At 41.8% G+C, this 121,896-nt stretch overlaps 2 protein-coding genes across 4 annotated transcripts in view; one reads left to right on the forward strand and one right to left on the reverse strand.

Moving 5' to 3' along the window:
* The window catches only part of PCYT1B (phosphate cytidylyltransferase 1B, choline), a 49,101-nt gene extending 11,322 nt beyond the window's left edge, over window positions 1-37,779 (forward strand). For both annotated transcript variants that reach the window (XM_077343008.1, XM_077343007.1), the window contains exons 2-8: window positions 11,854-11,953; window positions 14,955-15,071; window positions 17,622-17,773; window positions 18,684-18,762; window positions 22,523-22,665; window positions 28,246-28,434; window positions 32,532-37,779. In XM_077343008.1, coding sequence (XP_077199123.1) covers window positions 11,854-11,953; window positions 14,955-15,071; window positions 17,622-17,773; window positions 18,684-18,762; window positions 22,523-22,665; window positions 28,246-28,434; window positions 32,532-32,744 — 993 coding nt within the window. In that variant the 3' untranslated portion in view covers window positions 32,745-37,779. The remainder of the gene's footprint in view (window positions 1-11,853; window positions 11,954-14,954; window positions 15,072-17,621; window positions 17,774-18,683; window positions 18,763-22,522; window positions 22,666-28,245; window positions 28,435-32,531) is intronic.
* Window positions 37,780-52,477: 14,698 nt separating this feature from the next.
* Window positions 52,478-114,234, reverse strand: PDK3 (pyruvate dehydrogenase kinase 3). 2 transcript variants are annotated; one of them, XM_077343009.1, is made up of 11 exons: window positions 113,855-114,234; window positions 94,486-94,627; window positions 91,107-91,178; window positions 81,160-81,344; window positions 78,783-78,872; window positions 68,916-68,993; window positions 63,791-63,867; window positions 60,932-61,033; window positions 59,991-60,101; window positions 55,949-56,062; window positions 52,478-55,506 (listed from the first exon to the last, which is right to left on the reverse strand). In XM_077343009.1, exons 1-11 carry the CDS (start codon window positions 113,958-113,960, stop codon window positions 55,363-55,365), a joined length of 1,221 nt encoding a protein of 406 aa, XP_077199124.1. In that variant the 5' UTR covers window positions 113,961-114,234; the 3' UTR covers window positions 52,478-55,362. The 2 variants fall into 2 exon arrangements, with proteins under 2 accessions (XP_077199124.1, XP_077199126.1); XM_077343011.1 differs by lacking the exon at window positions 113,855-114,234 and adding an exon at window positions 113,413-113,696.
* Between the last annotated feature and the right edge of the window lie 7,662 nt (window positions 114,235-121,896).

A 121,896-nucleotide genomic window follows, 5' to 3' on the forward strand; every position in this document is an offset into this window, starting at 1 on the left:
GACAGGATGGAAGGAAGGGAGAGAAGACAGCCCTGATTATACCCCAGTAGAAATCTGTGCTTCACTCTTCAAGGCAAGCTCCAGAATCAGTAGTGCTTGCCACTCTCCAAAGCAGCAGCAGATGCTGTAGCCACCTCCTCCTCCTCTATGAGCCCCTTCACAGAAGAGGGGGAGGAGGCCCACTTCAGGGAAGTGTTTTACTCTAATGCAGCTGGGATGACCATTTAAATCTAATATACCTGAGTCTTTCCTATTTTCACATTTTCTTCATAAACCAGATCACAAACTCTCCAGAACCCAAGATAAATTCAAAATGGGTCCAAATCAGGGCTAGGCACCCATATTATACAGTGCAAAATGCTGAAAAAACCACAAGGTCCTTGACCATACAAACTTGAGACTCTCTTAGGCTTTCCATTGTGTTACTTATCAGAGACAGAGAGGTTGCTAGGAAAACTGGTTCATATTGTCAAGCGTACAGGTTTCATGGAAGCATTCAATATTCCTGAGTAGGCTTGGAAATTTACTGGGAAGTTGGCTGGCAGAGGAACTAAATCCCTAGGGTTGCCAGTTCCAGATTGGGAAATTCCTTCAGACTTTTTTTTTTGGGGGGGGGGAGGGTGACATTTGGGCAGGGGAGGGACCTCAGCAGGACGTAAAGCCATAGAATCTACACTTCAAAGCAGCCATTATCTCCAGGGGAACTGATCTCTTTTGCCTGGAGTTCAGTTGTAATTCCATGAAATGTCCAAGCCACACTTGGAGGTACGGTAACCCTACTGTATCTCCCACATCTGGATTGCATGGTATTCAAGTGCACAGCTATACTGAATGTCTTTCAGATATTAGCATCCTTTATGAAATGATATAGGCCAGTGGTCCCCAACCTTTTTATCACCAGGGACCACTCAACGGCGGGGACCACTCACCGAGGACCACTCAACGCCTTTTACTGAGGCCCGGTGGGGAGGGGGGTAGTTTACTCCTCTACTTTCAACCACTGCCCTAACGCTCTCTGATCACTATGGTAATGTTTAAACATCCCTTCAAAATAAGATACAGACATGCCACAACAATGAACATAAGGAACATTTTATTTTCATGGAAATTTTAACTCATGACAATGACAAATCAATGGGAACCCTGAGCTTGTTTCTCTGCAACGAGATAGTCCCATATGGGAGTGATGGGAGACAATGACACCCGAAGTGTGTTGTAAGGCAGTGGTCCCCAACCTTTATTAGGCTGGGGACCGGCAGGGCATCGGGCCGCGCCCGCAGGGACCGCGCGGGCCACGCCCATGAGCCGCGCCCGGCCGCACCCACGGATTGGGCCGCGCCTGCGAGCCGCGCCCGGCCGCGCCCGCCGATCGGGCCGCGCCTGCGAGCCGCGCCCGGCCGCGCCCGCAGGCTGCACCCGCGAATCGGGCCGCGCCCGCGAGCCGCACCCGGCCGCGCCCGCACCAGTGGATCGGGCCGCACCCGCGGGCCGGCCCTGATTTCCTCTCCCCACCCTCCCCACAGTAAGAAGCTTCCCGGGCCGCAAGCTTGCGGCCTGGGAAGTTTTTTACTGCGGGGGGGGGGCGGGGAGAGGGAGCCGCGGCCCGGCGCCATGGCCTTTGCGGCCCGGCGCCGGGCCGCGGCCCGCAGGTTGAGGACCACTGTTGTAAGGGGCTGGGGAGGATGAAGTAAAGGGCCGGGGGGGGAGTAGGCGTCCTTCGGGGCCCACCTCCAATTAGTCGAAGCAGGAAATCTTCAAGCAGGTCAATATTTATGGCAGAAGAACAGTAATAGCTAAAGACTAAAATCCTTTCACATGGTAACATTCCCTTTCTCAAAGATCTAGAAGTATTTGTCCAGGCCTAGCAAAGCCCAGGAGCCCAGAATTGATTTAATCTGGGTTTTATTTTTATTATTTATTTTGTTCTGTATTTCAAACATTTTATGCCACCTGTCTGCCCAATCATGGTCCCTAAGGCAGCGAACATAAAAAATATTAAAACATTTAAAATTAAAAATACAGTTAAAATTGTAAAACAGCTTAATTAAAAATACATAAACAACAGTAGAAAGAGGACCAATAACTGTTATTGGGAGTATGCCAAATGAAATCAAAAAGTTTTCACCTGCTGACAAAAGACTGGTAGAGGGAGACAAACAAATCTTCCTGGGGAGGGAGTTCCAAAGTTCTGGTGTGACAACTGAGAAAGCCGTTTCTTGCACTGTCACTGATATAGCTTCAGATAGTGGGGGTGACTTAAGCCGAGCCTCTGAGGACCACAAGACAGAGCAGGTAGGCTCAAAGGAGATCCTTAAGTTATGTAAGTTCAGTACAAGTAACCTTGAATTTAATCTGGAAGCAAATTGGAAACCAGTGTAGATGGAAAAAAGACTGAATTGATATGGTCCCTATGACCCTCTCCAATCAACACTCTGGCCACAGTATTCTGTACCAACTGTAGCTTTTTTACATTCTTCAAGGGCAGCTCCACATAGAGTATATTGCAGAAATCTAATCCAGAGTTTGTCCATGAGCTTGAAACTATCTGCTAGTTGTGAATTTCCTGCATTCTGCAGGAGGTTGGACGAGATGACCCTGGAGATCCCTTCCAACTCTATGATTCTGTGATCCTGTGTTACCAGGGTATGCACTGCAGTGACAAGGTCTTTTCTGTTGAGAAAGGACTGCTGCTGGATTACCAGCCAAAGTTACTGAAAAACACCTCTGGTCACTGCTGCTGCCATTAAACAGGAGACCAGTATTCCGGATCACTCCCAAACTTCTTTAGGGGGAGAACAACCCATCTAGAATGAGATAACCCTTTTCCTTGGTCAGACCTTCTCTTCACCACAAGCACCTTCTTTTTGTCAGGATTACATTTTAGCTTATTAGTTTTCATTCCAGAACTTCCTCCAGGCACCTGTTCATGCTTTCCACAGCCTCTGAAGGAACTGCTGGTAGAACTGAGATAGAGCTAAATGTCATCGGTGTATTGTTAGTGTTAGTGTTAGTGTTAGTGTTAGTGTTAGTGTTAGTGTTAGTGTTAGTGTTAGTGTTAGTGTTAGTGTTAGTGTTAGTGTTAGTGTTAGTGTTAGTGTTATTATTTAGATTTATTTCCTGCCACTCCCCGTAGGCTTGTGGCAGGTCACAATAGTCCTATCCCCATTAAAATACCCATTAAAAGACTTTAAAAACAATCACAACATGGCGGAAGCTCTCATTATTCCTATCCCCTGCTATCAGAGCGGCAGGGAGGGTGGGGAGGAGATCTAACTTACTAGGTCCGGGGGGGGGGAATGCTGGCACTCATTCACTGACCCTGGCCTCAACCAAAAACCTGGCGGAAGAGCTCCGTCTTGCAGGCCCTGCGGAAAGCTGGTAAGTCCTGCAGGGCCCGCAGCTCACCCGGGAGCTCATTCCACCAGGTAAGGGCCAGGACCAAAAAGGCCCTCGCCCTGGTTGAGGCCAGGTGCACTTCTCTAGGGCCAGGAACGATCAGGAGATTCTCCCACGCTGAGCGTAAAGCCCTGCGGGGGGATATTGGTGGCTGCTCAGCACAGATCTCTGGATAACCTCTCCCAAGCCTGAAACCAGGGCAGAGTCTGCACTTACTTTGTTTATTCCATTGTCAATCCTGTTGAATCCTGATCGATTTGAACTCGGGTCTTCTTCTCCCCCCCCCCCCATTGAAACAGGAAAGTGTTCTGCACGAGGTTAGGGTAGTTCAGAAGGGGAGGGGGAAGCCAAGCCTCTTTCTTTTCTTGAAGGGGGGGGAGGAGCCAAGTAGGGAGCCTCTTTCTTTTCTTGGTTTGGGGGGGGGGGGAGAGGATCGAAAAAGGCAGAGAAGGGAGAAAAAATCCAGGACCGACAGAAGTTGAGAGAAATTAGGGGTTTCAACTTCAAGGCAAGCTTGTCACATGACCAGTTGTGACCTATCAGAGGTTCTCTGCCACGGAGCTTTCTTTCCCAATCCGGATTTGAAAAATATTGAGTATTAAAAGCACTCTACGATATCACACAATAAAGGTAGGGTCACTCCGGATCAATCCTTTTAGCTGCATAAGGAAAATTTAAATCACCCAAAATCCAAACGGAAATCGCATTCTGTGTAGAGAGCAGGGACTGAATCGACCTGGGATTGGAATAAAAGCTCCATGCAGTTTACACCCAGGTGGGACTGGATCTTAATAATCCTCTTTATTCAGGGATCTCTGAATTTGGCTAACCATGTTGTTGAAGAATGGTACTTTTGAGACTTGACTGTAGTTATTGCGCTCTCCTGGATCCCAAGTAGGTTTCTTCAAAAGTGCATGTGCCATAGTTCACTTCAAGGCGAGAGTGACTACACTGTTCCTCAGGAAGGCATTTATTTTCTTCTAGACCCAGTCCACCAACACTCTCCAGCAAATTTAAGCTGCCAGAAGCGGCAGGGGTCATACAAACCACTAGTAGGTCTCAAACTTCCAAGAATTTTGTCCACATTCTTTGACTGCACAAAATGAAAGCCATCCCACACAACTGGAAAAAAACAGCACCCTGGGAGACCCTGATCCTATTACTGCTAAGGTAGAGTCCAGGTTGGAATGGATGTGAGAGATTTTATCCACAAGGTGCTTAACAAAATTTCCACAGTGAGCTGCAGGCCAGTCCACCTCCTCTCATTAGCTAGAAATCAGTAGAACCTGGACCACCCAGAAGAGTTCTGTAGGTCTACATTGTGTGGATGGTGGTGGGAAATATTTTTTGAGTATTAGTAGATAACTAGGAATGTTAGTAAGTAATTTTTTATTTGTATTAATTATGCATCTAATTCTGGGGAGTCCACCACACATGTTCTACATCATGTTCAAACTAGTTCTGTGTAAGTGTATAAAAAATCCATTGTATATAAAGAGCTCCAGAAGAGCCCTTGTGCAGCATTCTCCCTATCACAAGATATACTAGAATGGGGACTGATCATCCCACTTTATATCTTAGACTTGTTATTATGCTATTGGATCACCTTTATCCACTACATAATGAAAAAGCTGCTTCTAGTAAATATACATGAACACATACCTTTACATCTTTCAAAAGACCTTTCACCTCATACTGAGAATAATACCATTGATACTAGGTACAAAACAAGATGAAAAAACAATATCAAAGGCTCTTAAATAGGCTGGGTTATCTCTCAATGTAACAATAGAATTTATTATAAGTCAAGAAACGTTTAAAATACAATTGTTAAAACAGAACATAGCAATTATTAGAATCCGATTAATAGATTTTGCTATCTATGACCTCATCTCAATATTTTTTCCCATTGTAATATATCATAAAGTAGTCCTTTCAGCCTTGTAGTACCTTCCCCTGCTATTCTCCTCCCCTCCAAACAGAAGTATGTATTTAAAGGCCAATCCTGCTTTCATAAATCTCAATATGCATCCAAATCCAGTAAACGTATGGACCAGAATGAATTTTTCGTAATGCAAGTGCCATTATCAGAAGTCAGCATGAAATTGAAATTATAGCTCCCATTCACACATAATGTTTACCTTAGAGGTTTAAGGTTAACTGATTTACTTCCTAATCAGTTCACTAATTTAATCTGCTGATTTACTCACTTAGTTTTTCTGTGCAATTAAACCTTTATTTAATTGGGTAATCTTCCTGAAGTTTATACTGAAGGATGGAGTAGTTCTGAAGAATGAAAACAGGTATTAAACTTATAGTTCATAGTCCATATGAAATTAAGTCAGAATGTTGTCTACCGGTAACATGCCTACATGTTATATTATGACCAATCTATTCTGTTGGTTTGAGTTTCAGTACCACCAATAGTATTTTAATTTGTTGAATTAAAGTTATTGTCATGTTGAAATTCACCCCCTCCCAAAAAAAGTATTCCAGGGCATGCTTTGCACATACACTGTCTGTCTTGGCACGCAAAGGAGAGCAGCAGAATGGCAAGGTGACTTCACAGAATCGTAGAGTTGGAAGGGGCCATACAGGCCATCTAGTCCAACCCCCAGCTCAACGCAGGATCAGCCCAAAGCATCCTAAAGCATCCAAGAAAAGTGTGTATCCAACCTTTGCTTGAAGACTTCACTCATTGGTGGGGAGAATTCCTGGACTATGGCTTGATTGTCTCTCTAGTATATAGTGACCAGATCTAACGCTTTTGGCTGGACTGCCCCAACTTTGGGGCATCTGCCCCGCGTCCCTCAACGTTCTCAAAATGTCCTGATTTTTAAAAATATTTTTTTTGCCACTGCACGCTGCGCAGGGTGGGGGGAAGAGAGAGAAAAAAGTGCCTCATTTCCCATTATGCCTCGGAGCAACGGTGCAGGCTGCGGGAATGAGTTAAAAGGGGTGGGGGCGGCGAGCGTGAGTCGGCGAAGAAGGAGGAGGAGAAGAAGGAGGCGGTGCCCGAGGAACTTGCTGGTGAGGGTGCAGGGGGCAGGGGAGTGCCCGCTGCCGCCGAACTCGCAGGGGAGGCGGGGGAGTGCCCACCACCCCCACCGAACTCACAGGGGAGGGGGAGGGGGCAACGGTGACATGTCCCGCCTTTTGGTGGTGAAATTCTGGTCGCCTTACTCTAGTACAGTTGCTAGTGCTTAGCTTGTGTTTGCTATTCCATCTCTCTCTTCTGCCCACACTTCTAGCTAGTGAGACTAGAACTCTAGCTCCTCCTTGGCCTGTCACAGTGAGGTAATATAAATTTAATGTCATGTGGCTTTCCGTCGCATGCTTACAGCTCAATGGTTATCAGCCTTGAAAGGGCTGAAGGCCACTGCTTAACCAGGGCGTTAAAACAGAAATCTAGCAAAATAACTTTGGATCATAGGATTTAGCTACTGATAATACTTTGGGGATAATTCATTCAATAACTTCTTTGTCATTTCATTTGCTCTGAACATAAAAGTGTATTAGCTCATTCCATGAGAGAAAGAAAGATAGAATGTATGTGTATTTGTGTAAAATGCATTAAACCTTATGCTGAATTTTCTAGGAGATTTTTCCTGTATTATTCTAAAATAATTAGGCACCATTCAACAAACCAAAAGAAATTTAAAAAATGAAAAGTCAATCAGAAATATCTCTGTGAGATGCATTCAACCCAATTTAAAATTTAACCTTAATTAAATAATATCTGATTTCATTAACTTTTCCAGTTTTGAAGCCAAAATATTTAATTGTGATTAATCTGAATTGTTTATTTTTTATTACACAAATCAGTGCATATGAAAAATCTATATCAGTAAGACTGAAAATGATGCCCACATCCTTCAAAATATTATTTTGGAAGCCTGTAAATTTCTTAAAATCATATTTTCTGTTCCTCAATAAAATCAGAGTCCAGTAGCACCTTTTAAGACCAACAAAGATTTATTCAGGGCCTGAGCGTTCGAGTGCAAGCACTTTTCGTCAGACTTCAGACCAACCAACATGGCTACCTATTTTTCTGTTCCTGACAGCAATCTTCGAAAGGAGGATTTTTATGGGCTGCCTTGAGAGTCTCTTGTGCTTTTAAATTTTTAATTAGCTAAATAAATACATGACTATAAACCTTGGGAATAAGGAAGACCATTTGATAAATAGATAAGACAAATTGCTTTTCTTTGGTTTATCTCACATCTCTGCCAACTGATTAAAATCTAACTGATTTAAAACAAACGCTAGTAAATCCCAGTGTTTATACACTAATGAGAATAGTTATGTGAGGAAAGGTAGCTGTGTATTAAGAAATATATGATACCTTATTTTCAGTCTTCTGCATAGAAAGCATTTGCTTATATCACTTAAACTGTTGGGCAGAATTACTGGTAACGTATGTCTAAAGGTCTAAAGATATTGCCTTTGATCAACAGAAATATTTACATACACTCTTCAAAGCCTTTCAGAATTCCCAAGTACATACAATCATAAGACTTTTCCTGTTCTGTCAGCAGGTAGAAGAAAAGAAAGGACTACAAAACAGGCCTATTTTCTTCACTTTATCTCCCAGGAAACAGCTTTTTCCTAGCTAGGTCATGATTACCAGTTGTAGGCCTCAGACCATAGACATTATTGTTTTAGTATGTTTCCCTTCCTCTTTATCCCAGCATGAACCACCTTGAGCTGGATGTTGCGTAACGTGACCTTACATAGAAATAAAAAAGCCAGTTTAGTACTCAATTACCACAAAGACAGAAGGGGAAAGACTGTGATTAGAAAATAAAGGGCAAGGAACCAAAACTCTATGATCATGTATAATAGAAAAGAAACATTATGCTATGTAGCTAGTCGCTAGAAAAGGAGTGGTTTTTATAGAACCCAAGTGATAAGTTCGATTGTGCCCTGTATTGCACATTACAAGTTTAAATGCATTGAGATATTTTATACCTAATATTCATTTAATATAAAGTGCATGTCCTCATGTAATAGATTTGCTATAATACAGAAAGAGTTTCCCTGTCCCAGACCTTCAACCTTCTTTTATAATTCCCTTTTTAAAGGCAGCTTGGGAATTTGGTATCACTCCTAGGAAGCAAACAGAAAAATTCTAAAATAAGCATAGGCAGCACCATGTTGGATGCTGACTACTTTCCAGCCCAGTTAAATATGCCTAAATGCCATAACTTTCAAAGGGACTAAAAGATTACTGATAGTCAGAAAAATGGTGTGGTATTATTCTGCCACCTTCAGCTTCTGGTGAGAAAAAATGTTTTGATTCTCCACTATGTTTACAGAAAACTAGGGAGACACAGACAGATTTTAGGTAGCCTAGGCTTCTCACTGAAATGCTGGTTTTCTTTTATCTTCAAAACGCTCTAGAGCTTTAAAAATATATATTTATATAACATGAACACCCTAGAGCTTAAAAAAAAAAATGTAACATGATCCCTTCCATCACCACCCAGCAACTTGGATTCACTGCTCATTTTACCAGTGGACAGAGCACTCAGTTCTTTGTTGACTCCCAAGTTCAAATATGTGATTCTGCATCTGCTAAAATGATACAGTCCTTTAAAAATGCAAATCCAAACTATCACTGGTGCAGAAAAAGTCTGAAAAGGGCTTCCCTGCCACCAGAACTTCTCATATGTCCCTCTATAAATGCCACATTCAAAACCGAACAGAATTTATTAAATGGCCGAAGGCCAGCAAATCATAATAATCCAACAATTTCAATGCCCCATTCAGTGATCTCAGGACTCAGTATGTGATGGATGGATGTGTTCTTTCAAGAATGCTTTAAAGGTTAAAACCAGAATCTTGAACTGAAACCCGAAACAAGATGGTGACTACTTCAACTGACAGAGCACTGTCTTTATACATTCATTTCTTCATATCCCAGTTAGGACTCTACATGCTGCATTTTGTACCAGCTTATGTGTTTAAACTATCTATGGGTAGCCACATAGTCTCCTTCCATATTTCCCTGTGTGTCCACTACAGTTATCTGGAAGCCACTTGTTGACTATCCTACCACTTAGAGTGTCCCATGTGTCATTGACCAAAAGCCAGGCCTTTTCCATTGTAACTTTACCTCTGGAGAATGGACTTCCTGATGAGGTGAGGGGTGCCCTCCTTGGAGATCTCCTTGGAGGTCTTGCAAGACCTACCTGTTTTCCAGGGCATTAGAGATGGTTTAACCAACAGGTGTCCTTTAATGGGAGCGGGAACTTAGGGGGTTGTTACTTTATGTTTGTTTTTAGCTGTGACTGCTTTAACTGTTATTGTAAGCTATCTTGAATCAAGAGGAAAGGTGGGATATGATTTTTTTAATAAATAGATAAAATTAAAAATATAATGTGTGTTACAATAATCTAGGTCTGGGGGGGGAGGAGCCTTGTTACTAAAGGATGTAGAACAATGGTCTACCTGTTGTACCTGCCTAAGCTGGAATAGGGAGCTTCTGATAACTTTAGTCATTTACAATAAGTAAGGTAACTTACAATATCTCCTACGTAGGACTGCTGAAGGGGCAGCGTTCAAATGTGCAACCATGAATGTTCTACAGCAGGGGTAGTCAACCTGTGGTCCTCCAGATGTCCATGGACTACAATTCCCATGAACCTCTGCCAGGTTCATTTAATATAAAGTGCATGTCCTCATGTAATAGATTTGATATAATACAGAAAATAATGAGGAACTGTTAGATATTTGGCATAGATTGGGATGGTTGGAGATTGAAGAATGTCAAAAAACTGAACTCGTATATCTGAGCTGAAGTAATCTATATCCTTTATATGATTCTTGATCATTAGTAAGGATTCAATTTTCCTAATTCTTAATATATCGACCATTGCTAAGCTGAGACAAAATAGTTTCTTACTTCTTGAATCCAGTGGAAATAGAATTGATCTTGATTAAGCTCATAGAGGAGTCCCTCCTTTTTTGTTGAATGATCTTTAACTTCTCTTTAAATGCCTGCTACCTCAGCTACACATCTTAGGCCTCCTGTAATACATCACAAGAAGTAGAAGAGAGAGTGATCTAGGTTCTCATTGACTCAAAGGATCCATATCGAGGTTCCATAAATGAGTTGTGGAATTATTTTCATATTGAACACATACAAACACGCTGGAATGTGTTTGCCTTCCTTGAACAAGAAAAGGTGTTAGATGACTGTTACAGAAGGTTTAATCTTATTGATTATATAAATTTAGAGTGGGATTACCAGTTAAATTGAGGATCAAAAACTACACCCAGACTTGTTTTAATTGAGCACCATCAATTCTCCAGACTGTAGAAGCTATTTTCTTGGCTTTAGAGAAGACCATAACCTTTGATTTCGAATAGCTGATCTTGAGTTCTTCAGATTTACAATATTTGGCAAAGCGGTTTAGGAGTCTGTTCAATCCAATATGGGCATGAGACACACTTAGGAAAGCTGTGACAGTGAACATGATGTAAAAGAAATTAAACTTTTAGTATATACAGAACATGTATTTTCTATCTTCATTGCCTTCTATCCTATAGTTCAGTATCACAGAGCAAAATTAAGGAGAAGCGCAGGTGCTTTGAATACCTTAAGAGTTCTAGGAAATACTGTGTGTTGCAAGCTAAAAATTTTCAAAATATTATTATGTTCCTACATTAATTTCTAAAACATCAGAGCTGGACAAAAACCAAGCTATAAAGATAACATTAAAATACATTATTATTCTTAAATGTGAATGGACATGCTTTTGTTCCATAAAAGAGTAAAGGCGAGAAGCAAAAAAAATCTCTATGGGAACAGTTCCTATTGACTGAAACCTCGGCAGAGTCTGCACTTACTTTGTTTATTCCATTGTCAATCCTGTTGAATTCAGATCACTTTGGACTCAGGTCTTCCTCTTCCCCCCCGCCTCCCCATTGAAACAGGAAAGTCTTCTGCACGTGGTTAGGGTAGTTCAGAAGGGGGGGGTGCCAAGCCTCTTTCTTTCTTTTCTTGAAGGGTGGGGGGAGAGGAGCCAAGCAGGGAGCCTCTTTTCTTGGAGGGGGGGGAGATATGATCGAAAAAGGCAGAGAAGGGAGAAAAACTCCAGGACCGACAGAAGTTGAGAGAAATTAGGGGCTTCTCCTTTAAGGCAAGTTTGTCACATGACCACCTGTGGCCAATCATGGGTCCTCTACCACCGAGGAGAGCCCAGATTTAAAATAGCCTTTAAATATTGAGGCTTAAAAGCATTCTAAGATATCGCACAATAAAGGTAGGGTCACTCCGGATCAATCCTTCTTGCTGCAGAAGGAAATTTTAAATCGCCCCAAATCCAAACGGAAATCGCATTCTGTGTAGAGGGCAGGGACTAAATCAATCTGGGGTTGGAATAAAAGCTCCGTGCAGTTTACACCCTAATGGTCTCCCCTCTTCCCAATTCTGCTCTTCCCCTTTTCTAGACTTTGTCTGCACCTGCTCCTTTTGCAGGTGAAACAAGCTGTCAGTGCAGAGCTCCTCATGAGAAGCTAACTATTGCTCAGGCCCGCCTGGGAACCCCAGGTGAGTCTTGATCTATGTGCAAATACATAAATTTGATAGAATGTGTTCACATTTTCCTTTACTTTACAGAGGCGCCAGATTATATTACTGGTGAGTACAATGAATAAGACACCTCCTCTTCACCTACAACCATTTCTTCAAATTACCTAGGTTGTGAAAAATATTAAAATATCTAGTCAATCAGTAACTTTTATTTTTTTTTATTTTATATGTATTACAGTAAATTCCCTGAAGCTGGTGAATATTCACATTTTATGTGTGGATAGCAGAATATTTTCTCCTAGATGACCCCCTTCCCCAAACTATCGAAATTTGTTTATGATGCACTGCTCAGTGTATATCCTTTTGCAAATGCAAGACTGGCATCTGTTAGGAGCCAAGCTTTTTGAAGTGTTGTCCCAAATTTATAGGGTGCACATTTTCTAGAGGTTTGTCTTCATCATTTTTCTTTTCACTAGATCTGCACAGGATTCTGCATCCCCACCCTCTTCCCTTCAGGCATGCTATGAAGGGAACTTCTTCAGAAGGGCAGCCATCACCAGCCAACCAACAGGCTATAAAAGCCAAGGGCTGTGTGTGGCCACATGCATTCCTTTTGAAGGGGTGCACATAAGGGGGGAGAGATTTCTCCTTCAACCTGCCTGGAGTTGAGCTGTATTTCTGGAGGATCCTCAGATCCCACCTGGAGGCTGGCATCTCTAAACCTCAGTGGGGTGCAACACTACAGAAAAGCCATTTTTGCCTGGGGAACTGATATTTATAGTGTGGAGATGAGCAATAATTCCAGGAGATTTCCAGGCCCCACGTAGAAGGAATAACGCCTCCACATAGTGCCCATGGTCTATTCCAGGTCAAGAAAACATTGCAGAGATGAGGTAAGGTTGCCAGATAGGGGTAGGTTCATGTACTGGAATTCCACATTTCAAAGGTATGCATGAACCTGATTTGGGTCAGGACTGCTGAGACCTCCTTTTAGGGTCACCAGCTTCCAAGCAAGGCACTAAACCCACACCAAACCATAGGCTAGTGTACATTGTATTACAGCTCACAATGGGCTCTACTACTAGTAACATCATAACATTGTAAAAAAAAAACAATACAACAGGATATTCAGTCTTGTAGAATATTTCAGCAACCAACGACTGTAAAGATAAACAAATATATTAGGAAGAAATACAGTAATAAAAATCAAGAGATCACAAAATTATAACATCCAAATAGAAACTTAAGAGGCTATTGAAGAGCAGTTCCAAAAGCAGCTGTGCAAAACTTCCTCACAGGCATTCCAGATGCACCTGAGCTGAGTTGAAGGCATCATTAAATACCTTTAATAATTGGCAAGTGCTGCTGCTGGTGTGAATTAAGATAAGAATATAGGTCACACAAGAGTCCCTAATAACATTGAAGCTCCAACTGGTTGTTTAAACCACATGGTGAAACTGTGCCAATATTTAAAATAGCACCGACTTCCTCATGCTCCAATAGCTGGTTAATGTCCAATCTCTTAAAGCTAACATTTTCAACTTTCTTAAACACATAGAAATGAAGTTTTTCCCAACATTGTAAGAAAAGGCTATACTATGGGGAACAGCATGGTTGCTGCAATTTCAAATGGCTGGCCATCATCAAACTGGATATACTGATTCATAACACTGTTATTCAATAATTATGAAGCATGCTAAATGTGGTGTTGTGTACTTTGTCAGTAACAAAACCATCTTTTTTTGGCATATGCAGTAACATATGCCAAACATCATAACATCATTAAAAAGTCTGGATGTATTGTGGGGAACAGCTTGGTTGCCACAGTTTCAAATGATTGGTGATGGTTGGATATACCAATTCAAACACTGTTACTCAATAATTATGTATGATAAACATGTTGTCATATATAAACGTTCTTTTTTTGCATATGCAGTAGTGTTATAACATCATAACTTGTAAAAAAGAAACATTGCACAATCTATACGGGAAGGGGAAAAGAATGAACAAGCAACACAAGTGAATGGTGTCAAAACCTACCCATCAAAAAAAATAAAAAGGAAAGGAAAGGAACTTAATGTACAAGTAACTGCATGGAGAATACTGCCCATTTTGTCCCAATGTTATGTTGTTATATATGAATGGGGGAGGAAACTGCATCAGAACATGATCAATATTATGTTTAAAAAATGGCGGATGTTTTAGGGACAACTTGGGTTGGGGAAGGAAGGCAGTAGGAGAGGTGAGCTCATGTCAGCTATGACACAAAAGGGTGATGCAGCAGGAAAGCAAATTCGAATTTAGAAATTCCTCACTGGAAAATTGCAAGTTAAATTCTGAAGGGTGGAGGAAAATCATCGCTGTAAAGAAGGATTATGAAATCGCAGGGTATGGAGGTACAAAATTCAGATCTACTCCTGGGGAGGCAAAATTTTGAGTGGAAATCCATGTGGGAATTACCTCTTGAAAGGAAGTAGCTTGTGTTGAGGAAAAGAACTCAAAATCACTTTTTTACTGCACTGAGGAAAGAGGAGAACCCTCTTTCCTCAGTGCAGCTCCTACACACATTAATCCACATGAGTTAGTTAGTTTACATGAGTCCAGGTATTAACTTTTCCAAGATCAAAAGGTACAGAAGGCAAACATGGCAAAGATTGCTTATCTTTGTACCAATGAATTGCTGGATTACATTAGATTTTAAAAAAAATTCTGTATATGATTCACAATTTAGGAATAATGCTCCAGGGTTTCTGCACTTTAGTTCCCCACCCCACTGATGTGCACATTAGTTACATAACTTGGTAAATTATTTCTTTTAATTTATAGTGATTAAAATTAAATTAAATTCATTATTAAATTAATTTATTATTATAGTGATTTTTTAAAATTCTGGATGAAATGTATCAGGTCTAAGGAAAATAAAAAAGGTATTGAATACACAGCAAATTCCATTGTAGCTGATACAGATTTAAAGTTATTGTTATGGTTTGACCTCTAAATTATTTCCTTCCTCCCACAGTTGACAGGCCTGTCAGAGTCTATGCAGATGGGATATTTGATCTCTTCCATGCTGGTCATGCCCGAGCTCTTATGCAAGCCAAAACTCTCTTCCCTAACAGCTACTTGTTAGTAGGAGGTAAAACCAGCATTTGAACACATTTTACTCAAAGGATTATTATTATTTCTATGTGATTTATGTTGAATTTTTATTCCTCCTTCATATAAATTCATTTTAAGCAAAGAGATTGTGAAATTTTATTGAGACCAGAAAGAAATTTAAGTCTAGGTTTGACCAGGAACTAGAGTTTCTGATCCTTCCATTTTAAATTTGGAATAGGAAGTGTGGCTCAGGTACAGACCATTTCCAGAGGGTCCCCGATTCAACCCCTGATATGTCCAGTTAAAAAGGATAAGTAATAGGTGATCTTGTAGAACCTGGTGACTCACTGCCAATGGAGGAGATAATGCTGACCTTGATAAACAAATGATCTGATATTGCAGCTCATATGTGTAGAAAAGTAATGCAGCACAGAACAACAGTGAAGATGATCTCATCCAAGGCTCTTCCCTTCCCTTCTCCCTGAAATGTATGTCATTTCTCACCAATCACAGCTAGGATAAGTAGTCTTTTTGGCTGATATTGCTACCTGTTCCACAGAATGTTGCAGAGATAAACTGAGCCAGTGAGGGGGAAAACCGGGAAAAAGCAATAACAGATGCCGCAGTTCACAGAGCAAAATGAAATCAGGGCAAACTCCAGAAAAAAACGAGATGTGAGAACCAGGATTTGTAATTTAGCAGGAACGGAAGAGAAGATTTCAGGGTATGTTTACAAAAGAATCTCTCTTTTGTATGCTTGTGTCCATCCTATAGTTTGACATATTTCCTGTTCTCCTTTATATAAACCAGGATGGCTAGTCAAAAGTATCAAGGTATCCGTCAACAAGAGTGGAGAGTAAACTCCTTTTGACTTGTTCATCTTTTTCTTGTTCCTTATATGCTTCTACTATTATTTGTAGTTGTTCAGACTACTACTGCAGTGTGTTCTACTTGGTGCTATCTTTTAAAATAGCCTAAAGATTGCAGCTAGTGCAGGACTGTGCAGCTCACAGACGTGAGATGGAGAGATCTTATCATATTAATTTTGGATCAGCTTAATCGGCTTTTAATTTCCTCCTCAATTCCATTTAAAGTGTTGTTAGCTGCCTTTCAAAACCTAAATGTCTTGTCCCAGGTACCTGAGGGAGTGTTGTCACCAAGTTACTTCTCCTTACACCTGAGATCTGCAGAAGCCATCTGTGCCATTGTTCCATTTATTTAGTAAGGTTAAAGGGCTTCTTTGTTGTACCACCCAACTTATGGGACTTGTACCTGAGGGGAAATTGCCAGGCAGTATCTCTGACCAACCCTCCACGAAGTTCAGGCCTTCCTACAGGAATATTTTGTGTGTGTGTGTGTGTGTGTGTGTGTGTATGTGTGTGTGTGTGCTGACACGGAACCTTGAATTGAGTATCACTGTTGCCTACATTTATGACTTTTGGGTCTATTCATATTTTGATGTATATTTGTGCATTGTTTTTGTGAAAGATGCCCCAGAATCCTAAACAGAATTATACCTTATTAAGCCTGTTGTAGCAAATAGCTTTAGAAGGGTGCAATCCTTCTTAGAATTTCAGAAGAATTGATTTATTTGAACATTATCTATTGAGCAGCTATGATATAGTGGTAGAGTGTTGGACTATGATCTGGGAGATCCAGGCTTGAATCCCAGTCTGCAGTGGAAGCTTTCTGAGTGACCTTGGGCCAGTCACTCTCTCTTTTAACGTGGTTACAGTGGTGGTTGTCAAGATTGTTGTTGTGAAGATAAAATGAAGATAATTTTGTAAGCCTCTTTGGGTCCACATTGGGGAGAAATATATTATTAATACATACAATACAGTATTAATTTGATATTGTAATTATGGTGCTGGTGGATAATTACAGTAGGAGAATGCCTAAGAAACACAAATAAATATGGAATAGAATATCAGGTTTATGATGTGGCAGATGCAGTTCTTGCTGATGTGGAATAACATGAAACATATAATCACATTTTTAATTGTGCTTCTAGGCCATTTGAACTACAGATGCTTTGTTTATTTTAGATAAGTCTGTATATAAGTGGCTTCCACATGGCACCAATTCCCCATTGAGCATTTACATGGAGTGCTTTTCCTCCAATGTAACCACCATTTTAACTACCCCTTGCCCCTATAGGGGTTTCTGCCCCCTTTAAAAAATCTATGGTAGGTATATAGCTATAGTGTAATGATGCTATAGTAATATAGCTAGTATATCATATTTCTAAAAGCAAGAAAAAAACCCACCACTTGTATGGGGGGGGGCATGCGGAAGTGGAGCAGGATGGTTCAGAAATCCAAAGGCTTCCATCCACACAGAGGGCAAACCTGTTTTGACTACAATCATTTTAGAAAGACCATATTAGAAAGTGAGCTATGGAACAAAAGGGGCAGAGCAGGGGATACCAAAAAAGTGAAAAACTGGAGGATGTTATGTTATAGTCACAAATAGCTGAGTTTGTGATTTGTTTTGAAACTATACATTCAACTAAACAATGAGCTTTGAAAGATGTCTATCCATACAGATTTGCTATAGTTTATAGGTCAATTTGATTTTTCATTGTCAGTTTGCAGTGATGATCTAACACATAAGTTTAAAGGATTCACTGTAATGAATGAAACCGAGAGGTATGAGGCCCTCAGACACTGCCGCTATGTAGATGAAGTCATTAGAGATGCTCCATGGACACTTACACCTGAATTTCTGGAAAAGCATAAGGTACCTTTCTCTTCTTGTTCAGAAAAGAGAATCAAACACTCCTTTCTAGTTATCACTAGATAAAAAAGTGCAATCTTTGTGGTGGGAAAAATGATACAAATGCAGTGTAAGGCCAGTGTAATTCATGCTCCCCCCGGCAGCACTTCTCCCTTTCTTGGTAAAGATTTGTTATCATTTCAGACCATTCTCCAAGTACTCACATTCCATATAGTCATGTTTGAGGACCAGTATTTTGCATGATCTAAACATGTAAATATTTATACTTCCTGATTTTTGTGAACATAAGTGAGTAGTTATAATTTGTTCTCCCTGTTGTGCAGTCATATATGTGATCTGAAACACAGCTACAGAAAACTGCTTTCTTTAAGTAATAGTGGGACATGTCCAGTTGGATAGGCAGCTCACTTAAATACATACTGCTGTTCCTGTTCTTGCATTTGTCTGATAAAGGTTCTCCTACTTCATTGAACTTACAAGATGGCCCCACCACAGTTAGCTCTCCCTTCACTAACACAGACTCAGTGATGTTAACACTGGTGGACCCCACACCGTTCTAGAGTATCCCCAGTTGAGCAACCTCATTATATTTTTAAGCTAGTACTTTTGGATAACACACAATTATCTTCACAAGATGCTTGGTTTTAACTTAGTAGCTAATCTATGCTAATCATGGGATAAGTTAAAGTAGCCACAGCCTGGGTCTTTATATGGCCATTTATACACAGCTTCAGAATAGAATAAGTGTGAACCAAAGATCTTGAATTTTACTGTAGCTCATGTGCTGCATTTTAATCACAATAGTCTACCATATCTTTGATCATTATTCTTTTAAGTGCAACATTGATACTGGAAGTTAAAAAATTACAGCTTCAAAATAATAACCGTATTGCCTTTATTCTGTGTCTTCTAGATTGATTTTGTAGCCCATGATGATATTCCATATTCTTCCGCTGGTTCGGATGATGTGTATAAGCACATAAAGGAAGCAGGTGAGGACCAAGTTTTTGTTGTCACTTTGTTTTTAAGCCTTATTTAAGGATGGTCCTAAGTATGTTTTCGCTTCACATTGCCTTCACAGCAGAGGCAATATAAACTTTATGTTATTTTGAGGAAGCCTGTTCTACTGAGAAACTGCTCTAACTGTCAGGAACTTCTTCCGGATGTTGAGACAGAATTTCTTTTGAATTAATTTCATCCCATTGGTTCTGGTCCATCCCTCCAGGGCAAGAGAGAACAACTCTGCTCCATCCTCTATATGGCAGCCATTTAAATACTTGAAGATGCTTATCAAATTGTCTCCTCTCCAGGCTAAACAGACCAAGCTCCCCCAACCTTTCTTCATATGTCTTGGTCTCCAAACTCCTCACCATCTTTGTTGCCCTCCTTTGGACACGCTCCAGTTTGTCTACATCCTTCTTCAACTGGGGTGCTCAAAACTGACCACAGTACTCCAAGTGAGGCCAAACCAGAGCAAACTACACCTCCTCCAAAGTACACTACCTCCCGTGATCTGGACACGATACTCCATTTGAAACAGCCCAAAATCCCATTCGCCTTTTTAGCCACCGAGTCACACTGTTGTGACACACTGTTCAATGTGTGGTCTACTAAGACTCCTAGATCCTTTTCACACTTGCTACTACCAAGACATGACTCCCCCATCCTATATTGGTGTATTTGGTTTTTCCTACCTAAATGCAGAACTTTACATTTGTCCCTATTTCATTTTATTCAATTTAGCCCACTTCTTGAGCCTCAAATGTTCAGTGAGTGACAGAGAAAAAATATGCATGGCTTGGCTTCATACACTGAAGAAGAAGGAGTTGGTTCTTATATGCCACTTTTTTCTACCCGAAGGAGTCTCAAAGCAGCTTACAGTTGCCTTCTCTTTCCTCTCCCCACAACAGACACCCTGTGAGGTGGGTGAGGCTGAGAGAGCCCTGATATCATTGCCTGGTCAGAACAGCTTTATCAGTGCCGTGGCGAGCCCAAGGTCACCCAGCTGGCTGCATGTGTGGGAGCGCGGATTCAATCCCAGCTCGCCAGATTAGAAGTCCACACTTGTAACCATTACACCAAGCTGGCTTCTACAAACTTGTGAAAAGCCCCAGGATTGCAGACAAACTGGAGAGAAGTGATATGAGATTAAACACACACACCCCCGGCGAAATAATACAAGCAAGAATTGTAACTTTAAGGAACAAATGCCCTCTGTGGTTATTGCTAGGCAAGTACAACAGTATTGCCTGGATAAACTGTTGGGGCAGATCATTTTGAGAACTATTAGCTTTGAAGATGGACTTTTCAGGACCAGGGCCAGTGGCAACCACCAGGTGACTTGCTGTTCTCAGCTTGCAGGAGTAACCCAGGCCTGGCTGCTAGCTACTATTCAACAGCAGACAACTCACAAAAGCCAGTGCAATGTAGGTAGTTAGACTAGGATCTGGGAGACGAAGGTTCAAATCTCCACTTTGCCATAGAAGCTCACTAGGTGAAATTGGGTCTGGTGTTAAAATATTTCAAACTTAACCTTAAATTCAATTTTATAAAAGTTAAATAAAATAAATAAATAAAGCACTCAGCCAAACCCACCTCACAGGGTTATTGTAAGGATAAATGGAGGAGGAGAGAATGATGTAAGCTTCTTTGAATTCCCATTGAGGGCAGAGATTATGTATAAATGAAGTTAAGTACATATAGCTGAACATGGGAGGCAGAGAAATCAGTGGTTGGTGAATGTGGAGAAATTAATAAAACAGGGAAAAGTGAGGTTACAGGGAGTTGCCAGATGAGAAAGAGCAAATAGTATGGGGAGGATGATACAGGGGGGAATGAAATGCCCTATACAAGTCCTTGTGGATTTTCCACAATGCAACTGTGCCAGACTTTTCCCAACACAGGTTACTGTGTTAAGGAAGAAGGGAAAACTGAAGCTGGAATGTGGAGAGATAAAAGTAGGCTGATTGGTGGGCAGGAAGGAGAGAATAGGCAGGGAAAGGGAAGTATGGGGGCTTTCAGGAAACGGAAAGAAGAAATAGTGGGGAAGGGGAAAAGGAGGTGACCCTTGCAAGTCCTTGCAGGATTCCCACTTGTGTGTTCTGTAACTAAAGTCTAGGGTCTTCTCCTTCTAAATATACCTCCTATGAGAGGGGGAGTATATTTAAGTAGGCATAAAAATTCAGGCTCTCTCAAACTGTAAAACTAGATTATTCATTGGCAGAACTAAATGTTACACAAAACATGACTTGCTGTGTCTGTTTGTTTCTTCTCCCCTTGTTTTGGTTCATGTTGTGTATTACATAGTTGATTTCATTATGCAGTTCCCTGCCCTCATTTCATATCATTGGCTGTTTGTTGCCGAGGTTGGGAAACTGCATATTCTGATGACATGACATAATGGAAGAAGGAGACATAGAATAGTCAAAGCTCTGGTTTCTTGGAACATCATTGCACCCCAAATTTGATTTCCCTCCCTGATGTTCATGTACTGGTACAGTGAGGATTGAAACATCAACTTGACTTCATAAGTAATACTTAAGTCTTCATTAGCTTCTCTTCTGTACCACAATCCTCTGAATTGTGGGGAAATGAACTCCATTTCCCCTTATGGAGAAAGAGCCTTTCTGTTGTCTTTATTGAACCCAAGAGAACAAATTAAGCCTCCTGCTAAAACCTCTTTAACTTAAGCTGTCATCAACACAACTGTGCTGAAAAAGGAAGTAATTAAATCTTCTTCCCCAAACCTCATGTAGAAAACTGTTCAATCTACTGAGCACATTTGGGAATTGAAGATTAAAAAGAAGCAAAATATAATTTATCCTTTTGATTGCTATTGCCTTCAGAGAGGAAATTTTGACTGAGGATTCATATCTGCCAGTCACATTTTTCATTCCTTATCCATATTTGTCTGACATGATATCATAGCAACACTGGGAACTATTGGTGAGTTGTTTTGTGAAATGTGACAAAAACATAATTCCTTTCTCAGTCTCTAAAGAGTCTGCTGGAATCACACAGGGTGTTTACTATATGATTTAAAGGGAAAAAATCAGAGCTGGATTTAAGTTTACTGTTTATAAACAGCTGCTAATTTTAAAAAGTACTAAATTTCAAGTTTTATGTAATTAGTTAAAAATACACATTTCAAACTTTATGTCATATTAGGGCCTCAGCATGTCTTAATTCAGCCTTGTGTAAAATAATTAATCACAGACTATGGAAACAAACCTGAAGACACATTCCATAGATGGAAGGTAGAGGTTTAGAATGTATGTGGCCATGTGCTTCAGAAGAGGTAAACCAATAACTATATATTGAATTACTAACCTGTTTCAGTATGTATTATTCAAACAAGAAGAATATAACTGATCACTTAGTATGCTGAGTCTCCTTCACCATAGGTAAGCCCCTCATTTTATCAGTATGTATCTCATTCAAATTTATGAATAATACATCCATGTTAATTTGCACATATTCCAAGTTGGTAACATAGCCCCTGTGTGTGTATGGCTCCCAAGAATATCCAGACATGACCCGGAAACAAATGCCATGCTCTTCTATTGGTTTCTTGTCAAATAAGACACTGCATAGTGCTCAGAACTAGTTTATTTTGACAGAACCATGGCAATGAGATAATAATTTAATTAAAAATGAACTACCACAACAAGGTCATTATGAAACAAAAAGTGAAGTGCGTATGAAAGTGATAGATTTCCTCAGAACTCACTTTTCCCTTTCCCTTTTAATTAGGAATGTTTGTACCAACTCAAAGAACGGAAGGCATCTCAACGTCAGACATTATCACCAGAATTGTACGTGATTATGATGTGTATGCCCGTCGCAACCTTCAGAGAGGATACACTGCTAAAGAGCTGAATGTTAGTTTTATAAATGTAAGTGCATCAGTCTCCTCTTCCTCTGGACTTGGATTCAAAGCCTAAACTGGATTTGGAGAATTAAAGGGGGTAGATGGAAAAATAACAAGTTTTGCGTTCTATTTGACATTATTCATTAAGCTTAACACTCTTCCTGTGTCACATTTACAGTATGACTGCTCCAAATGTGATGTATTAGCCTTTATGAACACACAGGGCATTGTGTATTAAGATTACATTTATGAGTGTTCAACACACTCATTGCCAGCTGCAATTTCTTCATCTGTGTACATGAGGAGAAATCAAAATATGTACCCATATGCATCTATTTAAGAGAAATATGATGTATACCTTTAACATCTGTAAAGGTTTTTTGGTTTCTATTAAGAACATAGCCTACAATTTATTTTACAATGTTTCTGTTTTGGGACACAGTCATTAACAACAACCCCTCTTCACTAGGCTCTAAGGGCCAAACTGCATATAACATCATTCAAACGTTTATTTGGCCATAAAAGGCAGCTGATGAGTGGACCAGGACCATGCCACTGGAGATTTAATTCCTCTCCCTCTCACCCCCCCCCAACACATAGGCCCATTCTGCACAAGAATCAATGTGGCCAATTGTTTACAGTAAGCAATTCCGAAATTTAAAATAGTGGAATTTGGTGTTATGCATACCTGCCTTTGTAGTGGAATCCAGTAGCGTTGCAATCGTTTCCCACAGGTTTCCGGTCTCACAAAAATCGCTAGCCAGGAAGCGATTTTTCCTGTGCTTTGTCCCACCCCTGGCCATCACTCAAATGAACAGCCAATGGGCGGCCATTATCATGCTCCCGAAAAGCCCCTTTCCCTTTAAGACAGGTTAAAAAAAAACACACACACACACATTGCAACGAATCTGCATTGATTCGTTGCAACAGAGAGACCCATCTAGCTGGCAGGTGGTGTATGAGCTGGCGATTCATCATTGCCACGCTCCCCCGAGTGAAAAAAAAATCCTCCCCCGTGCCCGGGTGCGATTTTCGGCCGAAAATAAAGGGAACTTGCAAACGGGGCTGTGTTGTGCTTGGTGACTAGAGGCGAGCTTTAAAGCAGCTCTGTGGAGGGACTGCAGCCGGAGAAGCCTCGCTGGTGAATGAAGGCTCGCCGGTTCGTTGCTCTCCACTCGCTCCGAGAAAAGAAAATGGCGATTGCTTCGCCAGAAGATCAGAGGAGAGAGCCAGGGGGAGGGACTTTGCTGAAACCGCAACAATGGTAATGCACAGAACTTTTTCGCTAGTGTTGCAGATTGGTTGCAAGAGTGTAGCACTTTCCAGAGGGTGAATCTACTTTTTGGGATTTCCCTGGAAGCGCTACAACGAAGTGCTTTTTGCTGATCGGTTTCAGGAATGTGGCAGATTGTGTACAACATTGTGCATAACTGCATTTCAGTAGCGATTACAATTTGTCACACTCCTGCTACAATAAACCTGTGCGGAATGGGCCATACTGTTTCTCCTACTGTAACTATTTCCCCTTTGAGCCCCAATAGGGAAAAGTAACAGATATTTGTATACACGGACTGGTTGTTTACTCTTTAGTTGTTATTCTGTGTATCATCTTATTATTGATGTGAGATACTTGTATTGTGGCTAATTTTTTTTACCAGAATAAAAAACTGCTGGGGGGGGGGCATTTTAAACTGAGGAAACAACTGTTGACTCCCTCTTTTGCCCAGCACAGTGGCCACAATCCATATTGGAGGTTGGGCTTTTAGGTCCAAAATAATGCATCCAGAGTTCAAATCACAGAACTATAATATCACATGTAACTTGGCCCTGAGAGATCAGTGGAAAATATCCTCTGCTCCACAGATATTCCAGCATTTTATTTATTTATTTATTTATTTATTTATTTATTTATTTAGATTTATATACCGCCCTCCCCGAAGGCTCAGGGCGGTTTACATTAAAACTAACCAACGATACATGAAACAGTCTTCGTTAAAACATACAGTAAATAATAACAGTGGTTGTAACCATATAACAGAATAATGTAACAGTATGACAGTATAATAAAATAATATAACGATGGAACGGTGCAATACCACAACAGGTCCAGAGCGCTCTGGTGGAGTTCTGGGAGGAAGGGGGGAGAGAGGGGGGAGATGGGGGGAGGGGGGGAGCGGGGGCCCTTCATTCGCTGTTGGTTGTGCCTGGTCTCAACCAAATGCCTGGTGGAGGAGCTCCTTTTTGCAGGCCCTGCGGAACTGTTTAAGCTCCGTCAGGGCCCTGATCTCCTCCGGGAGCTCATTCCACCAGGTGGGGGCCAGTACAGAGAATGCTCTGGCCCTGGTCGAGACCAGGCGGACTTCTTTAGGGCCAGGGACCATTAGCCGGTTGGTGGCGGTGGAGCGCAGAGCTCTTTTAGGGGCATAGGCGGGGAGGCGGTCCCTCAGGTACACTGGGCCCTGACCGTGAATGGCCTTGAAGGTAATTACCAGAACCTTTAGTCTGATCCGGAATTCAACTGGCAACCACTGCAGTTGGTGGAGAATGGGCCGGATGTGGGACCTCCACGGTGTTGCTGTGAGGATCCTGGCCGCTGCGTTTTGGACCAGCTGTAGTTTCCGGGTCAAGGCTAAGGGCAGGCCTGCGTAGAGCGAGTTACAGAAGTCCAGTCTAGAGGTGACCGTCGCATGGATCACTGTGGCTAGGTGTTCCGGGGCCAGGTAGGGCGCTAGTAGTTTGGCTTGGCGGAGATGGTAAAATGCCAGCCGCGCTACCTTTGTGATCTGGGCTTCCATTGTAAGGGAAGTATCCAGAATCACGCCTAGGTTCCTGGCGGAGTGAGCCGTGGAGAGCTGTACTCCATCCAGGGCAGGCAGGCACGCTTCCTCGCATGGGCCCTTCCTACCCAGCCACAGGACCTCCGTCTTTGAAGGATTGAGCTTCAGACGACTCTGCTTCAGCCATCTCGTCACTGCTTCCAGGCAGCTGGCTAATGCTTCTGGGGGGGAGTCAGGGCGGCCATCCATCAGGAGGAAGAGCTGGGTGTCATCGGCATATTGATGACAACCCAGCCCAAACCTCCGAACCAGTTGTGCGAGAGGGCGCATAAAGATATTGAATAGGATAGGAGAGAGGACCGCTCCTTGTGGGACTCCACAAGTAAGTTGACGACGGTCTGATGTTTTGTCTCCAATTGCAACCCTCTGTCTACGATCCCGGAGGAAGGAGATCAGCCATTGGAGGGCTGTCTCTCGTATTCCGGCATCGGAATACTTTGAAGATTCCAACCTGCAAGGGACACGTGTCAGGACAGTTTGGGGGAGGGGGTTACAGAAGCACTGCATATTTTCCTCTGTGAACACCATCTGGTTAAAAATGGGAGACAGGGCAGGAAGAAGGCATAAGAGTTCTACAGTTTAGCTCCCTGTTTGTTGTTTATCACTTGCAATGTCTACAGTGTCCAAGCTTCTGCTACTGTATCTTCACTTAGCTCCTTCCATCTCAGACTGTTATTACTGCTTAAATTCAGCTCTCCCAAAATAGCTAACTGGGATCTCCATATTCTGAGGCAATATACCTCTGAACATGCTTATGGTCAGATAATGGGAAAATATTATTATTGTTGTGCCTTGATTGTAGTTTCTGCAGGCACTATTAGAATACTGGGCTCAAAGGAAACAACTGACTTGCAGAGTACAGAGATGGTATCTGCACCTCAAGCATCCCAGTTAATTTCCTTTTTTGTTAATCCTTCTAAATTAATTTGCCATACCAGATCCCCCTAAATCAATTCACCTGCACTAATTTCATCAGTTCATTAACCCTTCCCAGGTTCTACCTACACATTCTAATTTTCCCTCTTTTCACAAATTCTAAGTATGTGCTGCCCTTTGCCCTGACTGTACAATGGTAGCGCATTCTTCAGTTCTGTGGCATCCAGGGAGAATAAAGAAAGCACAACATTTTATCATTTATTAAAATATTTAAATCTGCCTAACTACTTGGCTCTTGTTAGTTTGCAACAATAATTAAAAATTGTAAGATAAAATCAAAATAAAATAACAAACCCAAAATCCCTCCTTCCCCTCCAAAAAAGATGTCTGCTCTTCAAGGCCATCAAAAACCGTGGCAAACAGATCTTTTGATGGACTAGAGATGGAGCAGCCCTCACCTTTTCAGGGATTTCATTCCACAGATTGGGAGCCACAATAGAGAAGGTCCAGAATCAGGTTGATGTCAGGGCACTGTTTTAAATGGGAAAGCAGACATCAGGTGACAGGCTGAAGACCATAGTTGACACATGCTAAAACAGACTGAAATTTAAAATGGGCAACCACTGTGCCAGCCTGCCTTCTTTATACTGTCTCTCCTGGATCCTCTATCTCAGCGGTCCGCAACCTTCCGGCTGCTGCGGACCACTGCTGCTGAGTAAGGGGAGAGGGCGGCCCGGGGCCCTGCGCATGCGCAGCAGTCCCAGCGCAAACGTGCATGTGTGGACTTGCCGTGCGTGTGCGTTTGCATCCGGCAGGGGCGCAAATGCGCATGCGTGGCAGCGCTTCGCATGTGCACATGCGCAAAACTGCCGTGTGTGGGCGTTTGTGCCCCCACCGGACGCAAACGCACACGAGCTACCAGCATGCCAGTGGCCGCGGCTCCCTCTCCCCGCCCCTCCAGGCAATGAACAAATCGGCCCCTCCCTCCCAAAGCGAGAAGCTTGCCGGGCCGCAAGCTAATCGGCCGCTTCAGCACCCGATTTGCTCACGGCCTGGCGAGCTTCTCGCTGCAGGGGGAGGTGGGAAGAGGGAGTGTGGCCCGGCGCCGAGGCCTTTGCGGCCCGACGCTGGGCCGCGCCCAGCGGTTGGGGACCACTGCTCTATCTAATAGCCATAGAGACAGTATTTTGATACTCCATGGAGAGAACCCATTAAACACTTCTGTGTGGTACATTACTGCTACCTCCAGAAGTTAAAAAAAGAAAACAAAAACACAGTACATAGACTTGCTATCCTAAAGGCAAAAAGACCCAAGCACCTGAGGAATGTTTTTCTCCAAAGGCCAAGCCTTTCTGCTCATTACATAGAACAAGATGGTAGACTGAGTGAGAAGAATTATTTCAGGCTGTCAGTTTTTTCAATTCTCACTTATGAAATATATATATATTTAAAAAATCATGCTCCAAATATGTATGCTTCAGGAAGATGGCTACCCAGAATGTTTTTGTCTTAATAGACTATTTTACTACACATTTTTTTGTAGTCTGAAGTGACACAAATTTGGTATTCCACCCCATCAGTTTCCTACCTCATTGTTGTTAATTAATCAAATAGGACTGATACTTCACACCTGTTTGTTGTAGTAAGCTGAAGGAATATTATCTAATAAAGCAGCCCCCCTTCCGTCTTAGAACAATAGAGAAACCTATGGATAAATACATTTAATTTTCTGAAATCATTACTCTTAGCATGATGTTTTCAGATTCATACTGAATATTTAGAATTAACAGTAATGCTATATAGATTACTTGCCAGCTAGGTAATAATTTTAACACAGTCAATATTTTTTTCATGCTTTGTAGCTTTTTGATTTGTTTATATTATTTTACTAGGAAAAGAAATACCGTTTTCAGAATCAGGTAGACAAAATGAAGGAAAAAGTCAAGAATGTTGAAGAAAAATCAAAAGAATTTGTGAATCGAGTGGAAGAAAAAAGTCATGATCTCATTCAAAAATGGGAAGAGAAGTCCAGAGAATTTATTGGCAACTTCTTAGAGCTATTTGGACCAGATGGAGCTTGGGTACAACTTCACCATTCTTTAACCTCCTTGATATTTTTGTAAATTTGCTCCATCTCTGTTAACAGCTGCAGAACCTAGAAAATACTTCTTTGTATTAGTTGTCGTATAATTACAGTTGCATGATTATTTGTATTGTGTGCATTACCACTATGAATATTGGGGCCAAATTGAATGAACTATTGGAAATCTATTACATCTCCCATCTCTTTAAACTTTTTTAAATGGGTGTTTAGATAATAACTAGATTAGATTTCTCCAGATTAGATTTCTCCAGATTAGATTTCTCCAGATTAGATTTCTGTAACTCGCTCTACACTGGCCTGCCTCTGGGCTTGATCTGGAAACTACAACTAGTCCAAAATGCGGCTGCTAGGGTCCTCACAGCTACACCGTGGAGGGCCGATATCAAGCTAGTCCTGATGCAGCTGCACTGGCTACCGGTTATATTCCGGATCAGGTTCAAGATTTTGGTTTTGACAGTGTATATGAGGGCCCGCCTTTCGCCCTGTATTCCCCGCAGGGCTTTACGCTCAGCGGGGGCTAATTTATTGGTTATCCCCGGCCCCAAGGAAGCCCGCCTGGCCTTAACTAGGGCCAGGGCCTTTTCGGTCCTGGCCCCGACCTGGTGGAATGAGCTCCCAGAAGAGCTGAGGGCCCTGTGGGAATTACCAGCATTCCGCAGGGCCTGTAAGACGGAGCTCTTCCGCCAGGCTTATGGTGAGGCCGGGCGGTGAGGAGGATCAGGCCCCCCCTCACAAACCGGCGGTAGTGAGTACCAGCTTCCCTCCACCTCCCTGCAGCTGAGGATGCGGAGACTCGATGATTAGGACTATGCCATCACTTGTTGTTTTATTGTTGACCAATTGGCTGTTAAAGGTAAAGGTAAAGGTATCCCCTGTGCAAGCACCGAGTCATGTCTGACCCTTGGGGTGACGCCCTCTAGCGTTTTCCTGGCAGACTCAATACGGGGTGGTTTGCCAGTGCCTTCCCCAGTCATTACCGTTTACCCCCCAGCAGCAAGCTGGGTACTCATTTTACCGACCTCGGAAGGATGGAAGGCTGAGTCAACCTTGAGCCGGCTGCTGGGATTGAACTCCCAACCTCATGGGCAGACAGATTCAGACAGCATATCGCTGCCTTACCACTCTGCGCCACAAGAGGCTCTAATTGGCTGTTAATCACTGTAATTTTACTGTCATTGCTATGGATTTTAGGGGATGGGATTTTATGTGAGCCACCTGGGATATAAATATGGGAGATGGGATATAAATAAAATTATAATGATAATAATAAAAAATAATAATAGTGTTGGGTAAAGTTTAACATTTTACCCTGTGCTCTTATCCCAATATTACTAGGTCACCTGGAGGCACTGTTTCCCAGGGCAGAGGCATTCACATTGGCAATGGGCCTATCTCACTGGAGTCTTCTGTGCACACTCCTCTTTCAGCTGCCATTTCCCCTCCATCCCCACTGCACTGTTGTAGGCCTTTTAGGGTAATACACATTAAAAAAAAAAAAACGACCTCCAGTTATGCAGTGGGGGAAAAGGCATCTGTAAGGGACTGACAGAACAAAAATGGCACCCATGTGGTTGGGACCTCAGGAAATAGCCATCTTTCCATGTTGGCCATTAGATAACTCACTTGAACTGTATTGGAATTTTGAAAAGAGTGTACTGAGGATGGGAAAGAGGTGATTTGAACATGATTAGACCCCCCCCCAAAAAAAAAATCCACCTTCCAATTAGGAAGTTAAGTGGAGAAAAGCAGCCCTGGAAAAGAATACATATGATAGGGTAAATGGGATTATCTCAAGTCTATGAAGGATTGAAACTGGGGGCCTTCTGTATTCCACAGAGCTTTGTTGCCTTCCAAGTCTTTATCATGAGAATAGCCCTACTGAATCAGAACAGCAATCCATCTAGCCCAGCATCTATATTCAAACAGCAGTCAACCAGATGCCCTTGGAAAGCTTATAGATCATGAAAACAAACACCTCTATCTATTGTTGCTTCCCAGCACTGGTATCCAGAGAGTTTCTTTTTCTAAAAATGAAGATTTCCTGTATTCATGACTAATAGCCATTAATGCAGTGGTTCTTAACCTTCCTATTGCCATGACCCTTTAATACAGTTCCTCATGTTGGGGTGACCCCAACCATAAAATTATGCAAGTGACCAATCTTAAACTGACCAATGGCGTGAAGATCCATTGTTCATGATTATATATAAATTGGTTTTTTTCCAGGGTTTCTCAGTTCTGTTTTGTCTCTTGTCCCACCATGTGCGGGCGCCTGCAGGAGGTGCCCCCCCAGCCAAGCTGCTTGCCCTGCCTCAACCCCAAAGGGGTCCCAACCCCCAGGTTGAGAACCATTGCATTAATATCTGTGTCCTCCATTATCCTTCTCTTTTAAAGTCCATATTTTTGATTTCTTAACAGAATAGAGAACACACAGAGTCTTAAAGAATTTTTGTTGGGAAGAGTATGATTAGAGCTTCGAAAAGACATATAATGCTGTAATGAGGGGCATGTTCAGTTTTACCATGTGAAAATATAAAGTGAGAAGAAATGTTGTTTCTTCTGTGACTGAGAGTGACATTTGCATCCCCAGAGCAGGAAACTGGAAATAATTCTACATAAAGGCCTTTGTGGAACCAAGTCACATATAATTACCCATTGAAGAATGAATTCTGACTTGGCATAGTTCTGAGGTAGAGCTTAATGACAGTAAACCAACTTTTCCCCAGGGTGTGTAAAGTTGCTCCCTGTGAAATGCAAGCTTAATGCAGGAAACTAATTTTTAAAAACCAATGTTTCTGTTAACCCAAGTCCTCACTCCCAAGTATGCCTTCCTCTACTCATTTTGCTTCATACACCGTGTGATATTTCATTCAATCATACCCCCTCAGTGAGCTGGGGGGAGTAGCTCTGTGTGTCAAGATATCTATTTTCTAAAAAGAAATGTGTTATGTGAACATAAATACTTAACCCTACAATAGCTACATCATTTTGATGCTGTGGCAAAGATAACTTGCCAGTATTTTTTTTTTTTATCCTTTCCTCTTCCACAAGGCAGTCAATATTTTAAAAGCTTGATCAAGGACTGAGTCAGTCGATATGCCATACCAAAAACAAAGGAGCTATCCTGTTGGCATTGTTGGCAGAAGTTAGGCAAAGATGATGCTTAATTTTCTATAACTAATTCGCCTGTCAATGCTCAGGGAAATGTTGAGTTGAAAAATGCTCAGAAATAAAAAAGAAGAAGACCCTGTGTAGAAATGACTAGTTAACAATACAGTAGCTGCTTTATTTTGATGCAGCAGCTGAAATAAAGAGATGTTAGCCTTTCATTTCTGATTTATTCTTTTTAATATACCGTATGATGGTCAGCCTCTTGTGGCGCAGAGTGGTAAGACAGCAGATATGCAGTCTGAAGCTCTACTCGTGAGGTTGGGAGTTCAATCCCAGCAGCCGGCTTGAGTACCCAGCTTGCTGGGGGGTAAACGGTAATGACTGGGGAAGGCACTGGCAAACCAGTGTTTGAGAATGTGGTTCTAGTCCAACGTCACCTAGTAAGTTTTCACAGCAGACTGGGGATTTAAACTTCATACTCCTGGATTCTAGGTGAACATTCTAACCATCACGCTGGCTCTAAATGTTTCTTCTGACATATGGGGGTTACTTTAACCCATGGTGTGCAGTGTGTTTATGACAGAACAGGCATTATTGATACCAGATAACTTCCTTGTATCTCTTTGGAGAACAGCAGTAACCATTCAAAGAAATGCTTCCCATCAATATAGATGGATTAGTTCCAGGGAAACACATTCTATGCCTACAAATATTAATCCCAGATAAATTAATATTCAGTAATTAATCAGGCATTAATCAGTAATGCAAATGTAAAACTTGAATTTGATTGAAAAACACACATCATCACATGTCCAAGAATAGTATCTTGGTATCTCATTCTGCATATCTACTGCCAACTTTTCAGCATGTAGGTCCATTCTAAATCTCTGCTGTTCCCTCTTCCAAGTTGACTGTCCTCTCCTGCTACAGTGTGTCATGCACCTGTTTTGTTCTCTTTTCCAGAAGCAGATGTTTCAAGAGAGGAGTGGCCGCATGCTCCAAGCCTTATCTCCAAGACAAAGTCCCACAAGCAGTCCAACGCGAGGACGGTCCCCATCACGGTCTCCATCACCCCCTTCTCCCTGGCTCTTCAGGAAAATGTCGCCCCCTTCATCTCCAAAAGCTGCCTCAGCATCCATTAGCAGCATGAGCGAGGGAGATGAAGATGAAAAGTAAAAAATAAAATAAACAGTACAAAGAAGAGAAACAAAATACACAAATGTCTCTCTAATCTACAAGTGAAATGGGAGAAATAAGAAAAACAATGCATGGGATATTTCTGAAACAGGAAGAGCGCACCACATGGACACTGGTGATCTCAGCTACAGCACAGATACTTGTAGAAAAGAGGGTTGCTGGACCAGCAGTGAATGATGACAAGGAGATGCAAAATATCTGAGCTGCACACCAACCATTCTGAGCAATGTACTGTGCTGTTGTTGCTGATGCTAAAGCTACTGAATATTGATGGGGAATCTTGCATAAAAGGGGGACTGTACATCATTTGAAAGGAAGCAGACTGGTGCTTGGAATGATGTGGCAGCCCCTTTTGGGTAAACAAGATGTATCTACGTTTAAGTTCCATTCCACCACTGCTAAAAGCTGGACCTTCTCAGAATGAATAAGAAACACTACATGGAAGCACCCAAAAGCTGTGCTTTGTGGAAACAAAGGAGAATAAGACACCCCCCCCCCCCAAAAAAAAATCCAACCATGCCAGTGGAACTGAACTCTCTTATCTCCCACACTGGAAACTCTTTGAATCTGATTAAGTTTGTGAATGTTGCTTGTTGAGCAGGCTTTTGTATAGGGCAAGGTTGCTTTAATGTGAATGCAATTTGTTTGGTCGTCCTCTATTTTACTAGTGCCTGAGAAGCTCCAATTTTTTAATCAGCAGTTTATTTGATTTTGCTCAGAAAGCTGTTTAGCCAGAAAGCAGTATCTTGGGTACGGTTTTAAAGAGTGGTTGGATTCTTTTTATTTTTAATGTATATATACAGTGTCCAAGATCTGTGCTACTAATGTTTCAAATCCACAGGTTGGCTTTTAAAATTATTTCCACAGATACATAATTATTTAAAGAAGAATCTGAAAACGGGTTGCTCACCCTCCCTGTTCAGACAATCTTTGAGCCTTCCAGGGACAATTGACAAGACCAACCTCATGAGCTTATTTTGAAAATGAAGGAATCCATGAATGCCCTGGATGCACACCATTACATTAGAACTTGAACTTCATTGGGCTTATTTCAGGATGGGAACACCTTTTAAGGTTTTTTTTCAGTGAACTATATACCCCACTACATTTCCCCCCATACTGTATAGTATAAACCTAATAGACTGTTTTTAAAATGTTTTTTCATAATATGAAAGCATGCTCATACTGTATACACACACTTATGCAGAGCATAAGTGCATTGAGAAATTGTATATTTACTGTATAGACCCAGCTTGGGTTCCTTTTTGCAACTACAGCAGCTTTTGTCATTGGGGTATCCACACCTAGCCTTGAAAATGCCAAAGCCAAACATCACAAGCCCACCCTGTAAAGTAATGTAAATGCATTATGGATATTGGTGGGTTTTCATAGCATGTCTAGTAAGGCATCAGATTTCAGGGTGGCTCTTTTTTATGCATTCAAGCCACCATCTCCTTAGCCACATCCTCTGGAACAGGAGTTCTCCCATAATTCATCATTCCATAGACTAGCTGTTATTGATCAATTTGATTTCTGAAATGAATAATTTGCAACCTAAAGCAAGCCTGTATAATATGATATTTGAAGCAAAGGCAGCCCAAGACCTATCAGTGGTGACTTACTAGGGGTTCCACATATGTCCTGTTTTTGCTCCCTATCCTGATAGAATCATAGAGTTGGAAGGGGCTATACAGGCCATCTAGTCCAACCCTCTGCTCAATGCAGGATCAGCTTAAAACATCCATGATAAGTATCTTTCCAGCTACTGCTTAAAGACTGAAAGTGAGGGGGAGCTCACCACCTCCTTAGGCAGCCTATTCCACTGCTGAACTACTCTGACTGTGAAAAATGATTTCCTGATATCTAGCTGATACTGTCCTACACATTATTTAAAGCCATTACTGTAGGTCCTATCCTCTGTTGCCAACAGGAATTGTTTCCTACCCTCCTCCAAGTAACAACCTTTCAAATACTTCAAGCAATCATATCCCCTCTCCTTCTCCAGGCTGAATATTCCGAAGTCCCTCAGCCTTTCCTCATAGAGCTTGATCCCCAGGCCCCAGATCATCTCCATGGCTCTCTTCTGCACCCTTTCAATTTTGTTCATGTCCTTTTTTGAAGTGAGGCCTCCAGAACTACACACAGTACTCCAGATGAGGTCTGACCAATGTCGGATACAGTGGGACTTTCATATTTTGAGATTTTGATGTAAGCCCAAAACTGCAGCTGCCTGCCTAACTGTCACATCACATGGTCTGCTCATGGTTAGTTTACAGTCCATAGGTACCCTAAGATCTCATTCACACACATTGCTACCCAGAAGTGTATCTCCCATCCACTATGCAAGCTTCTCATTTTTGTGACCCAGATGTAGAACTCTGTACTTCTCTTTATTGAATTGCATCTTGTTCTCATTTGACCTCTTCTCCAGCATGTTCAAATCTCATTGAACTCTATCTCTGTCTTTTGGGATGTATGCTATTATTCCCAAATTGGTATCACCTGCAAATCCACCCCACCCTCCAATCCAGATGACAGACAAAAATGTTGATAACTACTGGACCCAGTACTAAGCCCCGTGGCACCCCAATGTTCACTTTCCAATCTAAACATCACTGACAACTATTCTTGGGGTGTGGTTTTCTAGCCAGTTCCCTATCCACCTAACAATCCGAAAATCTAGTCTGCAGACCTCTAGTTTACCTGTCAGAACATCATGAGGAATATTGTCAAAAGCTTTACTAAAATCTAGGTAAGCAACATCAACTGAGTTTCCATGATCTAGTAACCCCATCTCTCTGTCAAAGAAGTAAATCAGGGTGGTCTGGCAGGACTTGTTGGAAACAAATCAATGCTGACTTCCCCGGATCAACACATTGTCTTTCAGATGTTGGCAGATTGCCCCCTTTAGAATCCATTATTTTCTCTGCAATTGAGGTCAGACTCACTGGCCTCTAATTTCCTGAGCCACCTCTCCTCCCTTTTTATGTAGAGTGGGATAACATTCTCCAGTCTGCTGGTATATCTCCAGTCCCCCAAGATGTCCTAAAGATGATGGACAAAGATTCTACAAGTTCATCAGGAAGTTCTTTGAGCACTTCTTGGGTACACACCATCCAGGCCAGGGCATTTTAACTCATCCAGTGCAGCAAGGTGCCTCTCGACAACCTCTCTGTCCATGTCAACCTGCCACCCAGACACGATGCCTTGCCTACAGCCATCCGTAGATGTGTCTATATTCTTCTGGGGGGAAAGAGAGGCAAAATAGGTATTGAGTCTTTCTGCTTTTTGTCCTCTGTCAGAATCTCTCCATCTTCACTCAACAGAAGGCCTATTGCCTCAATAACCTTACATTTGTTCCTCACATATCCAAAAAAACTTTTCTTGTTGTGGTAGGCTTCTCTGGCCAATCTCAGCTCACTTTCAGCTTTGGCCTCTCTGATGGCTTAGCTACAGTGCCTTGTAACCTGTAGATTCTCTTCTTTAGAGCTCTGACTTTCCCTCCAATTCTTGAACATTTCCTTTTTATTCCTTAGCTGCTCCTGAAATTCTCTGTTCATCTAAATAGGCTTCTTGGATCTCCTACCATGTTTCCATCTTGCTTGAATAATAATGGCTTGATCATGCAAAAGCTCTTGTTTAAGGAGAGCCCACCTGTCACTTGTTACTTTCTCTTCCAGCATTCTTGTCCACAGGATAACTCTCATCATGTCTCTGAGTTTATTAAAGTCCTCCCTATGAAAGTCTAACATACACATCGGACTATGAACTTCCATGGCCCTCACCATCTCAAAAAGAATTGTAGGAGGACATGGTCATTTCCCCGCAGGATCCCTACCTCCTTCGCATCATCTATTAGTTCTTGCCTGTTGCAACTGCATGGGAGACACCTGACAGATAACAGCATGTAGTGGTTTGTGTAAACCTGCCCTAGAGATAAATAAACTATTTCTTTTACAGAAGATGCTGCACATAGCAAAGGGGAAAAAGTAATGCTTGAATTCAAGAGCTATCTGTTTCCAAGTCATTGATAATTTTAAACACTCTATCTTCTAGCAGGGACACACATAACTGTTAGAAGTTTCATCTAATAGAATCTGGAATAAGAAATTACAAACAACCAGCTGATCTATCCCACCCAAGCACAGACTTATTTGCATAACAAGCCTATTAGCAACATGCTAATAGGACATAATATGGTTATAATACTGAAGGCCCATTTCTAGGGGTTACTTTCAATAATCAAGACTCTGATCTATATTGTTCACTAGTGAGCATAATTTTTCAAGACATTTCCCAAACAGATATTGAAAGCCACTATAAGCAGTTAAAATAATAGGAGGACTTGTTTTCTGTATGTTTGGGAGATAAACCCAGCTGCTTGACTACACCTTCCTGTATACAGTGTTTTCATCATGAGAGACCTCACATCTTGCATGCATAAAAGGAAGAACTGATCAAAATTTCTCTGTGGTCATCAGGCACACAAGGTGTTGTAGCTTTATCCTTAGGACATGCTTGTATTTCACATGTGCAAGTCTTCCTATCAGAATTAAATCTCCAGTTAGATCACCTGGATCCTCACTGTTACTGTTCCCTAAGAACATTGCTTGAATGAGAAAAAAGTTGAAATTTCAGGATATGTACTTGTAGCATGGCTTTTATTGGAGGAGGAAAGGTAAATGTATGTTTGTGGTTCTGAAACCTGAAGGAATTTAAAAAGAAAACTTACAATCACCAACCTTTAATTTTTGGTATACCTTGCAGACTTATTGTATGTTTTGCCCAGCAACAAAGCCTTACATATGTATATAATGTTTTCATGAGGGAAGAGAACTGACACCATAATACAAGATTCTAAAAGCAGCCTCCAGAATATTATGTTTACTTACACAGGGGTGTACTGTACCTTAAAGTCATCATTGGGTATTTACTTTTAATGAGCATTAACTGTGTTCTGGGCTCTTCATATAGCCATGCCAAATGTGGAAAGTAAAAAAAATACAATGATAAATATATGTGCTCTCTTTGTTTAACTAATACTTGGGCAGATCAGCACCAACACAGAAGAATTGGTTACCAAAGTATTGGTGTTAATCATTGTTGTCAATGCCCAGATAAAGAGTAGATGAGAAGGTGTAGTTACAAAAGTAGTTAGTTGGGAGGGGATGTGCCTCAATAGCAGAGATTCTGCTTGGCATGCAGAAGTCCCCAAGTTCAATCCCAGGCATCTTCAGTTAAAGGACCTGGTAGTATGTTATATGAAAGACCTTTAAGATCTCTGTATGAGACTCTGGAAAGCTGATATCCTAACTAGATAACACTGACAGGACCAGAAGTCTGATTGCAGTATAGGGCAGCTTCATATATTATGTATGACGGAGCTTCAGGCTGTTCATAGCTGGCAATCTATTTACTTGGTTGATTTGTCAGTTAGTGATCCAATCTGGAATCCAAGGCTTGGATCCCACTTAAAATTGCTGTGGATGCAAAGATGAATGGTGATATTTATTGACCTCCCCAATACCTATTGGCAGAGTTCCAGTATGTAAAGAGAGCTGAGCACCAGGCTGCTTAAAGACTAAAATAGTTTTTTATTCAAAAGGGAAAGAACCATGTATAGAAAGAGGAGAGAAGAGACCTAACTAACTGCTAGCTATTGCCTGCCGTTATTCTGTTGTTCAACAACTGTTATAGAGGCAGGCAAAGGGAAGTGTGCTTAAAAAGAAAGTCTCCTGTTGAGCCAATCAGGACACTGGAGGAGATAAGCTGAAAATCGTCAGGAAGTTCCTATCCTATCTATGCTAGTCTCCTCCAATGCTCCATGCAGGGCATCCTTTATAGTCTCAATTAGACAGACTTGAGATCTTGCATATTCCAATACTACCAATGCTGCCCAGTATTCAATAAACATACCCAGCAACAGCCAGCACAGCCCCTAGGAAGACCATAGGGGTAGTCTTCACTTGGGTTACTGGCAACTGTTCTGTAAAGTATCTAAGAAGCTCTTTAGCTCCATAAAATCTTTGCCGAACATTGCCTTCTTGGACTAGTTACTCTGGTTTCCTACCTACCACTTCAGTATAGAGATTTCATGATTCTTTCTAAAAAGCTATATTTGGCTCTAGACACAGATGTTACAATCCCCTACTTTAGTTTGTTCCCACAAAAATAATTGGTATCCCTCCATGATGGTTTGATAGTGATTTAGGAGTTGAGACCTTTCAGCTCAGGTGATCTACACCAGTGGTCCCCAAACCCCGGTCCGGAGACCGGTACTGGTCCGTAGATCAGTCGGTACCGGGCCGCGGCTCCTCCTTGTCCTCCTCCCCGGATGCTGCCTCAGGGGCTGCCCTGCCACTCTGCCACTGGCTGACTTTTGGTGCTCTCCAGCGGCTGACATGGCCGCCATGGCTGGGGCTGCCGCTCGGCATGGCTGGCAGCACCCCTCAGTGGGCGGCGGGAAGTCAGAGGCGCCGGTGGGGAAGCAAGTGGAGCAGGGGCTCAGGCAGCAGTAGACTACCCCCCCCCTCGGGCCTCGGTAAAATTGTCAAGCATTGACCGGTCCCCGATGATAAAAAGGTTGGGGACCGCTGATCTACACAGTGCTCCATGTGATCTGTGGGAGAGTTGTGGTGTTCCAGGTGCTGGCTCATCTGCATGTCTTCAGTGCCAACTGAAGATAACAGGCATGAGTAGATCAATATCTGCTGGAATCTGGGCAAATCATGTACAAGTTTTCTATTTTTCACAGGGTAGCCTGCAAAGAAGATGGCTTAACCCATAGAGGTGTGGCTTAGTCCATAGACCTTCCAGAATTGGAAATGCTCCTACTCCCATAGAATCCAAATATAAGTGGCTAAGTATCTTATCCTTTGATTTATTCAATAAAACCAGAGTCCAGTAGCACCTTCCTCAGACTTGCACTCAAAAGCTCACACCTGGAATAAATCTTTGTTGGTCTTAACGGTGCTACTAGACTCTGATTTTATTGTGCTACTTCAGACCAACATGGCTACCCACTTGAATCCTTCGGTTTATTGTCTAACTTCAGAATGTCTCTCTCCAGGGACTTCGTTTCATGTCCCGTGGCAATTCTCTCCCAGAAAGCAGACTCTAAGAAGGAACTTCAGGGGTTTATTGAAGAGACTACTAATGGCTGTAGAGAACACTTCATTGCTGAAGCTAACAACATACAGAAGTTTGAAGCAGATACCGATCCTGGCTTGCCCCACCACTCTGTGCCATTTGTTCCCACAGTCTGTGATCTTACACAATATACAGCCTTATGCACGAGTATGCGCGATTTACAAGTTAATGTTTAGAAGCCGGGAAAGGCAGTCATAATATTCAGAATGTGATAAGAGACCAGATAACCCAAGGGCCTGAGAGAGCTTGAGAACCTGGGAGGGGGGAACTTGAGAGAGAGAGCCAGCCAGCAGCCTGAGAAGATCTTGGGACACCGGGCAAGCTGCCATAGCCTGGGGATCATAACAGTCCCTCCAAATCAGTCATTTTCTACAGGGAAACTATAGTTTCTTGCCATAAAAACCTGTTTTCTGTTTGCTTCTTATATGAGCCAGAGGCAAACATGACACAGCCATCCAGAACATCTGCTCATTGTAAAATTTTAGGTCCTTGCTACGATGTACCAAGCATAGATTCCCCCACAGTATTGTCCGGGAGGGTTCCAAAACTGATTTCTGAGCTACAGTGTGAAACGACCAGGTATGTCTCTGGCTCTTGGTAGCAGGAGGCCTGAACGGCAGCCTCAGCTTGATCCATGAAATGTCCATGGGCTATTTCCTGCTTAATTTCTGAGATCTGAGGAGACTGGATGAGCCCGGGCTTATTCAGGATGGAGCATGACTAGGAGACCCAGATTAAAATCCCCAGTCTACCATGAAGGTGGCTAGGTGACCTTCGACTAGGTTTTACCGTTTCAAAGTGTAGACTTTAGCTGGATTTATTCAACAGTACTATTTGCATTTCAAAAATAAAAACAGGATTCCAAAAGAGAGACTGATGGAGTTGTATTCAGAGGAATTGATTACAGCCTTCTAATTGATCAGACAATTATTGAAAATTGGCTTCAGTAACATATTGGAGACCAAAGATCTCTGTATAAAGAGAAGTGGCTTTCTGAGCTAGGCTTGCTATGTAACCTTTCACCTTCAGTGGAATATAGAACACCTTGAATATAGGCAAGCTAAAGAATGATGCCCAAAGCATCCTGCAGATAGCCCTGGCAGATTTAGACTAAGATTCTATGTTGCTGTAACTTTACATCCTTGATAGAACAGTGTTTGGTAGAGGCTGGCACTAGAAGTAGATGTTTGTTTAGGAATATGTTCTATCCTTATCCATTGTTGTTACTCTATATATTTGTGAAACAGCCTAGGGGGGGGGATGTGTCTGGCTGTCCAAGTTGGAATAGGGCCAATCAGGGTGCAGCCAGCGTTGCCCTGATTGGCCCTGCACCTGCAACTCCCGCCCTCCATCCCTGGACTCTAGCCTCTTTGCTCTCAGATGCCTCAGTGCCTGGAGCCAGAAACAGGTAAGGGGAGAGGGCCCTGGGCAAAGGGTTGTGGTGCTAACAAGGGCCTTTTGGCCTGCTGACTGCCTGCTAAGGAGCTCTGTCCTGGGCCTGCTAACGAGCTGCCCAGCCCCTGCCTGTTCCACTTGATCTGGCTGCGAGCTGCCACCTTAAGCTGCCTGGCCAGGGGAGGGGACCCTTTCAAGGCCCATTCTTAGGAATGGGCTTTGAATGTAGTTTAGTATAAGCCTGAAGATTGAGATCTGACTTGGTGACCCTGCCATGTCAGATGTATGAGATCAGAGCTCCAGGGCTGGCCTAGAGACTTTGGGGGAGGACCAAAAGGGACCAGGAGATAACTCTGAAGAACCGATTATTCATGGCAGCAGCAGTGCCAAGCTGCTGCCGGTGTCTTGCAGCAGGGTAGCATGACCAGCTGCTTCCCGAGGATGCATGGGGGAAGGAATTCCCCGGCACACGCACAAACCCAGAGCTGGAAGAGTCCATTGCGCCGTGCACAATGGCGGGAGAGTGGCGTGTTGCAACCCACCATAGTGGGGGTGGGAAACTGCCTCATTTGACTCCGTGCCGCCATGAAGCTGACCGGGGAGTTTGGTGCCCCTTCCATTAGGCATGGGGCTGGCCTGGCAGGGCTGCGAATGGTGACATCACGGGGAATGCAGAAGTATGTGTGTTCACTTACGATCTGGGTCCCAGAATCAGGCCATGGCTGGGAGGTAGCTGGGATGGAGTCGACATCATGCATAATTGGGGATTAGCCCCGCAACTCTGTACCCACCAGCCTGGCCTTTCTGCCCAGTGCATAATCGGTCAAGGAGTTTATTATTGCATTAGTCCAGGCCTCTGGGCCATTCTATGACTTTGTTTTTGCTGTAACTAAATTAATAAATAAAACATTAAAAAGCTTTTCCAGTCTGGTGTATTTTTGGGTAACTCATGGATTCTGCCTGGCTCCAGGCCGACAAGAACAGAAATGTAGACAGATTTTTAAGTGAAGAAACTGTTGTAGTGCAAATGGCATAATTTTGAAGTCCTATATCAATCTCTAATCACGTTTCCCAAACTCTTTCATTAAAAAGTCAGTGTAACAAATTAAATCTAATGATAAAAGCCATCATCCACTTATGAAAAGTAGATTCATTATCATCTGCCTCCATTTCTGAAAAGCTGATGGCTCATAACATTAAAAAAAGAATTTAGTTCTGTGTCTTAAATACTATGCATTTTCTTCCAAATAAACAAAACAGTGGATATCTTTTGACAGCCCTTCTGCTGTCAAGAATATTTTGTGCACTCAATATACATGTCAAGGATTTTCAGTTTTTACATACGTTTCAGAAACTGGAGCACTGCAATTGACAAATAAGTGAGTGTCAACAAATTTTATTTATGCAAATCTAGCAACAAATGTGATCCAATACTTAAGATGTAAAGCTATTCATCATTACTGGGGTGATTTATGCTGAGTTGACTTTTCTGATTTAGATGTCTTGAAGGGTCTCAGGTGTGCATAATACTACTGGGAATATAACCTGCAAGGAGAGTATTTTTTTAATATTCATACTGTATGTGTAGATAAACAGCAATGAAAGACTTCTTGCATAACCATGATCATTAACCTAATCAGGCTCATTGTAAGTCAAAGTGATGCAAATCACTGTAAAAATTTTGTCAAAAGCCGTTAATGTACAGAAATAATATCCAAGATTCAAAGGGGGAATAGATATAGCTGGAAAGTTTGCAGGAGTAGATACAACTAATAGATCACTTACAAAAGTGTAATTCTATTGATGCTTTTAGATTACCTGAAGAGGCTGCCTCATATGCAAACAGATGTGAAATTACATGACAGTACTTAGGATCCGGTTTGTCCAATTCATTTCTATTTGAATACTCTGCCTTTGAAAGACTTCTTCCATCTTCCATCTTAATATAAAACTGTGTTTATTAGTGCTCCAAAAACTAACTACAGGCTACCAAAAGTGTTATAAATCAAACAGGTACAACCAATAAAAATTAGGAAATAAATAACATTTTAAAGTTTGGGGGGCTTATAAATCAGTGTTATCATATTGCACACATACCCTATCACATGAAAGTAATGAATTCAAGGAAAACCAGAATGCTTCTCCATTCAGCCAATCAAGTATAGAACCGTGGATTCCTCAATGTGGACTCAGAAGAAAAAAGGAAATCGCGAGGCACAGTGATATAGTAGTCTTCTCTATCTTTATAGGTGAAAAGGTTCTAACATAAAGTCATAAAGAGTCAACCAAAACGGGATCCTAGGTTAAGTGACCCGCTTTCTGTTGTATCTTCGTCAGTGGTTCCTCTTCCAATATACTGTCATAGTAGTAGTCGTAGTATCACATTGGCAAAATGCTCATAATCGTCTGGGGATTTCATAAAGTGCCCCTTTCTCCATTCAGCCAGCCTTCCCAACAAAAATGATTTGGAACTGAAAAATAATCCATTAAGCATGCTCAGCAATTAACGTTCCAGGGGTTTAATTTGTGATCATTATTTCTGAATTTGTCATCATTATTAAGTACTTAATAAACATTCCATCAGAATATATTACTTTCTGCGTAGTTAAAAATCTTACTGATTTACAGTATCTGACAATACATCTAACTAAGCTTGATTAACCTCACCGAAAAAATAACTGTGGTACAGGAAAAGCATTTTCAGATTCTGTTTGGGCCTAAGAGTTTATGATTGCCCACAGATGGTATGATGGTAACTAAATAAATTACTGGTGTTGACTGAGAGATAAGCAAGTGGGAGATATGCTGGTGTGTCTACAGATTATCCAGTGCCAAGTGAAGAGCAACACTGTTGGTTGGTTGGTATTCTGCTGCCCCACCCAGTTTGTTCCACATCCCCATTGTCAGCATAGTGGCTTTGCCTAACTGCAACAACAACAAAAATCATAGATTCAAATGGGTAGCTGTGTTGGTCTGAAGTAGCACAACAAAAATTGAGTCCAATAGCACTTTTAAGACCAAGGCATGAGCTTTTGAGTGCAGGCACTCTTCCTCAGACTAAATGAACTAGCCAGCAACTAGTCTCTTGTAATTATGTCTTTTCACAAATGGGAAAGTGTCTGCCATTAATTACCAACATGGACAGTTTTATTTCTCCAATGTTTTTTGTGAACTGAACTCAAAATGACTCATGAGCTGTTTTAGCAAAGAAATATCATATAGCATTATATGGCTTAATTTGGATATTATGACACAGTTTACTAATTTGCCACAATTTATTTTGCCTTATAGCTCTAAACTTATGATGGTTGTTCATTTAGTCTGAGGAAGAGTGCATGCATTCGAAAACTCACACCTTGAATAAAACTTTGTTGGTCTTAAAGGTCCTATTGGACTCAATTTTTGTTAAACAAAAAATCATAGTAATTGAAAACATGGTTACTAGCCCAACCTATTGAGACACCTTACATGGTGTCTCAATAGGTTGGGCTAGTAAGAAAAACATAGACCCTGTAATTTCAAACTGGAACAAGATTTAAAAGACTAAAAAACCCCACAAAACTGTGAAGAATCATAAGCAGAAATTATAGCCCAAAGAGAGATAGACAGTACTGTAATAAAATATGGACAGTATTATAATAAAACTGATTATATGTTAGCAAAGTACATGCAAATACAATTGAATTACAGTTTTCATTTTACCTCTCTGGATACTCTCCCACCTATTCTGGTTTCAAGATAAGTAATCAACTTTGTCAGGATTTCTTAGCCAGGGTTTTGTGGGGTTTCTTCACAGCTCTGGAAGGGTTTCACAAACGGGTGGGGTTCCATGGATGGCAAAAGTCACAAACAAGGAAATACTACAGTGTATAAAACCTGATATATCATGAGTAAGCAAAATCACAAAACTCTGGCTCACTTACTTTGGCCGTATCGTACAATCCAACTCAAAGGAGAAAGCATTGTGCTAGGATTGATCAGTAGAAAAAGGAAACCAGGCCAACAAAGAATGTGGTGGTTAAATATAATCAAAATGGACATTGACTAAAACATTACAAAGCTAAAAGAAGTGGTGCAAGATCAGAAATCATGGTGGCAGTTGTGCCATAGGATCGCCAAGGGTCAGACTCGACTGAATGGCTAACATTTATTGGATGATATGGCAGACTCAATACGGGGTGGTTTGCCAGTGCCTTCCCCAGTCATTACCGTTTACCCCCCAGCAAGCTGGGTACTCATTTTACCGACCTCGGAAGGATGGAAGGCTGAGTCAACCTTGAGCCGGCTGCTGGGATTGAACTCCCAACCTCATGAGCAAAGCTTTCAGGCGGCTGCCTTACCATGACTGGGGAAGGCACTGGCAAACCACCCCGTATTGAGTCTGCCATGAAAACGCTAGAGGGCGTCACCCCAAGGGTCAGACATGACTCGGTGCTTGCACAGGGGATACCTTTACCTTTACCTTTAAGAACTGTGACCCTTGCTCAAACATAACAGACATGATTTGTGCTCATAATTTTGCTCCATTTGGCCCCACATTCTTTGCACTTCTTAAGAAATGACATCCTACCCATTATAATGAAGTAAGCCTGTCAGAATAATTGAGGGACGTCATTCACTATGGCTTGTTCGTATGTCCTCTCCCTACAGTGGCAAAGAGAGTACATGACCCTTTGGGCAGGAAAGGCTATGTTGAAGATGGAGGGGGGCACTCTTGGACTCTTGAAACTTCTCTATATAGTTTGCTAGCTCCTCTCCATGGCTGGCCTGTGAAAGTGTAGTCGCTCATATGGGACTGCACAGAAGCCACAAAGATGGACATGACAGTAATTAACCCCCTAAATGCAGCATAGCGCTTATGCATGGAGAACTGCAAAACAAAATGATTCATTCAGCTGTAGTTGTGAATGCTTTTAGGCCTACATGAAGGTAACCTGGACCCTGGGTATTCTAGATGCATGAAATTCCATTGTGCTGTACTTCTCTTTACAGTCCACCCTGATGTGTGAGGTGTGTGTTCTGGTCTAACCCTTCTGATTTGCTGATGGCATCTTGCTGATCAAGGGGAGCTTTGCCTTCTTTCTAGCAGCATGTATCAATATTTTAAACTTCCATTTTGATTAAGAACTCACACATTTTGGCATTCTCACCATCAATGAATTAATGACATTGGGTCAATTATGCCCACTCAGCCTAACTGACTTTACAGGGTGGTTGTGAACCTCAAAATAGAGGAGAAAGAGACAAGCTGCTTTGAGTCCCCATTGGTGAAAAGGGTGGGGGTATAAATGAAGTAAATAATCAATTCAGAGAAAGATATAGAGAAAGACATGCCTGGTAGTGTTCCAGCCCTCCCTTTGATCTGTCTTAATACATAAGGCCTGCTTGAATATATCATCTTCTTACTCTGTGACATGTATACATCCCCTTGTAGTAATAGCTTTTCTGTAAAGCAAATGGACAGAGCCACTCAACAATTTGAATATGCTTAGGATTGCAACCCTAGAAATTCTACATAATGACAGCATAATTTTAATTGCAGTGAAATTGCATTTTATTGCAGTTAAAAGGGACAATTGTGAAGCATTTACAATGAAAGAATGACATATACTGTAAATACAATTCCAATGCAAGTTACAGAAAATGAAGAATCTTTATTTACTTGGAACAGTTTAAAAAGTTATTAATGTTCTTCCACACTCCAGCCACTTAAAATCAGAGTTGGAAGGGGTTTCCTGGGTCATCTAGTCCAACCCCCTGCAGAATGCAGGAAACTCACAACTTGATCAAATTCATATCATGCTGACATATTAAACTGTAACATTGGTTGTTGAAGCCCAGTATTATTGACTAACTGGCAGTTACTTCCCCAGGGGGTGGGGGCCTTTGCAGCTCATCTACCTGGATCACCACCACCCCTGCATATATCAGGGACTGAACCAGAGACCTCCATGAAAACTATTCTGTGCCCCTCTCAAGTTACCGTGAGCCAATTTTTTGAGCCAATGCAACAAAAGGACCCTCTTTCAGATAATCAGTTCTAAAAAACTTTAAAATACCACTGAATATTAAGGAAATTTAGAAGAATATTGCATGTCACAATTCTCAAATTATTTCACTGTAATGTTAAAACAAACTAGTCCTTAAATCAAGGTAAGGCCTACTCCAGAGTTAAGCAGTTTATAAATGGCAGCTACAGCACAATTTTAATGAGAAAAGTAACTTAGCAATGTAGCATTCGAACTAATTTCAGCTTTAAAGGCAATGAGGGCAAGCACAGTACCCCAGCCCTACATTCACAAATAATGATACAAGTGAGAGGGAGGCTTTAGATGTTGGTGAAAGGTGATCATAAGACCTCTTCTCACCAGTCAAGAATTGGCACAGCAAAGAAAATGTGAAACAATGGGTGGTGTGTTGGTGGGTGGGGGGCACAAATCCTGCACTACCTCATTGCAGCTGAAACTTCATGTAACCACTGTTTCCACTTTATCAGGCTTTCTCAACAGGGGTTTCATGAAGCCTTGGGATTTCTTGATGGCCCTGGAATGGTCTCCTGAATGAGTGGGAGTTAATGGGTCTGGAAGGGGTGAGGGCCGCTAGGTGGGTGTGTACACTGCTATGCTTCCCAACCATATCTGGCACAATTGTGCCACTTCTGGGTTTCTCGAAAACTGAAAAATGTTTCAGGGGTTTCTCAATGGTAAAAAAGTTGAAAAAGGCTGCACTATACTTTGGATAAATCTACATGCCTGGAGAAGCTATTGTCTGTATGTCTCCCAGACAACATATGTCTGCCCCCACTATCCCATTTATCCACCCTCAGGTGATAATTTCTACAGTCCTCTCCTAACAGCAAATTCTCAAATTCAGGAAGAGTAGCAGTGTGGCACATCACCCCACAAGTCAGTTTCCTAGAATATTTTAGAATTGAACATATCCCCAGGCAGAAGAGAGCAAGGGTGGTGTTGCATTTAGAATATCAGACAAGAACCAATGAGGCCCAGGTTCAAAATACTGCTTATTATGGAAGCTCAACATATGACCTTGGGTCAGGCACACACTTTCTGTTGATCCAGCTCACAAGGTATTTGTGAGAACAATGAAGGAACTACTGTATGTGCCATCTTTGGATCCTTGGAGAAAGAGTAATGGATGGATATGCCCTAAAGTTGTAGAGTATGACTATAGCAGTAATGTTATAATGATCCTGCCACGAATGGAAGGGCAATCAGTTACAGCTAGTGCTTTGGCATGTTTCCCTGTGTGCTGTTTTAATAAAGGATTCTAGATACCATTGGGTTCTTGAGCTAGCCTCATGCACAGCGGCAGACTAATTGTGCTTAACAGTGCACCAGAGAATCAATGAGTTTAGTGCTGACAGGTGTTAGAAGGGGGGGGGGGGGGCTGAGCTTGAGAATCCTGTACCATTGCTTATTGTCAGTCTACCACCTTAGAGAAGCATAATTTCCAAATGGGTTTACATCAGGCAACAGATACCAAAGCATGACTACACTGACAATATTACAGGCTCTGTAGTGAGAAGCTTGAAGAATCAGTTATTGCTCTACTGACTGATAAACATTTAAGGCATCCTTTGTCATTCAAATGTTAGCAATATAATAGTCAGAATATTATACACAATGCTTACAAAAGGGTGCTTTTCATGCTGATGTGGCAGGGTCCAATTCTGTAGTTGAGGCCAAATGGCTTTTCTATTTGTTGAAAATACTTTGGAGTGTATTTTAAATCCCTTTGCAATAGCTCCGTTTCCTGGCTCCTCCAGAACAGGAACAAATCCATAGCAAGCTTCCCAATGAAAATAAGACCAAGGGAGTTCAGATTTACCCAGCACCAGCAATAACGCCATTAATGCTTGTGTAGCTTCTAAAAGAAGCATCCCTGACATAATCAAGCGATTCATTTTCTGCTTCCAAAGACAGACTCTTCAAGTCCACATTTAGAATGCACTGCAATCTACAGTCCCTTTCAAACAGTAAATATACATATAAAAATACCAAGCCTCATTCTCTATTCCTCGAAGTACAGGAATGAATCTCCTTTGGGTTCAATGTAGCTTGATTGTACAGTAATATTCTGGAAGTGCACTAACTCCATTTCTATGGCTATTCTTTTTCAAGGAAAGAGTTCACTGGGGTCTCTTGTTTTAGGCTTGGAGTACAAACTCATGAAGTTAGCTTTTGCTCACCACTGGTTACTTAGCTTGAGGTCAGCCATGAAATCACCTTTCTCTCAAATTTAAATGGGCATAAGCTTACAAAAATCAGCAGACAGCTTTGCCAACAGAGGGGGAGGGGATTCAATTATAAACCATAGTAGACTGCTTAACTGAAGCACAGAGGGAGTGGCAGCAGTCAGCATCTGATACACTCTTTGGGGAGTGTCGTTACAGGAGCGAAATGGAATGGGCTGCAGTGTTCCCTTCTTGTTTGCAGGCTTGTCTGGAACTCAGCACTGGTACATCAACAACTCAGGAGACTCCTGGGACAGCAAGGACCCCAGGCATCATTTTTGATCTACCGGTGCAAGTATGTACACCTCTGACAGAAGAAAGGCCGATCCTCTTACACATATCTACAGTTCCTTATCAAAAGTTCCTGAATAAAGCAAGTAGCCATGAGGTTATTTTGTGGATTATTTACTGTGGGTGCGCGCATACACACACACACACACACGCACAAGTGTTTACAAATGGACATTCTCATAATGGGCAGAAACAAGCAGTGTGTTCTCTTTAGGGATCACTATTTGAACCATTGCTATTAAATTTATTCATAAATAATCTGTAATTGGGAAAGAGCAGTAAAGTTACTGCACCTGAAGTCAATACAAAAACTTTCAAGAATGTGAAAACCAAAGTCAATGCAAAATACTTGTACAAGGATCTCTCTAAACTGGTAACAATGTGGTAAGGATCGGTTTAAACACAAAGCAATGCAAACTGGTGCAACTTTCTACTATACTGGTAAATTATTAATTGGAGCAAGTGATCAGAAAAATCTCTAGGACTGTGGTGGACAGCTCAGTGAAAACATGAGTGAAAATGTTAATGTGCAGTAACAGAGAAAAAGGCAAATTAGTAGATAAAAGACTGAAATGGCCAGTATCATAAAGCCCTTGTACAGATTGAAGGTGGTCACATTTTGCAATACTGTTACAGTGCTACTTGCTATACCTAAAAAATAAATAAATGTAAAGCTGGAAAATGTGAGGAATAACCAAATTATTAAGGGGTCAGAGCACCTTCCCTACAAGGAGGGATTTAAGTTTTTGTGAAATTTGGTTTAGGACAAGGTTTATAGTAAAATTCAGCACAGCAACTGAACTTGTCAGAAATAACTTGTCTCCCATGATATTAGAACTTGTAGGCACCCAATGAAAATGATAGACAGTAAATTCAGGATGAACAACAGATAATAAGGTAAAGGTAAAGGTATCCCCTGTGCAAGCACCGAGTCATGTCTGACTCTTGGGGTGACGCCCTCTAGCGTTTTCATGGCAGACTCAATACGGGGTGGTTTGCCAGTGCCTTCCCCAGTCATTACCGTTTACCCCCCAGCAAGCTGGGTACTCATTTTACCGACCTCGGAAGGATGGAAGGCTGAGTCAACCTTGAGCCGGCTGCTGGGATTGAACTCCCAGCCTCATGGGCAAAGCTTTCAGACGGCTGCCTTACCACTCTGCGCCACAGATAATACTGTTCCACAAATTCCAGATTAATTGCTTTAAACCATATGGCAGAGGTAGTGCACCTTTGAATGCAAGGTCTTTGGACCTTATTTGTCTTTCAGGACATTTTTTTCTGGTTAGGGCAGGTAAATTGGCATGAACTTTCCAGCAGTTCATGGGGGTTCCTGAAATGATACAGTTCCAGACGGTTTCCACTCAAGCAAAATATTTACCAGTCCAAAGCAACTTGGGGGGGGGGAATTTTCCAGTCTTGAAAGCACCAGTAAGCTCCCTGTGCCTTTGATATGTGTAGTTTACACTTTTGCACCTGTGCCTAACATTTTCCCCAAAAGCACTTCCCTGTGGGTATCTTCCTTGGAGGGGGGGAGGCATAACTCAGACCCCCGAAGTCCAACATACACATAACTTGGGAGTATATGTAGAGGAAAATCCCTGCTAGTTTGATGTCTCTGGCTTCATCAGGGACTGTTCTGTACATTCCTGAACCTGCACCTGTCAAAATGACTAGCAGTCATTTCTCCTGACTTTCCGGGGTGCACCCTCTTTGGAGGTCATAACTCACTCCATAGATCCAATTCTCACCAAAATCGGAAAGCAGGTAGAGAAGAGTTGGCTTTAGATCCCCGTAGAATTTGTTGTCTCTAGAATGCCAGGTGAGGTTCTGCTGCTTCACAAATCAAACCAGACCATTTGGTGGCTAAATGTTTGTGATGGTTTGTGGTCCACAAACTGAGCACACCATGAATCACAACTCAAACTGTACTTTTCCAGTTCATGCCTGTCCTGTTGTTGGCTACTTTTTTATTATGATTATTATTAAACTCATACCTTGCACCATAAAACAAATATTGCATTGTTGGGTACTGTGGGAAACAGGACATTGGACCTTTGCTCTAATCCAGCAGTACATTTTTATGCTAAGGACTATTTTGTCTCTTTAATTAAGGGGAAGTTGTATTGCACTGATGATATAACAGGAATGATTGCCTTGAAATTAGCACTTTCCGGTACAGTTCTGCCTTACTTGCCATAAACAGAATGCAGTGGTAACTGCACAAGTTCAAGCTCCTCCATTATTACACTAGTTGCTGAGGCAATGTATGTGGAGGTGGGTGACACTCAAAAGCACTATTTAAATGCAAAATGCTATTATTATTATTTGGTGCTTTTTTTAACCACATCAAGTTTTTAAGAAAGGTGTAGAACAAAAAAAATCACATCTTTGGAAGATTGCCTTTCTTTTGGATTAAGTCAATTAGTGTCAAATCAGACCTAATACCAAGTTCCATGTTCTTTTCCATCTGCCCCCTCCCTGTCTTAAAATTTATGGACAAGTCTCCCCCCCCATCTCAGTTTTTCAAATAGAATAAATTGGAGATATTTGGAATCAGTTAAATAAACTACAAAATATTTTCTCTTCTGGATCCTTTTTAAAACAAGGGCTTACTCATTCAAAATCTATAGCATGTATTTTTAATGTAAGAATCTACAGCATCATATAATCATCTCCTATGTATACTGTAGACATATACAACATACTTTCAAACATTTACTGCGTAAATTTGAATAATCTTTCTTACTATGCTTTACTGTGTTTAGTGGTAGTACAATATTAAAGAGTTCAGTAGTTTCAACATTAGGAAGTTTAACTTGATACCCAGATATATTCAGTTAATCTTTTTCTGATTGCGTAAGTTTCTATGCAAAAGCTATTTTTTTTATTTAGTTCAAAATATGGTTTCCCCACCCATTTTGCCCTACCTTATAGATGGCAAAAATGAAGTCATATGTGCTAAGGTAGTTTAGAGCAGGGGTAGTCAACCTGTGGTCCTCCAGATATTCATGGACTACAATTCCCATAAGCCCCTGCCAGCAAACACTGGAAGGGGCTCATGGGAATTGTAGTCCATGGACATCTGGAGGGCCACAGGTTGACTACCCCTGGTTTAGAGTATAGCAGTCTGCAGCTCTCTCTTGCATATTGGGCATATTTGTAGTTTTACTTGTAGAAATCTTCATCATTTATACTTTTAAATACCATAAATATGCCAGATATAACTTAATTACTATGTAAGATTATATTGTGATCCATTTCGTGTTGTTAAAACAGGCAAATATTTAAGTTTGACAGGTATCTAGCGATTACATATGTTTTCAATTTCTCCCAAAGTTTCTGGTGCTTATGGGGGGGGGGAGGGCAAAAGAAAATTCTAAACATAGAGGGGAAAAACACTATTTCACAGCTTCAAAATTTCTGAAAATTTTACTTCTTTATATCACCTGGGCAGCTTTTCTCCCTGCAACAGAAAGGATTGAGCAGCCTCTCCCTCTGTTTTTTACAGCCTTCTGAAGCAGGTTTTCATTTTTATAAGAAACGATCTGTGGCACAGAACTCTATGTTGCATCTAGTCTGGAACCCAAGCTATTCTGTGTGGTGAATGGTATGAATTACATCCTGCTGATATCAAACTCTGACAACATAAATTTTAATCATATTGAGGCACAGGATCAAACAAACAAGCTTTCCTCTTCTGGCACCATTTTCCAAAAAGTGATCAGCTGTTGGCAAACTAACAGAACAATCCTAAGCACATCTACTTAACTGGACTTACTCCTAGAAAAGTGTTCTTAAGATTGCCGCATAATCCTGTAACCATCAAACAGACACAAGACATTTCTAAACTGGACACACATAATTTAGTTCAACTGCATCCATCACCTAATTAAACTGTATCTAAATGCACCTCTTAATGAATCTGCTATAGAATTTTCATATTCTATTTCTTCTAGGTTAACAGCTAAATGTTTTATTGATGCAAAATCCTATCCATTTTAGTCAGATTTAGGTGCTGTGACAGGATGTGACAGCCTTTCTAGACCAACAGAAAGTTCTAAGTGTTGGTATTATTTCTACATCATTATTACATTCTATAACTTGACTTCCTTCCTAAATCTTACTTCCACTTAATGAAGTAAGCCACTGAAAATACAGATAAATTCTGTCCACGCTATTTGACTTTCAGAATGCAGAAACTGAAGTTGCTGCCTAGAAAGACATACATAGAGAAGGGCCAGCACTATATAAATTTGCACACTCAAGCACATCTGGTGACATAAAGTTGTGTAAATCAAATTAGGGTACTCTGACTTGTTATAAAGGATTTTGCTACTTTTAAATAACAAATGGTAGGGAAGCTTGAACTGTCTTAAGATAACTGAGTAGCTCTTTGTCTAGCAGACTAAACTGTACTCAATAGAAATTCTTTTTATGGTCTCTTCTTGACAAAACCTCACACATAAAAGTTCAACACAAAGATATGTAGAAGTGTGTCTTGGTGTTCCAGTGACCCCTCCAGCATCATTGTTGTGAAGATATTGTATCAGAATTTCCCTGACTGCTTCCCTTTTTTGATCATTTTTCAAATTATTCTATTTTAATATTAAATTGTTTGATATGCCCAGCATCTTAAAGCCAAACTACTTCCATTACAGTCTGGATGTTTTCTTGGTGCATTTTTCTAAAACATAGGCTATTTGATGCAACCTGAACTGTTATCCAACTTCATCAACTGATTTTTTTTTCAAATATGTGAATCTGATTGACCATGTTTTTCCTTACTGAAGATAGTTTAGAAGGAAAATAATTTTTCAGATCTATAATTAAGAAGATTTTTTAAAAGAAATGCACAGGATACCTACTGCCAAGTGAAAGTTTGACTGCTTTCCAAGAATGATTTATATACAAAGAAGAAATGAGCTTTGGAAATGACTTACAATCACTTGAAAGAACTACAACAATATGGAGAACATGGTATATATACATATACTGATGTTGGTGGTAAGATCAGACGACCCCCCTCATTTTTCTAAAATATGATGACATTGTGCCATATAAAAATGCAGCATTGTGAGTTTCTTAAGCACACATTAAACTACAGTAGAATTTTTGTTACATCATATTGCTGTGAAGGACACTACTGTCAAATAGGAAGTCAAAAACAATTCTGCCAATTCTTACCTAAGACTAGAAACTCACCTTTAAAAATAGTACCCCACCCTTTTGCTATACAGCTGTATAATCTAAGTGCAGTCACAGTGCAACCCTTTTTGTCATTTGTGACCCCGCTCACCACACATGTCTTGGCAAAACTAGTTACAATAATTCACACCAAAAATGCTTCATGTCAATGTTTTACAGTCCCTTCTGTTCTTGCTATTCCAGTCCCATCACAGGTCTTTTTATGGAAACAGTTAGCTACTTAAGATTAGAGGAATTTGGAACAAAGCAGAGACACATTTCCAAATGCAGGTGTCACCATCGTGATAGGAAAATGTTGGCGAGTTATCGATTTGCTTTATATTTGGAAGCATCCCGGGGTTCACTGCTGGGGTTACTCCAATCATCAGCTTCTGGGGTGGTCTTGTAATGTCGCCAGGCTGACTTATTAAAAACTGGGAGTCTTTCAAATGATTCACTGGAAAGAGCCTAAAAAATGAAAGCAGAGTTGCAAGATGATACTTCAGAGTCCTACAAACAATAGATATGACAATGCTTAAAGAGACTAGACAATTCAAGTCAAGGATGAACATGCAGGCAGGACTGGATTTTTACCTTCATTAAATTGTTTTTGAAGCCACGGTGGTGTAGGCATGCAGATCCTCTTGCCATACAATCTAACTTATGCTGAGGCCCTGCAGACTTGGATGGCATCCATCCAACTCAAATGTAATACACATCAAAAATGCTTACAAGGAGGACAAATCTGGGATTTGCCATAAATACACAAGATCTCACTGCCTGGTACAAACCAAACTAATGAAACATGTATAGCTTTAAAACAGTGAATACAACCTTTGGATAGATGCTGAGCCTTTTGATATTCTAATACTCGAGCAGGAAAAACATTTAGTCTGACCAAAGTTATTACCTTCAGATAAATAACAGCATCAGTCCCTACACCTTCCATTGAATACAGTTTGAGATCACCTTGAAAATATCTTGCATAAAGACGCGAGATTGGCAGTCCATATCCATATCCTGCCTAAAGGGGAAAGAAGGAATAACATGAAATTTTAAACCAAAATGTTCTCTTTCCATTGTTATCATTAAAGCCTTACAAAGCCATGGCCCAATACATCTTATACTGCTTTCACTCGTGTGTTCTTTCCTGGGCTGCTGAGAACTGGAGGGAGACCTTATACCTATGACAATAATGCACTGGTCAGAGCATTGTTGTTGGTGACCCTTACATTATGGAACAGCCTCCAAACTGAAGTCTCCCTTATTTCATTTACCAAAAGGCTTTCTTTGTAAAATGCATTTCCACGTGGACAAAACTGAAGTCTTTTAGCCTGTGCAAGTTTTAAATATGATTATTTTATTGACATTACAACTCTGCTGGGATTTTTGGATTTGATTTTATGGGATTTTAACTGTTGGTTTTATTTAATTGCTTGCTAGTTGGTTTGAACATGAAAAAACACAGTAAATAAGCAAATTCAACTTTTTAGAAGATAGTAATGTTCTCTGACTTTATAGAGTTTTATAAAAATGCTTTATATAATCCTCAACATTACAGATTTTATGTCACAGTAAAATGTATTATTTGGCCAAGGCAGAAAAATAACAATCCCCCTGTCACTCCTCACAAATGAACAGGAAATCTGATTGCAGTAACTTTAGAAGACGACGTGGGTTTTGTTGTGCCCCCAAGGATGCAGTTACATTAGCAGCCCTGACAGTGATCCCCAAGCCATCCAAAGAGATTGATAGACTTTCAGAACTCTCCACAGCAGCAGTGAGTGCTGTAATATCCCAGCCTCTGCTCAGTGGTACTGAGTTCCTGATGGCAGTTTATTACACAGAATTGTTATTCACAGCAGTCACTGCACATAGGAAATGTGAAAAAGAGCAAGAGTTGGGGCTGCATCCTTCAGTTAGTCCACTCGGCTAGATCAATTATTGTTGATAGCGCAAAGCAGTGAAAGAAAGACTAAAAGTTGTGGAGAAAATAAGTCTTGCAATTTTGTCAACTGAAAAGTAATACTAGATATATAGAAGCCTAACTGTGTGCCAAGTATGTTTGACAGAACAACACCTTCTTCAAATAAAGAACAACAAAAAGACTACCACAGACAACTTGCAAGGAAAGTGAGGTGATTACACCCAATGGTCCATTTCCTCACCCTGGGGTCCCCAAGGCAACTGGAATGTGACTACCTGTACAGATGCACAATGCATTAGAGATTTGCATGTTTTCCCAGCGTTCAACTCAACAGGAATGGAGAACAGTTTGCTCATCTCATCCCACTGGAAAAGACTCTGAGGTATGATAGATGGGGTTCAGAGTGATTCATCTAAGCTCCTTCCTCCATCGCTGTATTTGAACCCAAGCTGTTATCTTAAATAACCTTAGTCTGTGGCACACAACTATATGTGAAACCAACATCAGCCTTTTGACATAGCTCTGTTTTGATTTACACTCCCAAGTAGGACCTTGTTCAGTGATATCAATGTTACAGTTCTGTAAAATGCTGATCTAAACCCTAAAATTTGTGCACACGCTTGCTTTTTAATTATTTTCTTATTATGCATTCCAAATTTATCCTACCCCCCTATTCCAAGGAGTTGATACTGGTATAAATGATTCTCCCTGTGACTTTATCCTCACAATAAACCTGTCATGAAGATCCTCACCAACTGAAAGCAATAGAAATTATTAGCCATCACTGCATCTTTTGGCAAGGAATTCCATAAATTGTATATTGTGAGGAAGTACTTTCTTTTCTCAGTCTACAATCTACTTTGAAGCAGTTATGTTTTTACTCAAGGGAGTGTCTACAGGTAATGTTTTGTATTGGCTAATTATATGTCTCTTTCAAATCTTCCCTTTCCAGGAAAGGTTGCTGAATTCCAGAAAATATTGGATAAGACATTTGCCTTTGATCTTTTAAAAGCCAGCTTCAGGCCTGAGTTTGGGACATAGATGGTTTTAGTGGCACTTCTGGACAATCTCTATCTTCAAAGGGATAAAGGGATTGCATTGCTACTGATCTAGTTACAATCCATGTTTTGCATGATTTCTAAGTTTACTCATGAGTTTTTGCTGAATACAAAAGTTTTTTTGGAAGTGCATAATATTTTTGGATCACCCATATATACATGCCTATTGCCAAATGAGATGGATGAAAGACAGCAGGAACCAGCAGGAGTTTCCAGGAGCAGCTGGCTAAGCATAATTGAGCATGACCTTAAAAAGGTAACCAGGAAAGGTATGGGGTTGGAACATATGACAAAGGAAGAAAAGGCCTGAGAAGGCAGCATAAAGCAGTGGTCCGCAACCTTTGTCAGGCTGCGGACCGCTGCGCCGGGGTGCGGGGAGAGGGCGACCCGGGGCCCCGCGCATGCGCGGCAGCCCCAGCGCAAACGCGCACGCGCGGACTTGCCTGCGTGTTTGCGCACCCGCCGGACGCAAACGCGCGGCAAGTCTGCACGTGTGCGTTTGCGCCGCCGGCATGCCGGCGGCCACGGCTCCCTCTCCCAGCCCCTCCAGGCCTCAAGGAAATCGGCCGCTGAAGCGGCCAATTAGCTTGCGGCCCGGCAAGCTTCTCTTCCCGCCCCCTCCCAAAGCAAGAAGCTTGCCGGGCCGCAAGCTGATCGGCTGCTTTGGCGGCCGATTTGCTCGCAGCCTGGCGAGCTTCTCGCTGTGGGGGGGGCGGGAAGAGGGAGCCGCGGCTCAGTGCCGAGGCCTTCGCGGCCCGGTTGGGGACCACTGGCATAAAGGACTGAGGCAACTACTCAGAACATGCTCAGGGAACCGTTTGTATTGAGCCTGAAGCTCAATAAACTCCTGTGAGCCAGCAGCATTTTAAGTTCCATGTTTGTTTGTTTTTCTTGAAACTATTGGGTCAGAGCAATGGGCCCTAAAGCCTTTATTCAGCCTGTTGTGGCCCATTCCCCCTGCCCGCAACATGGTCCCATCTACAATAGTATTTGCTATCAATTTATACAGACAGAAGGTTTTTGATTTTCAAACTACCTTATGGATTCCTTTTTAGCAACTGGTGTTAGACTTGCAACTTTCCAGTCTGCCAGTATGGACAATTTTGTTGGTGTACCTTTTGTTAGGAAATCAGCAGTTTCATTTTTTGAGTTCTCTAATAACCCTTGGAGATATGCCATACCCTGGTGCCACCAATTTGTAATTTGGCAAACCCAAATTTGGGTTAAGAGTTGTTGAGATAATGTGTTGTTAGTTGCGAAGTCATGTCTGACCCATCGCGACCCCATGGACAATGATCCTCCAGGCCTTCCTGTCCTCTACCATTCCCCAGAGTCCATTTAAGCTCGCACCGATTGCTTCAGTGACTCCATCCAGCCACCTCATTCTCGGTTGTCCCCTTCTTCTTTTGCCCTCAATTGCTCCCAGCATTAGGCTCTTCTCCAGAGAGTCCTTCCTTCTCATGAGGTGGCCAAAGTATTTGAGATAATGTACCTTGAGATATCTTCTACAATAAGCATTCTGATAGGAAAACTGAAGTAAAGCTTTGATATTGATTCAGTATAATGAGAAATTATATGGGAGTTTTTAAACAAGTAAAGATGATTTAAATGTCAACTTTTTATTGTCTCTATTATGCACATGCAAAATATGTAAAACAACAAGCCACAGGTCCTAGAACAAATTTATATATTTATGTCAAATTATATACTACAGGGTTTTTGGGTTTTTTTGCAGGAAACATTCATAGACAAATTGTTTTCAGTTGGTGGCTGACATGATCTAATTTAGGCCCACGAGAGATATATTATTTCTCTGACAATGAAAGGGAAGAACTTGTGATATCACCATTTTGTTTCTAGACAAAGGAAACAATGGAAGACAAAATCTGTATAACGACAGGAGACAATGAAGACAAACTAAATCTATATAACATTATGAAAATGTTAGCTTATGCAATAGAACTTACCAAAGGTACAGCTCTTGATGGTTCCAAACTAGGCCTGGGGGCAGTCGAATACATGTAGTTAAATAGGCGGTCTATTTTTCTCAGAGGCACACCACCCCCTTTATCGCTTATCTATAGAACAAAATTAAGGTTTCATTTACACATGTCCTCCAAAGACCTGATGCAGTTGACATTAAAGGAATCAGAGAAATCATTATCTAGCAGTTGTCATTAATAACTTAGATGTTTTTAAAAGTCAGGCTACAGCAGCAACAAACTTCGTAATATTACCAAGCAACAGAAAAAGAGACTCTTTGGGCTGAAAGTGAACATTGACCCAACTATTTCAGAAACAAGAAAGTCTATGCACTAAACTACACTTTACATGTTAACTACCACAATAAAATCAGAATCCAGTAGCACCTTTAAGACCAACAATTCAAGGCATGAGCTTTTGAATGCAAGCACTCTTCCTCAGACTCCAAAGCTCACGCCTTGAATAAATCTTTGTTGGTCTTAAAGGTGCTACTGGATTCTGATTTCATTGTGCTACTTCAGACCAACACGGCTACTCATTTGAATCTATTCTGATGTTAACTACCATTGTACTTTTAAACATATTGTAAGCAGAAAGCAAATCTGAATAAGATATCTCATGCCTAAATACCTGTTTGACCTGTTCAATTCATAGTACAGTTTAAAAAATTATCCAAAGAAAGCCCTAATTAAAATTAATGCAGAAGAAATTTACAGAAATTCTTTGCCAAAAGCAAATTTTCTTAGCCCCCTTGTGCTCTCACCCACCATCCCCACCTAGAGTCATGACAATTTCTGAAACCTATTCCTATGAATTTGGTCTCTGGCAAATTAACCCCCAAACTGCACTGTATAGCTGTATAAGTTCTTGCCCCGTGTTACATATGAAACTGTTTTCAAGACTTACTACTAAGCAAGTGATTTACCTTTATCGAGAGATCTTCTTTACCTAATGTGACTAATGTTTTAACTGGTGGATAGCCTTCACTTTTACCTTCATATAATTCCACTGTAGCTCGCATTGAGTTCTGAAATTTAAATGGATTTAAATTTGTAAAGAAAACTTTAAAAATCCAATGTTTTTATCTTTTAATATTAACAAAAATAACTTATGAATGACAGAACTATGTTTTTTGTGAATGAGATATATTCATACTTAGGTTACTTATAGACAGTATCTTTAATATATATATGTACCTTATGGAAAACACAAACCTCCCTAACTGTTCTTGTTATGCCATCAAGTTTTTTCTGAACCATGGTGGCCATATGAATTAATGATCTCCAAGATGTCCTGGTCTTGCAAACAGGAGGCTTGTTGTTGTTATGTGCGAAGTCGTGTCCGACCCATCGCGACCCCATGGACAATGATCCTCCAGGCCTTCCTGTCCTCTACCATTCCCCGGAGTCCATTTAAGTTTGCACCTACTGCTTCAGTGACTCCATCCAGCCACCTCATTCTCTGTCGTCCCCTTCTTCTTTTGCCCTCGATCGCTCCCAGCATTAGGCTCTTCTCCAGGGAGTCCTTCCTTCTCATGAGGTGGCCAAAGTATTTGAGTTTCATCTTCAAGATCTGGCCTTCTAAAGAGCAGTCAGGGTTGATCTCCTCTAGGACTGACCGGTTTGTTCGCCTTGCAGTCCAAGGGACTCGCAAGAGTCTTCTCCAGCACCAGAGTTCAAAAGCCTCAATTCTTTGACGCTCGGCCTTCCTTATGGTCCAACTTTCGCAGCCATACATTGCAACTGGGAAGACCATAGCCTTGACTAAACGCACTTTTGTTGGCAGGGTGATGTCTCTGCTTTTTAGGATGCTGTCTAGATTTGCCATAGCTTTCCTCCCCAGGAGCAAGCGTCTTTTAATTTCTTTGCTGCAGTCCCCATCTGCAGTGATCTTGGAGCCCAGGAAAATAAAATCTGTCACTATCTCCATTTCTTCCCCATCTATTTGCCAGGAATTGAGAGGGCCGGATGCCATGATCTTTGTTTTCTTGATGTTGAGTTTCAAGCCAACTTTTGCACTCTCCTCCTTCACCCGCATCAACAGGCTCTTTAGTTCCTCTTCACTTTCTGCCATTAGAGTGGTATCATCTGCATATCTGAGGTTGTTGATATTTCTCCCTGCAATCTTGATCCCAATTTGTGACTCCTCTAATCCCGCATTTCTCATGATGTGTTCTGCATATAAGTTAAATAGGCAAGGCGACAGTATACAGCCTTGCCGAACTCCTTTCTCAATTTTGAACCAGTCAGTGATTCCATGTTCAGTTCTCACTGTTGCTTCTTGACCTGCATATAAATTTCTCAAGAGACAAATAAGATGCTCTGGTATTCCCATCTCTTTAAGAACTTGCCACAATTTGTTGTGCTCCACACAATCAAAGGCTTTAGCATAGTCAATGAAGCAGAAGTAGACGTTCTTCTGGTACTCCCTAGCTTTCTCCATGATCCAGCGTATGTTGGCAATTTGATCTCTAGTTCCTCTGCCTCTTCGAAATCCTGCCTGTACTTCTGGAAGTTCTCGGTCCACATATTGCTGGAGCCTAGCTTGTAGGATTTTGAGCATAACTTTGCTAGCATGAGAAATTAGTGCAATGGTGCAATGGTGGACAGTGCAATGGTGGACAGTGCAATGGTGGAACTCTATGGACAGTTCCAATAGGCATAACAGGAGGCTATGGCTTCTTTTACTGCAATGATAATAACTGCTGCATACACTGTTAAGATGCCAACAACAGTGAACTGAAATAAGTTAGCCCATGCATGAGATATGGATCAGAATGCTGGCAGAACTCTGCAATGACTCTATAAGAAGCTCTTCCACTAAATATTTTAATTTTAACTTAGCTTGAGCCATGTAAAATCTACACTGTATCAGCTATCTAAAGGTACAAATTTTGCCTTGTAACATAAACTTTTAGAACATTATGCAAAGTAAAAAGGCTGCCCAAACCTGCTTTACATTTGAATTTTCCAGATTTTATGATCCAAATACCAGTAAATAATTTAAATATTTAAATAACATGAGCAAATGTAATGATATTAGCAGTATAAGGTGAATACACTATTTACAAGTTTGTACCAATTTCCTGACCTTTTGGGATTAACACATGTGTTGGGGGGGGTGCCAGGTGTAGGCCAGTTTGGATCCCTCTTTCTTCTGGCCACTGCTTGCAGGGGGACTGTGTAACCCACCAGTTTTGTCTCCCCTCCACTTCAAAGTGGGGGGACAACAAAACAGACATGTTTAATGGCTGGCATATATTGAAACCTAACAGCTGATGGACGGAGCCACTATATTCAGCTGTTGTGTTTAAATGACCAGAACAGCTGAACAAGACAAAAGTTTTACAAATATTCTGGGAAGATGCCTTCCCTGAATATGGGTTTGGGGGCTATGATGGGCCAATTTCATACCAAATCTTGTTTTGTGAACTGGGTCATGCCCATTCTTATACATTTGTTCTTTTAAATTCCATAAATATAGCTATATAGGAAATATAGCTACTATGAAAGCGCTATACTGGAGGCTGAAAATGACCTTTTACTTTTCTACAGTGAATCCATTTCTGCTGTACTTCAGGGCACATGGATGATATTCCATAAAGATGACTAGGCACAATAGTTTGCAGGTATAAGCCTTTTTTGAGATTCAATGCATTCAGTGCATTCCATGAGGAGCCAAACCACAAACCAGCCCAGACAGGTATTTTTTCCACAGTTTGACAGAGAGAATCAATTCAGGAAAGTAAAATTAAGTCTCCTTTCCTGGAGATGCTTTTACCTACCTTAAACAATTCAAAAAGCATATGGAACAGATGTGATGGTACATAGACTACTTGAATAGGCTTGCCTGGTGCTTTAGCTAAAGAACACAGATGAAAAATTTTGTTATTTAAAGTTCAGGCTAAAAATGACTTTATGTTGTCTGTCTACTCAACTCTTATACTAGAACTCCGAAATGTATAAAAGGTAAGTTTACAGCATGTTCCTCTCCTAACATGAAAGTTCAGTCAACTGAATATGAATCACCCGGCTAAGTCAAGTAAAGACAAACTGCAATAAAGAAAGGCCACATTCTATTTATTTTTTCATTATAGACATTGTCAGACTTCTGCAACACAATCCTGGGCATGGCTACTTGAATATAAGGCCTCCTGAATGTACTGGTACTTCCATTCTAATATGTATGTAGCTTTTTAACCAACTTTATTTATTTTAGCAGATTGATGATATGCCGCCCTTCCTTGAGGGCACAAATTTATATACAGTTTCTTCTCCCCTGAAAGGGACTCAAAAGACTAACATAAAAAGAAACACAGAAAATAAAGGTAAAGGTAAAGGTATCCCCTGTGCAAGCACTGAGTCATGTCTGACCCTTGGGGTGACGCCCTCTAGCGTTTTCATGGCAGACTCAATACGGGGTGGTTTGCCAGTGCCTTCCCCAGTCATTACCATTTACCCCCCAGCCAGCTGGGTACTCATTTTACTGACCTCGGAAGGATGGAAGCCTGAGTCAACCTTGAGTCGGCTGCTGGGATCGAACTCCCAGCCTCATGGGCAGAGCTTTCAGACTGCATGTCTGCTGCCTTACCACTCTGCGCCACAAGAGGCACAGAAAATACAAAGATATAAATAATATTTAGAAAAAGGTTAAAATTTATCCCAATTAAAATCTATCACTATCAGTTAGGGTAGGATGTGTGGATGGTGAAAACGCAGCTGAAGTGTACTAGCTTTGGGTGATCACAATCACTCAGACAGCCTAACAAATTTAGTGGCACCTTTAAGACAAACCTATTTTTATTCAAGGTATGAGCTTTTGTGTGCATGCATATTTCCTCAGATACAATATGATCCAACATGGCTACCCACTTTAATCAAAGGCAGTCTGAAAAAGAGCAGCCTTGCATGTCCTGTAGTACTTAGGGAGATCTTGCAAGGCATGCACCTCTTCAGGCAGCTGGTTCCACAGGATGGAGGCCACTACTGAGAAGGCTGTAGCCTTTCTTGACACAAGGTGGGCTGTTTGTGGACAGGGGGTCGTCAATACATTAAAAGATGAATATTGGAGAAGACAGGGAAGATCATGACAGGAGAGGCAGTTCTGAGGGTATGAGGATCCCAGGCTATTTAGGGCTTTAAAGGTAAGTACCAACACTTTGAATAAGCACTAAGCTAGTATAGCTGCTGCAGGGTAGAAATTATATGCGTTGACCAGGACAGTCCTGCCTGCAATCTGGCAGCTGCGTTCTAGACCACTTTCAGTTTCTGAGGCATCTTCAATGGTAGCCCTGCATGCAGTGTGTAACCGTAGTCCAGTCTTGAGATGACTGCTGAGTGAATTACTGTGACAAGGTCCTCCTGAGACAAGTAGGGAGCAAGTTGGTGGGCCTGGAGTAGATGGTAAAAGAGTCGTCGTCACCATGGACATATGTTTGCCCATAGAGACAAAAAAAAAAAATCAAGCCATGCTCCCAAATTCCTGACTGAGTCAACTATAGAAAGACAGAGCACATCAAGGGTCGGAAGTGGTGGCCACCCCAGTGGCCGGGGCTTTTCAAACCACATAATCTGTTTTAGATGGCTTTAGCTTTAACCAACTCTCACCTAGCCATTCCATCACTGCATCCAGACAGGAAGCTAAGGCTGGGAATTTTGCTACTGGTTGTTCCTTAAATAAGCAGTAGAGCTGGCATCATCTGAATATAGATGGCACCCCACTCCAAACCTCCTGACAATCTCCACCAGAGAGTGTGTGTACCCCCAGTGTCGACTAGGGTTGAGCGCTTCAGCAGCAAAAGCAGCCAGTACTGTGTGTGGGGGGGAGGGGAAGCTCTGGTGAAGGCGTGCCAGTCGGTGTGTGTGCGCCAACTGATGCGCCGGCACCGGCGCCTTCCCTTCCCTCTCCACGCTGCCACCCTGGCTGCTTCGGCGGCCAAAGCGCCCAAACCCTAGTGCTAACCCTAGATGAATGAGGAAAACCAGCTCAAGGCTATATTTCCAACACCAAGGGAGGTCAGGCAGTTGACCAGGACCAAATGGCCTACTGTGTCAGCAGACAGATCCAACAGGACCAGTAGTGCCATCCCACCTGCACCAAGGTGTAACTGGACATCATCAACCAGAGCTGACTCAATCCCAAACGCTGGCCAGAAGCCAGAATGGAAAGGATCAAGGGCAGATGTCTCATCCAGGAATTTCTGGAGCTCTTCAGCTACTGCTTGCTCAATCACCTTTCCCAGAAACAGAAGATTAGATACTGGGTGGCAATTAGCTAGGTCCCTGTCATCTAATGATGACTTTTTCAGAAGGAGTGTCACCACTGCCTCCTTGAGGGAGCTAGGAAAAGAGCCCTGGGAGACTGAGAGATTTATAATGTCTCCCAAGGCTCCTCCCAGCCACCAAAGTGGTGGTCAGTTTCCTAATAACTTTAAACAAGCGAGACATGATGCAGCAGATGCAATGAAGGCAGAAAACAATTTGCACTTATATGTAACTGTTGTTCATCAATGTCTTCCATGCAGACACATATTGGAACTGTGCCTTTGTGGGCCAGCTGCAGAGCATTTCTTTTCCTAGCCTAAAACCACCAAAGGGAATGCCCACCCTTGTTGGAGCCAGTCCATGTATGGGATTTCCTGACTAAGCACCGGATACTCTGGTGGCAGGCACCCACTTTCCTCATCTCCTGCACAGCTGCCATGACCTCCCACATAACTAATAATAAAAATCATATGAGAGACTACAGTGGGACAGAAGGGAAGAATTGTGTTTGCACAGAAGACACTGACAAACAACCATTACATTGTCCATCTTCAGTGCAGCCCCATAGTGGGACCATTAGCAAGCTACTCACCAGAGGAGGCAGGATGGAGCTCTCATTGGAAAACAGTATGAAGGATTGCCTTGCCAATATCAGCATCTCTTCTAGCCTGAAGGTACAAGGCTTTACAAATGTATCCTCTGTAGCCCAAGTTGCTGTTTGCAAATGTCCATCATAGGAACTTTTATGTGGAAGGCAGCTAAAAAACCCTGCTCTTGTGTAGCATGAGCAGTCATTTCTAGAGAAAATGCCTCCTTGTCATTGTATAACAAGAACAAATGGCAACAACAACTGACCTGGATGGTGATGGGGATGATGATTCTTACCCATTCTTAGGACCTCAAGAACAGTCAAAAAGTGCCTATCCTTCTAAAAGAACTTAGTCTTGTCAATGTAGAACAGGAAGACTCTCCAAATATGCAGTGATTCCCAAATGAGAGTCCACAGGAGCTCTGGAGGGGTTCTGCAGCTTATTCCCTCCTGCCTTAATAAGACTCAGCCACAAGCTAGGAAACCAACTGCTTCCATTGCCCCCCCCCCCTTCCAACATGAGTTCTCTCGTGATTTATGCTCCTGTATGCCTACTATGCCTTAAACCACCTCCTGTCTCTCCCACTCAGTCCTCCTTAAGCCTGCTTGTTAACGCAGGTGGTGATGTCAGGAGGCGTGACCAGCTGACATCACTTCCATGGCTGCCATAATTTTGGCACCACAGTCTCCCAAACAGTTCAGAGTTGGTCAATTGGTCTTGCCTCACCCTCCCAAAATACACAAAAATGTAAACCATGCAAGTTGAGAACAGCATACTAGAAGAGCTTCCTAACCCTGTGGCAGCAAAAAACAAACTGAGGGAAGGGGATGCCTATTGCTGGAGCATGTGATATTTGGGTGGGAAATCCTGCACACACGCTGGCTTCAGCAAGGTCATTTGTGCAGACACAGCCCAGTCTGTGCAGCCCAGTCTGTGCAGGCAGTCCCAATGTGCAGCTGCACCAAAGACAGAAGATGAAAAGTAACAGCAGTTTCCTGCCTTCATTGCCACTTCACAGGTTTTCAAGCAGTCTCTATAAAGCACTCTCATTGCTTCATCACCACTCTAACCATCTAAGCCCCCTTATACTATCCTTCGTTTGATCATATGTCAGGGCGCTCATGTAGTATAGGGGCAAAGAGGGTGTGTGGGTGGGAATGTGACGGGACTCTATCAATAGCCTCCTGAAGGCCCAAATTCTAGGCATCAGCGAATTCATTAACAGAGCTGCTGGAAGAAGCAAACAAACCCCGCAAAGCATTCTGGAATCCAGTTGGGTATCTATGAGTGCACATAAGCAAGTTAACCGCCCCTGTAGAGGGAGGAAGCAAATCTCAAACAACCTTCACAAGATAATGATCAGTCCATGGCACCAGTTCACAAAGAACTGCTGAATCCAGATCAATTCCTGCACAAAAAATCATTCCAGGATGTGGTTTGCTCTGTGCGTGGAGGTCAATACAACCTGGAAGAGTCCTAATGGCACCATGGCTGTCATAAAGTCTAAGGAGACACCATATAAGGCAGTGTTGGCATAGACACTGAAGTTCCCCCCAAACTTGTTTGAGGAAATGTAAGGCCCACATTGCCACTGGCTCAGCAGGGAGTCAGCTGGTAAGCTAGGTGGACGGTAAACCAGCAAGACTCCAACCATCTCTCTGGCACCCCACTCCAGGCCTACACATTCAATGCTGGCAATGTCTGGTGCAGGAAACCGTTTGCTTCCGTACTTAGCTCAGCTTACTGTAAAATAGCGAGCTTGGCAGGCTGTAGTGCATGCTAGGATACTCCCTGACTCAAAGAGGTATCTCAGTAACATCAGACTTAACTGGAGGTAATAAATAACTAATTATACTTCCAGAGGCTTCTGCTGTTAAACTATGTTAAACTATGTTCAAAAGAAAAGCAAGTCAGAAAGCAGAAATGGTGTATTCTGCAAAACTCTGGCCTTTGACTCAAAGCAAATTACTTATATAAAAATTTAAAAACTAATAGTATTGTACAAAACTTGAGATACTCAGTAGCAATGTTAAAAAACAACAAACTTTACTGTTACCGTTGAATTCTTCAATTTCCAAGTCCGGTGCCACCTGGTAATACTGCTCACACAACATTTTAGCAGTTGCAAAAGCATCTGGAAAAGTGGGGTAAAACAAACAAAGAATTATACAATTATATAATGCTATATTCTATATGTCAAGACCTGGGAGGCTATACACAGCTGAGACTATATCTAATAATAAATGGAGTGGCTCAAGCAAATCACAAAAGCAGCTAAACTATGCCACCTATATATAAGGTTTCTACATATCTAATGTTCTCCAGGAATAAAAGTATACAACTTTGTAGAAATGATGGAGGGGGAGAACTGGCTTAGAGGGAGATGTGAGTTTCAGAGGGTACACATAAATGTTTATTTCCTCTTCTCTCTCCTAGTTATTCCTTCTGGACACTCAACCTGTATTTCTCTATTTTAGACAACAACTGTGAAATTTTAAATCACTGTATTAAATGTCATCTATACAGCACAGTCATGGTGTCTCCTTTCTGAAAGAAACATTTAAACAGAAAGTTAATGGCACTAATTTTCATTCTTTTCTTCTAAGGTTGTGAACACCTCTGTAGAATTACCAGAACCATATCAATCACAGGGTATTTGTATTTTTTCATCCATTATAGAAGATATAATTCAAAAATAATGCTTAACTTTCAGATTTGCAGCTTAATCTACAAAAACAAATTGCATAAAAGAAGAAGTTATACTCTTGTGAGGAGTGGGCCTGCCCTCCAGGTCAGGCCCCTGCTCTGCACCTTCAGACCAACAATTATTTGATGTTCAAGGAGATTTCCCAGACCCAAGATAGATTCAATGAATTTATTGGAGCAGGTTTCTTAAGTACAATGACTGTCCCAAATTGTGGAGTAGAAGAAGAAAGAGAACTGTTGTGCTCTCTGTAAATTTATATTCCCAATCTGAGAGTCTCTCTCTCCCTCAGCATCCACTAGACCTGTTATGACAGTCTCTTCTCTCCCAGCTTCTGCCAGACCTGTTTCCACTGTCCTTCTTCATCTGGCAAATGGCCTGAGAGTCGTCCTTCCCCTCCTCAGAGGTGATTCCATCCTCTGTCCTATCTTCTGTGTTTGTGTAGAGTTCCCCCCATGGAGGGGAGTCCGGACAGCCATCCGGACAACTCTTTCAATTACCTAAAAATGACTAAACATTCTGGATTTCTGGGGAAATGGCAACCTATATGAAGCACTTTTAAAAGCTCCAGACATCACAGTACATGTGTATTTACACCAGAATACCGAGATTACATTCCTCTATCCCTACATCTCCCCTTAGGGCAGAGAACCAACTGATAGGTGAAGCCACGGGAGGGGCTTGAATTACTCAGATTCTACTTGGGTTCTGATAACACAAACATTTGCATAGTATAAAAAGCCATATTTAACTACAAAGGTCAACCCTTCCCATCTCTATCTTTTTCTTTTAAAATGTGTAAGATCTTGGCACATTTTCAAAGATCTTTCTTGGAATTATAACCTCTTTTGGAAGACTGATGGTTTTTCAGCTCCCCAGCAGCATCTGATCTCATTGTACGAGAACTCTTGAAAATATAGATTACAAAGAACATAGAATTCAGTGCTTAATTTGACTATTTTAAGAAAACAAGTTAAAACAAAGCGGAAACATCTATGATTCTATGATTTGATGCTGATTAAATAATCTATATCCCTACTTTCAAGCTATAGTTTATTTAACTGTATACATCTTTATCTTCTCTGTAGATTATTTTCTCTATGGATTATAAAATGGCCGCTTTCCCATCCCCTCCTTTATCTGGCGAGAGGTGTTTATGACTCTGATGTGAAGCAGCAATAAAAGAACAGGTCAGCATATTTGGTAAAAAGACCAGAAAAATAGCAGGATTTTTTATTATTTTTTTGGATTATTTTTTGGATCACCATCATCATCCTTTAATTTATATCCCGCCTCCCCCCGGAGGCTCAAGGCGGGTCACATAAAACCAATCTCCTTTTTTAGATTACTACAGAGGAATCAATACATTGGAAAATAAAAATACAGCTACCGGGCAAGCCCTCCCTCTTCCATTTTTTTAATTTACCAGCCTTTTCTGGGTGAAGCATGATGGACTAAGAGCCAACAAATTAAAAAATTATACACATATACACTTTTTTCTCTCCTTTTTCTTTTCCTTTCCCTAAGGGTTTTTTTCCCCATTAATTTTTAAAAAATATGATATCCAATAGTATTTTGTCTGTTTTTGTTTTCTACTTTTTATTTTCATCTTTTTTATTATGTAAACTTTTTCTCCCTGTCCTTCCATTCCCTCTTTCTAATTGTTTTTTTGTTTCCCTCCTCCCTTCTTTGGTAAGAGATCCAGAGGGAAGATATTTAATCAAAATTCAAGAAGTGTATGCTCGCAAAAATATATGCACCAAATAATGCCAAAGTCAAATTTTTAAATATTTTTTGAAACTATGCTAGAATTTCAAGATAAAGACATAGTGTTATTTTAGATCCAAAGAAAGATGGATCTAGACGTTTTTAATGTGGGAAACTACTGTAAAATGTATTTCAATATTTGGAAAAGCTGAAACTAGAAGTTCCTGGAGGAGCAAATATCCAAGATTTCAGATTTTTTTCCAACAGACATCAAAGTGAAAAATGATGCAGATGATGTAGTATTAACAATTTAGAATCCACAAAAATTGTTACAGTATGTAATGGAACATATTGAAGAATTTGGATCCTTTTCAGGATATAAAATTAATAATAAAAATGATAATGAACATCTTAATGCAAGGAGAAGATATTATAAGGAGTATGTGCATAATAACCACTGATCCTATAAGATATCTGGCTGACTGACTGAACAAAACTGTCATCTTTTAAAAAATAAGTATCAGAAAACCTGGAAACTGATTCAAGTAGATATGCCCAGATGGAAAAAATTAAAAATCTCATACCTAGATAGGATTGCAGCAATTAAAATAAACATGATACCAAATATTTTTAAATTTCAAATGTTACCTATATAGAAATAACCTATGTATAGAGAAAAAAGAACAATGACAGATAAACAATTTGATTTGGAACGACAAGAAACCAAGACTAATGTTTAAAGTACTTCAAAAAGAGAAAAGAAGAGAAGAGTGAGCAATTCCAAATATAAAACTATATTGTCATGTAGCAGTGATCTGGATTGCAGATTATTAAAAATTTAAGACACAGAATAGTAAAACTTGAATCAGGAGACCTAGAAGATAGTCTACCTAACTATTTATAAAGAAATAAACTAAAATGATTGTGATAAAAAGAAAAAAAATATAATTAGAGATGTATTTTTGGGAATATAGTTTACTTGCTGACTAAATCCCTCAGGTCCTGCCGTTATGTCTGCAATAGAAGCTTATCATGATAAGAATATGAGAAATAAAAGTGCTTTTTAAAATCTATGGCAATATGGTAAATGCTCATGAGAAATTCAAGTCCTGGCAAGATATTAGAGAAGAAGGAAATAATATTCAGTGGCTACTATATTACCTATCAGTTTCAAATTTAAAGAACATCATCAGCATGGAAGGTGGAGCTTTAAGAGAGGTGATTAAATTTGACCATCTGATTACAAAATATAAAGAACATTTATTACAACAGATATATAAGCTGTTACTTCACCTAGAAACTGAAGAACAAGTGAAAAAAGTATGTTTAAATTGATGCAGAATTTTGGAGAACCAATACTTATGCACCAATGGGAAAAGCTTTGGAAAAAATAAATTAAATTTTCAACCAGTCGTGCGTTGAGAAAATTGGCATAAAATGTTTTCCAGATGGTACATCAAAGAACATTGAAAAAGTTAACAAAAACTCTAAAGAAAAATGTAAACATATAGTTGAAACTAAGGTTGTGTGCGACAGCGTCCCAATCGGCCGTTCCAGGCCAATGCAGTCAGTACCGCTCCATGGGGGGGGAGGTACGGGCACCGGTGTGTCAGTCACACACACAGGCATGGAGCCCCATGCCTGTGTGTGCGCGCTGAGTTGCACACCGGTGCACACACCTCCCCTCCCCCCACGGTGCGGCGCTAGCTGCATCAGCCTGGAACGGCCAATTCGGATGCAGCCACGCACAATCCTAGTTGCAACATTTTATCATATGAGGTAACTTGTAAAAACAAAAGAATATTGGAAGGAACTTCATGGAAAGATGCAGAATATTCTGAAGTTCCTATGGAAGCTAAGAATATATTAGGAATATTGCCAAATAAATTACCAAAAGTATTGGACGAGATATTTGAATATATGGTAAATATAAGCATATAGAATCATCTATGCAGCAAGATAGAAATCTGATGTATGTCCAAGTTTAAAAGAATAGGAAAATAAACCTGCTGATTATACAGTAATGGCAAACTTAACAGCATGAGAAATAGATCAATTTTGAAAGTCAAGGAGAGCTTGTGTTTATTAGGAAAGCAGGAAATAAACTCTGAATGAAAAACAGCTTAAAAATTATAAAAAATGCATCATAAAGAATATAAATGTATTATATTGCAGCAGAATAAGAACAAGTCTTGAATATAAAAGTATAAGAAAAACAGATTTGTAAAAAAGAAGAAATAGATAACAGAATATGCCATAATGTTTAGAAATTTAAAATTGGGTTGAAGGGGCGGAGACATGGCACTTGGATAGCTCGAATACTTCGAGCTCCTGTTCCACTGAGGGTCAATCGCTGCTGTGATTGACAGAATCGGGTTTTGGGTACGCCAACCCACCCACCATCTACTCAGGAATTCCTTGTGAATCTCTGGGGCCTCTCTGTTTCGCAGAGAAATTAATATCCCATTGGAACGCAAGCTCAGTGTGCACAGGGTCCAGTAAGTGCCGTCCGCCATTTTAAAACTTTTTTCTTTTCTTTCAACTCTGCAATCTACAAAGCTCTTATTTTAATCTACAAAGCTAATTGGATACTTCCCTGCAAGACTTTCGACTCATCTCAACTCCGGAGTGAAAACATCTGGCAGACATCAGATCGAGCCTATAAACAGTGAGTGGGGTTTCCCCCGGCACCTTCTCCCCTGGAATAAACTCTCGGCGTGGAAAGCTGCTTTCTTTAATTTAAGCAAGCTAGAGTGACAGGAAGATAAGCGAATCTACTTTGATCCTCTACTACGATTTATTGCAAATGAATGCTGTGAACTGAGGGGAGGACATCTGCTAAATTCCAAGATATTAAAACATCAATCAATGCACAGAGATGCAAGTACTTTTCCGTTTCTCCTTTTCCCCCCGTCTCTGGCTCTGCTTGAAGCCACCTCAATATGAGGCAGGCTAATTCTCTTTTCTAAGTAGAAGAAGGACTTAAATTAACTCAAACTAATTAGTAACAGCTCTTACTGCATTTGTTTTGGTTTTCGGAGATAAGAGCCGTGGGTGGGAAGATCTCGCGAGAATTCTGTTCCAGTACGAGACATTGCTTTAATATCAAAACAGACTGTTGCTTTCTTTAGGACTCTGTAGGACCTCTACTGGTTATTTGCAAAATTGCCTAAGACTAACAAAATTCTAAGCCTAGAACATGTCTATGCTAAAAAAATTTGCTCATCTATTAGAGAAACAAACCCAAGATCTGAAAGAATTTACAGATGGCTTGCTTAAAAATATGCTCATGGAGTTCAAAGGCATCAATGATGAACCAATAACAGTGGCTGATGATAGCTCTAAACAAGGTGGAAAATTACCAGCAGAAGAGAAATTTGAAACTATGGAGATGGAAAAGGGGATGTCGGAGCCTTGCAGCCTAAAGGACACCCTACCTAAGAAGATATACAGCCACTCCAAAGCAACAGTACACAAGAACCTATCAAAAGATATATGGATCTGCTGTGAAAGCAATTGATTGAAAGGAGCTTCTTGGGGGAAAAAACTGTACTGATATTGGAGCCCAGGAGGTACAACTGTTTCAAGATTTACCGATGTATACTCCGAGGGAAAGACTACAACTGCACTTTCTAAACCAAAGGCTAACTGGACAGAACATAAGTCAATGGGAACAACAAGATGCAACAAGCCTCGATATGAGACCCCCTTAAGAAGCTTGGGGAACGGAAATGAGACACAGTGGTTGAAATTCTTTTCCTCCTTTTCCTCTTTTCCGTAGCCATATAGGCAATATAACTAGTTAAGAAGTTAATCTGGGGTCTAAGATCTTCTAAGTAAGCTGAATTTGTAGTATTAAATCTAACTTTGTAGTGTCTACCAGCCCAAAATTAAAGCTTAATTAAAAGGAGACACTTAATGGAATGGGTTTATACTACCATGTAAGTGTGGGGTCTTAGATTTCCTATGTTAGCTGAATTTGAATTATTTAACATATCTCTGTAGTGACTCTCAGCCTAAACTTAAAGCATAACTAAAAGGAGGCACCTAACTGAGAAGGTGTAAATGTAACTAACGAAGACTTTATTTTACTACACTTATATATATATATATTTTTTTTTCTTCTCGTACAACTAAGTAGGCTTTTATTTTTTCCTTTTTTCTTTTCCCTAGTGGAAATGTGGATGGCTCTAAGACCACGTTAAGTATAAATTGTTTATGATTGTTAAAATTATTAAAAACTATGCAAACAAATGTTGAAACGATGGTAACAAAGTAGACTTCTCTTTTTAAATGTGGTGCAAACGTGAAAAAGTTTATAAGCTTTGGGTAAAAGTCCATAATATTGTAGCCAGTCTTATAATCTGAAATGAAGAGAAGAGGGTTTTCAAGAACAATGGGGCCCTTATCTGATTTACCTAAGAAAATAAGTTAAAAGGGGATTGAAACGGGGTATCAAGTGTATTAAACGAAGAGCATAATCTTTTTCTTTCTGTATCAATAATGTAGATTACTTGCATTGTATTGTATTATCTTTAAATATTAAAAAGGGGATTGAAACGGGGAACTAAATGTATTAAATGAAGAGCATAACCTTTCTTTTTCTGTACTAACAAAAATTTACTAAATAAAAATTTTATATATAAAAAAAAGAAATTTAAAATTGGAAATTTAAAATTATAATGAAGAGGATTTGGGGGAGAAAACTTCTTTCCTGTTTTATATTTGATGGCATACAATGAATTTTAATTATTAAGTTTTCCTATGTAACTTCTCCCTCTTTTTTGTGTCTCTTTTATATACCTATCTTGTTTTCTAAAATAAAAAATATTTACTACAAAAAATTAAACAAATCACATTCTGCCCAGAGTGGAATATTACTTTTAATCTGCATATTTCTGATTCAAATATATTGGGTCAGATCTAGATCCTATAGTGGAACTAACAGAAGAAATGAGTGGTGGCAGATTGTTCTTGCCTTCCTCCTGCAGCTACTTGGCCAATGCTGGGGTCCCTCATGGCGATGCAATATAGATATCCATTGTAGACATGGGAAAACAGGTGAAGTGAATAGAAAACCTGGCCACAATATTTCTTAGGTAGAAAAGCAAAGCATTTGGATTGGTCAGAAAATTTAAGGAGAAATTTTCAGGCCCAAATTTAGAGAAAAAGAAAAAAAGCTGTGTTTTTTTATACCCTTTACTTTACTATCTGGAGTCCCAAGGCAGCTTATAAACACTTTTCCCTTTCTTTCCCCACAACAGACACCCTATGAGGCAGGTGGAGATAAGAGAAATCAAAGAGAACTGCTCTTTGAGAACAGCTCTAAAAGAAGTGTGGCTAGCCTAAAGTCATCCAGCTGGCTGCATGTGAAGGAGTGGAGAATCACACCTGGCTCTCCGGATTAGAGGTTGCTACTCTCAACTACTATACCAATTTAGATAAAATTTAGATAAATGGAACATTGTACACTGAATAACCATTGGGATCGACAATGGGTCAAAAACTACTTTTCCAACAGCAAGGTCTTGCAAGTCTAATAGTGATAGACACATTTGTCGCACCTTGGCAAATTGCACTCACTAAAAAGTTGTGCTACTATGGTCTCTCATATCAATTGTTTTTGTCTATTGGTTATGACAAGGCCATAGCTCTTGTTAAGACAAGAGTGATAGAAGAAGAGAGGCAACATGATCTCAACAATATCTAGGGCCCACTTTTTAGGAAAGATCTTCTAAACAGGAACACCCTGATGCAATATCTAAGAAAAGTGGTAAATCCTGAGCACAGGAGATCCTTTACCCTCCTTCATCACAATGCCCTACCCTCTGCGACTTGAGTGGGAAATATGATGGGACTCCCTTCTCAAGGATCAGCTCTGTATCTGCAACGAGGGTCAAATAGAGAACACAGAACACATCTTATTTGAGTGCAAGCTGAATAATCATATTTGCACAGGTGCATTAATACCAATGCTTATAGAATGTCCTCATGACCTGAGAAAGCATCTCCTGCAAATATTGCTATCAGAGACAGATAATTTTTTAACTAGCAAAGAAGCAAAATTTGCGTGGCCAGCTTTAAGAACTAGGAAAGATTGGGTCACTGATGTATAGCCACAATAGGTCTGCAGAACTTCTTATGTTTTTTGATTTATCATTTTTATTGTACGTCTCTTAATCTTGTCTTTTGTTTTATATTTTAACAGCTTTACTAGTTTCATTGCTTTTATGGCTCATTTTATCCTTGTAAAATAGTCAACGGAAGTTAATGCTTTTAAATGTTGACTTTTATGGTGGAGAAGTTTTAAGTTTTATTGTTGATGCATTTTTAACCTTTTAATTTATTACCTTCCCTTTTACAAACTGCTATTTTATAGCAGTGCATCTAAAATTCTGGTCTAAATGACCGTAAATAAAATCATTAATTCAACCATTGGGATCTTTTTCACAATTTGTGAGAGCAGAAATAAATATAATAAAATAATATGATAGTAAGTATTTTAAAGGCTCAGCATGTTTGAACAAGCAAATGTACATCTAAGCTTGTTTCCAGCACTCAATCAATGCTAATGCTGCACTTAAAAATGCAAGTGGTTAAGTTAGTTGCCTCATATCAATATATCATTTGTGACAGAAAGAAAAAATCAAAATAATTGTAGGAATGATGATTACATTGCTTGATGGCTTAACTGTGTTATATCTCCATCTAGTGACAAAAAAATTCAACACAATAAGGAATCTATCTGCCCTCACAATCAATGGGCTAAGCAATTTTTAATGTATTTTAATGTATCTTGTGAAATTATTCATATAAACTAAAAAATCATAACTTACAATGATTTTATGAAATTGTAGCCAGTAGACAACCAGTAAAAAGCATATATTTATGGTATTAAAGGAACTGAAAGAAGAACAAAAGCTCTACAAACATTAATAGTCGGCAGAATTGAAAGTGATCTCAAGTCGACTAGATTTTGCAAAACCTAACCAGTCTGGCTTCTGCTTAATAAAATTTCATTCTTCCCTTTGTCAGATTTAACAATAATGCATCAGTATTTTGTATAGCCACTAACTATTGGTAACACTAACCTGAGTTCCCATATTAACTAGACTTTGCAGAGGAGTTGCTTATCTTGTGATTAGCATTGATAATGGCTTGCATAGGTGGTTGTGGAAAATGCCATCAAGTTACAGATGACCTATGGCATTCTCATGGGGTTTTCAAGGAAAAAGTTGTTCAGAGGTGGTTTGTCATTGCCTGGTAGTGCATCATGACCCTGGTATTTCTTGGTGGTATCCCGTCCAAATACTAGTAAGGACCAACCTTGTTTAGCTTCTGAGATCTGACGAGATTGGGGTAGCCTGGGCATGGCTTGTGCTCACAAAGACATAATGCTAAGCCAAAGTTTGGACAACATGGCTTTACTCCTGGTGACAGTCCAGAAATTACATATTTGTGTGTGTGTGTGTACTGATTTGAAGTACAAAAGCATTTTATATTTATCCTTACCTTCTACTACATCAGCCACATTACAAGTAGGATCAATACTTCCAATATGTTTGGGATGAGCAGGATTAGTAACCCCACCAAAAAGCAGTGCTATGGAAATAAAGGCAGAAATTAATGTAAGTAGTATTACTTTTTAAACAGCAAAAGGTAATTAGTACTAATAGCATGTATAGGTAAAATGTGGCTTTTTCAAAATCCTTTCATAAGATCAAAAAGCTATAGGAGCAATGAATATTAAGACAAAAATTCTTTCTTATTTTTTGCACTGTTCTATTGGTTTGCAACACTTTCTTCAATTTGCAGAGCCATTTCAACAACTATACGTAAGTGTCTTCTTTCTCTTAATGATGGGTTAGATTCAAATAATCACTTTCACTAAATAAGGAAACCCATGCAACAAGCTTTATTTAGTGAAAATTGATCAGGTACCATACAGCGAAAGTAATGATGCCAAGACATCATAGAACCAATGTGATTTGGCTACACTGTGATATCTGTGAGACCAAATTGTGCCATACTGTCCTCATTCAACTCTAATTCAACTCTAATTACACCAAAATTCAAAAGGGCAGCCCACATAAAGTAATCTAATGTGGATAGACACAAGATGGAAATTCAGGTTGGTGTTTTATGGCTCTGCCACACTGTTCTGCAGTGGCTTCACTGGTGCAGGGCACCAAAAAACAGGGGATACTAGCACAGGTGTTTAAAGAACATCATGCTAAAGGTTCTGGTAAAAAAGCCTGCCTGGCCTCAACCAGAAAAAGTGAGGATGGGCTTGGAAGCGTGAAAAAATTTAGCGCTTTGCAATTCAGCTGGCATTATGTTTTTTAATTGATATGCAGAAATTCTCCAAATGTCATCAAATCTGTTTCCATTTGGAAGCTTTGCGCAAGCTCAGCAAAATATTCTAGCTAGCCACGCGGCCTTCATCAGATCATGCCAATTCACGTTGATCTACAAATCCTGCCTGGGCTTTCAACCTCCCTCTATTCCTTTTGGATATATGATAGGTGATAAGAAGGGCATCACACCTTTGGCACTACTGGCCCCCTATAATATGCTATTCTACAGTTCTTCCTTGTCAGTCTGGATACGCTCAACCACCCCTAGTTTCCTTCATTCTCTTAAATGTACACCAAATCTCACCAAGAGTAAGAAAGTCCAATTTGCAGATTTTATATGAATAATGAACATTTTGTACGGAAAGAGTTAACAATCATTCAGCAACAAGGAAAATATTAACTGGTTGGAGAATAAACCAAAAAGTGAATGATTTGCACAGGATAAATTCAGGAGTTGAGGTCAAAAGTATGATATGACCTGTATGATCAGTAAAAGCCACTTCTTTGGCAGTAAGAAGCAGTTTCTTTTGTGCATTTGTTAATTAGGTTGAAATCTAATACAGTCACAGTGACAAAATAACACAGACCAAGTTTCTTTTAACTGATGTAGCTACGCTTGATTTTTACTACCTGCTGAGGACTGATTTGACACCCAGCTCCTGGAGACTGCCATGTGTGGCACTACTCTCTGCTGAATGCCAAGTTGCAGCAGCAGTTACATGCTAAACTGAGCAGAGACATCAGTTGAAGCAGCTTTTTGTGACTCTGCAAGGTAGTAGCTTCAGAAAGCCCAACATAGACTTCTTTCATTAGTTATCAATACTTTCTCCTGTTCAGTTGCTTTCTGAAGCAACTGGTTCCTGAACTCCTATCTCCATCACTCTGCCTCCCACAACAGCAGCTGGGGGAAAAATCTTCAGAGAAAGTCTGCCATTCATTTCTGTTGGTCCAGCATCACCTGCTCACTTTGCAACATAGAATCTCAGACCCTTCTCTTCTACTGTTTCTGCCACTTTGCACTTCAACTGTGTCCTTTCAGAATCTATCAATTACATTTTAACTCTGCCATTCTTTCAAAGAACTCAGTGGCATACATAGTTTTCTTCTCTTCATGTAATCCTCATACAACCCTGCAAGATGAGTTAGCCTAAGAAAGTGTGGCCAACATCACCCAGTGAGTATGATAGTAGAGCAGCCCTAATCTCTAATGACACCACCACAGCATCTATCCCGTAAGCAGAATAAGCTCCCAATGCAAGAAAACATGCATAGACAAGGTGAATGCTGCTAAGTGACAAATGTTGATCCAAACAGTCTGTCTGATTACTCTGCCAACCTTTTGTATCGTACTTGAAAAGGAAGGAGATATGCAAGTAAAAGAATCTCTGTACAATTTTAAACATATCTTTTAAACACATATCATAACAGAATTTGTTCTGCTGTAGCAAAATCCATGCCAGTGCTGTTTTCTTCTATTTATAAGCAACAACTCTAATGGACACTCAATGGTAAACTAAAAAGTAATTACTTACTGTGCTGATTAATAAGCATGCGGAAGGAGATGCGGTTGGTGTAGAACCTATCTAGAAAATACTGAATATTACTGCTCACAAAAGGGTCAAAACCATATTTTTCCTTGTATTCAATCACTCCTTGGGCCATAGTAGGAACAACATCATTGTGCCGATTCCGGACTTTAATTAAGACATCTAAGAAACTGAAGAAAAGGTTATTGGTAACAAAAGTATCTCCATGTTAGATTGCAATTTTATTTCTTAATTTATTATAAATATATGCTGCCACTCCAAAGAAGAGAATCCCACATTTAGAATTTAAAATATCAATTCACAATACAGGTTTGTGCCCTTAAAGTACAAAGTACCCTTAAAGTACCTCCACTCAGCACCTCCACTTAGTAACCTTAAAGGAAAACTACAATCAAAGACTTTGTTGGTCAATATTTGAATATTGATCCCTCTCTTTTCTATAAATCAGGGTCATCTCTCATCTTCCAACCCCTTGAAGTCCTTATTTTCTTGCCTTGATATTCCTCTCCAAATCCTTCTTGCTAAAGCCTCATGCTCCTCTGGGTGTGTCACTTTCTTAGGCTCTCTACACATTTTCCCCTTAAGCTTTCTGCCTGCCTTGCCCATTTCTAGATCTGAGCAGTTCAGCCAACAGCAACCGGAGACTGTCTGCCACAGTTCTCTGTGAATCCTGATCAGGTCAGCCAGTCACTACCACCATAACATTCTTTAGTGCAACACACATGCTAGGAAATGGACTGTGTTCACAAAATGTCAATCTAAATAGTGAAGCTACTTGAATACTTAATTAGCATTTTATGTGTATTTTGAATCACTGCAAAAGTTTTGCACCCAGGCATATTAGAGCACTAAATAACATTTAATCACAGTTCAGTCTGGGGCTTTCAGCATTCCTCACCTGGCAGAAGACAGCTGTTTCAAAATTAACAATCTGACCAAATATCAACAGTGTAAAAGGGGCTTTCCACTGCTGCATGATGGAAGATATTTCCCCAGTGGAGCAGTGTTTTCCCATCCCCCATCCCTGCAGCACCCCACTGCATCTCCCAAAATACTGCTCCTGGAAAAAAGTGGACCCACTGTATAGGGATGAAAGGAGAAGGGTGGTAGAAAGTGACTTGGACTCAACCCAAGGCACCTATGAAATCAATAATATACTTTATGGGCTGGATTCTAAAGAATAAAAGCAAATCCTTTTAAACCAAATAAGTTAATATAAGGCACACCCATTAGCATACCAAATAACTTAGCCTTTATTTGCCAGCTCATTTGTTGTTCATAGTACTGAAAATATGTGATCAGAAAGTTTTTTGCTTCCTTCAAGAAACAAAATTATTCAAAATCAAAAACTGCACAATTTTTAAAATGAAATATACACATTGCTATATCCATTTTTCTAAGCAAAAAGTAGTCCTTTGTATTTCTATTTTGAAAGTCCACTTTGGCAGCAATCATCCTCATTTCCAATAATAAGTTTTATGCATTCTGTTAAGAATAGTAAATATTGGACACAAAAGAAAAATAGTGCTTAAATTTATATCCTTCCTTTTTCACTGCCATTAATAATGCAAATTCTCCATACATTTTATGTTTTATATATCTGATGATGAGATGATGTCAGGAAGTTATTCTAGCTCATAGAACTGCTGAGAAATATAACATTTTCCATGAAGTAATAAAATCAGATCAATTTCCCTTGTACCTTACTGGCACTTCTCTAACATACATTTCTGATTGTGAAAGAGTGCTCCTCTTTTAAAGGCACCTTACTTGCCATTTTCCTGTCTAATCAGCAATGCTTTAAGCACTGTTGCAAATACTTCACATGGTTTTCAAATGATCCGTTACTCTAAAAATAATAAGTGAGAAATATGAACGGTAACAACCTAATCCCAAACCTCAAAACCTTCAAATTGCACAAGGAGGGTTTTTAACCTATTCACCTGCCTTGCTGATTGGACAAGCACTCCTTCTTGAAAATTATTTTAATGCCTAAAGCTTCAGCTAGATTAGATCCTGGTGATTCTATGAGGATCTAAGAGTTAAGGCCAAGAGAAGTCTGTTGCTTTACTTCATAGTTTCCAGCGAGGAAATTATCTTTTAGAATGTGAGATATAAATATTAAAGGACATACACATACTCTCTCTTTTCACTATCATTCATCTATCCATCCATCCGGTAAATTTTTAATGTATATTATAACAAAGTGGTTTGTGAAGCTGGGATATAATCTGTGGTATACTAACTTCATAAAGTTGCTCATTAGATCCTTTTCATTAGTTAGCTAATAATATGTATTATAGTATGAGATAGTTGCCATGCTTGCCATGAAAATTGGAAATACCTCTTTAACTGATCTTTAAATCAGTTTTACATCTTAAACAAGGAACAAGTAATAATGTTGCTTTTTAAAAAAAACTTTGTTACTAGGGCAGGTGGCAACATCCTCCTTCCAGCTCTGGAGGCCTTATATTCTTTAAATCAGGCTTTCCCCTTTAAATCAGGCTTCAAATCAGCGGTTTCTTGATGGTTCTGGAAGAGTTTTCCTAATGAGTGGGAGTTAATTAATCTTTAATATTTATTGAACATTTATTGGGCAACATGACCTGCCCCCCCCAAATGACCAATGATGGGCCTAGAGGAGGTGGGAAGGGGAGGGGCCCCAGGTTACAGCTATGCTTCTCAACAAGTTCTGTGCAATCGCACCACTTATGGGGTTTCTCAAAGTCTGAAGAACGTTCCAGAGTTTCTCAACAATAAAAAAAATTGAGAAAGTTTGCTTTAAGTTATTGCTAGATTTTAAAAGGACGTTACAGAAGGCAGTATTTTAGAAGAAGAAACACAAACTCAGAAAGCTAAATATTCTCCATTTTCCTAGATGATTTGGAATCAGAACTCTATGGTAGAAGACACCAAAATGGAATTTTTGTTCACTTACATTGAACTACCATCTTGGTGGTTCTAGACTAGAGCAATCTCCACTAATGGGAAGAAGGTCCTCATTGAAAGGAGCTGGAGTTGCTAGGCGTTTTTGCCGGCTCCAGATGAAGAAGGGCTTCTCCCACAAATATCCAGACCTCTCCAGAAGCAATCCACCACCAAACCTTAGAAAACTCACTAGAAAGCTCTGAATAGCCATTATGAAACCAAACTTGGAAAAAAAGCAAGAGAGACATAGCAACAGCCTATCCTCTATTGCACCCTTATAAATCCAGGCAACTAATAGCTGAGATAGATCTGGTGCTGTTTGGGGTAGAAGTTCCCATATGTATAGTGCATGGAAGAACCAATTTAAACTCTATTCTGTACCCTAACTATAGATAATACCCATCTGTCAGAAGGTGCTGCTCAGGCTGCATAAAACTGTGCCAACCTGTTCCCAAACTTACCTGGGGCTGGAAACGTTTCTAGTTAGAAAGCAGGTTACTGGAATGAGGTTACCTCTCTAGGAAGAGGCTGATTTTGTGTAAATCTAGGTCAGTTAGCACCCTTGTGTTTCTGATATCCCTTGGGGAGAAAAAGAGTCTAGAAGTAGGATACTAGTTTCCAGAGGGTTAGTATAATGGTAATCTCTCTGATAAGGGTGCCAGATGTGCCATCCAAACAACCTCTGCTTGAACTGTCTGTGGGATCCCCAGTGATTTGACTCAAAATTTTATCTCTTGGCTTGTTTTCAGCACGGGTGGTCTCTTTCAAGAGACTATGCCATACAGATCATCATTCCAGAGGTCCTCAGTAGGGGAAGTTGGAGAGGACTCATCCACCCTTTCATTCAGACTCGGATTTGATGTAGTATCAGATCTATCACACTCAATATTAGCATCATCTCTAACTATCAGGAATAGGAGAAAACAGGGTTGCACTTACTTGTAACTGCTGTTCATCGAGTGGTCTTCTGTGCAGTCACACATGGGTTCTTCGAAGATCGCAGGCCTGCCACGGAGAATTAACTAGCCAGCTCAAAGCAAAAAAAAAAAGGTCTCCCAAGAGTGCTCACCCCTCCCCTCACAGAGTGACTTTCCCGCCCAAAGTCACGTGATGTGGGAGGAGTTAGCACTCTCCCCTCAGTCCTTTCCCCTTGCCACTCAGCGGGGTATCAATAAGTAGCGGCCCAGCGGGGATGGAGGGAGGGTTGTGTGAACCCTGTTTTCATCTTCGTGGTTTCTGTGCAGTCCCACATGGGAGATTAACAAGATGATACAGCAATGGAGTTGGGGTGGGCTATTAGCAGATTATTGATCTTAACACCGCTTTTCCCACTGCTGCATCTTTTCCAGAGTCAACGTCAATGGAGTAGTGGCGTATGAAGGTGCCAGGCGTTGACCATGTCGCTGCTCTGCAAATGTCACGCATCAGAAGGTTAGCAGCAAACGCTGCAGATGATGCCTGTGCCCTTGTGGAGTGTGCTTTAATTCCGAACGGACAGTCTAAGCCAGAAGCCTTGTATGCCAGAGAAATTGTTTGTACAATCCATCTTGAAATCGTTTGTGCAGATGCAGCTTTACCTTTTCTCGCACCCTGGAAACAGACAAAAAGAGACTTATCTTGTCTAAAGTCTTTGGTTCTGTCCAAATAAAAAAGTATGGCTCTGCGAATGTCAAGTGTATGCATTTGTGTTTCAAAGTGAGAGGTGGGTTGTGGAAAAAACACCGGGAGGACCAAAGATTGTCCCAAGTGGAACTTGGAAACCACCTTTGGAAGAAAAGAGACACTAGGACGTAGTATAATTTTGTCAGGAAAAATGTGTAAAAATGGAGGCTCAGAGAATAGTGCCGCGAATTCCCCCATTCTACGTGCTGAAGTTATTGCAACCAAATATGCAACTTTGAATGACAAAAAAGACAAATCCGATTTGGCCAGATTCAAAAGGCTTATGAGTTAAACGAGATAAGACAAGGGATAGACTCCATTGTGGGATTACAGGAACATTAGGTGAGAACACATTCTTTAAACCCTTCAAAAACTTTGTAGTTAAAGGATGAGCAAAAACAGTTTTACCGTCGACCATTTCATGAGAAGCGGAAATAGCTGCTAGGTGCACTTTGATAGAAGAATTGGATAGTCCTCTATCTTTTAATTTAACTAAATAAAAAAAAAAGATAGGTAAAGGACAGGAGTTTGCAACCTTATTAGACTCTACCGCCCATTTCACAAAATTGTGCCACTTAGCAGCGTAGGAGCGGTGAGTGGAAGGCCTGTGGGCGGCTTCCAAAATCTGTTCTACTCTCAAGTCTTCTACAAACCTACCCTCCAGGCTGTCAGGTGGAGGGGTTGGGGGTTTGGAAGCAGGTGCTCTCCCCAAGTTAGGAGATCTGCTTGGTTCGGCAGGTGAAGATACCTCCCTTTGGCCAATCGGAAGAGAGTGGGGAACCATGTCTTTTGTATCCAAAAAGGCGTGACACAGATGCATTGAGTGTCGTCTGCTACTAATTTGGTCACCATCCTGTTTATTAATCCGAATGGAGGGAAGGCATAAAAAAGGGATCCCTTCCAACAGTGGAGGAAGGCATCTCCCAGTGAGGTCGGATCTATTCCTCCCCTGGAATAAAACTGAGTGCACTTTGTGTTTTGATGAGTCGCAAACAAATCCACAGTTGGTTGACCCCAGTGATGAAAAATGGGGTTTATACAGGATGGGTTGAGAGACCACTCCTAAACCATGTTTACATCTCTGCTCAATGCATCTGCCCATGTGTTCAGTGACCCGGCAATGTGAATGGCAGACAAGGTTGTTCGACTGAACACAGCCCAGTCCCAAATTTTTGTCGCTTCTCGGCATAGTCTTTTGGACTTGGTGCCTCCCTGTTTTTTATGTAAAAAACTGCTGCCATATTGTCTGACGTGTTTTTCCGTAAACAGGTCTGAAAAGAAAGAGCATGTCTTATGGTAGTGTGAAGTGTTTCCAACTGCTGACTGCATGTGGTTTACAGATTGACAAAAACCACAGCTGCAAGGGTCTCATTTTTAGTCTAGCAAATGGTGTAACAGCAGTGGTGGATGACATATGTCCTAACAATGCCTGTATTTCGTGAACAGACCTGGATCTGACTTTGGTAGATTTTAATGCCAAGGCTGAAATCTTATCAACCCTCGCTGGGGGTAGGTATACCATTCCGTTCTCACCATCCAGCCATGCACCAATGAACTCTAAGGCACGCTTTGGAGTAAGAATGGATTTCTTGTAATTCACATTAAAACCCAAGGTATGTAATAGCTTGAGAGAGGTAGACACAGAAGTTGAAAGGTCTTCTGCTGAGTGTCCAACTAAAAGCCAGTCATCAAGATACGGATAAACCTGAATACCCAGCTTCCTGAGGTATGCTATTACCATGTTAGTGACTTTAGTGTATAAGTTTTTTGATAAAAGATGAATCAATTCAGCGAGGTACAGCATACGAAAACGTTTGACCTCGATAAAAACATTCAGTGCCCGTAGGTCTAGAATAGGTTGTTTCCCTCCATCCCTCATGTCTACAAGGAAGTATTTGGAGTAAAACCCTTGCGTGGTGGGCGCAGGACCCAAACACTGCACTGCTCCTTTGTCTATAAGATCAGCCACCTCTGACAGAATGTCAGGTGAACGTGAATCCCAATGGGTGCATGGAGTATTAAAGTCGGGAACACTCAGGAACTCCAAATAATAACCATTCTTTATTATAGAAAGAACCCAAGCATTTGGTGTAATACTATACCAACCATGTAAATTGCCAAAAAGCCCGCCAACTGTGACGGATTGCTGTGGCAGTCATTGTAATTGGGTCTGTCGGACCCTATTATCCCTGTCAGACCCATTCTGATGGTTACGTCCCCCACCTCTCCTACGGTTCTGCTGAAAACGGGGAGAAGGGGAGAATTCTTGGGGTGCAGAATCAAATTGCCTGAAAGGCCTGAATGATCGAGGGCGATAAAATGGGCGACCCCATTGTTTAGGTTTTGATTGACCAGACGAGGAAGCCCCTATCCCTAAGGATCTTGCCTGTAAGCGATATTTTCTCATTTTTTCGAGAACCTCATCAGTTTTACTGCTAAACAGGTCTTCTCCCTCAAACGGAAGGTCCTCCAGGGCAGATTTAATATCTGTGGAGTCAAATTTTTTAACCATGAGTGTCTGTGCATTACTACGGCTGTACCCATGATTCTCCCCAAGCAATCTACTGAGTGCCTTGCCGTTTTGACCTGTTGCTTTGCCAGATCTTTACCTTCTGTGACCAAATCCTGTTCAAACGACTTTTGGCCCTCGGGAAGCCCTGCCAAAAAGGGTTCTAATTTCTCCCATTGTACCGCTTGATACCGACTCATTAGAGTCTGCATGTTAGAAACTCTAACTCCCATGGTGGAAGAAGAGTATATTTTTCTCCCAAAAGCATCCATCCGTCTTCCCTCTTTATCAAGAGGAGCGGAATGTCAGGTTTGCCTTTTCCAGAGAGCACTGCCGAAAAAACGGATGATGCTTTAGGATGATTAAATAAAAACGAACAGCCCTCATCCTGCACCTTGTATAGATGCTCAATCTTTTTGGCAGATGGGGAGGCTGAGGCAGGATTCTGCCAAGCCCGATCAAGAACCTCTGCGACCCCTCTAATTAAGGGAAGGGCCACAGGACCACCCTCTGCAGAATATAGAAACTCCATAAAGGGGTCTTCAGACTTCTCCATGTTCACCCTGTACTGGAGACTTAATGCATTAGCCATCCTTATGACTTGTTGGGCATATGGCTTGTTGTCATCAGTTGGAGACCTGGATACAGAGTCTCCAACCACATCAGACGGTGAAGGTAAGATCACATCATCAGCCTCAGACAAGGAATCATAAACAGAATCAATGTCAACTGTTCTTTCAGACCTCCGTTGTCGACGTCGGCTGTCATCGACAACGGGAAGGGTCGGGGCTAAAGTCACTGCCGGCAACAGAGACCTTCGCTGTCGATGATGCTCCTCGCCGTCGAAGGATTCTCTCATCGATAACGGGGCCGGAGATGGAGAACGACGATGACAGCGATGCCCGACCGAAGCAGGAGGGAGCTCCCTCATCGACGTCGGAGCGTCCTTACCCCAGCGGCGCCAAGAAGCTGGAACCGGCACTGGGACCCAGGATTCGGTGAATGACTCCGACAACAATAATCTTCGGCGGCGTCTCGACTGCACCTCCTCATTGTCATCAGACGAAGGTAAGCACTGGCGGCTCAGGGTCGGCGGCGAGCATTGAACATTGCTGGAAGACGGACCCCACCTCCTTGACGACGGACGCCGACCTACAACGTCGACCACTAGGTGGCATGGCAGATTGACGCTGAGAGGCTGACCTCGGACGCGACACTGGACCAGAGCCCTGATCAGCGATTAATGGCTCATCCACGAGAGGGGGCACCACTCTCGGCGTCGACGAATCATGCGGTGGCGAAACACTGGAAGCTCGAGCTATCGTCGCCGGTGTAGGCTCTTGGCCTTGTGAACGGCCTCTCGATGCCGGTTGCGTCGGCGATGGTGAGGGAGAAATCACCCTTCTGGATTTCTTCTTAGAAATAGAAGGGAAACGTCCTCAAGAGGGAACCACAGCCCTTTTCTTCTTCTTTTTAAGCGGTTCAGAAGAATCCCTTTATTTCTCTGCCACCTCAATGCTAGAGGGGGGAACTCCAGAAGTAGAAGGCCCAGGTGCCTCAGAAGGCCTGAGAGATTTCTCCCATAAAGCAGCCTTTAATCTTCTTGCCCTCTCATCCCTGGTTTTGGGTGTGAGTCTTTTACATGAGGGGCAGTTAGAAGTCAGGTGCCCCTCACCCAGGCATAAGAGGCAAGAGGAGTGGATATCTGATTGTGCCATCTTGGCACCACACTCCCCGCACTTTTTAAACAGTGCCATTATATAAGAATATTGAAAATCAAAATATTTTTCTCACAGAAATTCCTGAGGGAAAATCGAAGAGCAAATTGGCTAGGATCCTTCCTCCGCAGCGGCAAAGAAAGGACTGAGGGGAGAGTGCTAACTCCTCCCACATCACGTGACTTTGGGTGGGAAAGTCACTCTGTGAGGGGAGGGATGAGCACTCTTGGGAGACCTTTTTTTGCTTTGAGCTGGCTAGTTAATTTTCCGTGGCAGGCCTGCGATCTTCGCAGAACCCATGTGAGACTGCACAGAAACCACCAAGATGAACAAGGCCTACAGAAGACAATAGCTGAAGATGGGTACAAATACACCCAATGAGGATAGAATACATTTATCTTCCTGGTTTGAGCAAAATTATCAACCCACTCAAGTATGGGTATGAAGGCCATAGCATTGAAGCTTGCAATTGTGGCCATGGAACCATAGCTATCTATTTGGATTCATGTGGAATTTGACCTGCCAGAAAGTGCACACCCACTTCCTCATCCAAAATTGAAACTGAAGGAGACCTCAGAACAAGTGAAGGGATTCTGGTTTTCTCCTGTAGCAATGGAGTGGGCTCAGGAATCTGGACAGGAATGCACAGTTGACTTACACATCCTTATCTTTAGACTTGGTCTTCACCCTCTTGGCAGAGGTTTGGACAAATCATGATTGACTGGAGATTGAGATACAGCCTGGAATTACAATGACATGGATCTGGGCAATGGAGCTGACCATGTTGACTCTAAGAACACTGATGATCATGTGACAGTGAGAGCATCAAGCCACCTTCAGGCTGCACTATACAACCTCTAACACACTCATTGTATGGACAAACTAACTGTCTCTCAGAGCCTACATATCAAAAGGATGCATCAGTCAATGCCACTGTACCAGTGTGATAATGGCAAGTGAACTTGTGCATGGATTTCCAAGTTGCTGCTTTGCACACAACTTCTGGATAGGAATATGTGTTATCCCCTAAGAAAATGAGTTGTAACTCCCACTGTGGGTTTCAATTCATTAATACATTGTTTCCACAACTTAAACTGTAAAAAAAAATAACTTACTTATCTAGAACATGTGGATCTTCAGGGCTTTTGTTTTCATATTCTAAAAGCTCAAGAAAACTCTGCATATACCTGAAATACATAGGAATAGAACACTTTACAAAGAACAAGGAGAAGCCACAGAACAACAGAAGAATTTTCCAAATAAGCAACATAAGAGATTTTGTTTGTCCTTTAAGTAAAATTGCCCTGAAAATATGGAGTTCGTGAAATCTGAAAATAATATGAGTTAGAGTTGTATCCTCAGAGCAACAATTATCTGATGTGGATTGCTTACAGCTGCAGAAGAACCAAAGTATTCACATGGTAATTCCTCAGTTACTCCCCCTCATGACTGTCATCCCTCCCCCCACACCAGAGGGACATTTGTTGTTGTTTTTTAAATGCTGATAGTTGCTATATCACTATAGCATTGTAGTGCTACAGCAACAAGCAATTATTTTAACAGCTTTACAGTGCTATATGGGATGGCAATAGCCACAAGTGAATGATGGCAGTAATACAGTATTAACATAGGCAGGAGGTTCAAAAGTGCACACCTTCCTGTTTATACCATGTGCACACTGGTTTCGATTGTGATCTTCAAAACTATAGTGCACACAATGCACCATAACTATTTAACAGCATACCTACAATAGCTGCAGATATTCTCTCTCTCTTGGCACAAAAAACCTCTGTAGACAGCTTAAGTTTCATATTCATCTCCTTCATTTATTAACACTAAATTAAAACTTAGTTATAGCTTTCTCAATGTCCGCCTTCAGCAGTTCCAACAGCACTGGTTATTAAACTGATATTTAAAAGATCTCCACCCAAATGGTCAACTCTTCCCTTCCTTTGCTTTATTCCCTCTGCAATTTCCTCTGACTGTTTAATGCACCGGTAAATCCTTTAGAAATACCAAAATGTAACAAAAAAGGAAGAATGAGAGATCTGTTCCATAAGACCCAAAAAGCCAAAGGGAATTTTCAAGCATAATTAAGCCTGTTGAAAGATCGACATGAAAATATATTAACTGAACATGGCAAAATAAATAAAAGATTGGAAAAAATAGACTGAAGTATTATATGTTATTATGTGCGAAGTCGTGTCCGACCCATCGCGACCCCATGGACAATGATCCTCCAGGCCTTCCTGTCCTCTACCATTCCCTGGAGTCCATTATTATATAGAATAATAATAAGAAGTATTATATAGAAGAGATAAAAGTATAATATACTCTTTCTATATATTCTAAGAAAAATCTTTTGAAGAAGACTATACAGTCTTAGAGAGTAAAGTGAAAGCTGGACTGAGAACTGGCAGAAACAAATCACCAATAGTTAATCAATGGGATAACAATAGAGCAATTCCAAACCACAGAAGCAGAATCCATCAAAATCTTAACAAGAATATGCCAGCAAATATGGAAAAGAAAACCATAGCCCACAGACTGGGAATGCTCAATCTATGCTACAATTCTGAAAAAGGAGATGTCAAATACTGCAGCAATTATCAGATTATCACATTAATTTCTCAAACAAGTAAAGTAACTGTCAAAATCCCAACACAAATACTGTTATCATATACAGAATGAGAAATGCTAGATGTTTAGATTCAGATATCAAATGCTAGATTCAGACTGGAAGAGGCACTAGAGATGTACTGCAAATTTACATTGGTTACAGCATATCAGAGAACTTCAGAAGAAAATCAGCTTGAGTTTCACACATTACAGCAATGTTCTTGACTATGTGGGTCATGAAAAGCTATGGTTGGTTTTATAAGGAATGGGTGTGCCACATCATCTGTTTGTTTAGATCAGGGGTAGTCAAACTGCGGCCCTCCAGATGTCCATGGACTACAATTCCCAGGAGCCCCCTGCCAGCGAATTGTTGTCCATGGACATCTGGAGGGCCGCAGTTTGACTACCCCTGGTTTAGATGTACAGTCTGTCCTCTGGACAAGAGGTTACTGTTAGCGCAGAATATGGAGAAATAAAATGGATTCCATTTGGCAAAGGTGTCCGCCGAGGATATATATTTTAACTTTAATCGAAATGCAGAACATATCATAAGGAAAGCTGGATTACATTCAGATAGTACAATGTAAATTGGCACAAGGAACATTAACATTTTGAGATGTATAGATGACACCACACTGCCAGCAGGAAACAGTGAAGATTTGAAATGATACTTGATGAAGATTAAAGGAGAAAGTGCCAAAGAGGATTACAGCCAAAACTAAAGAACACAAAAGTAATGACTACTGGGAGTTACACACATTTAAGGCTGATGAGGAAGAAATTGAAATTGTTCAAGATTTTCTATTCTTTGGCCCCATCATCAACCAAAAGAAAAACTGCAACCAAGAAACCAGAAGGAGACTGAGACTGGGAAGAGCAGACATGAACGAGCTAGAAAAAATGCTTGCTAAGTGTGTGTGTCTCTGGTAACCAAGATCTAGATAATGCATACCACAATAGTTCCCTTTACTATGTATGGGTATGAAACTTAAAGACAATGAAGAATGCTAATAGGAAGAAAGTTGATTTGTTTGAAATATGGAGTTGAGGGAGAGTTTTATGAATACTATGTACTGCCAAAAAAACAAATAAATGGGTTCTAGATCAAATCAAACCTTGTAGGCAAAAATTCTCTGCTACGGATTCACAGAGTGATTTTTAGTTAATTTCTTGCTGCTACACCTCAGTGTTCCTCAGCTATAAAATGGGATGAAAATATAGACAAAGAATTATTTAACAATACAGGGCAAAATGTATAAGTAACTTTGCCCTGCCCTCTCCCAATGCCCTCATACATGAAATGACACTAGATTCAGCTGTGAAACAGTGATGTATATCAGTGGTCCCCAACCTGCGGGCCGCGGCCCGGCGTCGGGCCGCAAAGGCCATGGCGCCAGGCCGCGCTCCCTCTCCCCGCCCCCCCCCCCGCAGTAAAAAACTTCCCAGGCCGCAAGCTTGCGGCCCGGGAAGCTACTTACTGCGGGAGGGCGGGCAGGGAATCAGGGCCGGGCCGCGCCCGTGCAGGCCGCGCCCGCTCGGCCCGATCCGCGGGCGCGGCCCGTGGGTGCGGCCCGCGGGAGCGGCCGGGCGCGGCTCGTGAGCGGCTTGCGGGTGCGGCCCGAAGCATGGGTGTGGCCCGCGCGGGCGCGGTCCCTGCGGGTGCGACCCGATGCCCTGCCGATCCCCAGCCTAATAAAGGTTGGGGACCACTGATGTATATACTAGAGTAGGAAAGTATGGAACAAGGAATGGACTAGAAAAGAGAATGGGAAAAAGAGCTATCAGGAAAGCAGAAGGAGCCGCTATAATTGTCTGAGATGCAAAGCTGTTCTTGCTTGCCTAATTCACATATTCATACCCATTCCCTTTACATACCAGCTCTGGACTAATTTAACTGATGGTCTATTCAGCAAGTTGTCAGGCAATAAATTTACTTCTCTCATGGTATTAGCAAGCCGCACAGGTAGTTCTTTTCGTAGAAACATATACGATGTTTTCTCACAGGCATTATCACGCCCTTTGGAAAGAAAAAACAGGAGATTAACTAAAAGACATTTTACTTTAGATTTTATTCAGTTTGAAACAAACATTTCAGAAATGTACTGTATACTATATTACACTATATCGACAAAATTATGTGTCCTCTTATTTTCTTTTTGCTTATTTACAATATTTCTAGACTTTCTTTATCCACAATTATAAGCTGGAGGTGGTTTATAATATATACTAAGCAATAAACACAAAAACCAACACAAGGAAGAAAACATACACAAACCACTTGAACATCAGAGCAAAATCAAGTCAGTGGGAATGAAATGCAATGTCAAGTATATCTGTTATACTATTAACCTGGAACTCCAAATCCTGTCCAGAGCACTAAAAAGAATATAACTACCTTCCTGTAGCAACATGCTTGGCCCCTAGTATGGTCTATAAAGCTACACCCTGCTAAATTACACAGTGCTGCTGCCTGCCTCTAATGGAAGATTAACTGACTCCTTAACATTCACGTATCTACTGCGAAACCTGGAAGCTTGATGCTTATGCCAAATGTTATTTTTCACCTTAATGGCCCAGATACTGCATATCTTGGAAGAAAAGCCTCTTAGTTAAGATCTGTTAGCCCCATTCTGCACGGCAGCAGCCACACCAGGTCTCCGCTGGTTCCTTGCAACAGTGCACTTAGCCCCACTGCTTCCTGGGCTCAGACAGGGAAGATTTTCCCTACTGGACCTGGGAAGGCAGCATGGTACAGCTTAATTTCATCATCTCCTGGAAGCTAAGTAGGGTCAGTACTTGGATGGGAAATCACCAAGGAAAATTCTGCAGAGGAAGGCAATGGCAACCCACATCTGCTTCTCAGTTGCATTCAAAGCCCTTTGTTGGATCACAATAAGTCAATGGTGACTTGATGGTACATAAGAATTGTCTCATGAGCCTCTTGTGGCGCAGAGTGCTAAGGCAGCCGTCTGAAAGCTTTGCCCATGAGGCTGGGAGTTCAATCCCAGCAGCCGGCTCAAGGTTGACTCAGCCTTCCATCCTTCCGAGGTCGGTAAAATGAGTACCCAGCTTGCTGGGGGGTAAACGGTAATGACTGGGGAAGGCACTGGCAAACCACCCCGTATTGAGTCTGCCAAGAAAACGCTAGAGGGCGTCACCCCAAGGGTCAGACATGACTCGGTGCTTGCACAGGGGATACCTTTACCTTTACCTTTAAGAATTGTCTCACTATAGTTCCTACAGTGATAAATAGCTCCCAGCAATGGTATCATAACTATTAAACCAATTTAATACTCATTTGTATCACATTGCAAATTCACTGCACATTCTCAAGAGTGGGGCACAAACAGAAACAGTAACACTTGAATAATACAAGTACACAGAGAGAGAGAGAGAGAGAGAGAGAGAGAGAGAGAGAGAGAGAGAGAGAGAGAGAGAGAGAGAGAGAGAGAGAGAGAGAGAGAGAGAGAGAAGTAATGGTTGTGCCTATTCTGAGCTCTAGTCTGATAGAACACACTTCATTTGTCTAACTGCCCTGCCAAGTCAGGGTTGGAAAATTGCTGGAGATTTGAGGGGCAGAGCTCGAGGATGGCAGGTTTTGGGGTATAGTGCTATAGAGACCGCATTCCAAAGCAGCCACCTTCTCAAGGGGAAATTATTTCTGTAGTATGTAATTTTGGGAAAGATCCAGGCCCAACCTGCAGGCTTGTAACTCACAATAGTCCACTTTTGCTGGAACCACACCACTGCTGCTGCTTCTTTGCCTCACAAAGCCATGGGGAAGGAGCCCGCACTGAGAGTCTTCCTCATCCCAATATTTATATTTATATTTATATTTATATTTATATTTATATTTATATTTATATTTATATTTTTATATTTTTATATTTTTATATTTTTATATTTTTATATTTTTATTTATTTATATTTTTATTTATTTATTTATTTAATATTTGTATGACACCCTTCCTGGAGGCTCAGGGCAGTTTACAAGAAACAGGAAAAAGATACAGATAACATATGGTAACAACATGTGACAACAGCAATATTATAACAACAATAACCTAACATGATAACAACAACATTAGAGAATGATGGAACTGTAAAAGAGCCTCAGCTCAACTCTTACTGGGACCCAGTGGGTTAGGTAGATTAGTAGCAGTTCTACTAGGAGGAGGGGCTTGGGGGCCATTTGGAAGTGATGGTTTGGGTCAACCTCAACCAAATGCCTGGCAAAGGCATTTTTTTTTGCAGGCCCTGCGGAACTGTTTAGGTTTATTAATTCCTTTTCAGATACTCAACCCGTGTGGCCACTGTGATCCATGCGACGGTCACCTCCAGACTAGATTTCTGGAACTCGCTTTACGCGGGCCTACCCTTGTCCTTGATCCGGAAACTTCAGCTGGTGCAAAATGCAGCTGCTAGGGTCCTCACTGGTACACTTTGGAGGGCCCATATCCAGCCTGTACTGAGGCAGCTGCATTGGCTGCCTATTGCTGCCCGGATCCGGTGCAAGGTTTTGGTCTTAACCTTTAAGACTTCACGCGGGCTGGGACCCACATACCTGAGAGACCGCCTATCGCCCTATTCCCCCCGCAGGGCCTTGAGCTCTGTGGGCGAAAACTTGATGGCCGTTCCCGGCCCTAGGGAAGCATGCCTAGCCTCTACTGGGGCCAGAGCCTTTTTGGTCCTGGCCCCCACCTGGTGGAATGAGCTCCCGGGTAAGCTGCGGGCCCTGCAGGATCTCTCGGCGTTCTGCAGGGCCTGCAAAACGGAGCTCTTCTGCCCGGTCCATGGTTGAGGCTGGGGTCGGCGAGGTACACTGATGGCTCCCCCCCGGGCTTCTTGTGCATCATTGACCTCCTTCTTCGCTGCCCCCCCTTAGCAATGGGGGTAGGAAGGGGACCTTTTTTGCTGCTGCCATGTTGTGATGGTTTTAAAGTCTTTTAATGGGAGTTTTAATGGGGTTTTTAAGACACTGTGACCCGCCACAAGCTGCTTAGGGAGTGGCGGGAAATAAATCGAATAATGATAATGATAATAATAATAATATCTTGTGAAACCACAGTTAAAACTGTGATCAATAAATCAGACCCTGTCTTGATGAACCTTGTTAGTAGTGTGACATGTACTCAGTCACAGTTTAATAAGGTTTTGTGTATTGCATGAACTGTTCCACAAGCAGAAATTTTGAAGATGATACATATGTATAAACAAAAGGAAGAAAATACATGTGATGACCTGATTTACTTGGCAAAAAAGTCTGCTTGAATCTTCTAAGACTTCTCATAGGCATCTGTTGAAGAACACAGATGCCAGAGATGTGGCTTTATTACCCTCTCATCCCTTTCAGAGGGTACTGGAGCAGTAGGCATGGTTAAGGAATATCATCCTGTAGATCAATAACTGATAATTTTCTAGTGTTTATGGACTACAATTTATAAAATCTCACGACACTGACTAAATCAGAAGATTTTAATGGCACTTCTTAAAAATATTATTTTACTGCTTTGCTGACTGCAACATCTTTTATACCCAGCCCTTCTCCCCAATAACAGACCCATGGAGGTTTATATTGTTCTCTCACGTCCATTTTATCCTAATAAAACACACCTGTGAGGTAGAATAGGCTAAATGTGCCTAACCTACCCAGATCACCCCCTAAAAAATTCCCCTGGCAGAGTGGGAATTTGATCTTGGGTTTCCTAGATCCTGGTGCAATATTCTAATCACTACATCATGTTGACTTGCCGAGTAATAATGTGATCTGCTAAGAAACAAAAAAACATTCTGGAAAGATTTATTTTAGAATGACTTATTAAACACACACACACACTCCACTATTCTACTCTGATCAGGTCCATGACAGTGACTAACAATTCAAAGCATCACATTTTAAAATAATTAAAATCAATCCCTCCCTCCTGGACACAGCTGCCACTTGCTTATCCAGCATCAGGCCTAAGTCTAAGAGCACTCACAGACTATAGACCTGTTCCTTCAAGAGTAGTGTAACCTCATCCAGAATAGGTGATGCCTTTAATTTCAGGTCAAACGTTTCACCCACCACTAGCACTTCCATCTTATCAAGATTAAGCTTCACTTTATTAGCCTACATCTATTCCAAAACTGCCTTCAGCCACTGGTTTTTAGGATTCTGTCTAGGTTTGCCATAGCTTTCCTCCCCAGGAGCAAGCGTCTTTTAATTTCTTTGCTTCAGACCCCATTTGCAGTGATCTTGGAGCCAAGGAAAATAAAATCTGCCACTACCTCCATTTCTTCCCCATCTATTTGCTGGGAATTGAGAGGGCCGGATGCCACGATCTTAGTTTTCTTGATGTTGAGTTTCAAGCCAACTTTTTCACTCTCCTCCTTCACCCGCATCAAGAGGCTCTTTATTTCCTCTTTACAATCCCCTCACACCCTTATCAAAGCATTAACTACCTCTCATGGCTACTGTTTAGAACTAAAATACTAAAAAACTACCCTAGACGATTTAAGTGACCAGGAAATGCCAGGGTCATACAAATTAGTGGCGGGCCTCAAATGTATAGAGATGATGTCCACATCCTCAGAGTGAATACATTGAAAATAAGCTCTTTTCACATATTATATTCTTTTTTGCTCATACAACTTGCCCTGTAGTAGCAGCATTCCACTGATTCTACCATATTCCTGAGACAGTTCTTTCAGTATCCTCATAACAGCAGTTTAGAGTACAGTCCCACTGCATACATGAACACATGAAGCTGCCATATACTGATTCAGACCCTCAGTCCATCAAAGTCAGTACTGTCTACTAAGACTGGCAGCTCCTCTCCAGAGTTTCAGGCAGAGAGGCCTTTCACATCACCTTGTACCTGATCCTTTGAACTGGAGTTGTTGTGGATTAAATTAGGGACCTCATGCATGCCAAGCAGGTGCCCTACCAGTTTGAAGACATCAGCAGGCTGCATGCATGTAACTATGTGCAACAATCCTGATACATGCTATTGTGATACAATAGCTGATACTGGAATGGGAGGCAGAATATGTTTAAAAGGAAGGCTAAAAATAATAAAAATCTGCCAACAAATGAGTACTATCTTGTGGTGGGTTGGTCCAACTGACATTAAAAAATTGAACTGCATACCTGTTTCTCAATTATTTCAGTGAGACTTTGTGGGCCAACCTTTATCACACTACACCCTTACTCTGTTAACTCTGTATTCAAAAAATCAGGCATTCAGTAAAACAGCTTTTAGATTATTTATTATTTTCTGGTCAAGGCTTATTGACTAGTATTTTAAAACAACTTGGCTGATCTAGACAATACCCAGCAGTTAGATATTTAGACTTTAGACTAGAGACTACACATATTTTCATTTTTTTCACCCCCTCCCTAAGAGCAGACAACTCCACAGTAATATTCAAAAAGGCCAGATAAACTCACAGACCTATGTTTTACCTGTAATGAGCTGTCAGTATTCCACTTTAGGAAAGAGAAAGATTGCAAATGTGTTAGTCATGGTCACAAAAGACAACCGCCTGCAAAATGAACAAGTGCTGCAAGGTACTGATTAAGTTATGTTCATGCAGGCAGGCAATAATGTTAAAAGTATTGCTATGCATATAATAACTAAGATTTGCAATTTGAAAAATCCTTTAGTGCAACTGGCACAATCAAGGTCATACTTTTTAAGGCAGTCCCATTATAATCAGTTCAACAGCACATCATTCAGCATCTGTTCACAGATAATGTACATTGGCAGGATAGAGCCCAATCAGTTCCCCCCTCCTTAAGTACCCAGTTTTTCTTACTCCTTTAATGCTTGCCTGACAATGGCTTGTTATAGCTTAGTAATTTTTTGTTTTAGATATGATCGTGCAAGTATTTTATTGATGCATATCTTTGCCTGTTCACCTTTATATATGTATGTATTTTTTCTACCAAAGGTCTTTTTGTCAAGAATTAGTAAATGAAGTAAAATGGAAGCACTAGTCTACTGTATAATTAATCTGTGAGAAGCTTCCTCAATGACCAGAACTGTCTGCAGTCATTTTCTCTACTTTTCTGGTACAGCTGACTTGCAGCTCAACATTACCTATCTTGTTGAGTTAGGGAAGCCATTTCTGATTATGAGAAGAAGTGAAATTTCCATCACAGTCATCTGAACCACTTATATGGTAAAAGATTACGATTTCTCTCCACTAGAATTTCAGGTCTTCCAACAAACTCTACTGGGTCGCTATAAGTTGGCGGCAATCTGACAGCACTTTCCACCAGCACCAAACTTAGAGGACAGCTCTGGCACTTCCAGGGCAGCATCACCACAGAAGACAAACATATCCCTGGCAGAAGCACAGAAAGATTACTTCAGACACAGGACCCTGCATACAACATTACAGATCACCAGTCTCTACAACAATCAGACAGGGCTGTCTTTTCTTTGTGAAAAGAGTTTTTTAACCACCATTTAATGGGCTTGTCTTCTCACTTGGCACTGCCCTATGATTGCCCCACCAGCTTGGCTGCATTTATTTAAAACCCCTATTCTAGAGTATTTGTATCACACCTTATTTCCTTAGACTCAAGGCAACTAACAATGCAGCCAGTTTCAAGGGCACAAAAACGTACAATTTTATTAACAAAACAAACAGATTTTTTAAAAAAATGCAAGCAAATCTGACAAAACAGTTTACTCACTTACTTACAAATCCTTTGTAAAACAGAACTGTTCTGCATTTTTTCTTGAATGCAGCCAGTGAAGGTGCCTCCTGCACCTATGCTGATAGCCCATTCCCAAAAACTGAGCATACCACAGAGAAAGCCCATTGATCTAGTACTTCTGATGCAGACAATCCTAAGTGAGGGTACCAAAAGGAAGTGGCTACCTGATAGATGGCATGAGGAAACATATGGGGAGTTGCAGTTTGATAAGTATGAGGGTTCAAGCTTTAAAGGTAATAACCAGCACTCCAAACTGGGCCTGGAAGCAAACAGGCAACCTGTGCAATTCATATAGCACTTAATAGGTAACATTCTTTAATTTATACAGCTCCAGATAGGAGCCTCACTAACATAATTTGTACCAGCTGGAGTTTCCAACATGGTTTTGCTTCAGTCAGCCTCCTATCAGTCCCTGTAAATGCAAAAAACATTGTTTCATACATTAACATCCTAGACAATTTTGATAATTATTTTCTACCTAAAACAGTTCTCAAAGCAGTTCACAAAAACATAAAAATAGACTAAACACATGCAATCACCCTAAAAGCAAGATAAAAGGGGAACAGATAGTGTGGCAGGAAAATCTCCACACAGCCCTGTGCCACTGTCCTCACAATGGCAACACATATTGATTTTGGGACTGAGGACTATCTGCCCACATCACATTTCACCATCACATCAAGTACACCTGTGAAAGCAGCTAAAGCAATGTTTATTTACTGCTTGTCATCCCAGAAATAAATTGTAATTGTGTTCCTGAGGTACCCTCTCCCCGGCCTTGATAAGTATCTAATTATATCAGTTTCAGTTTATTAATACAACCTGTGATCAGCAATCAGCAATCAACAATACACATTGAATGTATAAAATAGGCAATCCGTGCAGAAAATATACAATTAATGGTGTTAATAAAATTATTTGTAACACTAGACATGTTCTGTTTTACTAGATATGCCAGAGTATAGAATCTAGCTATCTTAAGGGTAGTTTTGTTGAAAAAGTCGGCAAGAAATAGTATTAAAAAATTTAATATTCCTGGATATTTGGACAGGATTGGGTTAACGTGAATGTTCTGAATGTCTTGGTAAAATTGACAATGTATGAAGACATGTTTGTTTCTGCCATATCAGCCTGACATGAGAAGAGATGTTCATATGGGATGCATTTATTTATTGATTTTTATACTCGAACAGTTCCATAGGGCCTGCAAAAGGGAGCTCCTCTGCCAGGCATTTGGTGGAGGTTGACCAGAACCACCGCTTCCAACTGGCCTCTCCGAACCTGCCTCCTACAACCATCATGGCAGACTCGCCCACCCCATTGGGCCATCAGTAAGCGTTGACTTATTGTTCTCCCCAATGTTCTATTGTTGATAATATTGCTATTGCTATTTTTTAATTATTATCAAATTATTTTTATTGTTCCTGTTTGATGTAAATGGCCCTGAGCCTTCGTGGAGGGTGGTATGTAAGTATAATAAAGAAATATTATAAAGAAATATAACAAATAAATACACAGATATGCATGACTTCCTGAAAGGAGGGCAGATGGAAGAATATTAAACTGGGCCGCAGTGAAAGCTCTGGGTGTTTGGGGAACTGTAATATATAACAGTATCTTGACAGGGTGAAATTTTGGTTACAGTTCCCCACATCCAGGGCAGAGTACAGGAGAAACCAAGAAGCTGCAGTTTGTATGCAGAGCTATTGCTCTCACTCATCTTGAGTGAGAACTGTCTAAGAGGATTTATTACTAAGAGGACTTATTACTTGATATATGATTGAAATACGCAAGTTAGTCAGGACGTTCCACACATTTCTTAACCCTAGTTGTATTGCTACAACCTCTAGTACTACTTCACTGTTTCATTAAAATATTTTCTTGCATACACATCACAGCTTATCCTCAGTTCTGTGGTAGCTGCTACAGCATATATTTAAAAAACCTGCACAGTCAATCAGATCTCCGATTACTAATCAGAAGCCTGCTGGGCCTGACCTATTTTCTAAAAACATTTGGTGGGGTCAGGAAAAGTATTTACAGGCATCATGATGTCAATGGATGCCACACTAGGGCCCCCATGCTATGGAGTAAGCATGTGCAAAACAACCCTACAGTCAACATTAATGAGAACAGATGTATTAGAGATTAAAATGAAATTAAAGGGGGGAAGAGATGCTCTCATGATAACTAAATGCAGCATCTACCTACAACAATGAAGCCTTTTACAAACCATTCATCCTCTTAAGATGCGTGATCAGGAGATTACTGTTATATAAGCAACCAAATTTTAAAAAGGTACAAGAGCAGAACCCCCCCCCCCCCCCCCAAGATCTGGCATGTATTATGACTTAAATATGGGTAATAATTTTAGTAACACAAATGGGCTGTTTGATATTCTAGTTAGAACTGTCTGCCTATAATTAATGTATCTAATTCATAACAACTAACAAAGGCAATGCAAGTGTGTGCAGTGTGTTCTTGAATGCCTTACATTCTTCTACTAACTTTTTCAATTTGCTATTTCAGACCTTAAATCTTTAAGTAAGAATCCTACCAAAAGACAGGATGCTAGTGTTGGCTAGGTTAAAAAAATGCAAATATACATTAAATGTGTTTATCAATAATTAATAATGTATCATATTTTGTAAGTAAAGCTACTGTAACTAATTATTGACAGTATTTACTTTATAACTTTTCTCCCTAAAGTAGCTTACATGATTCTCCTTTCCTCTGTCTTATCACCACAACAACTCAGTGAAGTCAGGTTAGATTGAGGGTATGTGACAGTACCAAGGTCATTCAGCAAACTTTCATGCCATATGTGGGGGGGGGGGGCGCTGAACTTGAATGTCTCAGATCACAGTCCAAACTCTGGACACTACACCAAGCCAGCTATGAATAAGGAACAATACTGTTAAGAGAGTCCTTATCAGTAGTGTACAAGGATTATTACTGAATTACCATGCTTGTCAAGGGCACAGAAAGGGAAAGCCAGTCACTCAGATCATATGTTTGCAGTCTTCTTTGAAAAGTAATATGAAACCACACAAGGAGCAGATGAGAAGCAATTCTGTGGCTTCAGGTTAGAATCTAAGTCTCAGCAGCATATTTGACCAACATATCACACTGCACAAGATAAACAGTATACCCTGATGGCTCCATCTAAAGAAATTAAATAATGTCAGGGTTTGAAATACCAAGAACATAATCCAGCACGGGCTCAACATTGATTAAACCCAATGTTTTCAATGGGCTTAAGGTGCCTATCCCTTGGATCAGTCACACTCTTAGTCTAACCTATGTCACGGGGTTGTTGTGAGGATAAAATGAACATGAGGAGAATAATGTAATCTGCCTTGGGTTCCCATTAGGGAGCAAGTATAAATGAATTAAATAAATAATTTAAAAAAGATACCACTTGACAAAGTCACTTTTGAAGTTTGTGGAAGTGAACTTTGGTACAGTATAAGACCTATAGGCATGAAGAAGTAAACAAAGGAACTCCTTGATTCCTATCTTTCCACTGAACATTGCAATTTAATAGAACCAACAATAGGGAGTTAAAACTAGAGAATCCAAAACTTGTGAAAACATGTATAACACATTTTGTAACAGTAGAACTTGAAATGTAACACTGTATCAGATACAACTTCTTGCTCTTTCTCTGTAAAACATGAACCTTTTGCTTTTGTGCTTGCCATCTTATATATATTTTAAATCTACTTGGAGAGAATCAGATCATTTCATTATGCTACAGTGGGGATGTCAAATATACAGTTCATGGGCCACAACTGGCCCTCCAGAGCTCTTATCTGGTCCACAAGCAACTGGTGCTGTTCTCAGCCTGTGAGGGAAAAGAGGCCATGGAAAAACAAAAAACAAAAAAATCCCCTGGAGGTTTTGGAAGCAGTTCTGCCACTATTGTGGGAAATGCAAAAGGGATGAGAACTGGAAGTGGGGGGATCTGGGAGACTCAGGCTTTTGCACGTTCCTCAGTAAATCAACTGCTTTCACCACTAGAAATAAATTGCTTAATTAGGTTTGCCTGTATCCTTTATAAAGTTTATATCTCCAGTACCTGGCATTACATTTTATGACAGACATAGCCCAGCCTGTCCTGACAAGCCATACTTAGGTCAGATCCAGACATCGTGACAAATGGGTTTGATACCTCTGTTCTACACTATAATTCACTGGTAGTACTTTTAAAACTTATGCAGCAGCAGTAAAAGTTATCAAATGGAAAATACTACATAGTGATACATCATGTCAGCCTGTATTACGTAACAAGATCTGATCCTGAAAACACAAACTACAGTGGTAACTCCTCTGACCATTTGCATATATGTTCCTTAATATTTTCAAGTTAAGAGGCTGCTAATGTGAACAAATGCTGTTGACTTATAATAATTATATATATAATAATGTAATACTTCATAAAAATAAAAAGTAATACAAAGCCTCTGAGCCATCAATCACTTATGGACGTCCTTGAAGATACACCACAATTATACAACCATTTCCTTCCAATGCTATGACTTGAGTATTTTTCAGAAGCATTTTAAATATTTTTCATTTTTACTTGTAACTGACCCAAAGTTTTAGGAACTGGAAGCACTAGGAAAAAAATAGAATCTGATTTGTTGGATTATTTTTATCTATATGGTTAATTAAATAAAACAAAAACACAACAATAAATCAAACTAAAACTGACTATAAGGCTGAATTACTTTCCTTGCTAAATGTTACACTGCATATATAAACTTAACTATTTACTACCAATATAGTATGGGTAAGTCACTACACATATAACCTATGAGCTCTGTGAAATCTTAACACCGCCCGTGGCGCCACGGGCGCCACGGACTAAATAAAGCTGTAAGGCGTTCTGAGGCGGGATGTGTCCGGGATGAGGAAGGGTCCGGATTGGACCCTTCCTCCGGACAGACAATCGGAGGGACCAATCGGCAGGCGCGAAGCGCCTGCCGATTGGTCCCTCCGATTCCCAGCCCCGAGCAATTGCGAGCCGCGCACAGCGCGGCTCGCAGTTGCTTCTTTGCCGCCGCCCTGACTCCCCGAGAGGCCAGCCCGCATGGCCCCAAAAGAAACCTCCGGGTAAACACCAACATAAAAAGAAAAATAAACAGACGAAAAGCGCCATTCCTTAGCGCGCCTCGCATTAAGCCGCCGGCCTGGGGGCTCCCAGCCCACATGGCCGCTAAGGAGACCTCCGGGGAAACACCAACATAAAAAAAAAAAAAGGCCGGCCGCTAGGGAGCCCCCAGCCTGACGCCCCGAGAGGCCAGCCCGCATGGCCCCAACAGAAACCTCCGGGTAAACACCAACATTAAAAAAAAAAAAAAACAGACGAAAAGCCCCATTCCTTAGCGCGCCTCGCATTAAGCCGCCGGCCTGGGGGCTCCCAGCCCACATGGCCGCTAAGGAAACTTCCGAGGAGAGACAGACATACAAAAAAAAAAAAAACCAAACGCACCATTCCCTGACGCGCCTCGCATTAAGCCGCCGGCCTGGGAGCTCCCAGCCCGCAGGGCTGCTAAGGAAACCTCCGGGGAGACACCGACTTAAAAAAAAAAAAACCGGCCGAAAAGCCCCATTCCTTAGCGCGCCTCGCATTAAGCAGCCGGCCTGGGGGCTCCCAGACCGCATGGCCGCAATGGAAACCTCCGGGGAGACACCGACATAAAAAAAAAAAAACCCGAAAAGCAACATTACCTGGCTCGCCGTCTATAGCAGTGGTCCCCAACCTGCGGCCCGCGAAGGCCATGCCACCAGGCCGCAGCTCCCTCTCCCCGCCCCCCCCGCAGTAAAAAACTTCCCAGGCCGCAAGCTTGCAGCCCGGGAAGCTACTTACTGCGGCAGGGCGGGGAGAGGGAATCAGGGCCGGGCTGCGCCCGCGCAGCCCGATCCGCGGGCGCGGCTCGCGGGCGTGGCTCGCGGGCGCGGCCCGACCCGCGGGCGTGGCTCGCGGGTGCGGCCCGACCCACGGGCGTGGCTTCCGGGCGCGGCCCGATCCGCGGGCGTGGCTTCCGGGCGCGGCCCGATCTGCGGGTGTGGCTTCCGGGCGCGGCCCGATCCGCGGGCGTGGCTTCCGGGCGCGGCCCGATCCGAGCCGGGTGCGGCTCGATGCGCGGGCGCGGCCACCACCAACAACGGGCTGCCCTGAGCGGATCCAGACTCCAGTAACCAGCTCTCTCCTGCCCTCCAGCCCGGCTGCCTCCGCTTCCTGCCTTGCACACCCACTCCGGTAAGCCACGGGCCGGGGGGCGGGCCAGGATTACTCGCTGCCGCCTCCCCAGATGGCCAACACCTGGCCTCGGTGCTCTGGCCCCGCTGGCACCTCTACCTCCACAGCCTCCCTAGAGCCCGCTGTATTTGGATTACAGCGGGCTTATTTTCTAGTCTTTTATAATTCTGAAACTGCCCCTCAGAATCGATGTTAGTTATTCTGCTGATTAAATTCTAGAGCTGGAGGTCACAGGTATTTCTGCATGGGTATCAACTATTTAATCTTAATACACAAGACGATGACTTTCTCAACTAACTGAAGTAACTGGAAATTGGTTACCAATTTATCTCCTCCCCACTCCTTTCCTGGTAAAAAAGGACTAAGTAGGGGTTTGTTGTCAGGTCAATATTACATTTTGTTAATTTAAAGATTAGATTATATTGTTTCTACCACATCACTGGAGTCTGAAGCCTTTTCAAATTGTTTTCACTAATTTTGATAGTAAATGCATGCCATTTAGTGACTGCCAACATCTGATACTGTCTCAGTGATTTGCAGAGATTCTGAATGAATGGGTTTTATTTGAGGCCTAAAACATTACCTATTTTAGGTTTATCCTTTCCTGTTACCATTTACATTCTGCTTTGCTATTTCCTATTCTAGATTAATTTAACATGTAATTTGCCATGCTTGAAGTCACTTGAAATTGAAAATAAATAAGATAAATCTTATTTTAATGGCATCTACTCTACAACTCTTTAAATGTTTTATTGGATCAACAGTGTCCTCCTAATTGGAGTGACACTCTTTTAATTAGATAGATTTGAGTCCAGTAGCACTTAAGAGACCAGCACGATTTTCACATTATAAGCTTTTGAAAGGAGTTTTCACTTTTAAAAGCTTATACTGCAAAATTTTGTTGATCCTTAAGGTGTTACTGGGTTTTAACCTAGTTGTTCTACAGTAGATCAACATGGCTACCCTGTGAAACGCCCCTTTAAATCCACTGAAGTCACTGTTAATGTGCTTGGGGTTGCACTGATGATGATGATGATGATGATGATGTTATCCGTTCAGTCATGTCCGACCCTCAGCAATTCTATAGGAAAATTTTCGCCATTTGTTTCTGTCAATGACTGCCTCTTTTAGTTGGTTCATGGTCATCCCTGTATCAGCTTTGATCCTTTGGCGACCACGTTTCCTTTTGCCACAGACCATGCTGAGCATTAATGATTTCTCCAACGAGTTTGATCGCATGATGTGTCCAAGTGAGCTTTAGCCGTAATATCTTGCCTTCTAATGACATAGTTGATTTGCTCCTCTCTAAAACTATCTTGTTGGTAATTTTGGCTGTCCATGGTATTTGCGGCATTAATCTCCAACACCATAATTCAAAAGCATCTATTCTCCTCCTGTCTTCTTTCTTCAGGGTCCAGCTTTCACATCCATAGCTTGTTATGGGGAAGACAATGGCGTTGACTAGCCGGCACTTTGTATTAAGGCCGATATTTGGCTTGGTGAAGGTGGTAGAATGCCAGCCGTGCTACTGTTATGATCTGAGCCTCCACTGAGAGGGAGGTATCAAGAATTACACCTAGTTCCTGGTGGAGTGGGCCACTGATAACTGCACTCCATCCATGGTGGGTAGGTGCACTTTCTCGCTTGGGCCCTTCCTGCCCAGCCACAGGACCTCCGTCTTTGAAGGGCTGAGCTTCAGATGACTCTGCTTGAGCCATCCCGTCATTGCTTCCAGGTAGCTGGCTTATGTTTCTGGGGGAGAGTCAGGATGGCCATCCATCAGGAGGAAGAGCTGGGTGTCATCCGCATATTGGTGGCAACCCAGCCCAAACCTCCATACCAGTTGAGCAACAGGGTGCATAAAGATATTGAACAGAACTGGAGAGAGAACTACCCCTTGAGGGCCTCCACATGTATTCCTCAATCAGTCACGGAAGGGCGGTTCCTCTGATTCCAGCATCGTCAAGGTGGTGAGCTAGAAGCTCATGATCGACCACTGCCTCTTTTAACCCTTCTGGGAATTCTGATCAGGCCATAATCTAGTTTCTTCAAGGTCCAATAAAAGCTGAGATGTTTTCTATCTAACCAAAATTGGCATTATTTCAATATTTCCACTAATTTGTCCTTTAATTAACTTAATAAAATAATTCTGAAATAATTACATTATGCCTACATATGAAAATTCGTCATTTTTGTTACAGAAATGGTCATAAAAAATCCTCAGGGTTGTACAATACATATCATGTGCACAGATGCAGACATTTCCAATTTTGTAGCAAACTACTTCCATTTATTTCCAAACTATGCTTTGTCCTCTTGCCTCCAAACCGGGATTAAATTATGGTTTCAAGTTAAGATTTAGAGAACAAACCAGTTTGTAATTTGGATGAAATGGTAAATTACAATTTGCCATGAAATTTGAAATAATTAATTTCCAAAAGGGAAAAGGAAGGAGAGAAAATACGCAAGGCTGAGAATTTTCAATGCTCATTCCCATAAGAGCTGGTGCATGGCTTGTTGTGCATATGACATGCATCTTTGACAACCATAATGAAATATGAAAAATTGAATTGCTGCTCTCTTTTTCCCCTGATCAGATGGGACTTTTATTCTGGTGTCATATTACTATTTTTGTGTATATTGGGTATTAAAAAAAACAATAACCACACATCTCTCCTACAATTAAATATTGGCTCCTTATGTGTTCACCTAAATGTGTAAGAAATACAGTGTGAATATTCCGTGCATTGCCCCTAGCAGCATACTAGGTAGTTTGTATATTTGAGATAGAAGCTAGCTGGGAGGAGGGTTATTCTTATTTTGATAAGGCCAAAGAGCACAAAGTCAGTGTCTGAAGTTAACCATATAATAAAGTTTCAAGAATGGGATGGCCACAGTTGTACGGTGAATCAATACATCCTATGGGTAACAACATCTTAGAAGGTATACATGGTTCAGAAGAGAGGCATTGCGTTAATTTCTTAGGGAAAAAATACTTATCACAGTTTAAGCTATAAAGTCTTTAAACAACTATTTACATATCTATTTTGTCAACTACGTATCCATTTTGTCAGCGGAAGGCAATTCTGGGGTTGCCCCCGGTACGAGGCAACTATGAGGCAACCCGGTATGAATAGCAAAGCACAAGGAGAAAGTCTCTCAGTGAGCACCCTCTAAATGTGAAACTTTCTTCCCTGAAGGTACAATAAAGTTATGCAATCTTTCCAAAGAGTGAATGACCTCTGTAAATGTTTTCAGTGGCAATACGTAAGTAGAGGAATCTTACAAACACATGTTTTATGGTATCTTAATGCAAAATCTAAGTAAATATATTTATTGGAGTTGCTCAGGCTTGGTCTTTGCAACTTTGTTGGTCATTCAAGAAGAATACCTTGTCCAAGCTGCATAAAACTTCTCAGGGTTAGCAGCATTTTGATCTGTAATCTATGAAATGTGCACATGGAGGTAACCTTGCTGTTTCCAAGGTTCTTATTTCATGATTTATCTGGATGTAAATCATTAAAATGTGTTTCTTCAAAATAACTGCGCTATTTCCCAGTGCCATTTTAAAATAACTGACAAATTAGTTCTTAATACATTCTGATTAGCTTCCTCTTCCCTTTACAAGTTAGAAAATATTTGGCCACCTTAGAATAACTTTTTGATGTGCCAAATCTGAATGGTATATATAGTCAGTCAGTAACCTTTTATTGGCATAAAGAATGGTATATATAAATATGAATTATTCAGAGCTCCCACTAGTAGTTCTTCAAAGCCAAGTATTTTTCAGAACTGGTGCAAGGCTTACTTGGACTAGCCTTTAAGAATTAGATTACGCAACCACAGAATTATCTGAAATTTACAATCTTATGCATCAAGATAGGAAGCCATGTTAATTTGTCTGTAGCAATAGAAAAGAGCAAGAATCCAGTAGCACAATGCTCACTTCTTCAGATACAGCTAGGATACAGCTAGAATTCTACCTGTATTCAGTTACGGCAAGAACGTGTTTCCATCTGCTGACTCAAAACTGGTAGGAACTTCATATATGCTCATCTTTAGTGAGCTAGACTTCCTAGACAGCTAGAGAAAAGCCACTTAACCTGGCTACTGATATGGTTACATTCTGTTCTCAATGTACATATAGAAGTCCCAGCTGTTTCTCATCTCACTGCACTGTACCAATGGAATCCTTTTCAAAAGTCATTCTTGTTGTTGTACAGTAAAAATATGTATGCACAGAAAGTTGTCTGTGTTATCAAATTAGAAACAACTAAAGCAAGAGTCCTGCCAACAAAAGTGTATTTAGTCAAGGCTATGGTATTCCCAGTTGCAATGTATGGCTGCGAAAGTTGGACCATAAGGAAGGCCGAGCGTCAAAGAATTGAGGCTTTTGAATTCTGATGCTGGAGAAGACTCTTGTGAGTCCCTTGGACTGTAAGGCAAACAAACCGGTCAGAGGAGATCAGCCATGACTGCTCCTTAGAAGGCCAGATCCTGAAGATGAAACTCAAATACTTTGGCCACCTCATGAGAAGGAAGGACTCCCTGGAGAAGAGCCTAATGCTGGGAGCGATCGAGGGCAAAAGAAGAAGGGGACGACAGAGAATGAGGTGGCTGGATGGAGTCAGTAAGAAGCAGTAGGTGCAAACTTAAATGGACTCCGGGGAATGGTAGAGGACAGGAAGGCCTGGAGGATCATTGTCCATGGGGTCGCGATGGGTCAGACACGACTTCGCACCTAACAACAACAACAAAAGCAAGAGTGGGCTCCAGAATGTCCACAGACCATCAAACAAAGTAGCGGAGCTCTAAGTAGTGCTAATCTAAAAGGTTTAGAGGGCTTGAATGGTGATATACATGAACTTCACTAGACAAGAGGATAGCAGTATAGACTGGAACAGAACCAAAGAGAATAATAACAAGAGAGTTCTGGAAACACAAGAGGAACTTAAGGACTTAACAGGAGCAAAAAAGGGGAATAAAGATGTAGCAAAAGAACTTTAAAATCAGAGTCCAGTAGCACCTTTAAGATCAACAAAGATTTATTCAAGGCATCAGCTTTGGAGTGCAAGCACTCTTCCTCAGACTACTGGATTCTGATTTTATTGTGCTACTTCAGACCACCACGGCTACTCATTTGAATCTATCCCAAAAGAACTTTAGGAAGGGACAAAGAGTGAAAACAAAATCAGTTTCACAGAAAGATGCAATAGTGAACTTTGTTTCACTTCTATAGTAAGTGTCTGAAGGTGCTTTAATAAGAGCCATCTCATCTTATGTGACTCTTGTTTTGTGGAAATAGTCCAAATAGAGAAGAAAAAAACCCATGACTCAGTTCAGGCAATGAAGGTTTGCAGGACCAGGAGTCCACTTCCTTCTTAAATAATGATTCCTTCAGTTCCAATATTTCTTCTCATCTGCGATGACACCCAAATCATAAGAGTATGGTTCAATTTCCAAACCACATTTTGAGATCCAGTCAGGCAATATGACAAACTATGGTTTGCAGAAACCAGGGGGAGGGGGGACTCAAACTATAATGACTGCAACCCTTTGGCGTTGAAATGATCAGAAAGTAACATGTGAATTGAGCCAGAGAAGCAGAAACCTTGTTTTTCAGACAGGAATCTTCTCCCAATTAACATTGTTAGGGTCTGAGAAACCCAGGTTCAACCCCCCTCCCCCCCACACACACACTCTTGGAAGAAACTTGCTGTATGACCTTGAGCCAGTCCCTCAAGGGGCTGTTATCTGGATAAAGGAGCACAGAATGATGTATATCATCCAGTGAGCCTTGGGGAAAATATGGCTTAAAACGTACTAGAATAGTGACGCAACAGGTGGCACATTCCTGTCACATATTCCCTCAGTGGAGAAAAGCCCCATCGACTGAACTTTTGTCTGTGCCACAACTCTTAAAGGAAGAAAGGCCGAGAGCCAGCTTTCTTGTCGGTGCCCAAGGGGGTGTTCTCGACAGGCCCCGTGCCAACCAGGACCCTCCATCTCTCCTGCGACTCAAATGGGGCTCCGGGACTTCCTTCCCCAGCAGGCCCCACTGAAACTTGTTGTCGATCTCAAAGCCTCAACGGCTTCTTCAGCTTTGGCGCCCGCATCTCAGGCCCTCCCGGCCAGAATGCAGGGGGGGGGGGAGGGAGCCTCGCGTCCAGCCCCCCCCTCTCAGGACAAGCACGGGGGGGGAGGGGCGCGGAGGGTTGTTTGTTTGTGCGGCGCTGCGCGCGGACCGGCGTCATTCCGTCACTCACCGAAGTCCAGGAACTGCTTGATGGAGAGCGGCGACGGGGAGAAGCGGGAATAGTACTCGATCTGTTTGGGGATGGGGCTCTTCAGAAGCGCCCCGCACAGCCGCATGGCGAGCTAAGGGCGGGCTGGCGAGAGACTAGGTCGGGCCCCAGAACAACCGGCCGAGCAACCGCCTGGCGCGTGCGGAGACTCACGCGCACACACAGCGCAGGCGGCGGGGGAGGCCCTAGCGCCCGTCACGACGGCCCAGTGCCCGAGAGCCAGGCTAGTGCGCGGGGGAGGCATGAGCCGCCGCCTCCACGCGCTCCCCGCCTCTCCTCAGCGTCAGCGGCCGGGCACCGATCCGCCTGCCTGCCTCCCTCCCCACCCACCCCTGCTGCAAGCGGTAACCCGGCTCGCCCTCGCCCTTGGCTGCTTTGGCGTGGCCCAGCAACAACACGCAGCGCCCGCCTTCCGGACCGACGCGGCCTCCTGACTGGGCAACAAGCAACCGGCATCCCCGACCCCCCCACTCCACTCGCCCACCCACCCAAAGTACCGCCCACCGTCACTATGACAACTGAAACCGCGCGCAGGCGTCGAAGGGTATCCGTTGGAATCCGGGCCTACAGGAGGATCCGAGGCGCATGCTGACACACGTGCGCGACCCTCGCGATCTGTATAGGGAGGAGGCGCTCCACTGCCGCACCGACAAGAGAGAAAGGGAACAACGCCGGCCAAAGAAAAGAAGCGGGGGAGATTCCCCAAGTGATCGTTACTGCTAATTGGTACATTACATAACTTAGAGCTTTGTTGTGCCCACAGCTCTGGACAATTCACGCTAGCTGTATTTTCCCCATTAGTAATACGATTTATTCCAATTGATTTAGTCCTAATACACATTGATGTTCCTCTGAAATCACTGCATTTCAGTGTTATCCCAGGTAGACTCCTGTTTTCTTCCAGTTTTAATGTTTAAGGGCTGGGCTACCCTTTCAGATGTACACCATATTGTCACACGTGGTATGCAGGAATGGGTAATACAGGTGGAAGCCTGACCCTGCTTTACTTTGCTTCCCAGTGTTGCACTGTTTCTTTGACATACACTTTCAGCACAGTGAAACTTACATTTGGAAGAAAATCAGCAGTGTCCTCTTTTGTGATTAAAAATGCATGTAAACAGTTTCAGAAACTTCACCTGCTGTCTCTTCAGAGCAGTAGCAAGTACCCAAGTGCTGGATAGGGGTAGGAAAGAGAAATTTCAGGCACCACAGTTGCTCTGGGTGGGGAACAGGAGGAGGAGCAGTCCTCAAAGCAAGCTGAGTCAGCTTGTTTTCCTCACCACTAGCAGCAGTGCTTTATCAAGCAGCCAAGTACAATTTGAGTAAGTCTTAGATATAATTGCTATTGTATTATTCAGTAAAAAGCCAGTTAAAGACAAGTTCAAAAGACCTTTCTAGTTCATCATTCATGTACTGTCATAACTCCCAGGAGGTAATATATCTAAAAACAGTACATTTCACTCTCTCTTAAGAAACTCTCCAGTTTATTAAACTTCGTTACCTAATAATACAATGTATATTTATACATTTTTTCTGTTCAGATATCTGTAATACGTAACACAGGCAGATGGAGATAATAATGGTTGGCTAATAAATTAATCCTAGTTGCTAATATTATGTAACATAGCCTCTAGTGTTGTTTAAAAACACCAACACTGTTTGGGTTATCTGAACCCACACAGCTAATGTGAGATGAAACTCCAGCCCTTGTCTATACCCATACTGCCCTTGTCATGTTGCCCTTGTTTATACATGCTGCCTTCTGTCAGTGTCTGATACAACCCCCTGTGGATACATGAGGACTGACTTGTGTAGTTTCTTCATGGTTGCTGATAGTACAGCAGCTTCCACATGCCAGGTTTCACTATCAGACAGGTCCCAAAGGTTTTGATGCCCTTGGCTAGTCACTACCCTGATGTGCTCCTCCCACCAGCCTTGCCTTCGCAAATCCATATTGGGTAAGCTGCTGCCATTGCCTCACAAGCTGACTAGGTACAGAGCCCAGCAGTAATAGAACTGGCAGATGCCTTATCCTCTTCCCTCTTTGTCAGGAAAGTGATAAGCTGGGCAAGAGAAAATGCAAAAGTCTGAGGAGTGAGTCTTCACTGACCAGGTTAATAAACCACCAGCATCCCCTCTGAGTAACTCTTCAGCTAGGAGACCAAGGGACAGTGTCTGCAGCCATAGCAAGATCAGAGTCCAGTAGCACCTTTAAGACCATCAAAGATTTATTCAAGGCATGAGCTTTTGAGTGCGAGCACTCTTCCTCAGACTAAGAACTCCCTACATGACAGTGGGAATATATAGCAAAAATTAATTCTGTTAAATTAGTAAACTGTGTCACATATCCAGATAGAGCCATATGATATGGGGATTTTATGTGAGCCGCCTCGAGCCTTCGGGGGGAGGTGGGATATAATAATTATAATTATAATTATAATTATAATTATAATAATTATAATAATTCTTTGCCAAAACGGCCAATCAGTCCCCTGGAATTCAGTTGTAGTTCACAAAAACATAAGAGAAATAAAACTCTGTCAGTGATCAAAGACTGCCACCTCACCATTTGCTGTTTGTCCCATCTGTCACCATACAAGTATGAAACATTCCTATAATCAAGCTAAGCTGCAAAAAAAAAAGTACTTTGGTAGCTATAGCCAACATAGGCCAAGGTATTAGGTTTAGATTGAAGCCCCCAAACCCAAATAACACCACAGAATTATAATTAATAAAGTATTAAAAGATGTCCAAAGAATATACAAATATAATAACAACACAAAGCAAGGATGAAAATAAAATCTACATAGCTAACCTAAAATACTAATACAGGATTTGGTCCTTTGATCCAGATGTTACTTACCAGACTGGAAGCATAGAGTCCAGGCAAGTTTCAGATCCAGGAACAGGTATTTCAGCCCCACAAGGCTCAACCTGATTAAAAGGAAGACTCAGAGGTATGACCAAGGTGGAGGGGGATAGGAGAGAATGGGATTAGAATGATCTTTATTTATTTTTTATTTATTTTTGGGTTTATATACCGCCGCTAGCCAACAGGTCTTGCGGTGGTTCACAGTAAACATTAAAATTAAAATTAAAAACCCATAATCCACAATTACAAAAATACAGACAACGATGGCATTCTAACTATTAACCCCACCTTGTTCAATCCTCATGTTTTTACTTGATGCCAGACTGCCAGCAGCTGACCTGCTTCTGTTCAACCAATCAGGTGTATTGCAAAGACACATGATCATGTACTTCTGCAGCTTGTACATGCCCACAGTCAAGCAAGCATTCACACCCACACCACCGACCACACGCCCATACACACACCCCTCTAGGATTCCTTGCATTAGTGAGATTGCCAAAGGCCTTCTGATATGTTCACCAAAGCCTGAACCAAGGATATTAAAAGCTAAGAGACAGCCAAGCCAAGCCAGTTTCTTTATTCCTTTGCAAGGGCAAAGCAGGGGAAGGCAGCCGAGGAGAGAGAAGGAATGCATCTGAAGCCTCTGTGATGAGGATTGCAAACTACTGCTTGAAAAATTCATGGAGATTTGGATGTGGAGACTGGGAAAGGCACGGTGTGGAGAGGGGAGGAACCTCAGTGGTGTGTAATTAGCTTGTCCGCTCCAAGTTGGGTAATACCTGGAGATTGGAGAAGGGTGGAGACTGAGGGGGCATGGTTTGGGGAGGAGCATCAATTGGGTATAATGGCATAGAGTAATCTTCCAAAGTGGCCATTTTCTCTGGGGGAACTGATTTCTGTTACCTGGAGATGAGCTGAAATAGCGGGAAATCTCCAGCAACCACCTGAAAGTTGGCTAACCTAGATATAATGCAACAGAGTCCACCTTCCAAAGCAGCCATTGTCCCCAGAGAAAATTATCTCTGAAGTACATCTAAGACAGATATCATGTGGCTAAGAAAGCCTGAACTGCTGGGGTAGCCATTTCTACCAACCCTTGAGGGGGTCCGACTTTCTAAGGTCGACTCTGTCTGGAGGTGTGACTCAGTTCTTTGCTCTCCATGGACAAACATGTGCCCAAAGACTGTATTTTACAAACTATATTGGGCCTACCATACCCATGACTATATGTGAACCAGTTGTAATGGAGGGTATAAGAATCAGTGGTTTCAGCATGGGAATTGCCATTTTCCCTGCTTTATCCAATCCTACCATGTAACATTTGTCTGTCATGTATTGGGTTGCCAACTTCCAGGTGGGGCCCAGAGTTTTTCCAGAATTATAATTGGTTTCCCATCTATAGAGATCTATTCCCCTAGAGAAAATGGCAGCTTCAGAGCATGGGTTCTGCCTATTGAGGCAAATTGGAGCTCCCCAGAGCCATTTCAGGTTGGGTAAATGATGTAGGAGGAAAGCCTCCTTTTCTTGCATGACACAGTTCCAATCCAAATCAAGCCTCCACACACCTGGGAGCTGAGTTCCAGGCATGCCACTCACAGTGCATATCTAGTTGACTAGACTTGGAACAGACTGAGGTTGGTTGTGAGGAAAATATTATATATATCTAGTAATGCCACAGATATCTACCCCTTTTATCAGGAGAATTCCCTCAAGGGACTTAAGATGGTGGTAGACAACCCCTACTTAAGAAACCATTGCTGGATCCACGTGACCCTGCCAGTTACCGCCCGGTATCGTAAGGTAGTTGAGAAGACCGTGGCAGATCAGCTCCTAGCATTTTTGGAGGAAACTTCAGATCTATACTAGTCTGGCTTCCGTCCTGGCCATGGGGTGGAGACCATACTGGTCACTCTGATGGATGATCTCTGACATCAGTTGGATCAGGACAGATTGGCCATACTTGTCTTATTAGATCTACTAGAAATTAAGTCCGCTGTAGCTGAAAAACTGTAAGCCTGCTGTAGCTGAAAAGAGCCTCTTGTGGCGCAGAGTGGTAAGGCAGCAGAAATGCTGTCTGAGGCTGTCTGTCCATGAGGCTGGGAGTTCAATCCCAGCAGCCGGCTCAAGGTTGACTCAGCCTTCCATCCTTCCGAGGTCGGTAAAATGAGTGCCCAGCTTGCTGGGGGGTAAACGGTAATGACTGGGGAAGGCACCGGCAAACCACCCTGTATTGAGTCTGCCATGAAAACGCTAGAGGGCGCCACCCCAAGGGTCAGACATGACCTGGTGCTTGCACAGGGGATACCATTACCTTTTAGCTGAAAAACAGTGGGCGCTAGAGCAGGGGTAGTCAACCTGTGGTCCTCCAGATGTTCATGGACTACTCCATGAATATTGTAGTCCTTGGGCATCTGGAGGACCACAGATTGACTACCCGTGCCCGAGAGCATAGGGAATAGTAGGGGAGGAAAGGAATGTTGAAGAGGGAAGGAGGGATGGGATTGAGAAAGGAGGGGAATGGGTGGGTGAAGGGATGCATAGAAGGAAGAGAGGAAGGGAGGCAGGAAGTGTGTTAGATAGGAAGGGGGAAAGAGAGCAAGTGAGAGGGAGAAAGAGATAGGCAGGAAGTAGATGGAGAAGTAGAGGAAGTCAGGAAGGAAAGAAGGAAGGAAAGAAGGAAGGAAGATGGGAGGCAGCTAGGGAGGTAGGTGGACTTCGAGGGTAGTGGGGGAAAAGGAGGGAAGTATTTGAAGGGTGCGTGGGGGGGTCACGAGGGGGGGAGAATTGGGAGGGGGAGTTGGGGGGAAGAGATACAGAGATAGAGGAAGCAAGGGAGAAGGAAAGAAGGCAGGCAGGGAGGTAGGTAGACTTGGAGGGGAGTGGGGGAAAGGAGGGGGGTATTTGAAAGGTCCATGGGGGGGAGTCACGAGGGGGGGCAATTTGGGAGAGCCTTCTGCCGGCCCCAGTAGCTCCCTAGCAGCATCGAGGACGCTGCGAGGGAGTGCCTGGGCCCAGCAGAAGGCTCTTTGCAGCAGTCCCAGGGGCACCCTCACAGCGTCCTGGACTCAGCGAAGGTGGCCTGGGGCCGGCAGAAGGCTCCCGAGCAAGGGCCCTGGGGCGGGAAAGGAGCACGGAGGCCACGTCCCTGTTCCTTTCCCCAGTGGGAGGAGAACCCGGGTGGAGGACTCACCGTGCAGCCATCCTTCTGTGTCTGCGCGGTGAGTCCCCGTGCGGGCCAGGCGAGGATGCTTGGCCCTGGATGGACACTCGGAGGGTCCAATCAGGAGCCGCTTTGCAGCTCCTGATTGGGCCCTCTGAGGTTTTATCCGGGACAGAGCCCGCCCTTTCTCCTCCCACATTGCCCTTGCCCTTTTATTTAATACCACGGGAGCGGTTACAGATGGGCCGCTTTTGATGTGGCCGATCACAAGTTATTCATCCACTGCCTTGGGGACACAGGGATTGGAGGAACTGCCTTGGAGTGGCTGACCTCCTTTCTTACAAACCTGGTCATAGAGGGTCGCGGTGAGGGAAGAGTTGTCAGACCCCTTTGTACTTCCTTGTGGAGTACCACAATGGGCAATACTCTCCCCCACTCTCTTTAACATCTATTTGCATCCTCTGGCCCAGTTGGTCTGGAGTTATGGGCTATACCCATCTCTATTTCCTAATGGACAGCCGTCTGGATCTCCCCCAGATACGTTTGGAAATGGTGATTGGATGGATGGCAGAGTCGTCTGAAACTCATCCCCTCTAAGACAGAGGTCCTGTGGCTGAGGAGAAGGGGACAGGATCAAAAAGACTGTCTCCCTTGCCTGGATGGAATGCAATGTATATCTGCTCCTATGGCCAGGAACTTGGGCATGATTTTTGATGTCTCCTTATGGAAGTGCATGTCACAAAGGTAGTCCAGATGGCTTTTCCATCTGCGCCAGGCACAGCTACTAGCACCCTACCTGTCCACAGAACACTTAGCCACAGAGATTCCATTAACTCGCTCTACACGGGTCAACCCTTGACTTTGAGTCAGAAATTGCAACTGGTACAGAATGCAGTGGCTCGGGTCTTCACTAAGTCATGTTGGAGGACCCATGCCCAGATGCTGTTGAGACAGCTGCATTGGTTGCCAGTTTGCTTCTGAATCAAGTTCAAGTTATTGGTTCTGACTTTTGAGACTAAACGCAGCCTGGGTCCTGCCTACCTGTGGGACTGCTTATCTCCTTATGTCCCTCCCCCACAGGGCATTTTGCTCTGTGTGAATCTGTTGAGGATCCCAAGTCCCCTGCCTGGCCTCCACCAGGACCGGGGCTTTATTAGTCCTGGTCTCTACTTGGTGAGCTCCTGGAAGAGTTGAGGGCCCTGTCAGAGCTCTCTGGGTTCCACAGGGCCTGCAAGATGGAGCTCTTCTGACAGGCTTTTGGTTGAGGCCGGGCTGAACACCGGGTTAATAAAATTGGGTCCTCCTGCATCTTTGTGGCATCTATCCATCTGGGGCCCATCATCACCCTAGTCTTTCATCTGATGGACACTGCCAGAAATGGGTGAGTGAGTATGGGTCTAGAGAGGGATTGATATCCTTGCCATTTTGCCATTTCTAATTGTGATTATTGTTCTGTGTTTTATCGGTGAGATGGTAATCTTGCCGTCTTATTTTTTTATTCTGTTTTTTATTCTGTTGTAGAGCTGGCTGGTCTGGGAGTTGGCGGTATACAAATTAGATGGATGGATGGATGGATGGATGGATGGATGGATGGATGGATGGATGGATGGATGGATGGATGGATGGATAGATAGATTAAAAATTTAAAAGACCCTCTAGTAAACATTTTACTCCAGCTCTTGTCAATTCTCTTATTTTATAGTTTCCTAATAAAAGCCTGCGTTTAAATTACTATAGTTCCTCTATCTCATTTTCAAATTCAGATCACCAAGTAATGAGAATATAAATAATACATTTGAAAAGTTAGTAATACTGACCAATAACATGGCAGGGGGTGAGAGGAAGGGACATATTCCCACCAAGGAGAATGAATTATAGCTTGAAATGGCATTTTACAAAATTACAGAAAAAGAGATACTGGGGAATTATACAGTTGTCCTCCCTTTAGAAACATGGAGCATCTATCTCTTA

Source organism: Paroedura picta, chromosome 6 (genome assembly GCF_049243985.1).
Source record: "Paroedura picta isolate Pp20150507F chromosome 6, Ppicta_v3.0, whole genome shotgun sequence".
NCBI classification, from domain to species: Eukaryota; Metazoa; Chordata; class Lepidosauria; order Squamata; family Gekkonidae; genus Paroedura; species Paroedura picta.

What these genes read in the sequence shown, in the direction of transcription:
- PDK3 (XM_077343009.1), bottom strand. Translation starts at nt 113,960, where the DNA reads ATGCGGCTGTGCGGGGCGCTTCTGAAGAGCCCCATCCCCAAACAGATC. An exon ending in CAAGCAGTTCCTGGACTTCG is followed by an intron (nt 94,628 to 113,854) that starts GTGAGTGACGGA and finishes TTCTTTCCAAAG; the next exon opens with GGCGTGATAATGCCTGTGAG. An exon ending in ATGCTGTTATTTATCTGAAG is followed by an intron (nt 55,507 to 55,948) that starts GTAATAACTTTG and finishes TTCATTTTTTAG; the next exon opens with GCTCTTTCCAGTGAATCATT.